Source organism: Lathamus discolor, chromosome 2 (assembly GCF_037157495.1).
Source record: "Lathamus discolor isolate bLatDis1 chromosome 2, bLatDis1.hap1, whole genome shotgun sequence".
Lineage (NCBI taxonomy): Eukaryota > Metazoa > Chordata > Aves > Psittaciformes > Psittacidae > Lathamus > Lathamus discolor.
In genome coordinates this window covers 21,511,703-21,621,019 of record NC_088885.1, presented here as the reverse complement: position 1 = coordinate 21,621,019, position 109,317 = coordinate 21,511,703, and the positions used below count along the sequence as shown (strand labels likewise).

Here is a 109,317-nt window from a genome sequence, read left to right as displayed (position 1 = left end):
ATAGGACAAGGGAAAATGGCTTTAAACTGGAAGAGAGGAAATTTAGATAGGAAGTTCTTCCCTGCGAGGGTGCTGAGGCGCTGGCACAGGGTGCCCAGAGAGGCTGTGGCTGCCCCGTCTGTGGCAGTGTTCAAGGCCAGGCTGGATGAGGCTTTGGGCAACCTGGTCTAGCGGAAGGTGTCCCTGCCTGTGGCAGGGGGGTGGAACTGGATGAGCTTTAAGGTCCCTTCCAACACAAACCGTTCCGTGATTCTATGATTCAAGAAAACACTTCCCCAGTTTTAAGCATGAACCCTTACAAGAAAAACCCCTGAGGGTGGTCCTCCAGTCAGAGGCAAATGCTGTCCCAGAGAGCAACGCAGGGGAGCAACTGTCATGGATAACCACGCAGCCTGCCTTGGGGATCCAGGCCAGGCAGGAGTGTTTTGTTCCTATAGCCATAGGAGACCAGAGAGCTCAGCTCCCCATCACTGCAAGCTCTGCCTTACAACAAACATACTATGGTGTGCATTTGCAGTTGGTATAAACTGCCCAGTGAAGCTGCCTGGTGCAGCAGAGCAGTGTCTGCTGGCATGCATGGACCTGTTTCCTCCAAATAACCAGCAACGTGCAGCCTTGCAGCCTACACACACACACGCCTGCTCAGCTCCTCTCTCTGACAACACTGCTGTGTCCTTGACCAACTTTCCTGCCGAGTGAGTACATCCTCCACACTGGCTGCCCGTTGCTGCTCAGTCAGCTGCTAGGGGTGGGTGTCTCCAGACTCTCCCATATCCGGATGTTCCTCCCTCCCCAGTCTGAACTTCAGCCTTACAAGAAACAAATTAAAAGGGAAAACAAAAGGTATTCGCTGATGGAGGTTCTGGCAGCTGCTCCCTATGCTCATCAAAGGGGAGGAAGTGCCAAGTATTTCCTCGTATGAACTGTTTCTGTAATCAAAGTGCTCTGCGGCTCAGCTGCAAATGCTGAATACCTCCCACCCCACACACAGCCCACGGGTCATGAGCCCAAGCAGACTGCCCACACCTTCGGCAGTTTATACTTTCACACAGTGACACTCATACCTCTGTCTTCCGTGCGACACTGACCATTTATTTCCTCATGTAGTGAGGACAGAGATGGGGCAGGCTGCTGCAGGCACGTTCACACGTGAGTTGGTGCTGTAGACTCAAAGCCCAGCATGCTTCCCACAAACAAGCACAAATGCTTCACTTCCCCATCCCCAGAACATCTTGCCTAACTGGGAGAGCAGGAAAGGGGGGAATGGAACTGTGTTTTTACTGGGAACACCCCTCCAGTCCGCCCCATTTGCTGTTGTGAGGCTCTTGGAGCCAAACAGGGAAAAATAACCCCTGGACCATCCCCACTGAAGCTGCAAAGAGCTCTTCCCAAGGACCTCCCATGCCCTGGGACCTCCGTAGCTCATGGCCCTGATCACAGCATCTCACAGTAGGTGGCAACAAGCAAAGCCGCATGCAAACATGACACTTTATATAGTGCCAAGACAATAAAAAGCATTTCTGTGCTATTACTCTTTCCAGTGCTGGCAGTCATAATTTTGTCTGTTTGTTTGTTTGGGGAGTTTGTTTTGTTTTCAAACACCAATAGATAGAACATTTCCTGAGAAGCTTGTCTCCTAACCAGTAAACACTTCAAACTAGGAAATCAAGCTGTAAAAATCAAACAGATCTTTGCCCTCCACATGCTGCTTCCCATCTACCTCTCTCATAACCTATGCTTAAGACTGCCTTTACCAGACATTAAACCACATCCTATTTTCAGTTACAAAGGTAAATTCCCGAAAGTAATTAAGGTGTTTAAAATAACTACCACTTTTACTGACAATACCCCAAAAACTGCACCAGCCAACCCCATCCAACCCCCTGGCAGTGCAGATGCGTACCACAAGTGGACCAAGCCACAGGCTCCTAGCCACCATACACCAGCGCAGCCCCTGTCACCTTACAGCAGTTGATGTTCTCATCCATTACTTCTGCTTTGTTCATCTCAGCGTGTTGCCTTCCCCTCTAGATTTCATACAAAGAACACAGAAGCACAGTTTCTCTTGCTGATGTAATGCCCATATTTAATCTTTCAAAACAAGAATAAAATCAAGAATAAAATCAAGAATAAAAATTTCCATTTAAGTCATACAGTACATTAATCTTTCAGCAATGACCCAATCTACAGTACTCAAATGCCTGGCATGAAGTCTATTATCTCAGCGTTTAACAAGTGTATAACCAGTGACACAGTAAAAGAAGAGCTCACAATACACAGCTAACACAATGAGTTTAGATTTTCTTCTAAGAGTCCAGCTAGGGTTTGTAATACATGGATCACTTTGGAACCATACTTTAATCACCTTGTTGTTCAGTCAATCTGTTTGGGGCTTTTTTTTTTTTCCTCTGTTATATGAGTTTTTCCATTATGTACAGGAAGATTATCTCAAATGAAACTGCACAAGTCAGAATATCTATCTATAGACATACATGGTCAATCTAACTAAAAATTTAATAAGCAGTAATTACTCGGTCCTGGTTATACATTCCTAAAGGCTTAATAATACAGTTTAAAGAAAATAAAACAAAACACAACAAAATACAGTTGCAGGGTGGCAATCTCTGTAAGAAGCCTCCTTCCCTCTCAAAACAACCAAAGGTTAACTGTACTTTCCACATTTGAAATGGGGTCTAAAAAGAAGTAATTTCAGCTCCTAAACAATACAAAACGTGACTGTCCTTTCTAAAGTCTGAATGGTTCAATGCACCCTTCACTGAAGTTCTCAAACAAATAATACTGGTAGGATGCAGACTGTTAACAGAAATTAGGACAGTATGCCATGGATAGCACATTTGGATACCAAAACTCTTATGAATGAAGGGGCCGTTATCCAGTGGTTAAAGCAGACTGATGCAGGAAGGCAGGTCTCCCTGAAGCAGTGGAGGAGGGAAAAGGGCTCTTCTGCTCCGTAGCCAAAGCTAAGACCAAATGTGTACATGCCCTCTCCTGCTCTCAGGGCCCTGGCCAGCACTCCTTACCACTGTGCAAGGGGAAATCCCTAGGCCAAAGGTGACCAGAGACATGGCAGGGTGCAAGCCTTCCATCCCCTACCCAGCTACTGATGCTCAGGGGCAGGCTGAGGTCTGCCTCTGCTCCAAGCTGCACAGCAGGCACAAGGGCTCCCACTGAATCACTCATGTGCCAGAGCTGCTCCTGCAAGGCAAGAGCCCTGCAGTCTGGTGGCTTTCTGGATCCTGGCCTCAACTACTGCATACATCTGAACCCAGCAATAACCAGAGAGGTCTCTCCCTCCGCAGAGTAGTGTTACCAAGCACTAGTCGCAGAAGGCTACCTACCTCTCTAAGGTTAACTAAACACAGGCGTAATGGAGCTGCTTCTTCCCACATTAGAAAAACAAAACCACAGCTAATTAACACTACTGCTTTGACTTTTAAAAGCCTCTTTTCTGGTGCCAGGTCCTGCTATAAATGGAGGGGAAAAAAAAACCCACAGAGTGCCACTTTCTTAGATGGAAAACCAGCAGAATCTTTAGCCTTGAGGATCTGCTTTGTAATTTGCTACTGGCATAAACAACAAAAAAAAAAAGAAGTCCCATTTATTTGGCTGGGTTTTGTGGTGGTTTTTAAAGAAAAAAACATCCAGACCATCCAGTGCACCTTCTCTGCACATACACACACACGCACATGCACACGCACCAATGGAGAGCTCCAGAAGAACAGGCATGGGAACCACAAAGCCCAGTTTGTGAAAAGACATGGGGAATCTCACATTTCAATTTTCAATTCTCATTTAGCAATGAAGCAGCAAAATGATGTACTGCAAGAAATAAACAGTCACAGAACACACATACACCCAAATGCAACCATGGACACATTTTTCCCACTTTTTTTGTTGTTTTTTTTCTTTTCTTTTTCCTCTGATAGATACGGTTATTCATTGGATAGCTTCTTTCTGGCTGTGCTGAAGTTTCTGAAGAGCATCTGGTGCTTCTTTAACCTTTATCAGAATGTAAGAACCTCAGTGGCAACAGACAATCTCAGTAGCGCCACAACCAACCCTCTCCACTTGAGATTCCCTACAAACCCCTTCTATAAGCTGAATCTTGCTCTGCCCCTTTGGTGCCATTCTGGGTTTGGTTTTGGTCTTTTTGTCTGTTTTGATGTTGGTTTTGTTTTTTCAAATTAACAAACACAGCATATTAATGCAAACTGGATGTTTTCTAAAAAACGGTCAGCTAATTAGTTCAGCAATATGCAAAGTGCATCTATTTGGTTCTTTCCATAGATCACCTTCTGTTGTAAGTTTAAATTCCTTCACAGTTTAAAATATTGTGAAGAAATTATATGTATACTTTATGTATAGAACTATTTATATACATACACATATATACACACAACTCTGTACTTTATATAGCCATAAACACTCATTACTTAACTATTTATATTATATACACATGGCATGAACACATGCTCAGTGAAGAGTTGGTGCAGGCTGAAATCATTCCATCAGGTTTAATGGAATAACAGCAGTGGAAACCATGAGTGAATTATCAAAAGACACAGACATACATCTATTAGGTAAGTGAAAGACCAATTAAATCAGCTCTTCCATGTTCCTACTAGCGCAGGATCATTCCCACCCCATTCCATGCTCCGTATGCACATACACAGCTATTCTGTGTTCAGTTTACATGAGAGGGCAGTGGTGGTTCTTTTTTTCTAAAGAACAGTCCATATTTACTGGGGCTTATCACAACCTCCTCTGCAGAAGTGCAGCACAGCTGGGTCTGGATGTCTTGGTGGAGTATGAATGCTGCACCGCCGCTAGCTGAAAGCACCTGCTGAAGCGTTATTGCATGGTTAAGGGACAGCTATCAATTGTTCACAGCCTGTGAACTCTCTCTCTCCAACAAGTGGTACAACTGTATAAATACATATTTTAGCACAAAACATTTTAACACGAGGCAAGTCCAAGTACAAATGAGACCTAAAGGCCTATGGGTGAACTTTAAAGGCCAAGAGTTCTTCAGAGTGCATGTTGTTTAAGGAACGCAAGTCAGGTAATTTCAAAAGAAGTTTTGTGAAAATAGAGGCTTCATTTGGGTGATTTTTCATTATTAAGGTCCTTAATGCACGGATTAGTGTTTCCTGAAGCGCCTCCACAGAATTGACATTTTCTATTCCGGAACGATCTAAAAAGAAAGGGGTAGAGGGATTGGGTGGAGAAGAGGGGGGGTAAGAGAGAGAAAAACAGGGAGAGGGAAGACTGAATGGATGTGGTTATGTACTTTGCACCATAAAACCACTGCAAGAATCACTCACCACATTAACAAGCACAAGAATAATTAAATACTCATGTCAGAAGTTTCAAACCCACAATACCAAAAGTCTTCCAAATGCTATTTACTTTTTAAAGTATTAAGCTCAAGCAGACCTGGCATCATTCAATCACCTTTCCTATAATCACTTACCCATGTTTCCAGCAAAGGACAGACCGATGCACACACTTCAGTGCTTTGCTGAATCACAGATTTCAACGCAAGGAGAGAGGGCACACGAAAGCAGGAAGTTCCAACATTTCTCAAGACTGGACACAGAACCCCAAACTTAAACTGGAAGTTTATGTTTGAGTGAGAAATCCCACTCGGGACAAGCCACACCCATATCTGCACAATGGGATCCCAAAGGCAAAGGAAGTACAAGCCTTGACATGACTGGCCACTATTTCTGCGTTCTGAAGCACCTACCACGTGAAACATGATGCACCCAAAAATTCCCAGCTGAGGAAGAATTTCAACATCAAGACAAATGTTGTGCTTCCACTTACTGCACTCATCCCATGCCTAAAGTACCTCTTTCCAGAGAGCTGTATTTAAGAACATGCCTGTTGTCCTTAGGTGGAACCTAAGTAACCAGCTTGAAAGGATGGATTTTTAAGCAAAATGCCTCATCTAACAACCATGCACAGGAGCCTTTTTTCCAAGCTGTATCCTGTCTTCTTAAACGCTGAGTAAATTCAGCAGGGCACATACACACAGGAGTGACAGACGTGAACAGAAATGTGCTTTGATGTGTACATGTTCTTGAGCACTTCACGGAACTGGGACACAGAATGACAACAGCTTTCTGGAGTAACACTGAGTCAGATCTTACAGTCAGAGTGGGAATCCCTTCCTTATGCTGTCAGTGTCAATCCTATCAGATCTCTCAGGTGAACAGAGTCCAGGAAGTCCTACCAGACTGCTGCAGGTCCCTACTGCTATGGGAAAAAATATTACATAAACCATTTAACGATCCGTCTTGAAGCAGTTAATGTGTTTTGTTCCTTCAGAAAGACTGTTCCAGAACCTTCTATTCTAACAATTAGGAATTTTGATTAATATCAAATTCACACATTCCACTCTTCTGTGATGTCCTGGGCTCAGCAGTAGCAGTTATTTTTCTCCTTCTTAGTAGCTGGTGCAGTGCTGTTATTGACTTTCAGCCTGGGAACAGCACTGATAACACCGATGTTTCTAGTTGCTGCTCAGCAATGTTTACTCTGACCAAGGACTTTCTGAGTCTCATGCTCTGCGAGGGAGGAGGTGAAGCTGGGAGGAAGCAGAGACAGGACACCTGACCCAAACTAACCAAAGACGTATTCCATACCACAGCACATCATGCCCACTGTATAAACTGGGGGCAATTACACAGAAGAGCTAAATCACTGGTCAGTCGGGCTGGGTATCGGTCAGCAGGTGGTGAGTGGCTGTATTCTCTTCCCTTGTTATTTCCCTTATCATCATTATTATTATTGGTGGTAGCAGTAGTGGTTTGTGTTGTACTTTAGTTACTGGGCTGCTCTTATCTCAACCTGTGGGAGTTACATTCTTTCGATTCTCCTCCCCATCCCTCCAGGAGTGGGGGGAAGAAGCGGGGGGAGTGAGCGAGCAGCTGTGTGGTTCTGGTTTGCCAGCTGGTCTTAAACCACAACAGTGAAGATTGTCATGCTTTCTCCATGAGAGCATGAGTGAAAAAATGCCCCTCTGCCTTTATTGGTTAAACCATCTACCCGAGCCGTCCCCCACTTCACACAACCCGATTTGCTCTATCCTGAGCAGAGATGACAACATAAGCCAGATGAGACTTCTCAAGAGCTCTGTAGAGTGGCAACAATCCTGCCTTGCCTCTGAAGGCAGAAGAATGCAGTGCTGTCTTTCCTGGCTGCCTCCAGCAAGTTATTGTAGGCTCCTCTCTTCAATTAGTGCAAGTCTTTCTTCTCCTTCCCTCTTAGCCTACTTCTAGCTGCTCCCAGTAGCCAGCAGAAGTTTCTGTTAGTACTATCCCAATAAGAAAGAATAATAGAGGGTGTGTATTATATATTCTTCTACCACGAAGTATCACCCTCAGTTAAGGGATTATCTGGTATCTAGTCCTGCGCAAACCACATTCTTTCAGCTTTGCTTCCACTTTGCTTCTTCCTTCTTTAGAGCCCATGATCCAAATTGCTATCTCCCCTTCATCTTCAACACATCCAGGTAACTGAAGCCAAAGGTTCTTTCAGTTTTGGAATGGTACCAACATAATTCCTCAGCACCACCAGAAATACTCCCACATCCTCGCTGTATGGCCCTGCTTTTCCTTTCTTTGCATATGACACCAAAACAAGAGGTTCTACACAGTTACATGCATTCCTTGCTACTACTTCTGAACATTCTAAATACCCTTCCTAAGACTGGGTATTCATCCAGTGTTGATGTGGAGATGCTTCTGACAAGTCTCTTCCCCACTAGCACTGTGTAAGAGAGTTCTGAACATTTTTTTTCCCCACTGATGTTTGGGTTTAGGTTGGTTGGTTTGCTTGCGGGTTTTTTGGATTGTTTTGGGGTTTTTTGATTTTTAATTTGAAAGATTTTTAACTAGTGCAGCATGGTATGCTACATTCTGGATCACTTAAGCAAGATTCAACATTCCCACACTCTTGTTTGCTTCTGGAGCTGATATAAATCTTGACTACTTTGCTTTCTTCCTGACAATCTTTTCTTGAGTAGCTTTCTTTCTGAGATGGAGTCATCTTAATGGCATTAAGATCTTATTCCTCCACTTTCAGTTGTACTTTCAGTTACAGCATCTTTGCCTTTGCGTGCATCTCCATGTCATCTTCTTTGATGCTATTCCTGAACCCTTCCTCCTTCTCTAATTGAGCTCTTCCTCCACCTTACGGGAAATTACCCCTCCTCCTTGAGGGGCAGAGTGTAGGGGATCTATCATTCAAGATCTATTTAATCAACAAGTGGCCATGATCCTTCAGTTCTACCAGTACCTTCTCCTCTTGGCTTCCACAAAAGCTCTGCTGGGGACAATTCTGCTCTTCTCAGGCACCTGCTCACATATGAAGCTTGCTCGCTTACTCACTTGAGCAAGTAACAACCGCAGCACTTCAATTCAGTTACAAGTTAGAGTGAAGTTGATCTGAAAGCTGCTAAACTCACAGTGACCATCAAGGATACTACTGTGTCTGGAATATAGAATGAGCATTAAAACACTAGTGAAGATGTATTTTATAAAACCCTAGAAACAGATTGTGAAGATGTCCAGGAAGGCTGTTATCAGACTGCAGATGAGATCACACAGCAGCTAAGCTAGGTAGCACTGATGTCCAAACTACGATCTGAAAAATCCTCAGCAGCTGCAAGAAGCCTGAATACCAAACTCACCTCTTTTTGTCATCTTGCACGATTCTGATATTACGTATTGCATGTTACAAACCATCCATATGCTAAGCCCTACTGGGAGCTAGCAACTGCATGAAACACTGTCTAAAAGCCTGGAGGGGGCTGGATTTGGGCTATAAGCACATTTAACAGAACAGATACAGCCACTTACATTCAAAACAGGTGACACAGCGACTACGGTATTCTAGGGCCCAGCAGCTGAGCAAGCAAGAAGAGTGGCTGTAGCATTACACAACAAGGGAAGAAGCCTGGATCTCAGTCCTTATTTAAAGGTTATCTCCAGTTCTTGACAATTCAGGTTTTTTAAGATAAAATTTGTAAAGCAGAGTCTGGAAAAGCAACTAAACCCCCAGGTTTCTCTCTGTTAACCGAGCATTTTCACTAACCGACTACAGTGCCATGCTTGCTTCATGCTGCCATTCATTCCAGCTTTCAAAGCCTCAAAGTCTGTACCACCCTTTGCTCATTACCACCACTTACAAACTGAAGAGGCTACAGCTGCCCATTGTGTGTTAGAACATTTCGGTTAGGCCACGCACAAAGCTGTTAAACTGAAATGTCCTACCTTGTCTACAGAGGCTTCATGTGCCTACAGCACCATGCCTGGGGTGCCCCTTCCTGATAAGGAAAATGTGGGTCTAAACCACTCATGTGGAAGCTGTACACTTGTTAAAGAAGCAAGTGGCCCCCAAATGCTGCCTTGTTGTTTAAGTGGACACTAGTAGCATTCCTGTCAGCTACCTCTAGAGCTCCTTACCCAGCAAGTAGGGATTCTGCATCTTGTATTTCAGGCATTATATGCAGAGTTAATGTGCCTAATTTGAGGCTTTAGATAATACTACAGAAGTAGGTGCTTAATCCTTCTTTGAATCTGGGCCAGGGTGTTCTGTATATCCAGTGACTGAAACAAGATATGAGGTTGGCAAAGATGTCAGTGGATTGGCAGACCTTTTGTGGTAAGAAGTCACAATGCAGATGAATAGGGCTTTCTTGCTGACATAAGCAGAGATCAAACTGTTGGATTTGGATTTAAGTAAAATATGCAATAGACCTCAGTGACAGTACTTGGAAGTAGAAATACCACCTTTTCCCAAGACTTAAGCTGCGCAAGTCAGGAGTCATTTCACTGATGCTGTCCTGGGAAACATACAAGTCAGACAAATAGCTTCTAAATGGCCATCAGGCAGCTGTGAGATGCATTTTTGCATTCTATAGAAAGTAGTAAGAAAATACAAGCCTAATGTCACATCTTCCCAAAAGGCAGTATCAAAAAAAGCAGGTATGTAAATGACAGGCTGCTAGTAGCTTAAAACTTACTAAGTTGCACTTAGATGTGGAAGAACAGGCATACATTTTACAGGAATCTTCTAATAAAAAGATGTATCTAATAGTTGGCAAAGGTGCAATTCAACTTTCTCTCCTTACCAGCAGATACCAGGACAACCGCTGTAAACAAACTCATTTCCTCATCACTAAGTTGCAGGGCATTTAGTTTCTCGCTAAATTCAAACATTGAGTTGAGCAGATCACCGGCTCCCATTGAATGCAGGTCATCCACACTGTACTTCTTTCCACTCAGGAAGGTGACGGTACGTTCCTTTGCATCAAACAGAGACGCAAACCGTACCATTAAAACCTGGTGGAAGAAAAAACAGAACAAAACCACATAAATATAGGCAGAATTCTAGGAAAGCCACAGAAAAAATTAAACCTTTTAACATCATTCCAACTGTCTCATTAACTGCTGTACAAGCATTCTACACAGACACTGACAGCATGCTATTGACCTGTCAAAATCAGTGCAAGCTCTGACCCAGTAGCCTGAGAGAAACAAACAAGTGAAGAAATTTGTCAGAGGATGCAGGGGAGGGGCTATAGCACACCAAAGGGAAGAAAATTAAAATGTAAGCCTCAGACAGCCTGAGCCACAAAGACAATGCCACTCATAAATATGCCAGTAGGTCAACTTGCTTAAGCCATTGAACAGCCAAAGGCATACAGAGCATGAAAAGAAAGGTTTTCTTGGCCACACTCACAAAGAGCAAAATGAAGATATTGAACTAGATTGTTGCTTGGCGTAAAGTGGAGCAGCTCCATTGAAACAATGCTGATTTACACCACCTAATGATCTGGACCACTAGGCATTCTTTGGGTAAGTACCATGCTGCATCACTGTATCCACAGGAATGTTAAAGAGCTCTGGTAGAAAGAAGCTACAGGTACGGCCTTCAAAAGTCAAGGGAAGCAGGGCTTGAAACAGCACCTGGTCTGTAGCTGCAGCTGGGAATACCCCTTTGGTACAAGCACCTGGGCTGGAGCAGTTGACATGTGCTGAACTTACCCCTCTGGGCTGAAATTTCTCTTGTGGTTTCTCAGTCGTACTGTGAACGTTTCCCTCTGGAATGGCTTGTAAAGTTTCATTCGCTCACGTTCAACAACCTTATTTACATTTCCAAGGTTTAAGCTGCACAGAACAGCCTTCTTATTTGGAGAAAATGAACCAACTGGCACTGGTTAAAACTTCAGACTTGCTGTAATCTCTTGGTGTGAAAGTCGCCTCTTGTCACTTACCCTACATAACTGCACGAATTTAAATGTGTACTACATTTGAGAAGAGAACCGGGTTTTCAGCAAAGACTGGTGCTTTTGACAAGCTTTAAAAAAAGGAGTGCTCAAAAAAATGAAGACGTTTGAGAATTTAAACACCATTCATGCACATTAAATGACCTGCTCCTAAATTTAAACAGCCAAATGACATGCAGCAATCTTGATGGACACATAAGCACTATATATTGCTCACCCTTGTCAGCTAAGCTATGTGTCCTTTAATGACATTGACTACAGCGTGCAGAAACCTAGGTGCAGAAGCCCTCAGAATACAAGAAAAGGACACAAAGGGCAGGCAGACAGAGCTGAACTTGTGCATTAGCAGGGACCTACCAGGTATCCCAACCTTTCAGTTAAGTATGGTTATTTCCCTTACAGAACTGGGCTTTAGAAACATTAACCTTAAATAATGAGCAACCAGCATTAACATTGCTATTCAAAACTGAAGCCCATGAAACTGTGTTGATTTATACTAAGGCAAAGACCTATAGATTTCAATATCGCCCTTCTAACCTAAGGAAGAATGGTTTAGACTGGCACAGCACATGATTAATTCACCCCATTTTGCTTCGGGATTCCTATTTGTGTATGCTGAGGGTATACCTGATCAATCCCATCAGCTGACCATAGCAATATAAGCTTATGAAAGTCTCCACATAGGTAAGTGCTTGCTCACTTCTCCCCGAGAAATTGAGTCACTACCCCAATGGACCCAAGGTCCTTCTTAGCTCTGCCATCAACTACATTTGGAGTGGAGGCTTGTGGATGTTGGGGAAGACCCACTAAAAATCCAGTTGAGTTCTTTATTTGAGGCTCATGGCTATTTCTGACCTGGCTCCCATTAAGGCCATGTAGATCCCACCACTATATAGCTAGGTCCCCAGTACCTCCAGCTCTAAGAGGGCTTTTTAGCTTACATATGTGTAATTATACACAGCTATGCTGCTTCTGCACCAACATAGTCTTCATGCATCTTCTTGTCCCCACACAAGCATTCCTTGAATATGAGCTAGTGGTAAGCACAGTGCCAAGACAGCCACACACTGGTGCCGAAGGGAGCCAAAACAGGCTCAGAGACAGTACTTTTACCCAGATACCTCTATTAACATGCAGATGTTGGGATATTCTAGTTTAGTTACCCAGAAAAAAGAAATGACCTTGTACGTACCAGGCTTTCAAGATGTTTTTGCATCTACTGCAATGGTTTCATAAATCCTGCTGGCTCTGGGTTTTTTTCCAGGGCTCTGCAGCATTATTTTTTCATTTGTTTGTTTGTTGGGATTTGTTTGTTTATGGGTTTTTTTTTCCCTGTTGCTAAGATGCCAACAGAGGCCTTTAACTACAGGTACCAGCTTGGTAACAGAAATCATTAATGTTTCATTAATAAGTGAATAGGAATTAGCATGCAGCCATACATTATTATTAATTCTCTTTGATACAGTAACTTATCAGCAGTGCTTGTAACTGGCAAAAAAGGCATATGAATAGGCTTGAGGTGAATAAAGGGAAGGACCAAACATTTTACATGCAAAACATGAAGATTTGATCTTGCATTCCAGGAAGAGTTCAAGCTTGATTCTCTACCCTCCTCGCAGGCACTGGGCAGCATACTACTTTACAGAGGAAGGAACTAATATTTTTGTGTAATGTGAACACCAGTTTAACAAGCTGTAGCTGAAGAAGTGAAAATACAGCCCTTAGCTCCAGGAGCCGTAGATGACTAGTAAAAGGTCAAGAGTAAGTATAACTGCAAAAAATACATGACAGCAAAATAGATGAAACAAAGAAACTGACACACTCCAGGCACCAGGTGTTGCAGTGTAACCTGTACTTTCCAGCCCAACAGTTACCCATTTTAGAACCGGGCTAAATAAATGCAGGTGAAAGACCCATCACATTACACAAGAAATGGCTTCAGTTCAAGTAAATATGAAATCCAGCATCTCTCTTTGAACAAATAAATCAACTAAACAAGTGCAAAAACATCACCAGTCCTGCCTTCCCCAGGAAAGCACACAACACTGAATACTTGGGATTTCAGTTCTACCAGCCCTCTATGTTTAAACTTGATATTTGAATACTTATAAAACATGCATGGTTTCCAACAGATGCAGGAGTCTGGAAGAGGAACTCAAACCTTAAGTAAAGGTCTCTTGGTGAAGGTCACTAATTATAAAACAGCATCAAGCTCTCCAGTATCATTTCCAATTTAACACCACTAATTCGTACATACGTCATGACCACAAGTGGATGAAACTAACCACAAGGACTTGGTGGGATTAGTCTGTAAGTCACGCTGCAGGTGGTACAGCATCTACAGAACTGCAGTAATACAGCTAGTTGCCAGTGTTACAGTGTTGGAGATGGAGGCTTCAGCAACCCCCAGGTGCCACCAAAGGCTGGTGGTGGCTGGTCAGGATGGATGCCATGGCTTTGGTAGGGAGCACAGTGGCAGAAGGAAGGACATACAGAGTGATAAACACTTTCCTCTACAAAACTAGTCAACAGGTAACTTTCTAAACTAGCCACCCTTCCAGATGCACTGTGCTTCTCTCCAGGCTAAGCAAAGGTAGCTTTCAAAGTAGTTCCTCCTATGCAAACTCCTCATTACTCATTTATTAATGCACAGGGAAGAGGAAAAGGTTGAAAGGCTGAGCAATTTTGAACTTGTTGGAAGAGGGACAGCTCACCAAGATCTGACCAAACAGAAGCATTGGACACCATCAGCTTAAAGAAATAGCATCCATGACCAAGCTGGTTTTGCCCCATATAATCCAGTTCTATTTATTTTTAAGGGGGTCAGACTGATGCACAGCTTGTCAGGTCCACAATATACACACACTGGTCTCACCTCAAAGGTCCCAGCCTTCAGAAGATTGACCTGGTCATGTTGGGAGAGATCTCGGAAACCTGGGATGCGCTTGGCAAACTCCACCACTTCCTTCACTGCAGGGGTAAAACTCAGGGAAAACTCTTCCCAGACTTCATGGCCAGACTTGTTTGGGTCCACATGGGGAGTCTTACTCATTGGGCAGACCTATGTTTACAAAACACATGCAGAAAACAACTCTTTAAGAGATCATTACAAATACTAACAAATACTTGAAAGAAGCAGGTTTATTCTTCAAGAAAGCTTTGCAATGATGCACAGAGAAAAAAAATTATTATTCCTCAGCCAGTTCCCAAAGCAACCGTATTTCTCCCCCTCCCTTTAAAAGGAACAAAAAAAAACCCACCACAGCAGGTCGGTAGCAATCTGTTTCTAAATTTGCTGACCTTGGTAACTTCAACATCACTTACAGCAGAAATGTTGAGAGAACCCAGGTTATGCTGTTCTTCCCTGATCTCAACTTCATGCCAGACCTCTGGATTTTTTACTTGCATTACTCCTGTAATCTCACAATTAATCACAATTTCACAATCAACTGCAATCTCGCAGTCACTACTACATTCATTCTCATCTATCTTTCTTGTTTTGCAGGTAATTAAAGTGATTCAGTTGAGGTGACAAACGTGCCAACACCAGAAAAAGGAAGCAAGCACTGGCTTCCTGAGTCATGGGTTTACTAAGACAACCTTCCCCTCCTAGATGTTTGTTTTTATCTGCATCACTGAGGGAGGATGACCAAGGAACTGATATTCCAATCTTGCTCAGTCACAAGACAACAAAATGCTCTTTCTTTTATACAAACATACAGCAATTTTTTGTAGGACAGTCTGAATCCATTACAATGAGATCAGAAGTATCAGCCAAGGCTGACTGCCAATAAATTCCCTTTGTAAAACCCAACCTGATGCTCCGAGATAATTTCAGTTCTGCTTTCTAAAATCTGCATCTTTTAATGAAGTTTAAATCTTTTAATATTCATTTCACCTGTCATCATCAAGGATGAGAATTTCTTTAAGTATTCTTCACAGGTATACTAAATGGTGGATGTAATCCTACAGAATGTCAGCCAAGAGAGTGAAACAGATTAGTAATTCCTCAGAGCTATGCTGGTTTTTTCATCTTGAAACTGATAATAGCTTGCAATTCTTTGTATGGAAAATCCTAAGATTACAATATATTCAACAGGTATATATACACACATGCAGGAGTGTGCGTTTGTGTATTTAGCAACAGCTAGAGAAAACAAGATGGAGATAGATACAAATTTCCGAGGTGGGTTTTGTTTGTTGGGTTTTGTTTGTTTGTTTTCAAATGCCAATTGGTAACTGGGCAGTCAATACACAGAAAGCTCTTCCTTTTCTCTCTCCCCAGAAGTCAAAGAACAGCATTGTAGATTTCTTGGTTCAGCTGTGAATCACAACATAACTTTTATATCTGAGGACAACACACAAACCCCAAATGATTACATATGGAGTAAAGGGGGACCCCTTTTCCATAAACTGAGAATCGTTAAATATGTTGGTAAAATAATAGGTCTAGGCACACAACTAGAAGCACGACAGACACTAACCACTGCTCTGTTGACAGTATTACAACAGTTCACACAGGTATAGCTAAAAGTACAGTACGCTCTGAAAACAAAGAATCTGGTTCAGCACTCTGCTCTGAATCAGACACAAAAAGCACCTCAACTTCTCATCCTATGATGATCTACCCTAACTCCCAGACACACTGACCCACGGGAAAACCACCAGTTTTCCCCTCTATGTATTATGTCTAAGCTCTCTTGAGACCTCTGCCCAAGAGTCATGGAATATCTCAAGTTGATGATCCTTATGAGTCTCTTCCAACTCCCTGTTCCTTGCAGGACTGCCTAAAACTAAACCATAGACTAAGAGCATCATCCAGACTCTGTGAACTCCGACAGGCTTCCTATGGAAGCAGGTGTCAACTTGTACAGTCACCAGCTGTCTTTTAGAGAAGCCTTGTCAGGAATGACCTGTTCTACTTTTCTGTGCAGGTATTGAGTAAAAAAACCAAACCAAATCCCTGAGTATCTGTCTCTATTCTGGTTCAGAGCCTAACTGCACTCCCCTATTGCTACTGACTCATTTTAGACATAATCTAATTCAAGTTCCCTGTCAAAACCCTCATTCATGTCAGGGATGGGGGGTGCAGTGCTCTGCTGGATTCCCTTTTGTCTCCTCATCATCAGCTGTGTTAAGCCTCCCTGCAGCTACTATGCACAGGTCAAAATGACTGGTTTGGGCCTCTGCAGGCAGGGCCACTCCCTGCCTGCCCATACTGACAGGTTTAACCTCTGCTTCTCAGGAGTGTCAAGAATGCCATTGCAGTGACTCCACATACTTTCCCTGCAAGGAAGAAAGGCTGGGAATTATTACTCGCCCAGAGTCTGCAATTAAAGTTGGAGCCTGCTAGCGATAGCATGGTCCACATCTATGGTAGCCAAAAAAGGAAAAAACCAAACCAAAACTGGAAAAGATAAACAACAACAAAAGAAAACCCAGCATCAAGATAAGCAGCCTTCACTGTGTGAAGACCTTCAGAGGTCTTCAAGAATATGTGAAGAACCTTTACAAACTTAGAGGAAGAAAACCACTGGCAGCTCAAGTACTTCAGAAAGGTCAGGGGCTCGTGCCTCTTGATAGGAGTGCAGTATGAGAACAAGGATGTTATGTTCCCTCATCCCAGGCAGGTCTAGTGATAAACAGAAGGACAACCTATTTTAAGGGGCTTACAGAACCAGTTGCCTGAATGGCAGAGGAACAGCAGGTGCAAGGCAAATAGGAGGGACCTGTTAAGAAAAGGAAAAAACCCAAAATCTACATGCAAGAAAATCTTTGTTAAGAATTCAGTGAGAAAATGCACTAGCAAAGTCATCTAGGGTTCCTAGAAGTGTGTTCAGAGCCACACTTGAGCAAGTACTACACAAAAGATACTCATACAACAAGCAGTTCATCTGTGCATCTTCCTCCTGCCTATGTTCAGAGCTGAAGATGTTCTGGGGAGAAGGATACACAGCCTGTGGGGCCCATTGCGTCTGTATTGTACACTGCCTGTAAAATCGGCCTAGCCCTGTTAAAACAAAACACCACCCAAGAAAAACAAACAAACAAAAAACCCAAAACCAAAATAAACAAAAAAACCCTCAAAAAAAAACCAACAACAAAACCAGCCTACGAAAACTGGCTTAAAATCCTAGCCCTGAGGTTTCAACCCAGAACTTTGCTCCAAATGCCTTGAAGGAAAATACAGCATATCTGATTGTACAGATATCTTAAAGTGAAGTCTTCAAGACTGAATGAAGAAGGCAATTCATAAGCTCTATTTATAAGCATCCGTTTTCATGTGAAGTCAAGCCAGACAAAACCTGCAAGTTTTCTTGAACCTTGGACATTAGTCTATTTTCAGTTCGCTAAAAACCAAGAAACCCCATCACTTCTATGGTTTCAAGCCCTCCACACAACTTGAGCCATTATACCCCTCATCACAATGTGCATTCTCAAACTTGTGTCACTATTTTAGGTTTCATCAGTTGTGCCAATAGTGTGCAGCTTCACTAACTGAAGTGGCACAGACAGATCACAGCCATCACCAAGCCTTTTACTAAGTCATATCAAACAATTGATATCAATATACCAGATGCATTCTTCCTCCAGTGCTGCAAGAGTAAGTGGTATTCTTGTTTGGAGAATAGCCATCTTCCGGGATCCTATCACACAGTCGCTGAGTGTAACCACTGGTGAAGCTCATACAGTGGCCATTTGGAAAACACATGGTGTGCCCACTTGGATAATGCATTGCGCTTCTCCCTTTGTACTGTCCACCAAGGTGCTGCTCACTTTCAGGGTACTGAGGGCCGCTGAGCCCACTAACACAGTGCTTGCTGCTCAAGATGTACTGCTCGGTGTTGTTTGACACTCTCTCCCCACTCTGGGGCTGCATCATCTCAGCTGGGGTTTGGGACTGTTCTTGGTTGTACATGAAAGTGTCTTTATGGGCCCTAGTGACCATACCAATCACTTCTTCCTTCGCCATGTCAGCGCCAGGAGGGGAAGAAGGGCTTTTGATGGTTTCCCGCTCTTGCTTGGGCTTGGAAGCAAGGTCTTCTTGAGGTGCTTGATCCTGATGTTCTGTTAATGCTTCACTGGGTAAGTGACTGCTGAACTGGCTGTTCATCATGGTTTTCATGGCACTCTGCATTTCAATCAGCATCCTCTGTTTTTCACGTTTGGGAATACGGCCAAATCGAACAGCTACGAAGGTGGGGAGATGAAAGTGGGGAAGGAGGAGAGAAAAAGAAGGTCAATCCCGAAAGTGTTAACATGCACATACACAGAATACACACCCTCACCAAAAATCCTGCCTTTCAAAGGAAGACATTAACTGCTCTCACCAATACTACAGCAGGGGTGTTATCACTGAAGTCAAGGAGTGAGATATGAAATGCATGCTGCTGTTTACATACAAAGAGAAGGCAGCTCTACAGCATATAATCTAAAGCCTTTTCCCCTTTTGCTACAGACCTGGCTATGAACCACACACAGTTGTTAGCGAACTGTCAGGCTTTAAGACTTGACCAAACCAGTACAACTCTGAGCTGACAATTAGCTGAACACAAACACAGTTCATAACATATCTGAATAGGTCTTACAAGACCAGTCCTCATAGACCAATTATATAACTTGCCAAAACAAGAGTCAGTGCTGAGTGCAACTTACCTTGGTACATTTTCCTGATAACTCTGCCTTGACAAGGACATTTTCTGATGGCAAGGGGATGGACATCATTGCGGCTGCAGCATTTTTGACCCTGTCCTAAGCAATCTACAACTGCCTATACCAGCCCATCCAACCACAGCCTTACAAGGATTTATAACCAGTTTCGACTGATGTAATTACGTTCGTGCAATAGTCCATCATTAATGTAACTAACTCTCTTTCATTAAAGCAGGTGCAACCTTATGTGCAAACAAGCGCCTAGGGGATGAAATAACTCGTATGCACAACAAGAACTCAGAACAATTATTTAGAATAAGTTTTAACACTCCACCCACTAAATTATTAACAGCCCAAGATTCCTGGTTCTTGTGAAATAAACACCCTGAGAAAATTAAAAAGTGAAACAGGAGGAAGAGTTCTGCTTTGTGACATCAAGTTGTAGCAGACAAATTAACTACACCTTCAGCATTACACTTTAAAATGTCACAAGGAGTGGATAGCAAGCAAGGTGGTCAGAGACACAGCTCGACATTACCCTTTCCTTCTTGCTTGCCGCCTCCCTGCAAGGGGAAAAAAAAAGCCCAGCAGGTACATGGTCATTATGCTCATTCCCAAACCTAACTCTTTAGGCTTTATAATGATTACTCTAAGGCTATCAGCTTAGGCAGAATTCCCTTTAATGGAAAAAGCAACAGTAACAAGGCAAACTCATAGAAAAAAAATCGAGACTCTTATTACAACCATCCTCCTAAGAGACCACTGCAGAGCATCCCACTGCATTAGCCTCCAGGGACAGTATTACGTTACCAGTTCAGGATGGTCAGGGAGCAAGGCAAGCTGATCGTAGCACTCCCAGACAGGGAACCTGACCCTGACAACAGGGCTGGCAGTGTTATCTGCCATTAAGACCTGTATCAATTGGTTCCGAGGTGGGCAGCATATTCCCTCTCAGAGGACCACTGCTCAGGAACATACCATCTCTCGACATCCCAACAGACAGGCATTTTTTGAAACGACACTGCTGGCATCTGTTCCTATTCATTCTCATTATAGAGCAATTGTTATTCTTCAAGCACTTCTTATACTGGATGTTTTGTTGAATGCTTCTTCTGAAAAAACCCTGTAAGCAAACAAAAAAAATCCCAGAACTATTACAGCACGTCAAATCCTCCTGCCAAGATTCACCTCTCTGCAAGCACAGAAAACTTTCCTGCCTCCCATAAGCTGCTTCAGAGCCATCAGCCCAAAGTGATTTTATAGAACTTGCTACTGCTCATGACATACTTTGTGTGTGATCTATGTATAATGCAAACTAATTATGATTTCTAATTATAGAAGATGCTAAGTTGCTTCCTGCATAGTCAGCAGCTAAGAGCAAAATATCTCCAGTATTACCTCTATCACTGCACTGACAGTTTCTAAGAGATGCACTCAATCTCCTATGACATCAGCACAAAGATGAAAGTCAAAATCAGATCTTTTGACTTCAATCTCCACAGTCTGGCAAAAAAAACCATCCTGTTGTCCCATATGACCTTCAAAGGTGGTTCCTTCACATAACCCTTAAGCTGATAAACTCTGTCACAGAACATAACATTTTCATTGTTACAGTATTAGAAAATACAGATCTACTGATGCATGAACACGCAAGCACATAGTTCTGGCTTTCCCTGTGATAAAGAACTGCCTTTCTGAAGCTGTTTTGTTCAGTGTCCTAGCCCAGACGACGACTCACACCCACTATCTCTTAATGCAATTAACATTCACATGTCCGGTGTGACATGGTCCTTCCCACCTCTGTCTGCAGGTCTTGTTCTCTGCCGTGCGCTCCAGGTCAGGCAGGACTGGACAAGGGACAAGAACTGAAAGCACTGCAGAGTTTGGAAGATGCTGTGTCCTGCTAAGTGGTTTGCCTTTTCCTACAACTTACACACTGCCTCGAATTTCTCAGATTTAATAGAGAAGCATACCAGTATTTTTTTGGCAGCATGACCCCCTTTCCCCTAAGTGGAGAAGTTGAGAATTTCACCAGCAGAAAGGTGAGCAGAAACACAGCTCACCTTGCAGCCCTCACAGGCATGAACACCATAATGAAATCCTGAAGCGACATCTCCACAGACTTTGCAAAGAAGAACCATGCCATTAAATTCTAGAATCAGAACAGAAAAGTCAAGGATATAGAAAACCAATGACAACTGAAAGAGTGTTTCCAGCTTTTAAAACCTAGACTGAATGCAAAATATGTCAGGTCAGCTCAACATACAAAAAACACAGCAGAGGAACAAACAAGAATGTACAAAATGCCTGACCAGTTCAGAAGGTACCAGTGCAAGAGAGGGGCGGGAGGAAGGAGGAAGACCAACATGAAGCGTTCATCAGGACAGGGAGAAGGCATGTATTCACTGGACTTTCAATCACAGTGGCACTGTACTGAGTTGCAGAAAGTCTGGTTACATTCACACGCTTTTAAAGGGACCATTTAGGTAACTAGGCCACTAAAGTTCGGGCTCAATTTGTTTTTCCATCACGACAAAGTAAGCCCATATAAAGGCTACAGTTTCCCCAACAGGGAATTAACGTATTTTCTTTAAAATTGAAATATTAAAGGACACTTTATTTTATCATATATCATAAACAAGCCATATGCTCTATCTATCTGATAACAATTTAGAACTGGTAACTCAGCCACATCCTCATACGTAAAGACTACTCAATTGAGTGCACATCCAGAACGGCATGCTTGCACGCTTGAACTTGAAAGTACTTTCTCAGCCCTATAAATATCCTCACGGTTTGGGTTTTGTAAGCTTTTCCCCACCTGTTTTATTTCAGCTTGTCAATAAATTCAGTAAAGACTTTTTGCAAGTCCTAAGTGCTGGCCTAACACTGGTTTCACTGAAGCCAATGGGAGTTTTACCAGTGACTTCAGTAACCACAAAATTACCTTAACAGTGAGCAACAAAGACAGCTGGAAATACTCCTGCAGAAACATATTCTACCACGAAAAATAATGTATTTCACATTTGGATTTCATTTGTAAAGAGGAACTAAAACTTTATTTTTTCATGGTTTTGAAAAAGAACCAAACCACAAAAATCTGTTAGTTTTTTTTTTTTTTTTATTTACCTAGTTAGTACTGAGCTAAAAATGTTATCTATCTATATATCCACCCATTCACACATCCGCCTGAGCAGTTTACAACAGGTTGCATCTTCAGGAAACTCTGCCGTGACACCAAAAACATAGTTGATAGTGAATTCTTAAGAGGAAGTAAATGTTCTTACTAAGAACTTAGGGTAGGAACACTATATATAAAGAAAAAAAAGAAAGGGGGTGGGAAGGGAAGACTTTTAAGGTAGAACTGTTACATGTTTAGTCTAGATTCATAACAATTGAAAATGATAAAACCATTCTGCCATTAAAAGACTTCAGTCTTCAAAAGACTAGTCTGAATTCCAGCCAAGTGTGTGGTAAAATGCTCAATCCAGTACTCAGTTTGATTCCTGCCCTCCCAAAACTGTTTAAATGTAGTTCTTTATCACTGATGCCCTCCAATTACCAAAACAGCACAAAGTAAGTAGCTGGAGCTCAATAGTTGAATGCATTTTAAAGGACTATCTTTTAGTTCCATGCTTCTGGAAAATTACAGAAATGCCTTAACAGCAAACCACACAGGGTTGTAACACACAGGGTTGTAATACACAGGGGGGAAACGGTGGTTACAGGAACTGGCACCAAACATACTTGTGACTCCATTATGGCCTTTTGTCAAACCAGCAACACTCGACTGGTTTGTTTTAATGGTCTCCTCCAGCCGATCGCTCTTTGGTGCCCCATCAGAGCCCTCGCTGCCCCGGCCGTTGCAGCCGCTTTCCGAGGAGGAGCTGTTTGGAGAAGATGGTACAGGCGAAGAGGACGACTGGAAACCGCTGTCTGAGCTCTCGCTGTGACATGAGGCTGGGCTAGATGCCGAGCTTGAAGAGCTGATGTAAGCTATCACACCCCCTAAGGCAAGAAAAAAAAGGCGGCACAGTGACATAACAAGCAGACATGCACCGCTGCCATGTGAGCCACGCCATGACCCAGCACCACCAGACCCAGCCATCACGTGTTCCTGGGCACACTCCTTTCCCTCCCTCCCTCCCTCCAGCTTGTTCCTCTCGATTTGTTTTCAAGGGCTGACCTCCAGTCTGCCCCATTCCCTTCTTTCCTCTTATCAGCCTCCTCTGACCAAAGTCAAGCAGAAACAGCAGACCCAAAGGACAGAGCAACAAACCATGCTGCAGGACGGGGCAGTGGGGAGAGGCCACGTGGAGGGCTTCCCTGGCCACCCTCTGAGCAGAGCTCATCTGGAGCCACAGCAAAGCCAGGCCCTTACAGTGCTGTGGAGCTGGAATGCAAACAAGCTAGGTTAGGGACAAAAATAGGGCAGGGAGAAAGACTTCATGCAGGCTGCGTGCCAGAGGCACAGAAAGGAAGGACTGGGAGGTGCTCATGATGCAGAAGGGAAGGGGGCAAGGGAAAGTAATAGCACTGCAGCCTGGTTAACCTACTGAGCACCATTTGTCCAACTGCAAGCCTTCGCAGCGCTTCTAGCAGCAGCTAAACTCCACCTGCTAGGCTGCTATTTGCAGTCTCTGTCCTGCCGCGTCTTGCTATCTGACGCACTTGAGAATCCCTCAAATGAAACAGCTTTTTGTCCTCAGATAGACCTCAGAGCAGTTCTGGCTTTTCACAGGTTCCTTTTTCTGGCTTCTAAGCAAGAGAAGGTTGTTTTCACTTCATTGGAGTTTGTCTCCAAGGCTCAGCATTTCAAAAGCCAATGTGAAAACATTATTTCACACAAATACTTCAATAGTGAAAGCCACTCCACTGCTCAAATAAACTACACTCCGCAACCTCATGCCTGTACTGCTATTTAGAGCCTCTTCACAGACAGCTCAGGACAACTTCACACACCAGTAAGGATTAAAAACTTTACAAGGGCCATACACTGGCTTCCTCTGGAGGAATAAAAGCATTGGTGTCTTTAGGGTCCTTGGTCAACTGAGCTGGCATGGTGGGTTGGGGCTGCAGTTCCCCACATCAGCCATCACCTCCTCACAGATAAAGGCAGCACTGTTATACAATCCTGAAAAGATCACTGCTTGCAGGTAGACAAATTTTCATTACTTCTATCAGCTGTAACGGTCCTCTCAGCATTTCTGCTGCAGCTTCACTGGCCCATTTCCTCTTCATCATCTAATGTTTTCTACTAAGGGAACCACCACAAACACCATAAAAAAGTATGCAGCACAGGATCCCCTGCCTGGTGGGGTAGAAGTCAGACCAAGCAGCTGTGTGACACGTGCACTATATGCAAGCTGCTTCTCACATTCCTGGGCACCCGTGCCCCTATGCCCCACCACAGCCATCATTCCTGCACAGATTGTATTCTGTTCCAATAAATCCTCCCTGTGGCACGGCACGCATTCGGGATTGGGGGTTTTTGGAGCAAGGAGAATTGCAAGGGAGACACGGGGCCAGCAACGACACGAGGAAATGACTTTGCCAAACACCCGTGTTAGTGCCAGACACCACCCATCTGACAAAGGTCTGGGTGCACGTGCCGCTGCCAGGTCAAAGCTTGCAGTCCACCTGCTCCGATGGAAGCACCAGGTTTCTTCTTAGCAGGTACCATCCTTATCTGCAAAGGGCAGAGCAGGGCACACAAACACAGTCCCTGCAGGGAACTCCCATGTTCCTCCACACTGCCACCTTGCCCCACTACTGCTAAACCGTGCCTCATAAACACTGATGCTCCTTCTCTCTCAAGGGTAACACCAATGTCAAAGGGGAGCACGGGAAGAGTATGTCTATGGGAAGGTTCACCCCTTGCCTTCCGAAAGCCTAAGGAGCCCATAGAGTTGTGCTGCTGCTGTATCCTAGGGAGCTTGCCAGTCTTGTCTGCATCACAGTCAAGACTCCCATTACTTTTCTTATTTTAGAAGCTATGTCTCCCTGTGAACCTTATTTTGTTTGGTCAGCAGTCAGAGTCAATTCCCATACAACAGCTCAAAACAAAGAGCAGCCCCGGGTCTATGCACTGGTTGGGTGTTTTACACTGATACCGTGCAGAAAGGGACCCCCGACAGCCAGTGGGTAATGCAGTCCCGGGTTTTGCTTAGGGAACCCGCTGCACGGATTCAATTCATGAGGAAAGGGGTAAACACCGTAGCGTGCAAGCATCTAAAACGAAGGTGGAACAATGTAGAAGCGCGAAGGAGGCGGCAAACTGGGTCCACGCTTAACCGCTTCCCCCGGCCCCAAGGACGGCGCTGCGGGGGCACCCCTGACCGCCCTTCGCTAGCGGGGAAGAGAAGGACGCAGGGAGCAGGACCCGGGACCGCCGGGCGGAGCGGGGCTGTGCACGAGGGGCCGGTCCCGCCGCCCCCTCCCCGTTACACAACGCCTCCCCCGCGCACCGGGCCGCTCCACGTGCGGGGCCGGCGGGCAGGCACCCCCCGCCGCCGCACACGGCCGCGCGCGTGCGGGCACAACCACCCCCCCCCCCCTCCGCACCGGGACCTCGCGCTCCCCCCCCCGCCCGCCCCCCCTCGACCGCGGCCTGGCGCGGCTGGGGGCGGAGCCGGGCCCGCCGCAGCCCCACGTGTCCCCGTCGCGCCCCGCCGCCGCCGCCCCGAATGTAGGTCACCAAAACAGCGGCCGCCTCACGTGTCCGCGCCGCCCGCCGCCCCGCGCCGCCGCCCCGGCACTATTATGCAATCCGCGCGTCACCGCCCCGCAAGGCCAATGAGCGGGCACGCCGCGCGGAACGTAAACACAGCGCGCACATGGCTCGCCCGGCGGGTCCATGTGAGGCAGCGCGCCGCCGTCCCGGACACCAGCGGGGCCGCGGCCGGGCAAGCGCCGCCGCTCGCCGTGCTCTCACACACACACACACACACACACACACACACACACACACACACACACACACACACACACACACACACACCGCGGCTCCACCGGCAGCCGCTGCCCGCCTGGCCCTGCGGGACTCCCCCGTGCACAAATACCCCCCGGCCCGCAGCGGCCGCTTACCCGCGCTGACTTCCATGGCGGCCTCCTCCCGCAAGGGCAGGGCCGGCGCCGCGCTGGGCTCGGCCGGGCCCGGCACGGCTGTGCTGTGCTCAGCTCCGCTCGCTCTCCGCGTCTCCAGCGCCCGTCCCCCGCCGCAGCGCTACATGCAGCGGGCGGGAAGCGGCCGCGCTGCGTGCTGTCAGAGCGGCTGCAGCAAGTACCGCCCGTCCCCGCCGCGGCCACCTCCCCTTTACAACAAAAGCGACCGGGAGCCGCGCAGAGTGCGGCACCGCCGCCCGCCCGGCCCGGCCCCGGCCCCGGCCCCGGCCCCGCCCCGCCGGCCCCGCCCCGCCCCCGGCCGCCCCCCTCACCCAGTGACACACTTTCCTCCGCGCCGCGCGGGCCGCGCGAGCTCACGTGCGGCGGGCGCGTGCGTGCGTGGGGGCACTGCGGCGGTAGCGGGGCGGGGGTGCCCCTGTGGTGAAGGCACCGCAACCGGTCACCGCTGCGGGGCACGGGCACGGAGCGGCACCGCAACCGGTCACCGCTGCGGGGCACGGGCACGGAGCGCCGCGGCCGTGTCAGCATCCGCCGGTGGCCGCTCCGCGCACGGCATCGGCAGGACATGCCGGCGCTCTGCGTGCCGCAGCTCCTCAGTCCTGCGCGCCGGGGCGGCTGCGGGTGTGCTCCCTGCGCTTGCGGGGGAAAGGAAGAGCCGGCAGGAACACCTCGGCAGTGCGCGCACCGCTTCGCGAGCCACAGGCCCTCCAGGCGCGGGTCTCCCCCCGCTCCCGCCTTCCCAACACCGGGAAAGGCACCTCTGGGGAACCCCCCAGAGGACCCACCGCGGGTGGAAGGCAGGGGCGCCTCTGCCGGGGGGCATCCTCCGCTCTCCTGTCTCCTGCTCCCGGAAGGGAACCCACAAAGAAACGTAACCCCTGTCAACACTAAGGAGGGGAGGCTCTCCGCGAAGCGGAGCCCAAAATGTTCTTCCTCGCCGCCCCGGAGGCACGGGGGATGCGGTGTATTTTGACCTCCTCCGGCTAAGAGGAAGGCACTGAGGCTAAATGAGGTCAAGGAGCGGGGGTTAAACACAGCTAAATGTAGTTTGCCACCTCCTAATTTGGGTGAGTTTCTTTTTGTCTCGAATGAGGTAAACAGGTCAGTTTGGGAGAGCTTCCTCACTTCTCGAATAAGGTAAACGGGTGAGTTTTCCTGTGTTTCTGCCTGCAGCCCAGCAGCCATGAGGCATCCAGCTTTCCTCTAGGTCCACAGGCAGCACTCACCACCATTCCCAGATTCCTACAGCAAAAGCTTCTTGTCCTCCTCGTACCCCCAGCTTTCCTCCTCAAAACTGTTTCCTAAGCCCGGCTGCATTGTCCCCGGCTGTCTCACGCAGCCCCTGCCTGCTCAGCAGCGCTGGGCACAGCCAGGAGCAGGGCCCAACATCCCACCCTTCCTTCCCTGGTTGGGTCTCCATCTCCCTCCTCTGCCTGGCTGCTGGTCTTTGGGGACCAAGCACAAACTTGATGTGTTTTAGATGAGTCATATCAAACCTCTCAACAGCTGGAACTGGCCAACAAACTCCAAGGAGAATATAGTGTATAAATCAGAATCTCATAGAAAACCAAGCCTGAACATCAGGAACAGCAGAAAGTCCTCTCTGTCTGTGCATTCTGTGCCTTTGGGATTGTTTTTGTTATTTTGGGATCATAGCAAAACAGATGCTTGTTTATTATCTGCTAACCAGTGGCTTACCAACCCTAGATGTTCACTTGAGATTGCCAAGAAATATACAGGACTCAAGCTCCTGCTTAAGCTCCTGCTTAAGCTCCTGTTAAGGCAGGAGACTTCAATTTGCAGGTGGTGGTAGAAGCACCCAGAGATGAGTATGCAGGCATTGGCACTCAGACCAAAGGTCCATCTGGCCTGCAGGCAGTCTGTGGTGCTCAAGGGAGGCTTTAGGGTTTTTGGGTCCATGGCCACCATTCCTTAGAATGGCCAATAAGGGGAAGGACTGCTGCTCCACTTCCTCTGTGGGCAAGGACAAATGCTGCTGCTCCTGCCTGGTGGGACAAATGGGAATGGCAACATAGGCAACTTCATAGGATGCCACAGGGAGAGGCCATCACACCATTGCTCGCAATCTCAATCTCTCTTCTTTACCACCAGGACAGGACTTTTCCCCTCCCAGAGGGATTCTAGCCTCTAATAACTTCTGCTTTTGAGACTCTCAGGGGTCATTAGAGCTGTTTCACCCTGCACTGCACTTGGCAGTTCTGAGCCACCCCACCTAGATCAACCCCTTCCTTGGGGTTGCTCCCTGTGCTACCATACTACCTTGGACTGCTCTCTACATTCCCATACCACATCCCGTCTAGTTCCTCTCCTGAGGTGGCTCCACACACACACACATGCAGGTTGGAAGAACCAAGCACTTCTGTCACGGACAAAGTATGAGAAAAGCAAGTCATGGGCCCACCACCCAGTTTTCCACTCAGGATCCTTGTCTACAATAACAGAGGAAGCCAAAAGGTGTGTTTCCTGAGAAGGTCCAGCAGGTAGAGGTGGGTGTGGGTAGCCATGGGATGGTGCAACTGGTGTAACTCCCATCCTGCAGTTCCTAATGGGGAATGTCTTGTCCACTCCTGTGCAGAGCACAGAGATATGTTCTGTCACAGTAGTCTGTGAAAGGCACTTCGGTGTTTGGAGGAGAAAACTGTCTTAGAGTGCGTCAAGGTTTTTATTCTTCCCTGTAACCTGAGGGAAGACAACACTGCCAGTGGGCTGCAATACAGAAGCCAAGTTTTTCTTCAGCCTCTTTCCACCTACCTTTTCCAAACCCACATGAACAGCTGGCATAATAACCTCTGGCTCTGGATGCTGACCAAGCTGTGGTGCCTGGGCTGCTTCTTATTCTGCAAGTAACATTCCCTTCAAGAGGTAATGGTCAGTGGGTATTCCCTGATCCCCATGCAGAGATGGGGTTCCTTCTGTGTTGTTCACCCTTCCATGAAGGACAAAGCAAATCCTGGCATTACTGAGGGGCAGTGTACTGCTGGCATTCACCTTTCCAACCTGAAGGTCAGGTGGGCACTAGGATGATTACCAGAAGAGCAATTGAGAATCAACATGTTTGGACGGTTCTCTGAATCCTTCAGCCTCCATTTACTGAAGGTGAAGCTCTCTGCAGAAAACACTGAAGTGGGACATTGACAAATGAAGGGGCAGAAGAGGAGAAAAAGTATAGAAAGTGGGACAGAACACAAACATCTCCCCCTCTTTCCTCCCACCCCACACAGGTGGAGCGGCTAAAACTGCATGTTTAAATTCCAGAGGTTGCAGAATGACTCCCACCTGTACCACACTCTCCTACCTCCGGATGGGGGATGGCATGACACTGTTGCACCAGCTGGTGCTGACTTAACAGTTAAGTGTAGTTGATAGCTGGATGGTGGGACAGGAAGCACTTTGGCCACCTCACCAGAGGTATGGGAAGGATGATGACTCCTTTTCCTCAGGCCTGAAATGCTGGTGGTTGCTCAGGTCAGGACAGAATGCCTGCACCTATCTGCCCCTGTGGAGGGGCCCTCCTAATCCCAATAAACGTCTACACACCATCCAGGAATGTAGGAGTTCCCATCAACAGGCATTTGTCTGCTTTCGGACGAGCTGGATTTCTTCAGTGACTGGCACATTTGCAATAATATTAATTTGATCCCAAACACATACTTTGCAAAGAGAGAAAAAATTGTTTACAAGAAGAGTGCCAAGGAGCAGCATACGTTCATGCCCCAACAGCTCCTCATGTTTTCTGTTTCTTTGTTCTTTACTACCTCAGGAGAAAATTCCTAACCTTGCATTTGTCTTTTTGACTGATGCTCAGAACGATGCTGACATTTGCACAGATCTACAGTGAGACCACGTTCTCTTCCCTGGTCATTTGCGGCTTATGATGGCTTATGTATAATAGAAGTTATCTTCCCCCAAACAAAATTGTCACTGTTTTTCTGTCTGGCCAGTCTGTTTGACTGCTGAAACTCCCAGTCATCTGTCTGTACTGAAAAATCTGTGCTCCACAACTGCAGGTAGAACTAGTTCATACAAGTATACTTCTCTCAGGTGAGGCAACTGATACCAAACCTATCCTTGCCTTTCAAGCTTCTTTTAAAGCAAAGGTTTACTTGCTTTCTTCAGTTGCTAGCTTAAACATTGCCCTCTAAAACTCATTATAATGATAGCTATAACTGTGGCTTCTTTCCTGCATTCAATGATATAAATAGCAATAACTCATCTAACTAATCTTAGCCTCTGAAGCCAGTGGAAATTTTTCTATCGATTAGCGTTGGCTTGGGTCAAGCCCTACACAGTGTTTTCTGACCCCTTGCCCTACTTATTCTCCAATTCTATTTCTCATATGTTTAGATTACTGATTTTTTTTTCTCTCCGTTGAACAGAAATCCTGATAAGATGGTCCCAGAGGTCTTTAGCTTGTCATTGCACCCCTTCATAGGCTGAACGTCTGTCAAATGCTTTAGGAAGAAGCAAAAGCTAAATATAGGGTCATTTAAAGCCTACCCATTAAGGGCATGCCTACATGACATGAATGCAACTAGCTTAGGTACTGAGAGCAGTGCAGTCATGGAGCTAAGTATAACCGAAACAGAGGAACTGGCTCGCAGACTGTTCACCCTTGCTCACATCCTGTCTCTCAGTGCCAAGTATCAGGCTTGGAGGAAGATAGAAAAGCTCGTAATAGACAGTAGACAGTTATGTGCTAACTTGCCCATAGGGTAACTTTCTTCCCGATTCAGGTCTTTAGCAGTCACTTAATGGCCTGAAGCATGTAACAGGTGTGCTTTTCTCTCTTACCTTAGTGTTATTGCAGCTGTGCTTTTTATTCATATAAATTGATAATGCAAGTGGCCTTCTAGGCTGTTTGAAATGACGGGAAATAACCTCACACAGTAGTGACATATTACAACTAAGCTTAGGTGCTGCTGCAGATTTTAATGGAAGGTGAAGACTTGGACCTTTAGTCCAGAAGGACAAAGCATTAATTTTGCATTAACTAAAGTTATGTTATATAGCAGTAATATCACTGCTCACCTTTTCCTTTCTGTGCTACGTTACTTAATTTGCTGGTACATCATCTATTTATCCATCAATAAAATCATCAGCCACTGAAACAAAGATGGCAATAGTTACTGCTTTATTGGTGATTTTGGGGAGCGAAGCAGAATGGATTGTGCAAAGAATGCACAAAGAGCTATTTTTCACTTTCACTGAAACACCAAGACTTACGTGACTTAACTACAGGTGATTTCTAACTACATATTATAGTGCTTTGCAGAAGACAGCAGCAGTGTTGTGTTGAAGGCACAGGGCACAGACAACCTCTGCCTTTTGCTCGGACAGCTGGCAGCCCCTTCTCCCCACCACCCAACCCTCGCTGGGGACAACTGCATTTCTCCCTCTGGTGTCTTGTGTAATAAACATCCTTCTGAGACTGGGTTTTCTTTTGCCTCTTTGAACCTCTCTTACGTCACAGTGTCCTGCGGAGCAGCTTGCTTCAAGTCGCTGATGCTTACTAGGAAGTTAGCTAAGCTGCCTGTTTCCAGCAGCCACGTTGGCACTGGGTGACTGGATCATGTTGGCCAGGACATCCCCAGAGTGGTGGCACTGCTGTCACTGGATCAAAACCACTGCTTCAGAAGTCATGTAGCTCAGCTCCACCATTTCTCTTCTGAACCCTCAGGGCCACCAAAACATAAACCCAGTTTGTCTTTTCTCTTTGTAAACTATGTTATTCCTTGGAGGGATGTGCTACAACAAAAACACAAAGCACAGTTCTGGACAGAACAAAGATGCAAATGATGCCTTCTCCTCATCTGGGCCCTTAATAGCCCAAGACTGTAGAAAATGAACAGCCTTTCACTACAGTGGCCATTTGTCCCTGTGCACTGGCCCCAGTGGAGAGGACTGCCTTTTTTGCCAGGCAAAACAAAGGTAACTATATTCAAATGAATACAGCAGATCTATATAGTGCAATGTATTTTTCCCCAGTCATTGGCTCACCCTGGCTGACTTGGAGGTCAAAAGATGATTTAAGGCCTAATGCTTCAAGGTGCTGAGTTGTATCAGGATATGATGCATGGAAAACCATATGAAACCTTGTGTCCTCCTGGATTAGGCCCAGCTGGTCTAATTCTTGTTCTGAAAAGCTGGCTGGTGTATTCTGCTAAGAGCACAAAGAGTTAAAGTTATTAACTGACTTTGTAATATAACGCATTAGGAATGAATACGCTTTAGGATAAACCTATTAAATGGATAAAAATGCCATTACCAGTGGTGAAATATGATTGTGTGACCTTTTAAATAAATAAGCCTGCTATACACCAAATTATGTCAGATAATAAGCTTTATACACGATAAAGTCATGCAGTAGGTCTCAATCTTCAGGCATTTGATGAAATATCGCTCGCCATAAAGGGCTTTAGAAATGTTACACTAAAGAAAATTGCTTCCAGCTATAAACACTTAAACTGTTAAAACAAATGCAGTTTCTCTCATAAAATCATATGCAAGGCATTGGTAGCTAGAGTGAAACCTTACTAGAAACAAACCTGAGCTTATCCAAACTATTTTGCAAACACACAACACTTCTTAAAACAACTCATATTCCAGATATATCTTGAATAACTCTATTGAAAACAAAAGGGTTACAATCCTGTAAAACCAGTGGAAGATCCAAATTATGTTCGTAGGGTCTTAGAAATATGTTTGTGGGATATTTCTGGATGCAAACATTGCTATGGATCCAAACTAACTTGCAGTTGTAGTTTTGGCACTTGTACAAGTAGTGGAAATACAACTGTCTCTGGCTGTCCTGAATCCTGGGCCTGTCTGTATTATGCCTCAGCAACTGGCCCAGATTACTCCTGACACAATGATATTCCTATTGAGGAACCATTCGTATTTGATGTGAATGAAACAGAGCTGGATATTATCAGCCTCATGAATAAAGACAGACATGCATTTAGTCAGGTTCTGCTATCTGCTTCACACATGACAAAATTGGCTCTCCACTGTAAGTCAAAGAACTTTCTGCTTTAATGCATTACAAGTAAGAGGGAATGAAGCAAATCCTTCCATTCCTTCTAGTGATTGGGGAAAAACCAACAATAACATCGTCATGGTCACTTCATCTATTGTTACATGAACATTAGCAGAAGCATGCGATTCCCAGCTAGGGTCTCAAACACAGCTCCAGGGATTGGAAATACTCCTGGAACCCCGTGCCACAATCAATTATCTTCTCCAAAAGGTGATAGCAGACTTCAACAAAAAGGAGCATTCCTGTTTCTTCTTTTTTTTTTTTTTTTTCTTTTTTCTGAACTGGGAGAATGCAGACACTTTTTTTGAGGATAGCAGGGATCTTCCCAACCTCCACCTGCAAACACTCAGAATTTTCACCAATGTTCAATCACAGAATCATAGAATCATAGAATGGTTTGGGTTGGAAAGGACCTTAAGATCATCCAGTTCCAACCCCCCACCATGGGCAAGGACACCTCACACTAAACCATCCCACCCAAGGCTCTGTCCAACCTGGCCTTGAACACTGCCAGGGATGGAGCATTCACCACTTCTTTGGGCAACCCATTCCAGTGCCTCACCACCCTCACAGTAAAGAATTTCTTTCTTATATCTAACGTGAACTTCCCCTGTTTCACTTTGAACCCGTTACCCATTGTCCTATCCAGTACAAACTTTTATAGGAGGTGCACTGAAAGAGACATAGCAAAATTCAAGCACACAAAAGAATCTAGCTTTACCCCAGCTCCCAAAACCAGCACTCCCCAAACCTTAGGCATTTTTACTGCAGAGAAACAGGTACATTTTCCACAAATGGAAATGCTCCTGCTAAATAGAGCAAGGTGCACCATGCTGAACACAACATAAACAGGACCACAACAAAGGAATGGGTGGCACCATGAGGCTCACAGTGAAATTTCATCTTCTTTTCCTAACCAATTGTAGCACAATGTCTAGAAACAAATAATAGGTCTATTCTGGGCAGGAGCTCAGCTGCATCATGAAAATGTCTCGAGGCACTTGCCATTTTGCTTTACTGCAGCTCCTCAAAGCCGGTCAATCGTAAGCATCCCTCTCACTGAGAAGGCACATTACCAGCTGCGAAGGATGACTGCTTGTTATATAATCCTGCCAAATCCTTAACACAGCAGTTGCCAGTGAACAACCTTCTTGCTCTGAGTCATCTGGAAAGTCTCTGGTTCAGTGAGCTTCCAGGAGCAGGCCATTAAACCAGGTTGTATTTCCACTTCCCATTTCAAATTACAGCCTGCATTACCCATGAGTCAAGGCAATCATTTTCTCCTTACCTACCTTCAGATGCCATCCTGCATATGGATCAGCTCCTGCTGAGCCAGAAGTCCCGTGGGAGTTCCCAGCTAGCTCTGGGTAGCTGTTGGTATGCATGTCCTGATGTAGTCACCAAGCAGGACAGTGCAAGGGCACCCACGGTGTGAGAAAATCCTTACCCTGCTCTTCATAGAACTGGGGGTGCTCTGTGCAGGGCTGGGTATGCTCCATGCTCGCCAGCCTTTCTTCAAACACCCTTCGCTCGTCCCTGTAAGAAGTGAACACTGTGCCCATTAGACCTCGGGACTGACCCTGCGTGGCCATTCACGTGGTGGGAGGCCAGGCACTGCCAAATGAAATATCCTTGCTCCGATCTCCCCTTTGAGGTAATGTCAAGTCTTAATTCAGTCCTGGGTCATGGATCTCAGCAGGACATGTTACGCTGGGGCTATCTTGGAATTAGGAAGTCTCCACCTCTGAGCTGGCCAGTTTAGACCTACTGCTCTCCATCTCTTCTCCCAGACAGCCAGAGTCAGCTCTTCTGTCAGTGGCGTAGGCACACAAAGCTTAGAAGCTCACCTTTTACAAACCCAAACAACTACAGCTTTGGCAACCTCACTGCTATTGAACAACAGCAACAAAAAAGAGCCAAGTCAGCAGCAAGCAGCAGCCTGTTGCACAGGGCTGTAATAAAGCCAGGAGAAAACAGGATGGGTCAGGTTGGGTTGGCTGGTAGGTGCAGAAGGAGCTGGTCCAGGGTAACCACTTCAGGGGCCAAAGAGGGGAAAGATGGAAGTTAATCGCTTCCCCAGTTTGCTGTCTCACTCCTCTGCAGACGACAAAATCACTTCAGCCTTTACTGTTATTACAAAGCTCCTTTGAGAAGACCGTACAATTCAGTATTCAAACTCTAATGTAATTAATATAATTTTAGGGCAATTTGCAAAAACCATCAAGTTTCAGTATTCACTACGATCCGGATGGAACTCCCACTCTGCAGTTAATTTCCACACAGTCATGATTTGGCTAAAATAATTATTCAGGCTCAAACCAAACATTTTTATTCCTTATTTTAACATTCTTTTTCTTAAAATAAGTTAAAACTTCAGAATATTGCCAGCATGGCACCTATTAGAAGGCAAGATCATTTATTAGAGAGGTATTTTAAAGTTTCCAGTTCTAAATGGCTGAGACCATCACTGGAGAAAATAGAACTCATGTGTGCCATATGTTTTCCATAGTTTTATGATTCCTGTATTTTTTGTTGAACTAGCCAATGAAAAAAATAACTATGGCAGAGTTTTTCATTTAGCCTCGGGAGTCAGAATTCAGCTGTTCACAGTGGGCTATTTCTTCTTCTGCTGTTTTCCTTCTTGGCAACATAAATCATAAATCTAAGAACTGGGTTTCCAGTGTAACCTATCACAGCAATTAATTCATTTTGTGTTACCTATGGATGTGGTGTAACTGTTCCTTTAAAATTGCTGCTTGGGTAAAACAGGGCCCAAAACCCAAATAGCACGTGTAATGTAAAGTGTGTATCACATATAAAAGGCAGAAATCATCTTCCCAGTACAAATCATTGGCGTTAACATGAAAAACTTAATATCTCACTATCAGTTCATATGGGTTTTTAGATTCTACCTACTAAGAATGAACTACCAGCAGTCTATCAGAAATAAAACTACCCACATTAAGACTGGGAATTAGATTCTCCAGATACAGTAGATCTAATTGAATCACATTTTGTATAAGTAACATATGTATGAATCTATTTTAAAAAAATCAAGACAGTTCCTTTCATTTCCACCTCTTTTCCTAGATTTATAACTATTAACTGGTTTATATCTGTCCTTGACTTGTGTGCCTGAATCTTTGTGTTTTCTTCTGTAAATAAGATTGTGAGCAGACCTTGTGTAGCAGACATTCTCCATCAACACCTGTAGCAGTAACTTGTAAACAAAGTGAAAATAATACAAAGCTTTCTATTTCACTTTGCTATGACTTTGTTTAACTGTGCATTGACAAAGGTGCTTCCCAGACAGTTGCAAAGAACACAGCAACCTGTAAGACATCTTTATACGTAGCTCTGAATGAACTGAAAACACAAAGCTCAAAACACATTACTTGTAAATGTTGTGGAACTTGCTATCTAAACTCATCTGACTAATGACGAAGCCCGTGAGAGAGGCAGGTGGATCATAACAGCGGATGAGTTGAAGTGCCGCCATTCTCATACAAGGAAAGGGTTTAAATAATTGCTTGTTAGTCACAGAAAAACAATGCTGGAAGAAATATGTATAAATAAATAAATGAATGAGTGAACAGCGGACTAATGAGCTACTTCCTCCACTTGGTTTATGAGCTCTCGGGGGATGGCGACTCATTTTCATTACACGTGTGAATACAGCACAGAGTGTAACAGGGTCTTGGTTTCTGCTGCTACTCTGGCTATTGACACACAGCCAGGTGATGACGGCTGGAAGATGGAGGGCTTGGGTGTTGGACATAGAGCCTTTCATGGCCTATAGCTCACAGCATCACGTGAGAACCATCCTTCTGCTCTGAGTTTAGTGCAGTGCAGGGGCTGCCTTGTCTGTCAGGTTGCAGATCGACACCAGAGCTGCAGGCATGTGGAGTTACTCTGTGCTGAGGAGTCTTGGGTCCAGCCAGCTTTATACCTTGGGGACTGCATCATGCAAACTTGGCTGAGGAACCTGCTGGACCCTCCTCTGCAATGTGCTCCTGTCACCAGTCAGCACCAGGGCACTAACAAGCCCCACTGGAAGCCAGCTTACTTGTCCTCTTCTTTTTTCTTCTCCTTTCCTTTTTTAACTTCAGTCTGCCTCTTGATTCTTGTGTTTCCAAGGGAACTTCTGAACTTGCACATGGATGGTCAGTCAGCTTGGGTCCAGAAGTGTGCCTCCACAAGAAGATACAGGTTGCAGAACCCCTGAGGAGCCAGCCAGGGTCCAACATGCTAACTAGCAAGGGTTTCTTCTAAAGCCTGATACCTGGAAGGCAACATGGGGAGACCTGAGCAGGCTTGGAAGGAGGCACAATCTCAGCCAGCATTGATCTTCACAGAGCCAGGCTTAATTTAATCACTTATCTGCTCCCACTGAGCTCAGTGATCTTTAGGATACCCAGGTCTCCATTTCCCTGAATGATGGAGAGCTGACAGTACCTAATGCGATTAAATGTCATCTTCATTACAGAAGAGCCTTTAGTTTTATGACATAATTGAACAGCATTTGAAACCGAAGAAAAGCATGCTGTCTGTCTTAAGTTTCAGGCAGTGGCAAGGGGCCCAGAAGAACTGTGTTCCAATCCTGGCTTTGCCAGAGGGCTATTTGGGCACATGAGGCAGGAGCAGGATAGCCACCAAATTAAAGATTACATAAGCAGAGTAGCTCAGGCACTTCCTAACTTTCGGGAGCTAGACTTTGCCACCTAAACACTCTGCATGTAATCATTAAATTGAGGCTGACTCAGAACTTTGACACATGAAGAGAACAACCTACAGGCTCTCCATCCTTTCATACAGCTTTACATTTCAAGCAACTACTTGAAAAGGATTGGATCAAAAAGTTGGTGCTTCCCCAAAGCCCCAGAAAGGAGCATCCAATTCAAATACAGATTGCTTTTCTGGTGGCTGGAACAGTGTTTTCCATCACTGAGTATTTTGGCTTGATACTCTCAGAATTAGACCTGTGTGAGCTGCAAGAGAACTGTACAAGGGCAAAAGAGACGGTGGGTTTTCCCACACTGGAAAGTGAGTAGACAAAAGAGTAGAAATCAGGCTCTACTTTTAGAGTCTAGCTTTTTAATTCGTTAGCTGGATAGGACTGTTCACATGCAATCGCTTTTCTCACTGGGTCAAGGCTAGTGAACAACTGCTGTGTTACAAGGATAGACATAACAGAGCAACTCCAGTTACTACTCTCCTCCATTGCCAATTCCTTCATTCTAAGAGCCCCACAAAATCACCAGCAACATTCAACGACCTTCTGCTGCAAGGAAGGAGCCAACCTCCTCCATTAGCATCTGTGCCTACTGCAGGCAACACACCACTACCTTGCAGAGACTCCCAGTGCTTTGGAGACAATGGAATGAAACAATTATTCTTTCTGTTGATTAGCAAATTAGCAAGTCTGTGCTTTTCAACTTAGCTAATGTTGCCAATTAAGGAGCACTTTATTAGCTACATGGATGGGAGTTTACTACTCAGTTATTTAAAGCACATGCTGAATCACATGGTCTGCTTACACATATCACACCCTTCAGGAAGACAGAATTAGTGTCTAATAGTGGCCGAGTTATTTGCCAGGCCCTCACCTTCTACCAAAAGCTAAGCAATTAGTTAATCGAGGTGGCTTACACAAAAGCAAAATCCAGCCTAGTAAAAACTTACAGGCAACTCTTTTCAGCAACACCCGGTATTAGGCTGAAACAGCCTGGTACCACACAGCCCCGCTTACCTGCAGTTCAACTGTGGCTTGGAAAGAGATTATTGGATCCCTCTGTCTTAAATTTCACTAGTGAAATTTCTGATGCTTCCTCATCCTTCCCCCTGTCCTCCTTCAGCTACAGCTTATAATCCCTGTTTGAGGCAGACTCTTAGTGTCTAAGGAGGAATGAATTCAAGTAACATCCTCTCACTAGGACTATGGTCTGGGTGCCTGGTTTTCACCAAATTCTTGAGGAACATAGGCTTGCAACCTGTTCAATTTGCACAAGCACAAAGGGCAAAGATCACAGAACCTCTAAGCCTGGTTTCCCCAGGCTATGAGGGGAAACCCCACGCAGTTCTTGTGGGACACCCCCCACGTGCAAAACATTCTGTACCCTGTCAAAGGACACACAGCATTAGTGCCAACTGCCCAGTCACCAGCCATCACCTTCCCCCATCAATGGCAAGGGTCCTAAACAACCAGACCTAGTGCAGTGTCACCAGACTCAAAGCTGCTACCCTATAAATAAACCAATGGGCACCTTGGTTATACTGGCACCACCTTAGATCCTCACACCTACAAAAGGGAGATATCAACCCCCTCTCTACAGTTTCACCCTCAGGGGAGACCTCATTCACCACATTTGTTCCTACAAACATCCACATCCTCTCCTGTAGCACAGGAGCTGCTTCCAAGGATGCTCACGTTATTTCACTGGGAAGGTTAAAAACCCCCGTATCAGTAAAAATCTAATTTTTTTAGAGAGGCAGACAGCACTTTTTAACAGAAAATGACTTTTTTATTTTTCTCGTTTGAACAAAAACAAAAAAAAAAAAAAAAAAAAAAAGATGCCATGAAAGGATTGGCCCCTTGAACTGTTCTTCCTGGCTTGAAGAACACACTGCCAGTCTCTTCTTCAGGCTACCATCTTCCTTTAGGAATTTAAAGAGCAAAATCAGTTAATTTCTCAGTTTGAAGGGCAAATCTTAGACATTTCAGTCCCAGCACTTTCTTTTTCTAGTATGTTTCCACATCCCAAGCTGAAGCGCCAGAAAGACGCAGCCACTTCTTGTGCCTTTTATCAGTCCCTTTTCTCATCACTACCAAATGGATGTGGCACGAAACCTGTGGAAGCAAGGACAGCTGTCCAGCTAATTTTCCAGGAATTGCACTGTTTATATGCAAGCTGACTTCATGCTGGCAGATCACACTGTAATTTCACAAAATGTAGCCTAAAATATGTTCATCTATAACTGTCATTCAAATGCGATTATTCCTACTAACCACACAGAGTATACTGCAATGCAGCTTTTTAACACCAGCAAAACGTTTTCTGTTCTGGTGTCAAAAGGCAGAACACCGTCCCCACTGCAAAATATAAAATGAACAGCCTGGCATCTTGCACAAATGAATACCTACTCTACAGTCAGGATTTTATTATTTAACCTAAAAGATTGTACAGTTCTTTGTGAAGTGTCTGTACTTACAATACCACATGCTTTACTGAGCTTGGCAAGCCTTAGCTTTCTATTCTGTGTTTAGCTGATCTGACCAATCTTTGCTGGTAACACAGGTTAGGTTCAAGAGCTGATTTCAAACTCAAGACATACAAAACCAACTTGAAAAATAGAATTGGCATTAGTATTTAATCACCTGTAAAAAAAACCTAGCACTTTCAGTTTACATCTTACTGCACAAGATCAAAGCTGGCCTTCAGTCCAAGCAGAGGACACAGACTCCCCAACTTACAGACAGCAAAGAAGTATACTCAGACCAACATAAAGAAAGAACATAGACCAGCCTGACTGCTTTCAATTCACACTGCATGTCTTCTGTCTTTATCAAAAATGAAATCCATCACAGAACTCTAAGCTTGAGGCTACAAGGTTCACAAACATCAGATTACATTATAAAAAGCCTTTCAAAACTATGGCAATGACTTAACTCCTGGAGATTCCTACGTTTCTCCACATAAACCAAGAAGCAGCAGAAGCACTTGTTAAATTCAACAACCTGCATGAGCTTTATTAGATCGTTACACGGACAGGAATTAACGGTAACGGTGCAGCTGCAGCGTATTGCGTCGCCTCCAGGCAGCACGGCGCGAGCCGCCGATGGTGTGGTGGAACTTGTGGCCCTTGCCAAGGCCACGACTCTTCCGGCCAGCTGATGTCAGCCCACGCATCTCCCTGTGCTTGTGGACGGGCTTGGTGATCCATTGGGTGTCAGGGTTGCGCCTGATGGTCTTGTGGAAGGGATCAATCAGGATCACTTCAAAAAACTTGTATGTGGAATCTTCACCGACCCAATAGGAGTTCAAGACTCTGAGAGCCCCACAGTGACGGCCGGCACGTTCCTAGAGGGAAGAATGAATGCAGAAGGATATAAAATCATAGACGCAGAGCACTCTTCATGCAGAAAGATGAAACTCAAACCTAAAGTTTGGCAGGTGCTAGAAATTTCAAGTTGCCCCATGCAACCTTGTCTTCCTCAAAGAACTGTTCCCCTTCCAGATGCAAAGATGCAAGAAATAGTAATAGCTGAAAGGAATGTTGTATTAAAAAAAGGCCGCCTGGATTCCTACATTAAATGGGTGTGAAATGGGTTTTAAGATATGTAAGGAGAAAGGTGCTTGGTAGGTAAGAGCTACTTTGTACACAGAAGCACACAATCAGTAAATATCCAGCACTAAAAACAACTTTCACATGTAGATGGAGAGCACAAGTTGCACTTGGGGCTGAAGTCATGAAAGACTGATTAGTTTGCGCATCCAAAGCTAAAGGGGAGAAAGGTGGTTCTGCAGAGAATAAGCCTATACTGACAGGAGAAAAGGAAGAGCTGATGTAACAAGTCCTTGTTCCACTGCTGGCACGTTAGTGCTTGCTATTCCTTTCCTCACTTGTGGTTGGAAAAAAGGAGCCTTAAGTTTAGAAAACAGAAGACAGCAGAAAATACCAATTATGCAACTCCATCTGCCTCCCCGTCAAGGATACTCCTTCTTTAAACACTAGAAGTGGGTTTAATCATACAACTTGATTGTCACTGTGGGAAAATATGAACCAATGAAGCCCACCCATCTTCTATCCCAGTGGAATCCCAACCTATTGCTCCAGTCTTCTGGTAAACCGCACTTGCCTATTTTCTGCGTAAGTAATAAAATTCTATCAAGTCCCCGTTTCATTCTAGCAGGTGAAAGCAACACATGTATTAAACATTAAAACACCATCAACCAGCTTCTATGTGCGGATGGTAGCTGCAGTGGAAGCTTTCCATTTCTATTTGAAAAACATACCTCTTCCAAAATAGAACATGTCAGAGGCAGAGAACTTTGAATTAAAACTGAGGCCAAATAACCTCTTCCATGAGCTACTGCCACAAGTGAGCGTGTAATTGGCTATCAGCTACCTGAGAATAGCATACATGAAGAATATACCATGAGCACTCAAAACACAGAATTGCTTTTTTAATTTAAACTGTGTTTCCTTTGAATTAGTATGTCCCATTTGTGTTTCTTTCCCCCACTTTAGAAAACCCCACCATATTCAAACTGCTGAAGTCAGCTATGAATAGTTCTGAAGTCCTGGGAACAGAGAAGTCTTCTGCTCAAGACAGAAAGGCCATGAGAAGTCTTCATTCTTTTGTCTCTTTTTGGAGAGTACAGACTACTATTAATTCTAACACCAACACTACTACTGTGACCTTACAAAACTTATACAGATCTCATCGAATGGAAGTTTCTGTTTGAAGTATTTTGGCAGTTAATAACATCTTGCCTAAAAACAAGTTAGCTACCAAGCTTTGTGCCTGGGAGGTACCGAAGTTTTTAATGAAGAACCAGAAGGTCTCTGGCATGCTACAGGCTTTAAGATAGGAACTCCTCTGTACTACGTAAAAGGACCACTACCTAAAGCTGGTAATACATACAGCATGGTAGGGAACAGAGGTGGGATTTAGTGAAGAGTGAAATCAGACCTGAGCATATCTGAATTATTTCTTTTGCCTTACCCTTATTTTTTTTACCAGGTTTTATACTAGTTGTATGTCTGTTTTTCATCAGAATTATTGTGGCAAGCTTTAGAAGTAAGTGTACACTATGAACTTAAATAAACCACCTACGCAGTACTTCTCCCAGACAAGATTTGTAAACAGCTTTTACATTTGTCTCAATAGAGCTTTTCAAGACACTCTGAGGGTTTCCTGCCATCAGCATTTAAGATCTTTTACCAGTTACTTGGGTTTTGGTTTGGGGTTTTTTTCTGTCTCTGAGTATTTTCAGCTTTTACAGACCAAGACCTTCCTAAAGCTAAGCGTTTGGGCAATAATCAAAATAGTCACCTCTGCTACAGACTGAAGACTCCGGGCAAACTTCAGCTGGTTAACACCATGATGCACAGGTTTACCGTAGGTTGCACCTTTTGGGACTGGGCGTTTACGACCACCACGGCGAACACGGACACGGTAGATAACATAACCTAAAAGAAATGATAACTTAGGAACTGGAGGAATTCTGGAGTGCAGCAATTTTGATGCCCATACAGTATTTCCAACCCCAAAAACTTGATATGAAATGCTGCAGAATTAGGTCACTATACCAGTCTGCACCAAAACCTACAGCTGGAGGTGGTCGTCACAAAATGAGTTTGTTATTTCCATTACAACTGAGTAAGGGAAGTGATGTCCTGTTTGTTGCAACTGTTTTTCAGTTCCAAACCACAGCTCACAGCACCTTTTAATGACACATTCCCAAACACACTAAGAACAGCTACAGCTAGATTTTAACACACACAAAAAAAACACCCCACCCCAAAACACTCAAAGACACAACCACCCCAAACACAACAGCCCGTATTTCGATGGTAGCGAGTACAAGCCATCCACGAGCCTTGCTGAAATCTCACTGAAAAATTAGGAAGTTCGTTTTGAAACTTCACAAACAGTAACAGAAGTGTAGATTCTTCCCTTTCTGTTTTTATACTGAACATTTCAAACTGTTTCAAGGATTTCATAGAATCATGGAGTAGTTTGGGTTGGAAGGGTCCTTAAAAGCTCAGCTAGTTCCAGCCCCTCGCCATGCGCAGGGACACCTTCCAGTAGACCAGACTGCTCCAAGCCCTGTTCAACCTGGCCCTGAATACTGCCAGGGACAGGGCAGCCACAGCTTTGCTGGGCAGCCTGTGCCAGGGCCTCACCACCCTCACAGAGAAGAGTTTATTCCTAATATTTAAATCTACCCTCAAGTTACAGACAGAAGGCCATTTTCCCCAAGTTTCTTTCACTGAGCAGTAGCTGTTCATCATCTTGCTTACTCAAGCACATGCAACTGTAATACAGGCAGAGTAATGCATGACAAAACCTGGGCAGAGAAAAGACACCCCTCAAACAGAAGGTACCAAAAGCACCACCAACTCTACACCAGTAACACAGCACACAAACAGTTAAAGCGAAAGCCCACTTGATCTCCATCTGCCAAAATGGCCACAGAAGGTGTGAATTCAAAGCTACATGAAGTAATGTTTTAGGCTGTGGTCACTGCTATCAATTTAACACATTTATAACATTAAGTTCACTTTATGCAGGACACCAGTTTCTTGGGGAGTATTTCAGTTGTCACTTAAGGAAGGAAGAAAGCTGACATAAAACCAGTCCACTCCATCACGAAGCCCATGGACTTGACCTCTACATCTCATTACCTTGCTTGGCCTTATATCCCAGCCTGCGAGCTTTGTCTGGTCGGGTGGGCCGGGGAGCTCGATGCAAGGCAGAGAGCTGGCGGTACTGCCAACAGCGGACACGCAGGAGGAACCGCATCACATCCGACTGCTTTTTCCTCCATAGCTCCTGGATGTACTTGTAGGCACCCATGTTTGTCTACCTGCTTAATTGAAAGGTCAATAAGTAACATGCACCACATCCAAATGCAAACTGCTGTCAAGAGGTGCACTGCACAAAACCATATACGCAGCACCACTGAAACAGGATGCTCTCAAGCTTCTTTACGCCACTGCCATGTCTGCTACCATGGCTCACACATGGCTAGTCTCCAACATGACATGGGGCTTGCACTTCCTTTTCACGTGTTCTTAAGTGTTAAAGTCCTCAGCTGAGAACTTCGGAGATGCATATATGAGAATCTAGTTAACATCTAAAACGTGTCATAAATATTTATCTATAAGGAAGCGTATGAGTGTGAGTGGTGTGGTCTTTATTCTCACATGGGTTAATTACCCCTAAAATTTGGGCTCTCACACACCTGCAGCAACCAGCAGCTGGAAGTGAACTCCATCAAATTCCCTCCCCCCCAAGTCACCATCAGCAAAACGCAATTCATTTATTCGCACAAAAAAGGCCCGTTCACGTGTGATTTTCCATAACCCTCTTCTTCCTACCTGCCCAGCTACGGCCCAGCTCTTCCCGTCCCAAGCCACTCCATCTTTACGATTACACTGCCACAGATCTCCGCAAACGCGGAATCAACCCAGGCCGTACAACCTGCTGCGCTGCGGTGCTCGGCCTCCTGCTCACACCAGCCAGCGCTGCGGCCCGCCGCGACAGGCCGCAACCCACAGGCCCTTCGCAGGCCTCGCTGCACCCGCGGGCTGCGGAGCCCCTCGCCGCGGGAGCAGCCCCGCCCCAGCCCGCCGTGGCGGCAGCGGAGCGGGAGGATGGGCACCTCCGGCCCGGGATGGAAGCGGATGGAGGGAAAGAACAAGCACAAACCAACCCTCACCTGATGGCGCCCAGCACCGGAAAGGAAGATGCCTGCTTCCCACAACCCCTTGCGGCGGCACCAGACTTCCGGCCGCTGCGGCGGTGCCTCATGGGTAGCGTAGTCCTGCAGTGGCAGAACCGGCGGGCCGCTCTCCTCGTCCCGCCCCGCCCCGCCCCGCCCCGCCCCGGCCCGGCCCGGCCGGGCCCGGCCCCCGCGCCTGCCAATGGGCGGCAGAGGCGGGACTGGTCCCGGCTCCGTGGGGGCTCGAGGGAAGCTGTGCCCAGGTGCGCGGTGGGGAGGTGGGGGAGCCGTCATGCAGTTAGGTTATAACGGGGAGAGGGAGCTGTGGCAGCCCTAAAGCCTTCGGGAGTGGGGAGGGAGCCAGCCGCCGGTGCCGCAGGCCGAAGGGGCTCCGCGGCAAGGGCTCTTGACAAGGTGAGCGTCTGCCCGCGCTGGGGCCGAGGCCCTGGCTCTGCCCGTTCCCGTTGTGCTCCCGTCTCTCCTGCGTACCGGGCGTCTCTGTGCCTCCCCTCCTCCCCGGCACTAGCAGAGGTGAATTGTCAGGCCCAGGGAAGGGGCCTGGTGCTGAGGGGACTTTGTCCCGCTTTCTGCAGCGCCCTCAGTGTGCTGCCATGGAGGTGGTGGGGAATCAAAGCTGGGATCAGGCTTTCCCTGACTGAAAGTGCCTCCTGCTTGGCGGTGGGGCGACCTCTCCATCTTTTGGTGTATGTTTTGCAGGGCACCCTGGCTTGTGAAGCGTCACCCGGCTAGCCTGGAATTGAAGCAGGACAGCGCCAGCCCCTCCTAGTCCTAACAAGGTACTCTGCAGTGGTGTCTGGGGCAAACTGCTCCGAGCAAAACTCAGAGTTAGGGCCCATGGCCAGCTTCTGGAGGCCTCCTGATAGAACCAACCCCCACCCATCCAAACTGACTTAAAGCAGATGAAAACCCTGCTTTTGCATTTGCTTTCCTGTGTTTCTGCCTTTAACACTTCTATTTCGAGCTCATAGCCTGTAAAAGCTAGAATCTTTCTATGCATGAAATAAAATGGAAGGTACTGCTGTCTTGCTACAGTTTCAGAAGCCATCCTGATACCACCAGGTACCATCAGGCCCCCTGCAAATCCATGAAGCCAGTAATGCAGGCCTTGCAGCATACATACACACCAGCAAACACAGCCCCTGCCCCGGAGGGATTACACAGCTTCAGTCTCCCCAGGCCTGTGTTGAGGCTGCAGGCAAGCATCATCAGCAATGGCAGCAGCCTAAAACCTGAGAAAACGGTGTGGGAGGAAACTCTAGCCCTAAAAATACCAGCTCTAGGGGGGAGCTGTGCCTCCCAGCAGCCGCTGCTTCCCACTTTGCCTCTCACCTTTTGTGGGCTTCATTTGTGCCTGGTGCCAGGCTCACAGACTCCTGTGTCTGCACAGGGCTCGCCTGCTGACTCTGCCCTCTTGGGAAAGATGGGAAAGGGCTACAAGGTGGTGGTGTGTGGAATGGCCTCGGTGGGAAAGACTGCGATTTTGGAGCAGCTTCTCTATGGAAAGCACACTATTGGTGAGATATTTTTGCTTTTTTTGCTTCCTTTTCCAGCATCTTGCTCTGTGTGGTTCCCAAAAACACAGTACAGGAGGACTGCAAACTGCACTGGGGTGAAGGAGGAAATTAATGTGTGTTTGTTGCACCTCTGGGCAGTTTTTGAAATTCATAGCCCCTTATTTACTCATTTTTAAAAAAGGCTTGGAGAAGAACCCTTTTTGTGGTGTTTCCAGTTACAAAATATGCGAATGCTTAAAAAGAAACAAACACAGAAAAGTAGGTGATGTGCTTGCTGCCTGTTTACATAAGAAATATCTCATTCCCTGCAAGGTGCTGTAGAAGCCTGAAAAGTAAATAGATGTCATCTGATGAGTGGAGGGACTGTTCAGGCTTTTATTCCGTCTTCTTAAAGCTTTATTTTGCTTGGTTTTGGCTGATACTTAATCAAAGTGCTGGAAAGAAAACCAGCTCAGCTGTAGGTCCCACCTTGTGTGCTGAACTTCAAGGGCCAAGCTTGGAGTTCTGAGATAAATCCTCCCATGGAAAAGAGACTTTGGAGAGGAGTATGGGATGTGTGAGACTTGCTGTGCACAAAAGAAAGGTAATGAAGGCAAAGCCAGCTTGTTTCCCTCTGTTTCCACATGACTTGTCTAAGAGAGGAAGCACAATGATCAGCAGGCTGGCAAATTACTCCTCCCTCGTCTAGAAACAGGGGCTGGCACCAGGGGTGAATCTTAGGGCTTTGACAGAAGATGTCTAGTCAGTTTGTATCTTTTCCTTGGGCTGGTAAGTGAAGTGGACTTGGAGTAAGTTACTGGATAAACACTAGGGTTTCTAGAATGGTGCTTTGCAGTCACTGTGCCTTTAAAATGTGTGGATGGCAGGAATTTGCTGGCAAAGCATGATATAGAACTGCATGCTCATGCCCTTGTTTCAAAGGATTTCCTCTAATATTGCAGTAACATCTGTTTCCAGCATCCTACCAAGCCCTACGCTTGTAGCCCTGTGTAGCTTTCAGCGTGAAGGTTGCAAAGCCTGCAGGCTAAAGGTTTTTCCCATTGCCACTGACCTGCTGCTCCTCTGCATGGGGCTGGGTGGCTGTCACAGACATATGAGCAGCATGAGCAAGGCCACATTACTTAAATCATACTGCCTTGCATTACTTCCTGCCCCGGGCTCCTATTAATGACCCAGGCAGGAAGGATATTCGGGTGTTGCTGATTGTAGGAGCTATTTATGGAGCCAGTCATGTACATGATTATACAGCATCATGGGTACTGGCTGACATAACCGGAGGGAGGCCTTGTGCCCAGGGTTTAGCTGCGGGTGTCCCTCTGTCACTCCTGAATGCTCTGCTCCAACTCAGCCATTGTGCAATGCGAACTTCCCTGCTCCCTTCTTTAAAAATGTCAGTTTTCCTTTCCCACAGCACTGCTCTTTTTTTTTTTTTTTGGAGTAAACAGTAAGTGTGGGAGCAGCTTATAGCAGAGGAGACAAGGAGGAAGGCAGTCTCCTGTTTTCTATTATTCTGGTCAAATCTTATTCCCAACACATTTAGAGAAAGAGGGAAAATAGCAGAGTCAAGACGAGAGTATGCAAAGGGCTCATATGGGGCCACTGCAGCCCCAAGGGACAAGCAGCCATGGCCCAGCACGTGTGCCATCAGGCACATTTTGGGTCATGGCCTGATATGTTGGTGTTCCTGGCAGTCCTGCTGAGGGGTCACCATCCTCCCTGCCTCTTCCTCAGCCCACAGACAGTTCTGGCAGAGGGTGCCTGAGGTACAGGCTGCTGAAAATGGTTCCCAGAAGATCTTTAGCTACTGCTCCAATCTGTATTAATTTAACCCTCGAGCTGCAGAAGGAGGACACCACTGTAAGGGTCTCACTGAGCAAGGACAGAGTTTGAATAACAGTGAGTCTTTGATTGCTCCTCAGCTGAGCTGCTTTACACTGCACGGACTCATTGCTGGTGCCATCGTCGCAGGGGTGGCCCCTTCACGCTTAAAACGTGATTACTGAATCTTGATCCTTGAGCTCCACAAAGCTGGCATGTGCATCTTGGCTGCTGGCCTCTCTGGCAGGAGGCGAAAGGGACTAGTGTGTTTGCTGAAAGCCTATCTGTTCAGAGCCAGCCAGTAAGGCAGCCCACCGGGTATGCAACATGGACACAAGCTGTTCCAAAACCTGTGCTTCCTGACTGACGTCAGGAGCAGCTCTGCGGCTGGTCTGAGGGCCAGGGAGCCAACACATGGAGTCTTTCCATTCCTGGTGGCATCCATATCCTCCTCCTAGTGACAAGAAGCATGCTCAGATTTGGTTGTAGGCTCAGAGCAGCACAGGGTCTGATGCCAACCTCTGTAGTGTCCCAGCCACTGACATGGGGATCTCCTTGTGGCTGTAATCATCTGTGAGTCTATGTCAGTGCTGAAGTGCCTCCTGTTGGCTTTGCTGTCAAAAGGAGTGGTGGCACAGCTGCTATCAGGGAAGTGATTAATGTCCTTGGAGGTTTCAAGTTGTTATATAAAGCCCTTGGCTTTGAGCCCATGCTCCTGGCTGTGTACTTGGTGATGGTGCTGTAAACCTAGTTGTGCTTTCTTTTCCTAGAAAATGTGCACCTTCAGCTTTCCCTGTCTTGTCACAAATGAAGTCACTAAGTTCTGCATTTCTTACATGGTCAGCAGCTGGCACTCTTGCAAAGGCACTAAGATTGCTTGAGTTCAAAGAGGAAAAAGTAGTCAGGAGGGAAGAATACCCCCAGAATGGAATATCTGTTCCTGGACCATGTGAGCAACAATGTGTAGTGCTACACACCTTTGTGCTAGGCTTTAAAATTGCAAGAGCAGCTGTTTGTGTTGGGCCCTAGCATGAGAAAGGAAAGGGCAAAAAGGTGAGAGAAACAGAGATGCATGAAGTGACATATGTATTGCATGGCAGCCTCTCTGGCTAAACTGATACAAGGAATGAGACAAAACCTGAAAGCAGATGTTTGAAATGGGTGCAGATTTAGCTTTGAGTCATGCAGGGACTATATTGCCATGGTCAGGCTGAAGAGCTGTTAAGGCTTACTCTGCTTGGCCTAAGCTCTCTTGGGAGGGCTAACAGAGTTCCTGGTTTGACTTTGGCACGGGACATGTCTCTAAAGAGGATAGGTGTTTTTCTGTAAGCAGTGTCCCTGTTCAGTTGTGGTGCCGAAAGGAGTCTTCCTTCTGCCTTTAAAATATCTCTGGCCCCTTATCAGCTCAACAGGAGGAGATGAGAATGCTTCCTGTGGATTTTCCTTATCTCTGCCTCCTGGCTGTGTAAATAGCTGGTGTGGTCAGGTTATTCATAAGTAGCTACTCCAAATCATCTTACCAGCTAGGAATGAAAACATATATTGCTGTGGTAGAACCCATAATGGAAGAATTTGCCTCATTTGGTCTCAGCTGAAGGGATTTTAGGTTTTGGCTTTCACAGCTCCAAAGATATGGAAGCTAATTAACCAAATTACGTGTTCTTGTATCTTTGTTTCTTATATCAAAACTACCTCATGATAGAGCTGCAGCCAGCTTAAGCCTTGCCCAGGCTGTGTGCTGTATTCATTACTGTATTGAGCCTTTCCTGATTGGGAAGCCACCAGGTGTTGAAACACCACTCAATTTATAACTGAAGCTTCCCCTTGCAGTTCCTCTGTGGCAGCAGTTGGTAACATAGATGAAGACCTTTCTGTTTCTCCCAAGACTTGCACCAGCAATGTAGGCACTAGAGAATGGCATCAATCTCCTGTCTATCCTTCTTTTCCCTCCCTAACTTTTCTTCATCTTTAGTTCCCAAAGAAACCACAGGATTGTTCACTGCAACTGTTAGTTCCCCTTTCCCCCCATAGCATCGGAACGTGAAAGCTAGTTCCATCTGCCCGTTCATCTGTGTCACAGCAGTGGATGTCACAGAATCACAGAATCACAGAATCCCAAGGGTTGGAAGGGACCTCAAAAGATCATCTAGTCCAACCCCCCCACAAGAGCAGGGTAACCTACAGTACATCACACAGGAACTTGTCCAGGCGGGCCTTGAATATCTCCAGTGTAGGAGACTCCACAACCCCCCTGGGCAACCTGTTCCAGTGCTCTGTCACTCTTACAGTAAAGAAGTTCTTCCTGATGTTAACGTGGAACTTCCTATGCTCCGGTTTACACCCATTGCCCCTTGTCCTATCACTGGATATCACTGTAAAAAGCCTAGCTCCATCATCCTGACACCCACCCTTTACATGTTTGTAAACATTGATGAGGTCACCCCTCAGTCTCCTCTTCTCCAAGCTAAAGAGACCCAGCTCCCTCAGCCTCTCCTCATAAGGGAGATGTTCCACTCCCTTAATCATCTTTGTGGCTCTGTGCTGGACTCCTTCAAGCAATTCCCTGTCCTTCTTGAACAGAGGGGCCCAAAATGTCTCACAATACGTTTCTGTAAATTTAGAAGAACTGATAGCAGGAAGGAGAGGAAGGGCATGTGACAATACTCTCCTGCAAGGGAAAGCTGCTTGAGCCAGTAGCAGTCTTCAGGGCAGTCACTCCACAGCACAAGCTGCCCTTGCCCACCCAGCTAGTGCAGGTGGGAGGATACCCAGGGATGCCAGGGAAGGAAAGGAGAACTGGGACCCTTGTGACAGGAGGATAGGGTGTTAAAAGGCACTCTCCTGGGACAATGGGCTTTCCTAACTAGTTTTGCTGCTAGTACAACAGCTTGCCTGGCACATAAAATCATAGCATGGTTTGGGTTGGAAGGTACCTTAGAGATCGAGTTCCAATCCCCCTGCCATGGGCAGGGACACCTTCCACTAGACCAGGTTGCTGAAGCCCCATCCGTGTTTGAATGGAGACCAGGAAAGTGTTTGACTGGGACAGTACTGACAAGAATTGTAAATATTGTTGTTGCATGCTGTGGCTAGCACGTGGTCTGGGCTTTAGAAGCAGGGCCTAGAATATGGTGACACAGGTATGTCTAGAAATTATCTGTGTTTGCTTAGGAATCTACTTGCATATACTCCCTTCCACAACATACAGAGGTGAAGTTTTACCTCTGGAATCTGCTACTGATGCATAAATTCCAGCTGCCTTCAAAGTGCCCTCCCCATTTCACATCAAAATTTGTTGCTCTATTCTGCTGACTTAAGTGCTGGATCTTAATTTTCCCCTTAATTTTCAAGTAGGTTGTTAAAAGACATAGTTTTCACTGCTACTTTTAATGCCATTAAAAAGAGACCATCAGAGGAGAAGGTCGACATATTAAAGACTGCTGAATTACAGTGCATCATTTAAATGGTAAAAACCTGTACAACATTATTGCTTTTTAAGTAGAAAACTTTGGTACTTATGGTTCATTCCTTCTTGCCAAAGTAGTATTTACTGATGCTAGGTATTTCCTTGACCTGTCTGTACAACACAAGGACACAAACGAGGAATATAGTACTGTATCTATAGAAGAGTGCTATATCCAGAAAGGGCTTTGTTACTACTTTGGTCTTAAGAAATGCCCTTGTAACACATTCTCCAGCTACACGGGATGTGTTTGTGCCTCCTCTTTTTATTAACCTTTGTTTTGTCCTTCTGCTCACAGTTTTGCTTTTGCACATTAGCATGGTTATATTTGGAGGCGAGGGAAATTAATTCGTTGCAAACCTAATAAGTGTTTGATCTATGGTGACTGCACGGAGAGGGGCAAAAAGAACATCTTGTGCCACTTTCCTGCGCAGGAATGCTGCATACATCATGGAAAACCATCAGCGTGGGTGGAATGCTTCAGCTTGTTTGTCAATGTGAAGTACTCTGAATAGTGTCATTGAATGTAGAAAAATCCTTATTTTCACAGGGCAAATAATCCCTGGTGTTTTCTGAAACAATGCATTAATATGGCCCCTTTTTGGCACACAAAGAGAATAAAACAGAACTAGTTGCTGTAGTCCTGCAAAGGCAAACAATACATGCATACAGGAATGCAATGGAGGCAAAAAGGTGGATTGCAGAGGGTTTATATGGATACTTAAAACCAACTCTGAAAGTGGCCCAGCGACACTGTACATAGTTTGTTAGGACCTGTAACCTTACGCACCCACATCCAGGGGGAACATAAAGCTAAGGTGATCAATGTGTTTTCAGGTTTGGCTTGGAAAAAGTAATTTTAATTAGTTCAAAGTGAGAGGTCTTGAATTACCTCACATTTACCATGGGGAGAGGAAGCAAGGAGAGCCAGTCTGCAGATAGTTACCAAGGAGCAGGTGATATACATATACATATATATATATATATGTATGTGTATATATATATATATATGAAAGCTTGTTACCTCACAGTAGATGAGCTTGCTTCTATTAGCAGATCTGAATAATTTTAAATCCCTAAGGGGTGGAAAAAGCTCACTGTGTATTTGAGTAAATACAACATGCAACTTTGCTTGCATGCAAACTTCCCCTTCCTTTGCTGGCTTGATTTTACTTGTTGGTTAATTGTACCACCAATACACGTTCATTTCCAGAATTATTCTTTTGGCTTCTGCTTCTGCCATACGATCCAGCTCAGTACGAAGCAAAGACGTAGGCTCAAGATGTTAGTACTTGACTATCTGGTGTTCCTTGGCTGTTCTTCCAAAAGGGTATGTTTGGGCAGGCCCATTTGCAGCATGTTTGGCACATAACTGATATGCTGGGTGGCTGGAGTTTGGGAAACCTAGGGGAAGAGCTATATATCTTATCCTATCCTGAATGTGCATGTTGCATAGTTTAATTTCACAGGCATAATCATGTGTTCACGTATTAGATGGTTGTATTTATGCAGTGTCGCTATTGTAAATAGCTGGTGCAGTGATCTATGAATACAGTCCTTCATGGGGATGTCAGGCAAGGTTGAGTCCAGGTCAAGTCATTCTGGAAAACATGCACTGGAAGCTATTGTGCGGTAAAATTCTGTATTTCAAATAATTCTTATAGTGGTGCTGTACTTACACCGGTTGAACTTTCCTGCTTGTTTTAAAACAGGTTTAGAAGAAGGCGCCACAATGGAAGATGTGTATTTGGCATCGGTGGAAACGGACCGAGGCGTGAAGGAACAGTTAAGGCTTTATGACACCAGGGGTCTGCAGGAGGGTGTAGAAGTGCCAAAGCACTATTTCTCTGTCGCTGATGGCTTCGTTCTCGTATATGCTGTGACCAGCCTCGAAGCTTTCCAAAGAGTGGAACTGCTCAAAAAGGAGATTGACGTCTTTAGAGACAAAAAGGAGGTAAACACATGGTGCTTAACTGCTTGGTTCATAGCTGTATCAGTGATAGAAAATTAAGGTTGCAAAGCAGAGAGTTTGTTTCCTTAAAGCTTGCATAAAAAGGAAAATGAATGTACCCATACCCGTGGGCAATCCAGTAAAAGGAAGCTTTCTCATGCTGGGGAAGCCTAATTCACATGCCATGCAGGTCATGCAAAAGAATGTGGGTTTTTTTTTTTCCTCCTTACTTCATCTACTGAGCTAAAATTCAGTTAAATGAATGCACCAGCCAGGATACTTATGACTAATAAAACATATGGTCTACAGCAGTGCAGTTCATATGTTTTTTTAGATATTGTACATGGGAAGTCAAGTGCATAGAATAATATTACGAAGGGCATTATCTTTGTTTGTTTTGTATTCATGTACTTGATGGCTTACAAACTAGTGTAATTGACAGTGGGTCTCCCAGACATTATTCAATTGGCAAAGCAGCTTTAATGTATTTTAACAACCATATTGAATCAATTCAATTGTGTGAAATGACTGCTCTATTTTCCCTTAGAAAGCAGCTAGTGTTTTCAGCTGACAGTGTTCCAGCTTAGCTAAACAAATATAACTTGCATGTGGCATTAGCATTATGGCTTTTCCTACAGTATCTTTATATTCTCGAGTAGTTTTCCCTGGTAAATGTCTTTAGCTTACAGCTTACCAAATGTCTGGTTTATGCTGTTAAAAAAAATAATAGAAGCTCATGAAGAATTAATTGGATAACGGTAGGGAGAGACTTTCCAAAAACGTATCTCGTTCAGTACTGACAGCACGTAGGGTGGTGGAGGAAGGCAGGCTCCAAGGCTGACAGCAGCTGAATGTGCCGTCACGTAAGAGTTACGTTAGATTGTAGGGCTGGTGTGAGCTGCAGGCCGTCCCGTATAGCAGGAATCTGGGAGTCAATCACAACTCTCCTGCAGGGCAAGGAAAGGTGGACAAGCAGGAAGTTTTTCTCAGTTGCTGTGTTTTTTTTGAGGGCCCCGATGAGTTACTTTACAGCATGTTGTAATGCAGAGAGTGAGTCACAGCCCAAACAGGATCCATGTCTCTCTCTCTCTTCTGTGTTACCTGCCAGAACTCCTCTCTTGTCGCATGCAGGTATTTTAGAAAACAGCCAATTTGTTTATCCTTTGGCAGAGCTTAAAAGTTTTGATCTTGACTAAAGATGGCATAGTTGAGAAAGTGGTGCCCACAATAAGCTGGATAAACTAGTTTTATTTCTGTGATTTACAGTCCATATAAAATAGGCTTTGAAGCATAGATAGAAGGTGAACTCAGGAGTCCTAGCTTAAAAATGCCACAGCAGGCTCAAAGCTTGGGCTGTGCTAGAAAGCATCCTCAACTGGATGAGGGACCTGTCTCATGTGGTGCTTCTGAGCTAGCAGAGCTTCACCTTGTTGAGTGACACAGTCACCTCTTGCGTGGCAGATGACAGAAAGCACTGATGGCTGGTTCCTTGCCTCTGCTCTCCAGCAGCCACCTTAAAGCCTGGCCAAATTTTATGCTAAATAGAGTTTGTGTTCTCTTGTACTGACAGAGTTTAACCATAGGTAAAATTCAGTTGGAGCATGTGGTAAATGCATATGAAGATTTTAGCTTCTTTCAAAGCCTTCTCAGGGGAAAACACATTTTCCCAAACGTGCTGGGCTGCTATAGAAAGGAAAGGAAGCCTCAGACCTCACAGGAACAGGACAAATACCTCTAGCTGCTAAGAAAAAGACATCCTGGAATTAGCTTGATGAACAGGAAAGAGCAAGCATGTGTGGTCACAGCAAAAACCCCGACGAAGAATTTATCACTTTATCTTTGTCAAACCACTAGTGTAGAGTTGAGACCAGAGTTTGACTAAGGACCTTGAACTCTAAATACAGGCATGGTTTCCCCTAGGAGCTGATGCTGGTAACATATTTTTATAAAATGGTTACCTTAAAATAGCAGGAGCAGTAACTGTAAGTGGCCAGCACCACCTTCAGCACCTCCTAGAACTGAGTACCAAGCAGGCCACTGAGCTCAGCCACACTGTACTGCCTTGGTGATACAGAAGTCGCTGGATGGATCATTACAACTAAGGCTGTGTTTTGAAACAGCTGTGCTGCTCTAGTTAGCTAACCAGCTGCTCTTGAAACTGCTGCTGAGAGGATGGTGCTGGTGCTTATCTGACCCTTGCAGCAACAGAAGACTGTCCCGATAGGTCCCTCTGGTGGCTTTCCGTGCATGCAGGAGTGGGCAGCTGGCTGGGCTGAACAACAGCTCAGCCTGCCTGGGCTGCGGGCACAGGCTGCCTTCTGGCACAGTTGGCTTTATTTGTATTGTGGGCTTGGTTAAAACAAGCTGGGCAAAATCCACAGCTGTGGGGTCCAGGCTCTCTCTGCTGCCATGCATTTTTTCACCTCTCAAGCATCTGCTGCTCTGACCTACTCAGATGTCATGTTTTTATCATTTGTATAGGGCAGGTCAGTTGCCAAGTAAATGGAGAATAGGGCTGTTTAATTGTGGGTCTCTTGGGCATTGCTTCCCTTTAAGCAACTGGGGGGGGGGGGGGGAGAAGAAGTCCTGCATATCCTGTGATTAAAACCAGCTCCCAGCCCACATGTAGATGAGATAATTAGAATCCCAAACCCTGATCTTCCAAACTACACACAGTTTCTCTTGTGCCAGTGCTAAGTTAAAGAACAGGTCTGAACTGTGTTGCTACTTGCCTGTTGTTGAAAAGAGCTGTGAGTGGTGCATGCGTTTTGTACAAAGCTTACGCTTTTGTTTTGTTTGTAGGTAACAGTTATTGTCCTGGGAAACAAAACTGACCTCGTGGACCAAAGGCAAGTGGAAACAGAAGCAGCGCAGCAATGGGCAAGGGCTGAGAAAGTGAGACTGTGGGAAGTGACTGTAACAGATCGGAAAACACTGCTTGAGCCCTTCACCTTCTTAGCTAGCAAACTCTCCCAGTCCCAGAACAAATCAACATTTCCCTTGCCTGGGAGGAAGAGCAAAGGGAATAACTGTGATAACTAAGCTACCTAAGCTGCCAGGTCACAGCCTAAGTCCTTTCTGTGCCATATGCTTCTCACAGTTTCACTTAAAGCAATAATCTCATTCAGCAATAAAATCTGCAAGCTTATCGCTAAGAGGTATCCTTCCTTCTCATGGACTTGGCTTGGTAAAGTCACTGGTGATAAAAGCCCTAAAAAGCATTTCATGAGAGGAGTTATCTTGCAACAAGGGTTATGGAGGAGGGTAGGACAGGTGGAAACCTCTCTAGCTAGAGATTTGACTGTGCCTGGATACAGCTATGTTGAGGGACAAATCAACAAGCTTATTAAGCAATCCCCCTGCAGAGATATAGCAGAGCTATAGCCTCTAGTCACAAATAGTACTGGCTGTGATAAAGCATTCAGCTTTAAAGAGAGGATATGTTTTTAATGGCAACAGTCCTTTTACCTTTGACTTTAAACAGGGCCACAGGGTTTTTGATGCTGCAGGAGACTGAGTTCAGTGTGCTGTTGCAGAAGGTTTTGGGGCAGGAGGAACAACTAACAGCAGATTGAGCTGCTGAAGTTCTGCTACTGTCTGAAAGATAAAAACAAAGAAAAAACCCCAAATCTTGTGGAAGATACTAGAACAGATCTACCCTGACAGGAAACTTGTCAGCAAAGTCTGGCAAGTAGTGCTTTCAGCTCAGGAATTTATTTGTACAAACCAGAGAAGCTCTCAGAACACTCATTAGCTTAACTGCGACTTGAAGGACGACATAGCTGTACGTGGTTTTGTTCCAGCATGTCCAGTACAAATCGGTCACATTCACATAAGTGATAATTTTGCTGAGAAACTAAACAGAGCAATTTTGTATGCAGGAGGTGTTGCCTGGGCTCTGCTTAGTGCATTGCATAATACTCCCACCCAGCCATTCAACCCAGCTGCAGTAACCCACCCTGGGTATGAAGCTACAGGCTGGATAACAAGTGGTATTACTTTGTGAGAGTGTAGGATGCTGCCTTTTGGGTACATCCCCATGGCAAATGCCCAGAAATACCCATACACGTGGCCTTGGTCCAGCAGCAGGAGCACAACTGCATGTGCTGGATTCGAGTCTCCATGCTGGTAAACCTGTGCTGTAGGAATCTGCTGTTTTAGGTCAGCCTGTCAGTGAACTAAACAAAATTGGATATAGAGGGACAGAATGAACAACTGTTCACAGATTGGCCAGCTTTCAGCCTCTAACAGCCTCTTATACTAACTGATACTAGCTTTTCTTTATATCTTAATATGAGTGGAGAGAGGAACTGAACTGAAGTACCCATTTCCCTCATTGTAACGGGAATACTTTTAAGTTGCTGTAAGCTGGGACCTGAGATGCATGTTATGGGAACTACTGTAGCAGAAACCCCTTGTTGATAGCCAGGCTAGGAGCAAGGGATGAATTCATTGCAATGTTAAATCCTATAACCTGGGCCAAAGGGACCAGGGGTGGAGATTGTAATGGAAATGCATTTTCCACTAAATTAATATTGTTTTGAATAAATATTGAGAATTTCACTGTAAGCCAGCAAAACCATGAGTAATATTTGCACTGTGATACCATAACTGCTAAACAGATGTGTGCTTAATAATCACAATTAAACTGTGTGCTTATAGCATTGCTCGTTCTGAATACTGACACATGAAGTCCATCAGCATTACTGATGTCAGAGCAGCATTACAATTCACTAAAAATTAAGCAGGATGCCTAGCTTTATAATGAAGGTAAACAAAACTGTTTATGTGCTTTGCTCAATACAGTTTGGATTGCTGTGGCCAAGGAATGAGATAAGAAAGCAATTACGAATGAGCAAGCTCCTGTAATGCCCTGCTGGAAACATACAGTTGTTTCCATTGCAACACTGCAGCTGAGTAAGCACTATAACACGACCTCCCTCAACTTGGCTAGTAGTAGTCATTGTCCTCAGTGATGCTGCAGAACAACACTCCCTCCTCACTCACTTCCTACCAAGCACACGTGTTCCTGAGGCTTCTCCCTACGCAAAAGACTATCTGCCCGCGTGCTAGGGAAGTGGGGTGACTTCAGAGCAGCAGTGGCTCATCTTCTTGCTGCAACCTCTCACCAAGGAATTGGTTATGCTCCTCCTCTTCAGCTCTGTAGAACCCCTCTTCTAGAAGGGACTCAATTCAGCTTTGATCAACCAAAATAAGCGAAGACCTCTGCTAACTGCACATTGTCACTGAAGCTGACTCTTGAGCCAGTGGAGTGCAGGTTGACAAGAACCGGCTTAAAATGTGTGGAGATGGAAATAATGGAGGCAAATGGTTCCTGTCCAGTCCTGCATCCCGCATACTTGGTGCCCACTCAGCTGCCAAGACTGATGTCATCTGTAGGCTGCCAGAGCTGTATTGTACAAGATCAGCTCGGTCACTCGCTCCCCTGGCCACTCAGGACTTGACAATGTGTTAGGAAAGGCAAGAGGAAAAGGGATCGTCTGAATGGCAAAGGCCATTTTTCCAAAGAGGTTACAAAGAAGCAAATACATTATCTTTGATTTGTTTAAATTCATTAGAAACAAGTATAAATCATTTTGGGCAACCACCACCCACTGTCTTCTTTCATAGGCTTATTCTGCTGCTTTTTAAGTACTCAAATCAATTTTCCTTTCTAAATACCATAGTATTTTATTGACAAGTGGTGGAAAATGTAGCATCTCCTCTGCAATCCACACACAGTGGCTGGTACCAAGTAAAAATTAAACTCACTGTAGTACAGTTTTACATAGGGTTAATAAGTAAAGTACAGAATATAATGTAGTAGCTAAAGGGCAGAATATGTATCTTGTTCTTATTATGCCACTGACTCAAAACCTGTCCTAGGTCACTGGGATCACAGAATCACAGAATCACAGAATCCCAAGGGTTGGAAGGGACCTAAAAAGATCATCTAGTCCAACCCCCCTGCAAGAGCAGGGTAACCTACAGTACATCACACAGGAACTTGTCCAGGCGGGCCTTGAATATCTCCAGTGCAGGAGATTCCACAACCCCCCTGGGCAACCTGTTCCAGTGCTCTGTCACTCTTACAGTAAAGAAGTTCTTCCTGATGTTAATGTGGAACTTCCTATGCTCCAGTTTACACCCATTGCCCCTTGTCCTATCACTGGATATCACTGAAAAAAGCCTAGCTCCATCATCCTGACACCTACCCTTTACATATTTGTAAACATTGATGAGGTCATCCCTCAGTCTCCTCTTCTCCAAGCTAAAGAGACCCAGCTCCCTCAGCCTCTCCTCATAAGGGAGATGTTCCACTCCCTTAATCATCTTTGTGGCTCTGCGCTGGACTCACTTCCCTACTACAAAGCTAGACAGTCCCTTCACAGGATAATGGAGAAAAATTACAATAAAAAAGAAAAATAAATCAGTAAATTGAATAATTTTTCTCTGTTGCTTTTAAAACTCCTATCCTGCTGAATAAACTGTGCTGATCAGTCACCCCAAATCAGCTCCCTCCCCATGGCCAGCTACAACAGCTTATTTAGCATGTCCTGGTAGCACAAAGCAAGGTGTTGACAAAAACCTACTGAGATGAAGCCATTTACCTGTTCATTCAGTGAAGGAGAGAGGAAATTGTTGCCAGAGATGCTCCCGGTGTGATGTAATAATGTACCAATAATTTTGCTAGGCTGAGCCAAGCAGCTGAGGGATCTCACACACCAAAACACACCTTGTGTCAAAGGACCACAGTTCCACAGAGGTTTACACACTACTGCCCACAACCACCCAGCAAAGGAAGGGTATCTCTAATTAGCAGACTACTTTGGACAGAGTTAGATTTGAATGTATATAGATAGGAAGGAAAATATATGAAATACATACAGAATTTACTTTAAAATACCAAAACAAATCTGAAATTGCAGATGGCCACATAGCACTCAGAAGAATGTCACAATGTGAAGTACTAGCCATGTGAAAAGGCATCCGTACTTCCAGCCTTTACTTTAAAGGACCGGTCAAAAATGCTATATCCACAACTAACTGAACTGTTGCTACACACCGTAGCGTAAACACCATGTCTCCAGGAGATAATCTTTGTTAAGTAGTTAAAGGATCTACAGATTAAGTCTCCTTTACTCTCATTTAAGGTGTCTTCTGCAGCTTAAAACACACGACTCCTTCTCTTCCAAGTGGGAACAGACCATCAGGAAAATACAGGTTGGAAGGGACCTTAAAGATCATCTAGTTCCAACCTCTGTGCCACAGGCACGGACACCTTCCACTAGACCAGGTAAAAATATGAAGATATTCCCTTCTTCTGCACCCTAGCCCTAATCTGAACAGCATCTTGGAATTGAGTGTGAGGTCTCCAGCACCTTGGAGCTGTCGTCTTTGTGGTTCACTGAATCCTAAACCTAATCTGAATGGCATTTTGGCATGCCTAATCCTAACCTGAAGGTCATGGCAGCTGCAGGGAAACTGAGGCTGCGAGAGGCATGCCGAGGGGAGCACCGCAATGCACCAACATTGCTCCGTTAATGCCTTTAACAGGCTGTAATTCCATATTGTAATCCTCAAGCATACTGGGAGATGCTGTTCTGGAAAAATGACAAAGCAAGGCACCAAGCAGAAATCTTGTCCTCTTCTTTTTTTTAAACATCTTTTTATTAGCACAGTAACAAATGCAGACTTAAGTAGCCCACAACATACAACCAATCCACTGAGTGACTCCTATTCCACGCCTTACAATTAAACAGCTTAAGGTATTTCACTACAGGTTACCGTAAATCCTGATTAAGACCTTTATTCTTTTCACAAAGATAGATTGGCTTATAAAATAATACACTAACTACTTCTCATTTCATATATGAGGCCATACATCCACCTCTCCGTATCACAGATCATGAGATGACAGTCTTTCATAAGGATTGTTAAATACCAATGTGCCCTCCATAGGGGAAAACAATCCCAACATCTTTTTACAAAGAAAAAAAAGAAGGGGAAAAGAAAACAACCCCAAACCCAACCCAGAACATAATAACCCCCCCCAACCTAAACAAAACAAAAGGCAAAAACAGTGTGTAGAGTCTTGAAAGGACTTTTACATAAATGTCAACATATGTACCTGTACAAAATTAAGCTGTTTTAATCTTTTACATATTGCAAGCAAACTGAAAACCAAAGAAGTCTAAGTTTACATTCTCCTCGGTACTATATGTGAGCTAATATTGCTGAACTAATTACAGTCTTAAAATATGCTATTCCCAATCCTAGCTGTCTACTGTAGCAAGATACCTTAAGTTACAACAACAAAATCTTAGGAAATAAAAGACTGAATAAAATCTGTTATAGAAATACCCTACTCTTTACCAGCACCCTCCCTCCCCCCACCCCTTCAAAATCATAAGCAGCTCTTTCCATCACAGACAAATAATGTAAGAGTTTCACAAAAATCTTATTTATGTAGCGTATCTTTTGGTCCACTGTCTGGCCATTCTGTCATGCTCTGCTCTGTTAGTCATATACTGAGTGGCAATACTTCCAACCAGGGGGTCAGCTGAAAAAGAAAGCAAACCACTTATTTCAGACAAGCTACCAAATAAAAACATGAAAATAAAGCTGAAACATGGATTTAATACAGGGGGATCACACAGATACATTGCAGCACTTATATATACTGCATCTTCACTGGTTTCTGTTTATTTATGGAGATGTACTAATCTATTACTTAATAAAGAGCAAAATGCCAATTAAAGTTTCAAGGAGTTTAAAAGACAGCAATCCAGTAACCATATTCTGCGTTACTGAGGGCTTTCACTGTTTCATGTGTTTCAGGTTTATTTTACCCCTTCTAAAAGTGCCTGGAACATACTCATTGGTGAGTGTGCTTCCATCAGTATAAATCTGCCTTCTAGAAAAGATCAGCTCTCAAGAAGAGGTGTTATTTTTCCTGCAAGTTTGTTTTCATTATACGCAATATAGGGTGAAATCTGGTGTTTCTCTCATCTTTAGAAGACACATATGAACATAGAATGGTTTGGGTTGGAAAGGACCTTAAGATCATCTAGTTCCAAACCCCCTGCCATAGGCAGGGACACCTCACACTAGAACATGTTGCCCAAGGCTCTGTTGACTTGGGAAACCAAGGCATATTCCCCTTCACTGGTGTGGATAAGGGGTGGGTTAGAGAAGCAGCAAGGACTACCTGTGGCATAGTTGACCACTGGTTTCAAATGGATAATGGAAAGTAAAAGACTAATCCCCTTGTTTTCAGAGCTGAGTTTGTAGCTCCTCTAGCTCCATCACTGAATTACTACAGTCCCGCAGATCAATGAAGAGTGCCCAGCCCTCACCCAAAACCAGCAGGCGGGTAGGGTGTATCACCTCCTCCACCTCCAGCCCTCTCTGGCTGCCCAGCAGCAGGAGAGGTGCTGCACTGGAGGCCAGATCCACAGGGTGAAATGAATAAAGGCCATGTTATCCGGGTGCCAGGCGGGGTGCAAGGCAGCAGGAGTCCTGCATGGCTGTGCAGGGGACTTACCCGGGTTGCAGTCTGTGAGGAGGGAGCAGATGGAGAGGAGGACTTTAGAAATGGTTAATGCTGGACTCCAGTTGTCTTTTAAAATATCCAGGCAGATGACGCCTTGGCTGTTAATGTTACAGTGGTAGATTCTTGTCCGAAACGTTACCTGCAAGAAACAGGCATTAGGTGGTGTGCCCGGTCACCGCACAACGAGCTCAACTGAGAGGCTAGCACCCAAGGGGCTGAGGCCACGCAGGCTACCGAGCTCCAGGGCCAGGGACCGCGGGCAGGCTGCAGGGCGGCCCTGGGGCACGGCCGGGACGGGCCGCTGCCGCCATCTGGCGGCGGCTGGCGGGAGCACACCGCCCCCCGCCGGGCCGGGCCGCCCCACTCCGCGATACCCCGGGCTCGGCCGGCCGCAGCCGCCCGGCGCTGCAGAGGCATTTCCGCTCCAGCGCTAAACAGAACGTACAGCCCGAGTGCACCGTGGAAACCAGAGGCTAACCGCGGAGAGCCTGACTGCAGGCACGGGAACAGGCTGCCCAGGGCAGCGGGGGAGGCACCATCCCTGGAGGGGCTGACGAACCACGGAGATGAAGCCCTCAGTGACACGGTTTAGTGGTGGACGTGGCCGTGCTGGGTTAAAGGTTGGTCTTTTCCAACCTCGTTGATTTTATGCTTTAAAGTAAATAAATAACCACAAGTCGCAGGAGCGTGTGGCTGGCAGCACCGCCTCCAGCCCCTCGGGGTACACCTGAGCGGTGCTAGGCACACTGGGACAGGTGATGGATGGCCCAGGTTTCCCATCCGAAGGAAGGGGAACCAAGACATAGAACATGGGCCCTGAGGTGCAGCCTCGGCACAGGCTCATGACTGACCTGCTAAACCATCTCCCTGCTAAACAACCACCAACTTCCCAGCTGTGGGTGCTTGTGATCACTGTGAAACCCAGCTTGTGCGAGTTTTATTCATTTCGGGTTTTTACTATTATTTTAATAATTTAATATTTATTTACTATTATTATATATTATATATAATATAAATATTATATATATTATTATTATTTACTATTTATTTTAATCAATATTTAATTTTAATTTTTGTCTCTCTGCTCACAGCAGCCAAGGGGCCTGGGGCTTTAACACCAACATTTTTCTCCCACTGGGCTCCCAAGGACACATACAGTCCCCCAGACAGGCCGGGACACTCGGAATCACAGCTCCCATCTCTTCTAAGAGCTCAGCAATCGGGGGAGTTGCTTGGATGCTATTATTTTCATATCTGGGAGATGTGAGTGAGCCAGGCAGCTTGGCACAGGACTTATCCGAAAGGGAAACAAAAGCACCACGAGCTGTTTCTGGGAGAAAATGGGACCTTCAAGAAAGCCTTACTGACTCACCGGGTGAATCTGGTGGAGCTTGCATGGATTAGGATCATCTGTGTGAATAAAGGCTGGCGGGTTCATGCCCTAAATCCTCAGAATTTGTCAGCTACCCACACCCTCAGGTTTTATCGTCTGTTTGTAGGCCAAAGGGGTATTTGTGAAGCACACTGGTAAGGAAAGAACACACTAGTGCTCTCTCTCAAGAAGAGACCAGCCCCCACATGAAATTCCTCAGCCAACCCTCGTTTTTAGCACCCTGATGCAAAAAGGTTGCCCGTGACCTTCTGCTCACAGGCACAGAGAGGTGACACAGCTACAAAACACTAGTGCCTGGTGTGTCCCTGCCCCTGTGCACTGCATCCGTGCCGTGTTTCCAAGAACGCTCCCAATGCACAGAGCACACAGGCTATTTTCAGACTCGCAGAAGCTTGTCACACAGGAGACACCCACGCTGCACGCTTGGGGACACTTTCTGCTTTGTTCTTTGTAAAATGCTTGGATTTTAAGATTAAAACAGGAAGCAAATGAACAAAAACCCCTCAGATCCCTACATTCCTGCACATTATGGGTGGGAATAGCAAAATGACTGCAAGAGTGGAGATGTGTCCCCTTCCTTCTGCAACAAGCTGCAACTCTGAAACCAAGAATTCCTGCTGTCTTCTACCTAGGGAAACTTAGAGGTAAAGCAGGCAAGAAGCCAAAGTGACCTTTGGTTTACAGATCATCTAACCCTCACAGGAAAAGCAGCTATGACTCCTACAGTATGTGGAATTCCACATACATCAGCTTGAGCAGCGGGCGGATCCAACCCTGCGGTACCTGCTCCAACCCAAACTGTTTAGGGCAAAACTGAAGTTAGTGGCATTCGCAGTTGCTGCAGTGTTTGTGCCCCAGCCTTCAAGCAGCCTTCAAGCCCAGCCCCACTGCTTGCTCAGTATTTCTGTATTTGACCTGCAGCTTTGGTCTCTTTCCAAGAAGGCTTCTAAAGGTAGGTGAGGTAGTAATTCTAACAGATTAAACACTTCAAGAGGGGGAAGCATGGAGCATTTCCAATTTGATACAATAAGGACCAAATTAAGAGAGGTCAAGAGTTCTAATTTGTGAAGACAGAAAGTTGTTAATCCTAATTCTGAGCACAAAAGCTAAATAAATACTCTGTTGGCAGTCTCCCAGTCCAGTTGGCTAATAGCTGATAACAAAGCATGAATGCTGCTTTCCTTTAAGAATAAGGCTTAATTTTTAATTATTATTTGTGAAAGAGGTGAAAGAGGGAAAGAAAGAAGACTCCTGAATATTTGCTGAACAGCCCGGTTCCTTAACAGACCTTAAGACATAAGAGTTACATCCACAGCACCAAAACCAGTTTTCTCCAGTTAGAGGAGCACTACCTAACCAAAGCACTGTAGGATGACATCTACATTTGTTTTCACTTAAGCAGCCAGTCACAACTGGGATGGTGTTAGATGCATGTAGTCCAGCTGTTTGCCATTTACAGTTTTTGCTGATGGTACAAAAGCCAAGGGGAAGTATCACATAAGCCTAGAAGATTCAGACCAAACCCAAGAGAAACTGAGCTCCTTAGAAAGTAGTACAATGTATTTGGGATAAAGAGAACAGCAAGTGGAATAGCAGAAAAACAGACTGTAACTAACAGCCCTTTGGAAATGTCACACCTGAGCTTACATTTAATGCAGTAACTACATAGAGTTAAGCACAGCTTTTGAAAAGGCACAAAAGATGCTAATCTTAATCTTACCCTGAAGTGATAGCAGAGGTTAATTTACACAAGCAGCAGAATGGGAGTGGGGGGAACGAAGTGGTTAGAGGTTATTAATACAAATGATCAAAGCACACACCAGGTCAACACAAGCTACTGTTTTCACCTCAATAAATGAAGTCTAACCCAAGTACAATGTAACTCTTGGGAAAAGGTCCATTATAATAGTACAAAAGAATAGTAATCATCTTGAGGACTAACTCTGAAATTCCAATTATACTTGTTTATTGGATTCTCCTGAGTCCATGCCCACCCAGCATGTGCCTGATTCAATTGCTATCTGAAACAAAGGCAAAACCAGAATACCACACAAAATGAGAAAACATAAAAGCAGAGAACAGATAAACACTAACATCTTCAAAGATGGATGGAAGGCTCAATAAATGCAAAATAACTCCATTATACATATTTAGGACAGGAGACTATCTGTCCTGTATCAGATTTCTCCCACTGAAGTTCTTGTACTGTGCAGAGCATTTCCAAGTCTAATTTTAAGACCTTTAAATCCTCCAGCCTCAAGTACAGCAGTGCAGCTCCTCTTTATATCCTTTCAGGAATCTGTTAATATCACTTCTAGCACAGTCCTCTGGCTCTCCTACTGCAACCTCCTCCCCTCAAAAGTTTGCTCCAACTTACCAAAATCAAACCCTCAGCTGAAGGCAGACCCAGCCCTCAAAGGCTGCACCTGTATATCCTTCATCACACATCTCTAGGATGCTCATCGACCACATGGCATTTGTCCTTGTGAGAATTACCGAGGACTCAAAGAGGCAGCACAGGCTTTCTTCCACTGGTCTTGCAAAGCTTTGCAAGGAAGATTGCCTAGGAAACTAGTCTCTGGAGAGCTTCATCTTTTCAGAGGTGAAGGCTTTTGAAATGAGCTTCAAGGAGGTACCTGCTCTACCAGTGTTTATCATCAAAACAATACACTGGCTTTGTTTCAAGCAGCTATTTCTTTCCTTCTTGCCACAAAAGACAGCTCTAGGAAGGCTATGGTAATTACATTAGTCCTACCACTTCCCACAAGCAATATTTATCAGTCACTGCAAGCAGTTGGTCAATGTGAAATCAACAAATTAGTGGCAATAAAGCAGAAGCAATATGTTAATTATATTTTCCACATTATCATTGATTAACACTTACGCAGGCATTAGCACAGGAGCTGCTGTAAGAGTCTCAAAAATAAATAGGTTCTTCACTTAAAAGTCATGTAGTAATGGCACTTAAAGTGCCATTCTATTAGTGAACCTCCACTAGAACCTCCACTAAACTAGTCTTTTAAGGCCTCACTAAGTGATGACTGATTCCTTTTTAATCCCACCCTTCTTTTCATCTGGGTGAGGGCTTAGATTCAAAGATAAAGGCAAAGAGATTCTTGTCAGAAGTGCAGAGCAGAAAGCAGGGCTGAGCTGCAATGACAAATCTGTATCTCTGGTTCTGCATCAGAGAACTTGGCATATAGGACTGTCTCAAAACCACTGGTAGTTATAACATTGTCTTGTAAGGCACCGGGCTCAATAAGGCCAAAATAATAAATGCTTCTAACCTGTAGCATGGAAAGCAAAGGTGTAGCAAAGCACACATGGCAAGGTAAAAGCTCCCTCTTTAAATGCTTACTGGGCTCATGACATAAGGTATTGCATAGCGTTGGTTGGACAGTAAATTATCCATGCAAGCTAATTCAAACAAAATAATGAAAAACTATTCTGAAGTGAGTTAAACTCTAACACAAGGCACAGGAGAACCATCTATGCTGCCAGAAAACTTTTGAAGAGGAACGGACAGGCATCAGCAGGAAATCACTAGAGATGTCCCAGGGTAGATCATGCTGCTTGGAGCGTAAGCCCTAGCTTACGGGTAGAATTTAAGGTCCTCTTGATACTACCAGAAACCCTGAAGTTATGCTAGCAAGAACAGTCAGTTTCCTTAATTTAGGAATTTAGCTTGTACTAATTTTTCCGGTATGACCAATTAGCACTGTCTGCTAAGATGGCCTCAACTATGGCAAGCCGTTCTACAGCAGACTAAACCAGTCTGAAGCAGGGGTGGTCACTGGTGTTTACCTCATCAATGCAACAACTTTTAAGTAGAAAGTTAAACATGCTTATAAATGCTTTCGATACAAGGCAAACATGAAATGTATACACAACCACCTCTTCTTGTAACCCAACACTCTTCCTCTGGCCAAGTACGTGAACCACAGGATAACATTCACTTGCACTGGTATTTGCCTTGCAGCACTGGAACATAACACTGGAATGTAAGAGTTTCACAAATATAACACACCTACAGAAAAAGTCTGTACTGTACAAGTAGGTGAACAGCACAAGTACTCAACAAAACTGAAAAATTAAATACTACTTTAGTGGCCAAAACATATATAACTGTTATGCTTATGGTAACTGAGTGGTCTGAGAAACAAGTATTGATATCCTTTCTCCTCTCGCCAAGTTTATTTTCTTTCCAGTTTCTCAGTCCTGTACTGATGCTTGCACTAATTGTGTAGGGCCTCTTATAAACAGAAGCAGGGAAAAAGAAAGCAAGCTCTAAAACAGTGAGCAAGAGGATGTATAAGTTGTTAACATTAGCTAACAGAAAACAATGTAATGTCTCAAGTAAGCTTAAGCTTGTTCTTAGAGTGGCTTTCAAACCGGCTGCATTCCATTAACACCATTTGCTAGTCAGTGGTCTGCTGAGTGTTCATGGCTGAGAAGGTCAGCTACAGGTCTCTTACCTTTGGAGGCTTGAAAGGATATTCTGGTGTAAATGTGATGTCAAGGAAGAAAACACCTCCCTCATAGACTGAACCTGGAGGTCCTAGAATGGTTGATCTCCATTCGTAGATGTTATCACCTTTGGGGCCAGCACTAAGAGAAAAAAAACCAAATGGTTTAGGGATGGTACCACAGTTCAAATACATATGACCTCTTACATTCTTAAAGTATGATACAGAAGAAAGTTTCCAATGTTTAATTTCATACACCCCCTGAAGTAAAGACAGGGATTAGAAGTAGATTAAATGCTTCCAAAAATCTCTGAAATCTTACCTAGGCTTATTAGTGCTTCAGACTGCTTAGCAAAGCTGAGAAACTAGATGTGGGGTATGGTTTTCAGCCTCTCTCTACCGACATTTATAAGAGCAGCATTGCCCAGAACTACTCTTAAACATGCTACACAATCTCAACAGGAAAGTTTTAAAGAACAATTCCCTACTGTATTTCAAAAATGACTCTTCCAGCTCAGCCTTCATAAAACTGTATCCCAGAGACCATCCTAAATAAATTAAGGACTTACGTTGATAATTTTTAATATTGTGTGTTCTATAAAATGGCTAAAGCAAGACTCACAGTATAATTGAAGGAAGCCAAATACAGGATGATACTCTTAGATGTCAAAATTCTCTACACTTTCATCATTTTGCTACACGGATTTCTAAAATGAGGTCACACGAACTCATCCCACTGTTACTGTTTGTATTGTGGAACTGTTTTTGTAAGGGGAATTAAGATCACAATGTCGAATTAAAACAGAGCTTTCTCAAATCAGCTTTGTGTAACTCTAGGCTCTCCCTAACCTGCCAGCAGCTCACCAAAAGCAGTACAAATTAAAGGTGTTGCAGAAAACAAATGCCTGCTTGTTGGAAATTAGTTTTACTGAGATCCTCAGACACTTACACTTTGTAGCGTGCCATATGTCACGGAGCATTTCTAAGTACAGCTCAACCAACACAGCCTTTAATGGTTTAGGACTCCATTGCTACCTCTTCCTTTCTCTGCTGCTATGGTAGTATTTTATCTCTAAGATGCCAGAGCTGAAAAGAACTCCCTTTGCATAGAGGGAGGTGCTGACACAGCTTTTTCCATCATCGATGTGCTATGACTTCAGAAATCTCTCCTTGCTCTGTAAGAGGCTGGATTTTAACATCCCTAATACAATGAAAACCAGCCTTACTCTTCTTTTCCCATTCTTCTGACAAGGTTAATGTAAGACAGAAGGATTAAAAAGAAAAGGCTCTTTTCATATGACAACAGTCACGGAGCAGTATTACTTGAGAAGGAAGGCAATCCAATACATTCAATATATGCACAACAATATTCGTTTGATTACTGTGAAGGGAACTGGAGTAATTGCTAGGTGTTAGTAACAGTGTTACAAACAGAAATACAATTAAAAAACCATACATTCGCAATGTAGCAACAGTGATCAGAGTAATGCTTCCCCCCCCCCCCCCCCCCCCGCTCTTTGCAGTGCTGGCAAGCATGTTCTTGGAGCAGGGGAAAATCAGGGGAGAGAAAAGGAGCTAATTCTGTTATCAAACCTAAGAATTTATTTTCAGATTAAACTAAAAATAGAAGTTCTCAATATGTTGGTGCTAAATAGTTCAACAACAGCGAGACTATGACTAAAAGCACCCTTCCGGGCAAGGAAAGCATGTAAGAAAGCACTAAAAGGAGACAGATTCTCTGCAAAGTGACACACTAGCCACCAGGGAAAGATTTCTCTCCTCAGAACACAAAACCCCCCACAGTGGTACTAAACTAAAGTAAAAGCCAGTCCCCCTGAACACTCCCAGCATCCCACTCCACCTTAATGACTTGTCAGTGTCCTATGCAGGTCTATATATTTGGGCACTCGGTACTCTCCAGCTACCACTTGTGCATTAGACTGGAAGAGAGCTGTATTTTGACAGGATGCTCTACCTCTTCAAAGACATCAGCTTAACTATGCAACTTACGGAAAAGGACTCTCTGGGGCACCCTTAGCCACCACTCCAAGGAATTACCTTCTTTATGCAGGTATCAGCAACCTACTGACACAGTGCCATTACTGCAACTTCCACCATGATCATCCTCCCCTCCCTCCCCTAAAGGTGGAGCTACTGAATAGAACAGGTACTTGAGCTTTGTTAGCACCATTTACTGTTGGAATTTATATCATGAGAACTGCCAACCGGGAGCACTTCAGCACTCAAGAAATGTGATGCGCTATTAGCATCGAGTACAGCCCCCTGAACCAACGAGAGATATTGCAACATTTTGCATTTTATTTCCAGCTTCAACCCAAAGGACTGACAATAAAAATATCTCACAGTTAAAAAATAATCTATTATTATTTGTGATAGTCTTTGAAATCTCTTGTACCCTTTCAGGTTTCCAATTAGAGCTATCACTGCACGAAAGTAATATACTGCTAGACCTCCGTATTGAGAGTGTGCAGCATCTTTGTAAGACATCAGTAGGCTTTAACAGTGATGTACTAAGCTTACCTTTTAAGCTTTACATACTTGAATTAACAGAGTGAAACAGCTATAGATGCTCAATTTTTATAAGAAATCAATGTTAATATGTAAAGGGAAGGCAAAGAGGAAGATGCAAGTCAGCTTCAGAGTGCAATATTGCTTGGATTTAATTTAGGATTAGGTAATATCAAGCAGCTCAAGAAGACCTAGTGCTTAATAGAAAAGTGACAATTCTGGACCACAGGGGCATTAACTTTTGGTGGAGATACAAAAACTGTCAAAGGTTAAAGATTACATTCTTTGTTTAAAAATCCCTGCAATTTCTGCTTCAAAAAGAAATTCAGTGATGCGTAGATACAGGGTTCACAGGCACAGCTGCTGCTTTGCTTGTATGTCACCACTGCTCAAATTAAGTGCCTAGATCTAATGCAGCATTTTGAAGCTGTCCAATATATGACCACTGGGAAGATGATTTCAACCAAATAAATAGAAATTGTTTCCACTGCAAGACAAGAGTATGAGAGCAGCAGCTTTCTGTACTGAGCTCAACAGCCCACAACCTCTTCACTTCCACAGAAAGTAATGAGACAAAAACCAGTAATGCAGAGCAAAAGATGACATCCAAAAACCTGGAAAAATCCCAACCCATCATTATCATACTAGGCAGCATGTGTTACACAGCAGTGCAACTGAGAACTCTCTTCCCTGGAAAAATGGTGATATGCTCAGCGAAGATGCGCTGTACCCCCCCGTAACAACTATTCCTGATCATTCCCAAGTTGCTGCTGGGTTTCTCCTCTGGACAGATGTTATGAGGATAACGCCCTTAGGAAACTACCCAGTGCACAGGTAGTTTCTGTTCAAGGACTATTTAACTTTCCAAGTGCACAAGCAGAAGTCTGAATCCTCCTGGTAAATGCGAGATGGGGAGAAAGCCTTGGCACAGGTCAGATGAAGCTCAAAGTTCTGCCTGGGCCAAGTCCTAACCAGCCTTTTGTCACTTTGGAAAACCTTATCTTCCTCTGCCTCCCTTTGCTGACAGGCGCTATGTTCTTTTCAACTTAAAAACCAAACAGGTGAATTAGAAATGCCTGCAGCAAAGGCTGGGGAGCAGAATGATGCCCATGTAAATCTGCTGCATGCTCAGATGCCATGCAGTATTGAGCAACTGTAAACATAGGACTCTGTCTCAGAGATTAAGTGTTCAGGAAAAGACACACAGAGACACACTTTTTCATGTATTGAAAAGGCCAAATGACAAACAGTCTGCAAGAACAGCCAGCCTGTGGTTTTCCTGTATTAAGCCAGCAAGAAACAGCCTACACCACGGGCCTGAATTACATGATACCACCCTGATGCTTTGCACACACAAACTCAGCTCCCTCCCTCTGCCTAGGCATCGCTGGGCAAATCACTCAAATTATGCATATGCCACAGAGGGAGGGCAGGACTTTTTGGCATTGACCACATATATTTAATGTACAAAAATCCCTTGGAACACACTGCTGGTACTTTCCAGGAGAACGACTCAGAAAGAGTCTGCTGTCTGTCAACTTGCTAGGACGTTTGGAAACTACCTAGTCCTTTCTAGGAGTTGACCAAATGATAATATAACATAAGCTTTTCTTCTAGTGACAATACAGCCTGGTGAATACTTTAGTTCCTCTTCTCCGAGATACAGAAAACACACAACAGCAGATCACTGTAGTGATAAATAAATCAGAATCAGTCGATGCTACAGGTTAATATTGTGACATACCCAAAGCAGCACGTAATACCTTTTAACAGCTAATTTTGCAGAGTAGTTTAAAAATGCCAGAGATGTCTATCTGTCAGGGTGATGGGAAGAAGGGAAACTGCATGGTATGCTGAAGTAAATAACAGCTAATGAAAAACTAAAATATGTTTCAGTTCAAACCGCAAGTAACGAAACCACAAACTCATACTCCAACTACTCCATATCCCCCTAGAAGCTATTTTCGAGGCTATTTTGCCCTGAACAGGAAAAGTCTGATGCAAGTAGCTAAGCTATTTTGAAGTTGCACACTTGTGGAAAATAAACATAATTTCCAAAAACACTGCAGACATGACCTTTTCCAAGGGACACAGCTCAAACCAGAAAGCAAACAACATACTAACAGCACATGGGAATTCCAAGGTGGCAGATAATCTAATGATCTCCAATGTAAAGCTGTGCCATTGAAAGCTGACAGCAACACCAAGTTTTTGTTGTTTTATTTTGTAGCAAAGAACAGTGAAAGACCGAACATGGAATGGCACCTTGGTGATGCACACATCACCCCACTAGGCAGCTTTAGGAAATACTGAGTTGAATGTTAGAAGGTCTCTTTTTTTCCTTCTTTTATTTTTAACCATGCAAGCCCAAAATACTTCAGAATTTTTGACTGGCAGGGAGGCAGCATATTGTTCTGGTGCACACTGATTTTCCCTCCTAATCCATGCCACTCCTGACCTCAAGGCAAATATGCTTTCTTTTCTGGTAGTCCATAAGTGGGTCCATGCGGAGCTTGCTCACCTGCATTTTTAGGCTGAATCTGGCACACAGACTGCAAAACAACCCCAGAAATCCTGGCTCACTGTGGGGGAGGCAGGTGTAGGGTCAGAACAGCTCATCTAGCTTAGCCACTGAAAACCCACATGCTTACAAAATCCCTTTGTCAAAGAAATTTTGCTCTTCAGATCTTTAAGCAAACTGTTCAAAATGAGAATGTCAAAGAACAGAGTTAAAACCAACCAAACAAACAAGAAGCTAATCCTTTGACTGCAATGTCACTTCAAAACCTTCATATTAATGCATAGCTCTAATTTTAGAAACAAATTGTCACCTTCCGCATATGCTTTAGCTACCAAAATATGTTATTATTGTTATTACTATAGCACTGAGACACTCCATTCAGACAGGACCTCACTATGCTTAGCATGCTACAATGCAATCCAAAGACTTGTGTACAGCACTTACACAGGTTTTTCAATTGTAAAATAAGCATTAAAATGTTACACAGTTGTTAGGAAGACATTCAACCAGACAAGACAGAAGTAGTTAACAGGATACCCTGGGTGATCCATTTAATTGCCATTTTTCAGAAAAATAATTTAAAAGTGGGATATCATTTTTTTGCCTCCCATTTTCAGTCAAAGCTTGAAAATGAAAGTAAAAGAAAGAAACAAAATCACAACACAACAAAACTCCTGGGCAACCATGCAAAATTAAAGGTAATACACTGAATTACCACATGACTATGTGAATCCGAGTGATATTTTTTACCCTGTGTCATTATACACAGCCAAGCTGCTCCTCTGTGTTAACATTAGCTAAAACTGATGGATTGACCGTAAGTGAAATGCCTACAATTTCAATGACACACACATGGAAAAGACAGCAAGAGAAAAGGTTGCACCTGGCTTTAATCAAAACATAAGAAGGATCAAATGAGAGAGAGGAGACGTAAGTGAGCAGAGATGGAACATTCTATTGCGAGAGAAATCCAAGCTATAAAGTTGAGAAAACAGAACTTAATTCTCCTTCTAACGCATGTTCAGTGGCACGGTTTTCAGGCACAAAGCAATAAATGTTACTATTTTCTTGAAGGCGCTACATTTTCTGCCTTAAATAACAGCAGTCACAATATTATTGCACAAGGGTAAGTACCTTACAAATCCCACCACGTTTCTAACAGAGAAGTGCACGCACAAAATTTCTGTTCTAGCATCTGGGAAAGCTTTTCCCCCAAGTATCAGACTAATGTAAAACTGGGGAGGGGAGGTTTGAAAAATTGCACAAAGCTTAAACTGGTGGATAAATGGTGCAGCGAATAACATGCTTACAAGGAACTAAATCACTAAATAACTGTGATAATGGAGCTGATAAGGTGTTATGCAGGGATATATGAGACTTCAAGGAAATCTGTTTCAGGGGTATTTCTTTGTGGAAAAGAAAAAAACAACCCAACTCACCAGGTTTTCCAGTTCACATAAAAAGTACTTGGCAATAACATCACAACAACCACGAGCCTTATCATTGCCAAGATCTCACTCTTTACAATTACAATGGGAAGAGAAATGCCCAGGAGTACTTGCAAATTCAGGACCACCACCTGAAATATCTCAGTCTCTGCAAAATATTACTGTGAAGTTACTCCTAAAGTACTTGGTGAAAAGGCCAGCCCTCTTGAATAACTTCTCTGTACAGTTTGATTTTTAAACCAGGCTTCAAAGATTTAAAATGAAATCTCAGTTAACAGGGAGGTCAGAAGGAGACTTATGATATTCTCAAGAGCGTGCTGCAGTTCTATTTAGGTTAAAATAATAATCAATTTAGGAACAAGTCCTCATAAAAAGGTTCAAGAGAAAATAATCCATTTAGAATTGGTTCCAAAACTGAAAAGAAATACAGCCTGCTCAGCTCTCAAAGGCTTCTGTTTTCCTTTGCAGAAGCTTCTTCCTAGCCTTCTCCACCCCAAAGCACTGGAAGTTTTTCCCACTACGTGTAGGAACATTTTCAGTGTTTAACATGACTGCAGAGAGACTGTTTCTGCAAGTCTATGACTTCAGTATGTACAATATGCAAATACAGAAAATGCCAAACTAAGTAGTCAATTAAATGATTTGCATTGTGTGCAAATCCATTTTCCTCTTCTCCTCATAGTTACAGCTTGACACCATGATCAAAAATTAAATAAATTAAAATGCACTGGCTTATATTTGACCTCGCATCTCCCATTAAACAACACCCTGCACAAGAAAGAATAAAACAAATTAGGAAAGAGTAGAAGAGAATCTGACTTGCCTAACAATTAGCAATGACTTACTTAAAATGACAAGATGATGTGATGGTAGAAGCTCTGCCAACTTAACCTTGTGTTATTTTTACATGCTTCCTTCCTGCTATTTGTCAACTGGACTATTAGCTGCCAACACGGGGACAGAAATTCCTTCATATCATCAGACCTCATTTCCAAATTTAGTATTTATGGCACAGATGTGTAATTTACAATTGGTAAACAAAACCAGGCAATTTCACAAATGCACTGTTTTTGCAAGTACACCATTTGCTTAGGGCCTCTCCACATTCCAGGTTTGTGGAAGTTGGTATAGAAATATAACTAGTAAACCTATTCCTTTCTGTAACTAATGCTTTCATAAAGCAAACATACTCTTCAAGTGGTTGCCCAGCATCACATTGAGTCTTTTCCTAAAATTCAATAAAAGAAAATCAATACTATTAACAAACATGAAAGCTCATTACCTCAGATCTGGCATACCCCTCAAAAGAAAACAAAAGCTCTGCTTCCTCCTGGCAGTTATTGGAACATAGTAGGTTCTTCAGATGCAGAAAAGAAACTGCCCCCTCTGACAACAAAACAGTTCAATGAAACCCACTTCCCCCAGAAGCAGCCCTAACTATGCTACATTAAATGATATGGGGCTCTCCCCTAAATACCATACTTTATCCACTAAGGATTATAGAAAGCCACCCCAATTAATCTGCCATTCCAGAACCAAGCTGGGACCTATATCTGTGTTTGTCCTCCATGCCCATCGCCTATTCTGTCCCTGTCAGTGTAGGAATATGAAAGATGGTCTCAATAAATGGGTAAAAAAAGCCCAGCACTTCATAAATATTTAGGCACCCTGTAGTACATCAATTGTAAAACTGCTAAATTTGGACCTACATAATCTGGAGGCTTCTGTCTCTGCAAAAGTCACTTGCCCTGTTTGGGCGGGGGGGGGGGAAGATCCCACCAATTTGCTAAGTCTACCTATCCAGCACTGAGGTAACAGAATGGACTGGTTATCTTGGACTTTATCATCAGTTTGCCCTATTGATTTAATTATAACTCGTATTCTGTAGACCAAGAACTGCATATGCTGAATTACTTACATCAAAAGGGCAACAGCAGCTACAAACCACCTTGGAAAAACTGGCCCCAGAATGTTAGATTATGTGCAACATTTGGCAAGACACCCCTGCTATACCGAAAATTGAAAGCATACAAGACAAACTCCTCAAACTAATAAAGACGTGGTTCTTGTGGCTTCACCCAACTGTGTCTTTGAGCTAGCTTTCTTGCTTCCATGGGGAAGAAAAGGCCTATTTTAAAGACAGCAGATAATGCATTGCCAGACTAGAGACACACTACCATTTCTCTTGTACTGAGCTACAGGAATTCTGTTTAAAGTCTCATCAGAACAGATGATGCAGTGTTTTAAGACTGATGGTTTATACGCAACTTCAACCTTTCAAGAGAACATAACCTAAGGAAAAAAAACCTGCTCATATATCACATATTCCAAAACTGATCCACCTGTCCCACCACCCACCTACTACCAACTTCCCCTAAACACATGCTACAAATTAAAACAAATCCATCAGCCAAACAACCAGTAGAGTCTCTTTCCCATTAGAGTCAACATCAGTTAACTAGAGAACCAGGTCATCCCTTTATCCTGGCTTCACATCATTAACTGCTTCCTATCAGCATACCAAGGCTGATACCAGTAATATGTTGCAAATCAAACTATAGTATGTTTTGAAGGATGTATCTTAACAACGCATGAAACCTAGAGAAAAAAAAAAATCTGATCTGGATGTCTTTCCTTTCTTCTTTGACTACATGAAACTCTTTACATCAATTTCCTTTCTTTGCCATTCAGTAAATAAACCAAGATCACTGCATTTGGAATCACCTACTTCATTGTAGGTGGTAACAGCAAAGTTACACAAAACACCCAATACCAAACCAGAATATGGATACTCATCTCAAAATAAAAACTAATTATTCTCAGTTATGCTGCACTATCCAGAGCATCTCCTTCCCCATTTCCACAGTTTTGAACTACTATCAAAGCTGCCTAGCAGGAATTTGAAAACCCCACCTTTGAGTTTTGAAACTGACATGCACAGACTAGAAATTTTATCTGAGATCCAAGATAAGAGCTTACTATTTTTTAAGTAAAACAAGATTATCTACACTCTAATACAACACAGCTGCCAGCCAGCTACATAGCAGCCACTAAAAACTGTTTATATACCACTGCAAGTTGTTCTCATTAATAACAGTTGCAAACACAAGCCAGTCACAATAACTAATCAGCATTTCTTGTAGCAGATACATATGTAAATATTATTCTGAAGCTGACATGAGGGCAAAAGCTTGAAAAACAAAACAAATCTTTCAAGGGATTTAAACCCAAAAATAAGCTTCGGATTCTTTGATAGTGTATTCACACGTGTAAAGACAGCCTGAACAGGCATTTGTGGTAGCTTCCTGCAGTTTTGTTGTCCTTCCTTCACAGATTGTCTTTTTTTCTCCAGAACCCTATTTGGCAATTGACATTGAGTAACTTCCCCACACAGCAAAAAAAAAAACCCCACATCACTGACTTTTAAGCTTCCTTCACTTCATCACATTTCTGTCTGGAATTATCTCTTGAACATAAGGAAACATTAAAGGCAATGAAGTGCCAGGCAATAAGAGTTTCAGCATAGGGCATTACATCACTTACACATGTTATAAAAAGCACACCACATTCACACACATAAAAGCCAACATGGGTGTCTGCTCCTCCCTCATGTCTACAAAAGAGAGGGGTCTTAGCAACAATGCAATCATCGGAAAGACAACACCATGAGTGGCAGTTAAGTGTGCTGACAAAGGCCCACAGCATGGATCTAAAAGGGAACTGCCAGGGAGCATGGTGAGTCCAGGCATCATCAACATCATCCTTGCTTCCACACAGTTTGGGAACGTTGCTCCTTCAGCTGATCATGTTCAAACTAAGATTCAACCTTTCACTGTCATGAAAAGGAAAATAAGCATGCTAAGTTTACACTGAAATCAGCTGAAAACACTGATGTTAAATAATACTTCAGGAATGTTCCCATGATCTGGAGGCTTTTCTAGCCATCAAAGGACATATTTTCTTCATAAACCCATTGTGCAACTCATGAAGTTCAGAGATGTTTTTTTAGTGACATTTAGTAAACCGCATTTCTTTACTGGATGGTGTTAATATTTTAATTGGTAGCAGTGCTAGCATGAGATCGTCTATTATATTTCCCAGAGACATGAAGCACACCTCACAGAGCAAAGCATTCCTCACAGACCCATGCAAGTGTTTTAAAGACAGCTGTTTACACTGTCTAACCTTTTAACCTGAGCATTGTTACAAGTAACACCTTAAGGAAAAGGTGACAAGATCAGGAGGGAGCTCCTGGGTATGCTTTGAGAGCTGTCATCACTTCTGTTATGCTGTAGCCATTTCCATGCAGGGGGCAACAGAAATAAAGAAGCATGCCTAGGTAACTGTAACACCGACACAAAGATAGATGGACAGCTTGCACCTCATTTTACAGTATTATCTTTTTGAAGAAAAACTCAACATGTTACTTCTAATTAGGCACACATAGGAAACCAGCATAATAGCATACAGTAGCATGACAAACCACCTGGAAGAACTGACAGCCTTAATACCCACGCTTGAAGTAATTTTACATACGTAACAACATAAGAAGAGGAATAAATCTATCATTAGCTACAAATCATGGATTTTGGGTATGAAGGCAGGGAAAAGCACCGTAAGAACAAAGAAAAATTATTTGCTTTCAGTCACTACAGCTTCATTCACTTTGATTTTCTCACTAAAAGGCATTTCAAATACTCCTTTTTGTGAAATAAAGATGTTCAAACAACAGTATGCTTACAATGTAAAAATATTTACACTATTTACACTATGCTAGAAAATCCCTCAGGCAGCCTAGGCAATCCCACCGGAACTCTCAAGGTAAAATAAAATGCAGAAATATTTCTATGCAAGTTTGTATGTCCAGATGTCAACTCAGAAAGGCCAGTAAATAAAGCCCTTAGAATACATGCAAATAGCCTTCTTAATAAATCTGTGAGAATGGACAAATTCCAAAGGCAGCTGGCACTCCCATCATTTAAATAGACTCCTAACAATTTTTTGCTTTATATCCGGGTTTTAAGACGATGCAATTAAAAGTTACGAGAAGACAACCAACAACTCTTGTTTTTCCCAGTTAAGGCAAACTAACTGAAAATAGTTCTTTTCTGCTGTGCATGTCTGTCATAGCAGAGTAAAACAGATCACACACACAAAAATCATCCCAATGGTAGGATGATTAACAGAGTAGCAAAGTAACCAATACTAAAATGACTTCTTAATTCACTCTGTATAAAAGTATGCAAACCCATATGTCACACACATAACTTAAAAGCCATGAGTTAATACTACTACCAACTTGAAATTTGATCAGGCAACGTCAACATTAAATACTAGAGTAAGACACCACAGTATGCACGCACTCGTTTTCAGCTTTCAAACACAGTTCTTTGAGATACTAATTTGACAAAACCATTAGAGAAAATACTTTTGTAAATTACTCTAAAAGCTGCTTTTGTCACACATTTATACATAGACATATGTGTGTGCTTCATAATGCACAAACCTTTCTATAACATAACTCACAAAGACTTTTTTCTACAGATTTTTCTCCTATAAAACAATGCTAAAATAAAGCTCAGCCCACCTATTAGTATAATAGAAGTAGTATTACCACAGAGACTTTGATCAGAGGTCAAATCCAAACTTTGTCACAGAACTTTGTTCTAGTGACTCTAGTAGAGTTCTAGTAGAGTTCTTTGTCACAGAATTCTACCACCTTATCAAAAGAAACACAGAAAATTACCACGCTGGATCTGATTTGAAGTCCACATATTCCAACACCTTGTGTCTCACTAGTTTCCAGTGTCAAATGGGGCAGAGATATGCATCGGAAGGCTCATGCCAGGTCTTCTGCTTTCCCCTACTTTAGCAACATCCTCAGAGGTAACTGACTGAGCCTGCAAAACAGGCAAATATGTTTCCCTTCTGAAATAAGGGAAATAAGATGCAGTAATTCTGTTTGGTTTTGCTCTCCACAGAAGTTTGAGTCTTTTAGAAGCTTGCTAAATTCCTGGCTTCAGGAATGTAATAGAGCATGGAATCCCTGTGTCTAATTTCATTCTGTAAAAAACGAAATAAATTCAATTTCTCTATCTTTTAATCCCATTTGCCTTTGTTCTTGTATTAGAGGACAGAGGAAGATAAGCTTCCCATCTATTTTCTCTAGAGAATAAAAATAAGGAAAATAAATATTCAGTCTATTCTCTGAAGGAAACTCCTGTCTTCACATAAGAATTCTAGTTTCTTTTTTAATAATTTTGATTTCTCCAAACTTCACATACTTCTCCAATATTCTTTTTGAGACAGTGGACAGCATTACACAAAAGTTGATGGAAAAGACAGTATTTTATATGCATTCATACTAAGCCTTTTTCTCATTCAAATGCCAGAAAAACATACTGCCCTTCCTTTTTCAAAATGGGAAGACTTACCACCATAGGTATGCCCATAATGAGCACTAAGATAGTAAAGAGCAAGTTTCTCCCCTACTGTCAAAGTAAGAAGTTTACAGCAGACCACACGTTGCTAAAGATCTGTTCTGTGAGCAAATAGATTTGTCAAGTTGTCTGTCTAGGAGCCAGTTCTTCTATATCAGTCTGGGCTAGCTGAAGACAATGACAAAACTTCCATCAAATTTAGCAGAACAAATTCACATGTAAGGCAGGAGAGAAATCTCTTCTGGGAACCTGAAAAAAAACCCAGCAGTGACTGCAAAAGCCAGATCGCTGCAAAGCACTTTGACTGGGGGTTTGCTTCATTACACTTAGCCCAGTCAGTAATTATGGCATTCCTCATTCTCACACTTACTGCCAGCAAAGACACTTCTGAAAGCATCCTTGTTGCTTGTGCATCCTGTGAAAAAGCCAGAACACTGTATTCTTTTTGGAAGAATAAACTCCCAGAGTTTGTAATCAATCAATACTGCTGCTGAGCATCTTAGAAACAAGCAATAAGCTTTGATTCTGTCAGTAATCTGACTGTAATTCTTAGATAATTACAGAAGAGCACAACCCTACAAAGGAAAGCACGTAGCTCTGCAGAGAGCCGAATTTCTCTACAGAAGACATTTTAAGGTTCTTTCCTTTGAAGCCACGTGATTTATTCAAGTCCCCTTTCCTAAACTCCCAGTAACAGAATCTGAAGACCAGGTATATTCTGGCTAATGCACAAGGATTTCTAATTATTGTCTCTATTAGGCTTCTGCTTAACTACTTTTTCATTTTCTTTCTGATTCCACACATGCAGGTTTGGTGGTGTTTGGGGGGGGGGGGGGGGGGGTTGGGGTGGTTTTTTTGGTTGTTTTTTCTTGTGTTTTTGTGTTGTTTTCTTTTTTTCCTGTTTTGTTTTTAAAGCAAGAACTTTATCATACTTAGAAGCTATTTCTCCCCTCTGGCCCCAACACACAGGAACTGTGTGCTTTAAAGCCCTGCCGAGATTTGCAGGCGTAAATGTCAACTAAATTGTCAAATCTTTTAACATTTCTATTGCTTCACTCCTGATATTTTTCCACTCTGTGGAATTAATGCCATAACTTGAAGTGCCACTTACTAAAACAACCAAGACATGGTAAAGAACCTGCTACCATTATCACCTCCTTTGCAGAAATACAGTGATTTCACTCATCACAGCATACTCAAGTTTAATCAACGTTGTGGCTCTTGCTCTGTGTAGGCATTAATCATTCATAAGTCTTTGGATTCTATTGCTCACTTTGTAGGTCATTTCCATAGGTATTCCCATGCAACCTCATCAGACATGATCCATAATGGTCCTTCCTGGGATGAGCTGATATGGACAGATACATGGAATAGTGGCACAGAAAGGGACAGAGAATATATGTGAGGAGGATATCCAGTCCTTAGCAGACATAAGATGGGTGTGTACATGTGTATGTGGAAAAGGGAGGGAGAAAAATGCTTGTATACGTACAAACTGGGATTGAACAAAAATAATTCCAATAAATGCTCAGAATTCAAGTGAATTTTAGTCTATAGGAATGTTCAACTCAAAGGAACACAAAAAAGTGTGCTTTTCAGATATAACATCTCCAGATAAACTTGCTTAAGCCTAGGAGCATGGGCTTAACATTGTTCCAAAATCACCATAATTAACAAGACTGATTTTGAAACATTCACGATAGCCACATGCCTACCCAAATCTATTTCAAATTCTGTCACGTTCTTGGTCTCAATGATTTCTTGTGACAGTAAGATCCACAGACTGTTTATATGTGTGAAAGACACATAAAATACCTTCCTTTATTATTATATTTGACATCTTTGATTTCAATCGAGCATCTCTTTGTTCTTCTAGTATGAGAAAAAGAAAACAGATGTTTCCAATTTATTCTCTTTTACACTAGTATTCTGTGCAGAATGAAGTAAATGACTGAAGTATTTCATTCCATATTCTTCCAGAGTATACCTGCCTGCCTAAGAGGAGAATTTGAGAAAGATGATGAAGGAAGTAAAAAAGCATATGAACTCTCAGCAAGAGGATTATGAGAAAACAAATACTACAAGTGCTAAAAAATGGTCCCCTATTTAACACTGGTATGCCTATACATGAGGAAGAAAAAAAGTCCCAACCAACCAACCACAACCTCTAACCAAATGAAATGCAGCATGTATGGCTGAAGACAACAGTGAGGGAGATGGACAATAAAGAAAGCAAAGTAAGAGAACCTTACATGTCATGTCACCTGAACCTCTGATATCACACATTCAACATGCTACTTTAAACCTCATTATAGAAGGAGTTACTGTCAACAGTTCCAAGTTACTCTGTGGGCATAAGCAAATTCTCAGGTGCCATCATCAGGATGAATGGTTTAAAAAGGATTGATGCCAGTTTTGCAATAATATTTCTGGGCACTTGCAGGAAGAGTGTACCTGTATTATTTGTATTTAACTATCATTGATCGGGTGAAAGCTACACCAAACACAAGCACGACTTCAACCAAAACTTTTCCTAAAATAGGGATAGCTTATAACATAGGGATCTCTACAAAGGGGCATTAAATTCATAAAGCAGTGCAAGTAGATCTCAGAGAGACTTCACCAGATTACAGACTGAGGACACTGATGTTAAAATTCCACTAGAAACCTTGCTCCATTTAGTTACTACATGACAGAAAATGACAATCCAGAGAAACTACAGAGTTTTTGCATTGCCTCAGCTATACAACTGATGCCTAAATACAAGTGTTACCGACCCTTAGATCCAAAACCAGCCTGCACTATGTCTTATGGAGCCCAATTCCAACTTCCCTCACCTTCTAGTGACAGAGACACTGTTGCAGTTAGCTGCATGCAAACTAGCATCAAATCATCCAAATAAAAACACAGAATGCAGAAAAAAATTACTTCAGAATTCTGTCAGTTTCTGTATGAAATCTTAGCCACATGTCAAGTATTCATAGAGCACGCATGAAAGATATCTGCATGACTTTGGCTCAACCTCTCTCCCAGTCTTGGTATTGAAAATCACAAGAATAAATATAGAACCAATGGATCTGAGAAATCCAAGATCGTAGTCCTTTTACGTTATGCTACTTAAATGAGGACTACAACCTCTTCATTTGGAATAAACCTGTGGTTCTTATGTTTAATGGAAATGACACTGTACTTGAGAGAAGATATGCTTACATCGCAATGCTTCATTCTGTAGTATCATGGGATCCTTGATCTTTACACTGGCATCATTAATATACATTAATCACATGTGAAAAGGCTATATGTGACCAGCTTTGTGGACCTGAAAATTAATTTCTGGAGCAGAGAAACTCTTGTTAACAACACGTCACTTGGGTCACATTTTATTTTATTCTTTTCAAGGTATATTTTCAACAATGAAACATTTATGAAACCAAGTGTTCTTACATGGTTAAGAAGTTCATTTTTCCAAGTCAAAACTCAGCAAAGACCGGGTGAAACCCCCAGTCTGCCATGATTAGCCAAGGGCACAAGAGCACAATTAGTTCTGACTTGCTGACAGGACTGAATGGAAAAAAGAAACCCAGGTGGGTGAAACACAAAATGAGGTGTCCTAATTGAGTGTGATGACATTCAGATTGAGATTTCTGAAAATGTCATACACCTCAGACTTGGGTGATAAAGGTATAGTTATATCTCATTCTGATCATAGACACTATTTCATACGTAAAATCTGAGTATATATGCATATGTTATAAACACGCTAATATGCATGCACATACACAAAATCTGTATGCCTTCATAGATATACTAACTCAGTTCAGTGGCAGTTAAAATTAACAGCTACTGTTACTTTCTGCAGATGTGCAGAAAGACAAGCCAAGATTGAAGAGGATTAACCTACTTCAACCCCTTTGCTTAGACACTTGTTCAGAACACACACTCTAGTGTAGTCTTCCAAAATGGCAGATCTAGAACTATATTATCATTTTCACTACAAAATGATTACAAGAATACACAACATTGCAGCACTGGTCCCAGCTAACTTTTGCTTGCAGTCACAAGAAGTTTGGCCTTACCCTTTATACCACTGGGATTAATGTGGCAAGTTAGCATTCTCCTTGGAGTCTGTTTTGCCCATACTTAAGACTTGCCTGTGTGTGCGTCTCCTCTGTGATGCAATGTTCAAAGTTTAGGGAAATGTGTATTCTGTGAACTTCTGCAAGTTAAATGCTGAAGAAAAGGAAAGCTCTTCTTACAACAATTCTTTTCCATACAGCTATTTTTGCACATTTGGGGCAGGAAAAAGTAAAGAAAAAATAACCCTTTTCTTTCTCAGAAATACAACCACATTCTGGTAAGTGAATGTAAAAGGGTTATTTGCACACACATGCATTCCCTAAACACACCACTAGCAAGAAGCAGACCTGATGCAACACTGTTCTCTTAGAGCTGTTGTACAGCTGTTCCAAAATTTTAGATTATTATGAATTACTTCATAATTCACAAAATGAAATGGTGGGCAGAATAAAAACCAAGATAAAATCTACTTTATTTATTTTAAAGTCTGGCAGCTGTATTATATTTTCTTTTTTCTTGAACAACTCACCTACTGCAAAACAAACATTGAAAGGCACTATTTAGAGCCTTCCTTACTATAAGGGATTTACCTTTAGCTGCTGGCAAAATTCAAGTACACATTACCCTCCTGAGTATCTTTTAATCTTTATATGTTGTTTCTGGTCCTTTAATCCAAATACAGCAGACCCTCAGCAAGTAGGTATGCCTCCGCAAGCACAGGCTACAGAAAGAAGGCAGCTCTGGTTCAGTGGTGACTGAGTTCAGGTATCTTTCAAAATAGAGCGGAAAGCAGGATCTAAGCTATGCAAGCTTCAATTAGAGAAGTAAAACAGCTTAAACTAAGAAAAGGTCTATTTATTAAAAATGTCTTAGCAGCTGTGACCAGCATGGATGAAAAGTTTTGAGAGAGGCTGCCCCAGTGGCTCTTGTACTGTTTTTACACACTTTTCCCACCAGGGCAAAGAATGATCAAGAGACTCATCATCTCATCAAGTACTTCTACTGTAAACAGCTACTGTTGAAAATCAGACCCTTAATAAATAGTGCATTTCATAATTTTACTACTGAAACATGCAGTTCTGCTACATACCAAAAAGGTACAGGAACAACAACAAAAAAAAACATGATAATTTGAGCCCTTTTCTTCAGTACTACTTGTAAAGAGAAACTTGAACATATAAAATACATCAGTTTTCACAATCCTGTGAATGTGCTGGGACGCACATAGGACTGATTCCCTAAGGGCACGCAAGTATGAAAATTAAATTGGTTCAGACTTCCCCTCATCTGGATCAATGTCTTACTGCAAATGCATTTATCTTTCGCCTGCCTTTGTTTGCTATTTGCTAACTTGCTCTACAGTTGTTGAAGTTCCCTAAAATCAGAGGAATGCAGCAATCAAACCAATGCATGAAGACAAACCCCCCAATCCTCCCATCAAAAAACACCCCAGCACAACAACTCTTAGCTTTTCTTATACTGTGAAACAAGATAATAAATATGAATAAGGAAGCAATGAGTGTGTGCATGGCATTATTATTATTATTAAACAAACAGTCTATATGTTTGCTTTTCATTAGCTCCCTGTGGTGGCAAAACTATAAATGTAAAAGCTAGAGACATAAAGGGGAAAAATGAAGTAGCCAATAGCAAAGATTCCAAATACACTTACACAACCACACTGCTTGTTTTACAGCTGCTTTACATAACAATAAAAATGTAATATACCATGGGCTTTTGGCAGTGTGTAGAGAGACAGCATCAAATGGCAATAACAGAGTAAGCACAAATGGAACAATTAAGCCATTTTAGAAGCACCATTATGCCCAACAATTAATGGGTCCAAAGAAACAGAAAGGTCAAAAGTGTGAGTTTCTCCCTACTGACCAGAGATCACATATGTGGCCCTTGGGAAGAAATCATAACTTCATAATCTTATTATATAATCCCTACTAGAGAATAACCCTATATAAACCCCAGAACACTAAACAAAAAGAGAGATGCTTCCTTCAGAAGCCAAACCTCTTCCATCCAACTGCCTCAGTGTGATTAACAAAGAAAAAAGGAATTAAAAAAAGAAATGCTTACCCTCTTTGTGTATAACCACCTGAGAAAATTGCTGGCTATACATAAAACAGCAAGGTGCTCACACAGTTCAGTGCCAGCACTTTCGTAGAAAAAACGCATAAATCATAAATATCATACATTAAAACCCACAATTCTTCTACTGACCTTGAACTCCAGTAATATGAACAGGGACATACAAAACCGCTTATTTCCAGACACAGTTCATTCACTATCTCCAGCAAGGACTGAAATTCAGCACTTGACCTAGTGTATCATTAGGATATGACATGTTATGTTCCAGGAAAGCCAATCTAAGCAAACACCACAATTCCATTACTATTTTAATACCCAGAAAACAAGATTCTCCCTCTGAAAAGAAGCCATTTGCTAAAACAGCAGCTAGATAACTTTCCAGATGTGCCATTTAATGTGTACACGAAAGAAGGATTAGTAAAAATACTGACCAAAGAATCTTTCATTTGCCTGGCACACAGCTGTCTGCTGTGTAAATGCTCACACAGGCTCACCTACTGCATATGCCAAATGCCTTCATTTCCCCAAAGTGAAGTTTAAATGCATACTCTTGACTAGAAACCTTTGAAGATAATAAACTTTTCTAATGACCAAAGTACGATGACAAATGTCAATTCTTAAGTTACCCTGCTCTCAGGATTATCTCAATTGCCCATTTAAGTAATTTAAAAACACTTTCCTCTTTCCCTTTCATCAAGCTCCCCTGATTCGTGATCCACATACTTAAGCAATTTAAAAAAAGAAATAAATCTATATACACATTCAGTAGCTGAGCTGATCACTGCTACTTTATTTGCAAGTAAATTAATAGAACAAGAATGGTTTTGTCTGTTTATTTTTTGATTCCTCAAAAATATTTTCTTTCTGGCAACAGGACAACCTTGCCTCCTCAGTTCCTTATAGGCATGGGCTGCAGACTTTGACAGATATAATGGCTTACTGCTGAAGGATCAGTGCAGCTATCAGGAAAGAGAAGGGACCAGAACTTGCTCAACTCAGCAGGATAATGAAACAGAAGACACCAACACTGCTCCTTACAACCCTGTGATGGTTTGCAGCAAGAGGCCCAGCTCCCATGGGCTGGAACAGGCACACTAGCTCTCTTGCAGTACTTACACCACACTGGATTGTAATCAAGAGCATGCCTAGGAAAGAAGTACAGAGAAAGAGCTGGGAATCTGTGCAAGAGACTGGCAAGTTTATTACTGGAAAGGGATCTGGCAAAATGCTTTTCCCCTGTTGTTCTCTGGTTTTAAGGGTCACAGCTAACCCCACTCTGTATTTTCACTCTTTCCTAATGTGTCATAGCTCAGCCATCAATTCTATCTCCATCTCTTTTCACCCCATTCACTATGAACTGATGAAGACTGCTGCAAAGAGAGCAGACTTCACTATATAACAGACAAGTCTCCTTCCCAGATCCAGACCCTGATCAGCACTCCTTCCTTATGTCTCTTTAAGTCAAGCTATGAATCACTAATAAATCCCATCCAGCTGTTCAGCCATGTTCAGCCATGAGAGTGGTCACTGCCCATCCTCACTTACCCTCAGCCCTTTGCTGCTACAGCTAGACCCTGTCAGCTCAACGCACCCCTGCTGCAAAGTGTTACCATACAAAGGCTCCACTATCCAATCACTATTTTTCAGTCTTTCCCAGTTATTAAATATGTCCTAAATGGCTAGTCCTGTGCTACTTAGCACTGAAGTGAAACATGCACCTGAACAACCACAATGCTAAATTATTTGTGCCAACTTTACATCTCCTCTTAAGACTGTACTATGAAAAGCAAAGCAAAAATCCTTGTAAAGAAACATAGGAAGTACGGCTTACACAATCTATGAGTTAGAAAATTTGCATCTTCTGTGCAAAAAAACAATGCACAACACATACCTGATACATTACAAAACCTCCAATGTAACATAATATTTCTAGTCATTAGGAGTACACACACTGAATACTAAGTACTTTAAATTTGAATGTCTCAGCACATGTAATAGCTCCGCAATTTAACTAATATTTCGCCAACAAATAGCTACAGTCCTGCTAGTTATTGAGGTGGAAGGTGAAGTAGGAGCACAAAGACAGCAAAGAGAGAGATTAGCTACTGGACACCTTTATTATTTCTCTGCTACTGCCCAGGAAGAAAAAAAAACCCAATACTAATATATCTCAAAACACATTATCCTATTATAATGCAGTAGTACCGCAAAGTAACAGCTGTGATAACCTTGATGTGCATAAAACCAGAAAATAACCAAATCACATATTCAAGATAATACAATAGCTGCTGAATAAAACAACTCACTTATTTACCTCAGATAAGGAAAAAGAAATGCAACATGGCAACATAAGCAGAACTTCATTTTTTGAGGAAGGGGGATAGGGAGACATCTACAAGCCCAAGGACTAAACCTACTTTACTATTAAAGAACATTTAAGCATGCTGGAAATTTACATACCACTTTGCAAACACATACAAAAATGAAATAAGTGCTTTGCCCTGAAAATTTTATAGTCTAAATTCAGCAACACAAACGCATTAAGGTTAACCCTTCACAAAAGCCAGAAGTGGCTGAGTGACAGGAAACAAGGGCTCGCTTTAAATGGCAAAGCATAAAAAGAGAGGAAAGAACAGTTCCATAAAGGGCAGAAGTTGAACATTTTATGTAGCTAAAAGCAATGTCAAGTGGAACGAGGGAACAGAAGACAGACTGAAGTTAGTGGGCTGGAAAGAGGGACGACAGGGTAGGGGAGGGAGGTCATTTTGTGGGTACTCCTCATAGAATTCTCAAAGACCATTTGGAGTCATCTAATTCAGTGCCCTATTCTTGGCAGCGGTAAAAGCAGTTACTCCTCAGAACAGATGACCATGGCCACTGTCTGCGATCAATTCCCCTCGTTACTCCCACAGCATCTACAGACACTAGATTAGGGGTGCTAAAGGGTACATTCCTGACTTTCCTCTCTGTTTATGGACCTGTTGCCCATGAATTTGTTGAGTCCATCTCTGAGTGATATCTTTGCTGCTACTATCTGCCTCCACAACCTCCTGCAGAAACAACTTCCACAACTCCACTGCCTACTGGCTAGAAGGACTTAATTTGTTCTAAAATGATCTCTTAACAGTTTCAGTGATTATCTCCATTTCTAGCATTATGGAATTTACTGAGTAACAACTCTTGCCATGCTTCTCTTCCAATAGCTACAAAAGCAAGATGTGCTCCTTGGGGAGATGCAGGTTCACAGAGCCTTCAACAAATTAAATTGGCAACTTCCTTTCTTTAATACTAGTTTATTTGATCAGGATTGACTGAGTTCCAAGTTATTTGGGAGCCTTCCTACTCTTTTTGCCTGATTGTTTCTCTTTTCCCCTTCTGCCCTCTCCCTCTACCTCTGCCCTTCCTTCTCTCTCAACCTTCCTTGTTATCACTTCCCCAGTTTTATTCTCCCACTCCTAGCATCTTGCTCATGTGCTTTTAGGAGGACAATCCATGGCTCAAGAGCCATGTGGCTCATGCAGTGGTTCAAGAAGGCCTGCAAAGATACAGTTGAACATCTGTTACATGTATTCTTCAAGGAATAGTAGGTGGTGCCTTCTTGATTTACAGAGGATTTTAAACAGTGTAACATTGTATAAGCTCATTGACTTTATTGCTATATGAATATCTTGCTTCCAAAGTGGGGGTGCAATACAAGCATCACGGCAAAAACTTGCTGCAGCTTGCATGCTTGCCCGTTTTAAAATTCACTCATGCCCAAGCAGAGGTTGGCCCATGGACTGTCCTCCCCATTCATTCAAGAGGAGGATGCCCCATTTCTTCTGATTCCTATAGAAAACAGTAAGATAGTAGAGCTAACTTGCTGGAGCAGAAAAAAGAATCAGTCTGTTTCTGCTTCCATTTTCACTGTAACTGTTTCAGCCACCACTGCAAAACTGCTTCAGCCACCCTGATGGGCCATCTCTCTCTGCTGTCACCATTAACCTTACAGTCACCATTAACACCTTGCACAATCTTGCTCTCCATAGGAACCTAGGACCCTTCTGCCTCAAGCGGTTTTATGTCCTTTTCTGTTCCTCACCTGCTATTTATTCATTCTCTCAGTCTTACCAATATCTGCAATCTGATTAACCTCATAAGGGGAGGGGATGGAAAAATCAGAAAAATGCTATTCTAAAGAAAGTATTAAATTTTCACTAGAGATTTCAATCCAGAGGTGCAACTAAAAGACAAGCAGCAGGGCAGCTGAAGGCCTGACACTAGTATCATTCAAAACCTAGATCTCCTAGGTCACTACTGTCACTACTATATATCTTCTTGCCTAATTTCGTAGATCACTAGGGTGCTTTTAAAGTTCAATCTGAAGTAGGAAGGAAAATATCACCACAACTTTAATGCAATGGAGGACTCCAGTCAGATTCATGATCTTTTGAGATTTTATTCAGCACAGCTATTTAAAGCCTTCAGTCTCTTCTCCCTTTCTCCCACAGTCCTCCAAGCGTTAGTGGGCATAAATACTTTTTATCAGAAGTCAGACCACTACAAAACATGACGAGATTTCCATATTACTCAAAACCAAACTACTCAATTTAATCAAATTACTCAAAACCAAACTACTTAAAACCAAAACTAGACAATTCTTATCAATAAGCAACTTACAAAGTAGTCAAGGAGCACACCAACCGTAAATGCTTCCATGCATCTCCTAATTTATCTTCTCTAAAAAGGTTACCAAGGCATACAGGAAATAACATACAAATATAGTATTACAAAATCAGTTTGATTGGTCAGAAACTTCTGATGAAATGACCTTTTGTGGTATATTACCATACTAATATAATTGCTTTAAAATTATATTACAACTGTGTGCATTTTAGCAATCTTTCAAAGCCATCTGCAACAGTCACTGCTTTAATTACTTATACTGCACTTTCACCCCCATTTGTAGGCCACTTCTCAGAGCAGTCTACACTTGTTCAGACTACGAAACAACACCCTGAAACGTTCTAGAAGTTGTCCACTTGAAAATTTCAAGCAGACCCATAAGAGTTATCACCTAAATTAGCACCTTAAAATTTCAGTGAAGATATTCAAACTGCATGCAGAACCTTCAAGACAGTCACCCTGATGGCCTTTCTTGTGTAACAGCCACTACTGCCCTGAAGCTTTGTTGTTGTCTCCAAAATCTCTGACAAAGTTCTTAGTCCATACCAGAAGTATTTTATTTCTTTCCATCAATATGCCTTTTGTGAAAAGATACTTTCTATTCAGAATTAACTTACAATGTTTGGGGGTCTTTTTACTCCTGTGCACAACTCTCCCTAGGATCCTAGGCATCAAATAAAAAAGCAAGACAGACCCCAAAGCCCCTCTGCTAATTCCTCCGTAACAGGCACAGGAATTAGCTCACTGACAAAAATCTATTGCTCAGATACCCACAGTGGAAAGACCATTAAATACTACCAGCCCACCTGTCCCCTCTAGCTCGCAGCATTTACTATTGCCTTTAGGATCCTCAGTACCAGTTCAAGATTCTCTGTAATTCTAGCAAGTCCAGCAGCTCCGGAGGAAAAGACAAGAAATCTCTTAAACAACCATTTACACCGATATGACGAAAGTACAAAACACATCTGCTAACACACTGATCTGATCTGGTTTATGCTTACTTTTAATTCTAAAAGTTGAAGCCCCTGGAGGAATCAAGGCCTGAATTCTGCACTGAAGGATGCAGAGAGGGAGTCTTCATCAGGGACTGTAGCGACCAGACAAGGGGTGATGGGTTTGAACTTAAGCAGGGGAAGTTCAGGTGAGGTATGAGGAAGAAATTCTTTACTGCGAGGGTGGTGAGGCACTGGAACAGGTTGCCCAAAGAAGTGGTGAATGCTCCATCCCTGGCATTCAGTTCTCTTGGCAATGTCAATTAGCCCCTCACACACAGAAAATACACATTAAATGCACTGTAATAACCATTACACTTTCCACAAATGCCTTGGACGACCAATTGCATGTGGCTGAAATTTGCAAACTGGCAAGAGAAACAAGAAAACCCCTCTAAATTCCAGAGTGTACAGTGTTTCTTTTGACAGTTGTAGTTTATTTATAGTACTCAACAAAATATGTTCTCCAGTTCATCTTGTAAAACAATGAAGCAGTTAAACCTCCACTGTTAAGCCTCAGAGGGAAAAAAAGTGTAAACTTATTTCATCCAAATAAATGTACAGATTGGCAAGATCATACTATAATGACTAAATTACATCATTAATTTAACTTATTTTAAAGCACTTTTTGGTGGAGAAAGCATAGCCCTTAACTTTGTATGTGGTGTGCAAGTCTGCACAGATGTGCAATAATCTCTTAACCCATTCACATAAAATGATACCTTCTTTTTCTTCAGTACATTAAATACTTTCAGAGAGGTGCTGTATGGAAGGCTGGTCTTTCATGTACAACTACAGAAGGCTGCAGGCAGAAGCTGCAGAAGTTTCGCTATGCACAAACTCATCAATAACATTAATCCACCTACAAAACTTGTACTGTACAGGTGAGCTCTGTTTTCATTCCCAGCACAACCCCATTTGACAGTGGGGCCAAAGTTAACGTCTTGTCAGGCTGCATCTTATTGGCTCTCTATACCAACCCATTCTTCAGAAACCACAAAGCTCTCAGTCACTAGCAACCCTCCCTTGCTGAAATGCTCAAACACAAAACCATCCCTTATCAGTTTTTCAATCCCCTAGACTAGCCAGTTCTCTGTGGATAATTTTGTCTTCATATAAAAGACAAGACAGATTTAAGCCCTTACAGTATAAATAGTCCACACACATTGTTTCCCATTTATGTCTATGAAACAGCACACACACCTCACGAATATTCCTTAAAACAAAACCAGGCACATAACCCACTGCTATAGACATATCCAATATAAAGATCTAGACAAGCAGAGCAGGAATAAAACAGAAACAAAACCAAACCAAAGACTGCATAACCAAGAGGAAATATTAGAATTGATCAGATAAAACACATATGCAGCATCCTAAACACAGTTGCACAGTGCCGGCCAAGGGCGGCAAACCTGAAAGTCAAATAATAAAATTAAGTGGTATACAAGAGAGTGTGCACAGAAGGGATACCAATCCTCTTTGTTCTCAGCTATGATACAATCTCACAGCCACTCTCAAGATTCATCTTTCTGATGTTTGGCATGCAAGAGCACAGAATGCAGCTCATTCGGGAATTACTGAGCCGGGATGTGCCAAACAAAATCTACCACGGCATCAGCCAGCTCCTGCCACAGCATCCGAGCAGCCTGGCCATCACAACAGTTCTGATTTTTAAAGGAAGCCAATAGATAAAACCAGGAATATCTTCACAAAGGTGATTTTCTGTAATATTAACTAATAAAGCCATGGTAAAGAAGCTGTTCCTGTGCAGCTATTGTCCAAGTATGCCAGGCAGAGGACTTTGCCTGCAGGAGCTGCTACCTACACATACTTCAAATTCACATGGTATGGAAATGGTATTATTTTTATGGTTTGCAAGCCAGACCATCCACAGCTGTGGAGGATCTCTAAATTAGTTAATAAGCCGTTTCAAAAGGAAGAGTTATTTCTCCAGGGATCATGTGCCAAACAAAGCGGGGAGGGAATGCTGAGCCGCTGCTAGTTTATATGACAAAAGATATTTTTCAGCTACACACAGCACTAATTGTGAAGGTCCCTCCTATCCTACAGCTGGAAACTTCTCACAGAAAACACTCCTGTTTCAGAACAGCAAGGGAGTGTTGGGGGTAAGAAGTGCTAAACCCACCTTTGTAAGCTGATAGTTTTCATTAAGCATGATCTCCATATGTTGTTTCCACAATGAAGTAAACACCAGCATTTGTGTCATTCTTTATCTAATAATTTGAGTGTGCACATTAATAAAGTCATACCAAAATTAAGCTTTTTAATTACAAAATGTAAGACCAGAAGGTTTATGCTAGAATATGACTATGTCCAGGAAGGACTATTCCAAGCATGAAAATAATAAAAGTAACACTTATATTACAGCTTAACAGTGACAATCCATCCTTAGATAAGACACTAGATTTAAAAGCAAAAGCACTTAAAGCCTTATTGGGGTTGAAGACATCGAGAAAATACATTTGCAAAAAATTGTGAGCATTATGAAAACAAATGAAAGCAAAACAAATGCCAGACTTTCATGGTATGTAGATGAAATGTACTAATTATCATATGAAACTATTGAGTTCAAAACTGCCTTTGAGCCACACATTTTCCATAGACTTCTCTCTAGCCAAGAAAACTTGATTCCACATTGCCAAGTTTTGAAAACTGTTAATATTCCACACATTATAATGGACAGCATTTCTCCCCACCATCTATACAGAGACATATATCTATTAAGTGCTGACAGTTAACTTTCACAAGACTCTCGGGCAGATCTGGTCTTTATTCTGTGAATTTACACAAAGTGGGCTGAAGGAGCCAGGAAACTCAACTGGATTTTATTACTATTTAAATAATGAATGTGTGATAGCATTTTACTCTGAAGTGATGGCAAGCCTTGCAGGCAATGCCTCCTTCAGTAAAGGTCTGAAAATGATTTTTGCTTAAATAACAGCTGGCCTTGCCTATATGGACTTAAATGAGCCATGTGGAGACAAACTTGTTTCAGTTTGGATAAGAAAGATTAAAAACCATTAATTATAGTTAATATCTAGTTTGGTCCCTCTACACAAATGGTAAAAATAACATTAAATTACCACGCTTACATACAGTCAATACCAGACACCCAATAAAGCACAAATTCAAAGCCTTGCTTCATAACACAACCAATGAGCACAGTCCCAGCACAAGAGCTCAGCTGCAAGTTAGCCTGAAACAAAGGAGATTTACATTCATTTCTCCACTTCGCCACAGACTTCCTGCGTGACCTTGGACAAATCACTTAGTTTTTGTCTGCTCCAACTCCCCATCCCTAAAAGGGGAGAACATTTATTTCATAACCTCACAGCAATAAGCAGATTTATTATCAGGAGGTGCTTAGATACAGAGGTCAAATTAATGACAAAGAGAATAAACAGCATGTAAGGCTTTAGTTAACTTCTGTTAAAGCTTTGATAACTTTGTCACAGTGACACAAATAAAGTTTTGGCACAATACTTACAAGTATTATCTACAAAGATCAGGTCTGCCTACATAGCATTTTTACATCTGCAGACAGACATGGATGCAGACACCCATGACCCAAAGCAAAGACACAACATATGCCTCCATCACCAACATACAGAAGACCAGAAGTCCAAAGTCTCTAGGTACCTTGAGTTATAAAACAAGAGTTATAACTTTGATATAATACACAGTAGGAGAAGAGATCACCAGGTACTCAAAAGATTTAAAACACTTTAGGTCCAAACAGTTATATTAGCCACTAACCAACTTCTGAACTTCAAAGCCACATTTAACTTCATAATCCAGTATTAATATCAGAAGCCAAATCATCTTCTGGACAAGAAATTAAAGAGCTTTAGAATGCCAGCCTACAGAAAATGATACAGAGGAATAAAATCCAGAAGCAGACAAATGCACACATATACTACACTAGGGCATTTATGAGGATAGCATTGCCTCCATCAGGAACCCATAAATCTCTGACATGTATTAAACATATCTTCTCAGAAAATGTCTTCAAGTTCAAAAATCTATTCTTTGAAAGCAGGCCAAACATAGACTGTGTTTCCATGCACATATTCTGCACCTCTGTACAAGTAACTGTACGAGCCTGCATAAAAGCAAAATCACAGCCAGGGGAGGGAGACATGAAGGGCAAAAGAACTACAAGGGATGATAAAGCAGTCAATGAGGAACGAGCACAGGTAAGCACATGAGGGACAGAAACAAGCTATGGAAAACCAGAAGCAGGGAAACTACTGAGGGGGAGAGGAAGTTCCGGGATAAACTTCCCCTCATATTACGCACATACATGTAAAACCCACACAGCTGCTCAATCACAGGGTGCTGAGTGTGCTTGCAATTTGGGTTTTGGGGTTGGCTTTTTTTTTAGACAGATGATCTGTGGGTTACACACATGAAAATATGGTCACAGCAACCTACAAAAATTAAAATGAAACTAAATTGGTTTTAAGCTGTTTTACTTGAAATACCAAATGGTTGTCATTATTTCTGATTGCATCTTAAATGTGCTGTTTTATAAGAAGAAAAATAAAACCATTTTTATTAAAAATCATTTACAACCTAAAGCTTTTTCTTGAAGAAAATATATGCAGAGCTGCTCTGAGATGTGTTCAATACCTTGAACTCCCATTACTGCTGTAAGATTGGAAGAACCACTGCACTCTGCAATGAGGCAAAAAATCAAAGCATAGCCAACAATGAGCTGCTATCAAACACTGGGCACAGCACAGAACAGGGGAAAATACAAAGATGGTGGTGAGGGGTGCAAGAACAAATGCCCAGTAGGAAAAGAATATGACATTTCCAAGGTAACACAGGATACAGTTTCAGACATACATTTTCAAATCTGACTTCTGAGACTTTGGCACCCCTAATGCCGACAAGAGAATAGGCAGCACCTGGTATCATACACAGTTCCCTGAACAGATAAGTTTTGAGATTAGTCTTGCAGAAGAGAGTGAGATGCCCGAAAGGAGAGGGCTGCCCTCCAGTGACACCTGAAAAAGGTCTGTAGGGGCACAAAAGCAGCAGAGATGAGAGGCAGGGGGTGTCAAAGGAAAGGCAAGGATAAGTGATGTCATGAGGGCAGGAAATTTAAACTAAGTTCTGTAATTATGTATCTAATATTTCCCTCTGAGCACGCTAATAACGTGCATGTGAAGGGAGAAAAATAAAAAATAAATAAAAGCAGTGACACTGTTCGCAGGCTTCCCCAGAGCAAATTTTGGCAACCTTCAAGCATCACGCAGCAACCAGAGTCACTTGTTCACAAATCTCCTCATGCTCACAAACTGACTACTTCTATTCCTTTTCCCACAAAAGGTGGAAGTGCAGTAGCTGAAACTCACTGTTGTGGCAATCGGCACCTGCCTACCCTTTTACAAACCAGCTGCTATAGAAGCAAACTCCCAGTGCTTCACTGCGCAATTCGAGACTCGTTAACCACAAGCAGTGATGCCCTTCTTCACTCTCAGCACTGTCTTTACTGAAGTAGGATGCCTTCGCTCCCAGATGAACAATACCAAAACTCATCTGGTCACACACACAAATCCCTCCACTCATGTTTTCCTACCTATCAACATATTAAGAGACAGAAACAATTACACCAGTTTCATATATTATTTGCAAGAGTTGCCAGCCTTCACTATCACTCATTTGAAGGTCGTAAGGTATGCAGAATACTTGTAACTGCATTTTGGGCCAAGATTTATCATTATTTGTACTATGAACTAATTTTTACCATTAGAAATATTTATAAATATGTCTTATATAAATATATATATTGCAAAGTTTAGACTGTGGCCCCAGTACCTTGATCATTCAGTCAGCTTTCTAGACAGCAAGTCACATTGTCTTACTGAGCTGTGCTTCTGGGTTTCTTTCCCACGAAAATCAGGTTATCGTGTGAGGAGGAGGGGAATGCATGTGGACTTCATCCTGACACAAAGCCAGGATGCAGACAGGACAGACACCTCCAGCCCACAAGCTGGAAATTTCTGTAATATTCAGGTAGTCATTACTGTCACTAAACCAATATTGTCACGGCTGAAGATTTCAGAGCTCATCAGTTATCTTCTAAACAGCACAAAAATCCCCATATCAGCCTAGACTTCCACTCACATGCCTCATCCCATCCCTCCTTTCATTAATTACGATCCTTGGGACTTGTACCAAAAGAATGGCTCTGGATCTGTCAAGCTAATTCTTGTGCTAATTCCTCCCTGCAGGCTAACAGCAGCAAAATCTTCAGTAAAAAGCTTATTGTACATTTCTGGTGGAAACTCAATACTAAAAAGACCAACTTAAACAGTTATTTATAAACAGCTTTTTCTCTGATTTCTGCTATTACCAACATCAAAAGGCCTCAAAATCTCAGCCACAGCAAGAAAACAGGAACCGAGCGGTGCTTTGGCAACTGCAGCAAACACAGACCAGACCAAAAGCCACTTTCCTCTTGAATGAGCAAGCATAACCAAAGATATTACACTAGTACCATCTCCTTTCCAAATGCAAAGAGGCTCAGGCAGGTCACCATGCAATGAACAAAATCAACCTGCTGTATGTTTAAAACAAACAGTACAAGCTTCTTAAACATACTTAAAAACAAGCTGCCCCATAAATGGCAGCAGAATAACCCTGCTTTTTTTTACTTCATCAGCTAACATGTGTGCTCCTGTAGGGCACCCACTGAGTGACGAATTCACACTTCTCTTCCACTGTAAGTTACTGTTCACAACAGAACACTCTGAGCTAAAAAGCTCGTAGCGTTTTACTATTCTCTTTTTCCTTGGCAGGACTCTTATCTATATAAGATTAGTGCAGTCAGGCATTAGATGTACAAACCAGAAAAAAAAAAACAAACGAGGACTCAGTTTTCACACTCTTCTTCATAGGTGAGTTTCGGAAATAGATACACACTGCAATGTCACAGATTAAAATGAAATTGCTTTAAAAAGTAACAAAACAAACAAACCACAAACCAAAACCAGAAAAAAACCCCACAAACAGAAAACTTGCATCAAAACATATATCTCTGGAGGACCCCCACACCTGGAAACTAATGTCAACCAAACATTCACAAGAGTACTGTAGGCACCTAAACAGCCGTTCCTCTGCTTTATCCAGAGCCTCTGACCAACACACGCAGCCCCACTTCATCCCTTTGCCTTCCCCCACCCTCCTTAGGTAAGGAATTGACACCAACCTGCAGTTGGGGGGTGGATCTAAGGTGATGTCAGCCAATTCCTTCTGAATCCTGTGGCAATAAAAGCGAGAAGGAACAAAGGTAAGTCACTGTGTGGGACAGCAGTTAACACATACACCTTACAGACATATTGTCACCCTGTGTTTGCAACACTGCATTAGAGAGAGGCACTCTCAGCTGCAGCCTCCCACCAGTCCAAACACACTACGCAGGACAGGCACCCTGTAACGGAGACTGGCAGAAAAGCAGACAGGCACAGTGCACTGAACTCAGACAGGTGCACAGTTGTGTGCTCCCATAAGGATGCCAGCCACACAGGGGCAGTGAAAAAAACTGCTTCACTCTGCCAACCAGCCTGTAAATGAGGGAAAATCTCTGCAAATGTGATGCACCAAGTGCTAGGAGGAAAAGGCACTTTGAAAAGGAATTTTGTCTTGCTGGAGCGAGAGAAACAGTCATTGCCAAACTGCCTCCCCCCCTTTCCCCCCTCAGCTTCCCATCACCATCCTGAGAAAAAACACCAGCCCCAAGGGAGTGAATAACTGCACTATTCCCAAGGACACTTAAAGGAAGGTGAAGATCTGTTTCCAAGGCTCCTGCACATTCCTGCCTCCTTAAATTCTCCCCTCTCTTCACCCTCAAAAACCACACAACATCCCTGGGTCCCCTCCCTCAGGACTCCAGACGCTCCCTCTCTTCACCATGTTCAGACAACACCCTGTCCTCTCTGCCCAGACTATTCTGGGCTCACACTGCTTTTGCCACAAAACGCCCAACCAGCTATCATCCCCTTCCCTGGAGTCCCATTACTGTCACTCAGGCTTCCCCTCCAGATTTCCCCACCCAGCACTCAGCCTACCTCCCTTCTCCTTTAAGCTCAGCCAGCTTCTTTTGCCTCATACATAAGAGACACAGCCTCTGTCATATTAGGCAGCTTACAACCAGAAGGTTAAAACAGTTAAGGGCACAACATATAAACACCACTTGCCACTACCTATGTCATGTTTGCCATGGGAACTTGCAGAGTGGAGATCTGGAATAACCAAACTGCCTAAATTCTGCAAAGCCGCAGAGAAGTTAGTTGCATTGAAGAGCATTTGCATTTAACCCCTGTCACTTTTAACACCTACAAATACACCCTTTCTGTGCTGCCTGGCAAAACTGTTCACTGAGGCAGTTTATTGTTCTTGCTGAAGTACTGCAAGTTTGCTTGGAAACTTCCATTTGTCAGTTTAGCTCCCTGGAGCAAGATGGTGTTGAACCAGGAGAAACACAGATAAATGGGAAAGGGTAACTTTTAAAACCTAAGTGGTTCCAAGAGTCTGTCCAGGTGAAGAAATCTGGCTGACATAGCTGTTCTGAAACTACTGTTCTATGCAGGCATCCCTTCCCTATGCACACATTATTCCGGACTACTTTAGAGCAGAATGTCCACAAGCAGACCTGCTGTGGATTATTTATTCCAGTCAACAGCCAACCATACACATAAAATTCAATATAAGTGATGATCAGACAGCAAACCAGTAATATTTGGTGGAAAAGATTTGGGGCTATCTTAGACCACTTGCATTCGAGTGAACTCCCCCAGAGCAAGCAAGCTCAAAACTCTTCACAAACATTAACTGATCCCCAAAGAAGCAAAAAGCCACTCCAGATCAATCCCAACCTACAGAGGGGGAAACTGACATCAAAATGCAATGCCTTGCTCAGGACCACATAGCTTCCAGCAGCAGAGAAGGAATTAATAAGGTCCTACAAGCCAATCCTATACCATCCCTATAAGTGATGCCAATAAGGAAAAAGGAAGAGACAGGGGAAGTAACTGAGTGACAGAATAACAGCCTGGAGGAAGAAAAGGCAGTAAAATATTTGGGATGGAAGAGGAAGAAGTAGGAAGAGAGAGCAGAGAGCAGTGAAGTTGGGCAGACACTTGCTGCACCAAGACTCTGAAAAAAGTGAGACAATGGCAGCTTCGTGTGGAAAGGCTGATCTCGAGGGCTAGAGATGAGGAATGGGAGCAGCGGGGAACAGAGCAAAATATAAGGAAGAAGGAAAGAAGATGCAGCAAATCGGTGAGAAAACCGACTGCAGCCTCACCTCTTGGCACTGGTAGATAGCAGCTTAGAGTTTTTACTCATGCTGACTTTGCTTTCCTTCTTCTTAGGCGTGCTTGTCTCTTTCTCTGTCTGTTGGTTGGAGGATGAAGATGAGGAGGAGCTGGTGCTGGCCCTCGAATCGTCATCCGACATAGCGACCCCCCCACCACACACCCCAACCTGGAGAGGAGACACCATGGGGCGTGGGGAACAAACAGTGAACACAAACACACAGAGAAAGGCTGCTAACAATCTCGCTCTGTGTTTGGGCCATGCTCCTTTTAAAGGGTCCTCGTGTCTCCCTCTCCTCTTCAGGCCCCTACGGTCAAAGCAGCAGGAGCAGTAGCTTCCCCTGCACTAGTAACCCCAAAGATCAGGAGGGGAAAAAAGACTTTTAAAGCTTCCTCTCAGAAAGCATGTGCGAAATGAGAGAAGAGACTGGAAGGAGGACGACTGTGAGGATCAGGGAAGCTCAACGCAATTCCTTCTAATCTCCCCCAAACTGCACACACAAGAGGAGCCATCACCACCCACCACTATCCAGCCTAGGGGTGTAGGAGATAAAAATGGAACAGCTCCGGTCCCTTGGGTTCCCGGGAGGCACGTGGGGGAGGTGGGAAGGGATGGGGCTGGAGGGGGGGGTGACCGTCGCCAGCACTAAAAGGGAAGTGGGGCATCACTGGCAAAAGGGGGGAGACCCCGAACCAGGACCTGCGGTGGGGAAACACCTGCCTGCGGGATAACCCCTGCCTGCTGGATCGGGTGTTGGGAGCCGGGGGGGGGGGGGGAAGGAAGAGGGGGAGTAAATGGGAATGGCTAAGCAGGGAGTCGGGTGCATGGAAGGGACCCCCTGAGGCCCTCTGCACCGAGGGACATACCAGCAAAGGGGTAAGGGAACACCGGCTCTGTGCTGAGGAGGGTGCCAGGGGGCAGGAGAAGGGCCAGGGCCTACAGGGGGTGAGAGCAGAGGGCCTGGGGAGGCCGGTGGCAGGGAGAGTGCCGGGGGGGGTCGGGGGGAGACAGCCCAGTCTCGTGCGAGCACCTACGGGGCACGGTGCAGGACAAGCACGGTGGGGTACCAAGGGCAGGTCCGCACCCAAGAGGGGCGAAAAGGCGTCGAGATGGATGGGGGGGGGGCAGTCAGGGCACCCCAGGAGAGTTAGGACGGCAGCGAGGAGGGCAGCCGCGGGCCCGGGGCGAGCGGCGGCGGGGCAGCAGCGGGCCGGGGGGCCGGAACACGGCCGCTTCCCTCCCAGGGCCCCCGGGGAGCCCCCCTTGCCCCCGCCGGGCCGTCAGCGCTGCCGCCCCTCCGCCGGGAGCAGGGGGGCCCGGCCGAGCTCCCCCGGCCGCGGGCCCGCAGGGCCAGGGGGACAGCGATACCTGACAGCCCCGGGCGCGATCCCCCTGCCCCACGGGCTCTGTCGCCTCCCGCCCCATCGCCGGGCCGCGGCCGGCCCTGCCCCTCGCCCCTACCCCCGCTGGCCGGCGGGGAGGGCAGCGGGGGGCTGCCCCGTCCCCCTACCTCTCCCTTTGTGTCTGGCTGCTCCTCCTCGGTGCGGCTGGGCCTGGCCACTCGTGTCTCTCTCGCTGGGAGAGAAGCGGAAGTGCTGCAACAGCAACTATTAAACAGGCAATGGCTTCCCTGGCTGCTCCCCCACCGCCGAGCGGGGCTGAGGGGCGGCGGGGCCGCGACGCACCCGCTGCCTCACGCGGGGCAGGGGCAGGGGCCGGGGGCTGGGGGGGGGGGCCCGCCGGCACCGCGTGTCCCCATTCCGCTCCAGCGGGAAAGGGGCGCCCGGAGGGGGACGGGAGTTTTTAATGGAGACCCTCTGGAAAGTAACCTGCAGGGGCGGCGGGGGATAAACGCCCTCCCCGGCTCTTCTGCTGCTTCCGTGCAAGAGCCCCTCAGGGCCGCGGTCGAGGCAGGTGGCTGGGAGCGGGGGTAAGCTCCCGGGATGCTTCTTTAATGCTGAGTGGGGCTACCAGGCTTCGGGGGGCGGGTGGGGGGGTGTGTGTGTGTGCGCTCGCTTTCCTCCTATTCTTACAACTGTTTCAACCCCAAAGCTTATTCCCTGCCTCACCTGCTTTGTCCCTCCGACAGCAGCAGCAACTTCTCACCTGTCTCAGCAATGAGGGGGAATTCGGGGAGGGGGTGGGGGGGGCTTGTGAAAAAAAAAAGAGCCCAGCCCAAAGAAGTCCCCCCCCGTCCCCCCCCCCCCGGCAAGTCGAAGGGAATCCCCGGCATCTTTCCCCGTCTCTCACCTGTTTCAGCCCCAAAGCAGCAGCTGTGTCCTCCCTTCCCTTCCCCGGCTCAGCGCCGAACCCGCAGCAGGGGCAGCCGCTTCCCACTCGCCCGGAGTTCAGGATTCCATTGTCCCCCACACTGCACTTGGTGACATCACTGACACACAAAGAAGGGGCACTTCGTGATGTCATCAACGCATGCTGGGAGAGAAAACAAAAATCCTGGGCTTGGCAGCGGAACCGGGAAAAACCCCCTTCAATTTCCCGAAGGCTCAAGCGCTAGGGATTCTTTCTCCACCTCTCTTTTATTTTCCCGAGTCCCCTGACGGGGAGCTCGCCTGCGGGAAGGGCGCAGCGGCGTATTGTATTGGCGAGGCATTTTACTCATCTCCCCGCACCTCTGCCTGTCGATCTCTCCCTCCTTGCCCACCCAGCGGAGAAAAGCGATATGGCCGGAGCGACCCGCTGCCCGCAGCACACGCGTGGTCCCCCCCGCTCCGTGTGCTCCCGCAGCGCTCCCGGATCCACTCGTGAAGGGACAATGGGGACCGGCGTTCCCACCCACCCCCGGGGACATATGGCTCTGTGCCGCCGATCGAGGGGTCGCCTGTCGCATTGCTCGGTATCTTCAGTGACCGAAAATACAATGACTGTCAACACCGCGCATCCCGGTAATGCACGGGAGTCTGTATTGTCGCTCTTCCTCCCGAGGGAGGACCCCGAGGTGATTCGCAGGAGCACGGCTTCTGCCTCGACAGAGCGCTGTCATGACATGACTCCTTGGGAGTCCCGGGGACTCCATTGCGAAACTGAGGCCGCCGGAGCGGCGGGGGACCCAGGGGAAAGGAAGGGACACCCCGGGGCTGGACGCTTCCTCTTCATAGCGACTGGGAGGTCGGGAGGCAGCCGAGGGGGGCTCCTCCTAAAGCCCTGGCTTCCCACCCCACGCTGCCAGGTGCTGCCTGCTCCCGGGAGCCCCCCGATTGTGTGGGGTAATGAATGCCTGTAGCTTCTTTTGGGGACCTTTGGGAACTGAAGAAAAGGGGTGTTAGCCCAGCTGTAAGCCTGGAGATGCTGAGGCTCTCTGCCGTGGGACAGCAGCTTCACGCGTTTGTGACTCACCACAAGGTCGTGGCACTGATCTTTCAATGTTTATATCCAGTAATCCTTGAGCCAGAGGTGTCCCTGGAGAGGACACCCACGCAGGGACAGTCTTTGTCACTCTCCTGTTTTCCCAGACCTCTGCATTTGCTGCTTCTCTCCTCATTCTCACTCTTTCTCCCTCCTCCCCCGTTTTCTACACACAGTATCCCCTCATTTCTCCTAGGTCAATACCCAAACTATATACAGTCCCCACAGACTTGCTGCATAGTCTTCCATTAGGTTGAGCATTAGCTAGGTACACCAGTGACACTGTCAGAGTCACCCTGACAAAAGAGGGAATTCCACTGAAGTGTCACACTTCCTGGTCTTTGTGTGGTTTGGTTTTGGTTTTGGTTTTGGGGGGGGGGGGGGGGGTGTCTTCGCCTTCGTCACCTGTAGTACCATGTGTGAGGCCTGCCTCGGTGAATTATCGTCCAAAAGCTTGCAGGCAGAGCCAACCTGTGCAGTTTGACCTATGGGAATAACACTTGGGAAGTCATGGTCATCCTTCCCTTCAGTAGCTGTGGAGCTTTGGCATCTCTGCCATTGACAACAGCCTCACATAATAAATGAAATGAAAACAGGCATTTACATAAAGGCAGGTGATCTCATCACTTCATGCCCCTCACTGATGAAAGGGGGACAGAATTCAGCTCCTATGTATTTAACAGCAACCAGCCATTCTGTCAGCGTTCTCCTAACTACCCCAGTGGGCTGTGGAGGAGGGGGCTGATGATATAGTGTGGTACACACCAGGTGACATGCAGATGAGAGGACACCAAGCAAGGTGACCAGGCTTCATAAGTTCACTGCTTATAGAATAGCTTTTTTAAAAACAGAAAATCTTCACTTTCATGACAAACAAACCTTCAGCCCTTTCTTGTCAACACAGGAAACATGCACCAAAGTCAAATGAGACAACTGATATTAATAATGAAAGCCCTCTACTTCTATTGTGAGGGGCAGGGAAAACTTAGAGATTGTTACAATATCACATACACCATTTTCCTTTATTATGCTAATAACCTTGGTAGGGGGTTATCTGCAGACTAACCTTTTCTGCAGCACATAGTCCTTGGTAACCCTGTTCAAAGTAACATTATGATAAGCAGCGGCAGCGGTTATTTACTTTGAAGCCTACCCAAAAATGAATTTGCTGAAAGCACCTAGTAATGTCATCGCTTAAGCAGCTGTTACAGTGGCAACTCCCATTTTATGACTCACCTCCTAGGTCATGGCTAGGACCAGATAATGGGCTGTTCTCCTGTGCTACCCATAGCCCTGAAGAGAGAGGAGCCAAGAAGCTGACTTCTATGGCCAGAAATGTTTTTGCAGATTGCCTTGCTCCCACCCATGATTGTCCTCTCAGCCCTGCGTGGACACTGAAGAACTGGAATTGAGTGTAGCATATGGTCCTTTTTCCAGCAAACAGGAGATCTAGCTCCTCTAATCCAATCTCTTCCCGTTTTTGGAGTTTTTACAAAACCTCACTGATCTGCTTCCTTTTCTGTGAAGTGTGTGCACCTTATCAGGTGAACTTTCCTTCTTATCAGTGCCTCCTCTCACTGCCTCCTTACTTTCCTTTCTTAGTTTGGGAGAGGACTTGCAGAGAAAGACTGACCCAGATTATTCATTTTCCCTGTGCCCCAAGTTTTTTTAATTGATGGCACTAGCTCAGTGTAGCGACTGAATAGGATTAGTCACTTTTCCCTCTGGATCAAGTTTGGAGGAGGTTGCAAAGCTAGATGACTGGAATCGAGTTGCCTTTGGGGCTTTGAGCTTAATTCACAACAGAAGCTAGCCAATTCAGATCACTGTGAGCCTCCTGCTAAAGGAAGGTGACTGGGATTAGTCCTGTTGTACCATCTCAGTTCCAGATATATTTTCAGCATTATTCCTGGCTGGTCTGTTTGAGGCTGAGCCAAAGCCCCCTATTTCCACTAATTCCAGTGAGGTTTGCGTCAAGCCTTTTGTGGGAGAGCAGAAAAGAAATGGTCATCTGTTTGGCTCTCCTTAATGTCAGCTGGCTG

The 109,317-nt window shown here is 44.0% G+C and overlaps 4 protein-coding genes across 12 annotated transcripts; 1 reads left to right on the top strand and 3 right to left on the bottom strand.

Moving 5' to 3' along the window:
- Window positions 1–2,059: 2,059 nt before the first annotated feature.
- NR1D2 (nuclear receptor subfamily 1 group D member 2) lies at window positions 2,060–26,349 on the bottom strand. The gene is made up of 8 exons (XM_065666075.1): window positions 26,060–26,349; window positions 22,721–22,981; window positions 21,037–21,125; window positions 19,952–20,096; window positions 17,895–18,511; window positions 14,196–14,381; window positions 10,163–10,373; window positions 2,060–5,215 (listed from the first exon to the last, which is right to left on the bottom strand). Exons 1-8 carry the CDS (start codon window positions 26,073–26,075, stop codon window positions 5,019–5,021), a joined length of 1,722 nt encoding a protein of 573 aa, XP_065522147.1. The 5' UTR covers window positions 26,076–26,349; the 3' UTR covers window positions 2,060–5,018.
- A 14,524-nt stretch (window positions 26,350–40,873) lies between these two features.
- RPL15 (ribosomal protein L15) lies at window positions 40,874–45,709 on the bottom strand. Its single transcript, XM_065666074.1, has 4 exons — window positions 45,605–45,709; window positions 44,568–44,749; window positions 43,213–43,349; window positions 40,874–41,233 (listed from the first exon to the last, which is right to left on the bottom strand). Exons 2-4 carry the CDS (start codon window positions 44,737–44,739, stop codon window positions 40,928–40,930), a joined length of 615 nt encoding a protein of 204 aa, XP_065522146.1. The 5' UTR covers window positions 44,740–44,749; window positions 45,605–45,709; the 3' UTR covers window positions 40,874–40,927.
- A 36-nt stretch (window positions 45,710–45,745) lies between these two features.
- Window positions 45,746–65,517, top strand: NKIRAS1 (NFKB inhibitor interacting Ras like 1). Of its 6 annotated transcripts, none has more exons than XM_065666068.1 (7): window positions 45,753–45,870; window positions 46,325–46,404; window positions 47,016–47,142; window positions 54,136–54,377; window positions 57,177–57,223; window positions 61,529–61,671; window positions 65,022–65,504. In XM_065666068.1, exons 3-7 carry the CDS (start codon window positions 47,049–47,051, stop codon window positions 65,195–65,197), a joined length of 702 nt encoding a protein of 233 aa, XP_065522140.1. In that variant the 5' UTR covers window positions 45,753–45,870; window positions 46,325–46,404; window positions 47,016–47,048; the 3' UTR covers window positions 65,198–65,504. The 6 variants fall into 6 exon arrangements, with proteins under 6 accessions (XP_065522142.1, XP_065522140.1, XP_065522144.1 ...); XM_065666072.1 differs by lacking the exon at window positions 65,022–65,504 and adding an exon at window positions 63,216–63,258 and having other exon boundaries at window positions 45,756–45,870; XM_065666069.1 differs by lacking the exon at window positions 45,753–45,870 and adding an exon at window positions 45,883–46,021.
- On the bottom strand, window positions 62,014–106,549 carry UBE2E1 (ubiquitin conjugating enzyme E2 E1). 4 transcript variants are annotated; one of them, XM_065666064.1, is made up of 7 exons: window positions 106,543–106,549; window positions 106,163–106,345; window positions 103,902–104,080; window positions 101,805–101,855; window positions 69,799–69,931; window positions 63,922–64,069; window positions 62,014–62,937 (listed from the first exon to the last, which is right to left on the bottom strand). In XM_065666064.1, exons 2-7 carry the CDS (start codon window positions 106,334–106,336, stop codon window positions 62,840–62,842), a joined length of 783 nt encoding a protein of 260 aa, XP_065522136.1. In that variant the 5' UTR covers window positions 106,337–106,345; window positions 106,543–106,549; the 3' UTR covers window positions 62,014–62,839. The 4 variants fall into 4 exon arrangements, with proteins under 4 accessions (XP_065522136.1, XP_065522137.1, XP_065522139.1 ...); XM_065666065.1 differs by lacking the exon at window positions 106,543–106,549 and having other exon boundaries at window positions 103,902–103,990; window positions 106,163–106,351; XM_065666067.1 differs by lacking the exons at window positions 106,163–106,345; window positions 106,543–106,549 and adding an exon at window positions 105,423–105,589 and having other exon boundaries at window positions 103,902–103,990.
- Between the last annotated feature and the right edge of the window lie 2,768 nt (window positions 106,550–109,317).

Excerpts from the sequence above, each read along its gene's own strand:
- NR1D2 (XM_065666075.1), bottom strand. Across the intron at positions 18,512-19,951 it reads TGTTGGGATGTCGAGAGATG|CTGTTCGATTTGGCCGTATT; the intron begins GTATGTTCCTGA and ends CCACCTTCGTAG. Across the intron at positions 5,216-10,162 it reads GGTTGTCCTGGTATCTGCTG|ATCGTTCCGGAATAGAAAAT; the intron begins GTAAGGAGAGAA and ends CTTTCTTTTTAG.
- RPL15 (XM_065666074.1), bottom strand. The coding sequence starts at position 44,739 with ATGGGTGCCTACAAGTACATCCAGGAGCTATGGAGGAAAAAGCAGTCG. Across the intron at positions 43,350-44,567 it reads GGGATATAAGGCCAAGCAAG|GTTATGTTATCTACCGTGTC; the intron begins GTAATGAGATGT and ends CATTTCTTTTAG. Across the intron at positions 41,234-43,212 it reads GTCTTCAGTCTGTAGCAGAG|GAACGTGCCGGCCGTCACTG; the intron begins GTGACTATTTTG and ends TCTTCCCTCTAG.
- NKIRAS1 (XM_065666068.1), top strand. The coding sequence starts at position 47,049 with ATGGGAAAGGGCTACAAGGTGGTGGTGTGTGGAATGGCCTCGGTGGGA. Across the intron at positions 47,143-54,135 it reads CTATGGAAAGCACACTATTG|GTTTAGAAGAAGGCGCCACA; the intron begins GTGAGATATTTT and ends GTTTTAAAACAG. Across the intron at positions 57,224-61,528 it reads ACTGACCTCGTGGACCAAAG|GTGTCTTCTGCAGCTTAAAA; the intron begins GCAAGTGGAAAC and ends CTCTCATTTAAG.
- UBE2E1 (XM_065666064.1), bottom strand. The coding sequence starts at position 106,336 with ATGACATCACGAAGTGCCCCTTCTTTGTGTGTCAGTGATGTCACCAAG. Across the intron at positions 104,081-106,162 it reads CTGCTTTGGGGCTGAAACAG|GTTGGGGTGTGTGGTGGGGG; the intron begins GTGAGAGACGGG and ends TCTCCTCTCCAG. Across the intron at positions 69,932-101,804 it reads GATCCACCCCCCAACTGCAG|TGCTGGCCCCAAAGGTGATA; the intron begins GTTGGTGTCAAT and ends TTTTTCTCTTAG.